Source organism: Tyto alba, unplaced genomic scaffold, assembly GCF_018691265.1.
Source record: "Tyto alba isolate M040663 unplaced genomic scaffold, T.alba_DEE_v4.0 Super-Scaffold_13, whole genome shotgun sequence".
Lineage (NCBI taxonomy): Eukaryota > Metazoa > Chordata > Aves > Strigiformes > Tytonidae > Tyto > Tyto alba.
This window is the reverse complement of record NW_024881275.1, coordinates 37,465,348-37,609,526: the sequence shown is the minus strand read 5'-3', so window position 1 is coordinate 37,609,526 and position 144,179 is coordinate 37,465,348. Positions and strand designations below refer to the sequence as shown.

The window sequence follows — 144,179 nt, the reverse complement described above, 5'->3', positions numbered from 1 at the left end:
AAAATAGTTTAAAATAATTTCAGGGTCAAAGACATCAATCCTACCATTGACAGGATTAGAGTAAACATATCATTCATAAACTTATCACAAATTTTCCTCAACAAGACCATTACTTCTTAAGGCACATTTATATCATAATAGTCCTCCCAGAAAATAAGATCTCTACACATGACTCCCCTCACTAGAAAATACAGGTCCAATTAAATAATTTGTCTGAGCAGAAAAAGACATTACGCAGAACTCTGTGCTTGCTGAAACCAGTTATGACATTCCTCATTTCCAAGACTCTAGATTAGAAGACTCTTGGTTTAGTGTTACCTGTTCTCCCTGAAGGCAATGACTCATTGTCAAAAGTTTTTAAATCGCTCCTTCTAGATCTAAAAGCAGCTGCTACCTTTAGAGTCTTACAGATTGAGGAACTAAATGCTTTCTGAAGCAGATAATATACTGATGACTGCCTAGAGCCCAGTAAGGCTCCAGACAGTTTGAAACTGAGCAGGAAGAATCACACCTGGGATAGGTAGCATTGGACTTATTAGGCAAAAGACCTTGAAAGAACTTTAAAGAATTGTAATCATTCAAGTTACTTGAATAAACAAGATGTATACAGAACACATCAAAGCCTTTTTCCAAACTAACATTTTAGTTAAAGTTTAATACATTCAAACTTGAGATACAGCCACTCATAATAGAAATAAATTTGTAACAATCTGTTAGAAATAAACTTGTAACAAATTAAAAAAAAAAAAAATAAAACAACAACAACAAAAGAGACAAGTCATTCAACTCCATTGGTGACAGTCACAAATTCTTGAGGATAATTGTTTCAAAAATATTTCTCTAGGAGATTAAATGTTAGAATCACAGAGGAACTTACAGCAATTATAGTTCCATCACATTCAGAAACACAAGCTGAAAAATCCTTCCCAAACTCATGATGTTAAGAGACAGATTCCACAGACACCAGAAGACCTGCTCAGGTGCATTATTAGCAGATCTTCTGTTTTCTTAGTAAGGAGAAGATCCTCTGAGATTGACAAAACAGATCTTTCCCATTGATGTCTCCCAAGTCAGCAGATATACTTAAAGCTGGCCAAACACACATTTCTGTTAACATAAGTCACTACAGGTGGTCTTGTCATCATACTTCAGTGAAGTGGCTTTTCACCCTTTCACACAGTTTAACAGTAAGAACATCTAATTGTAATGCAAATCGCACTTTCTGCTCAGCCACAAGCATTTGAACCCACTGTTCCTAGAAGTATCATCCTAAGTCACAGACTACTGTAACACCCTAGGAATGAAAAAATGTGAGCTTTGTCAACCTGTTATTTTCAGTGTGGTTCAGATGTCCTGCAGCATGGTGAGAAAGAGGGCTCTGTACCCTCTCAACATTGATTTCAGTGTCAGTTAGGGTATTAAAAGAATGGCACTTGTGACTGGGCCACACTGAGCTATTTCAGTGATGTTACAGTGTTATAAATCCAGCTTTACATACTGGCTACTTTTCACTTACAGCTAATACTTGTTACTGACGGGAACTGGATTTGTACCACAAGTTCTTTAGGTTAGAAACTACCTTGTCCACTACATAATGTGCAGGACAAAAGGCTTGAGCTTCAGGACAGAAATGGCTGCAACAGCAGCAGACAGTGACCACTTGCGAATCAGCTTGACATTTGCTCTAGACAGCTATTTCAGAGCACTGCTGTTTAGCTTTGGGCCACATGACTAGACTCATAATCAGTATTTACAGAGGGATACTCTAGTGGCTTTACATCACATCCAGAGCAGACAAATGACAGTTATTTCTGCATCAGATTTGTCAATTAAATATTTTTGTAGGCTTTGGAGTAATGGAAACAAGGGGAAAGAATGAAAATGCCCCTTCCTAAACAGTTTCTCCAGTCTTGCTCTCAATCATTTTTGAGACTTCGACATTTCATTATCAAATGTGCCAACTACAATTTTATTAGTCAACAAACCCTCAGTCAGCAAAGCTAGTCTGGTAAGTTTGGCATTATGAAGAGTTAGATAGTGCTTCACCTTGTGGAGCTGTAAATATCAATGTTACTCTTGCCAGCCTTTCCTAAAGTGAATATGACAGCTTTGATTTTTTATATGAAGTATAATACATCAGATTGAACAGCTGGATAGGCTAGAGCTTTAACAGTTTACAAGGTTTTCTGAAATACTAAATCAGAAATTTAGTTACAACATAAGCTATTTTCTTTCCAAATGCAGTAAAACAATCTCAAAGCTTGAATAGATGTTATTTTTAAAAGTATATATGCTTGTGCATGGGGGCATTGTGTGTATATGTATATATGGGGACCATGGTGAGAGGCACTGGGGAACTGATGGCACCCATCTGCCAAAGAGGGGTCCTTTCCCCAAGCAGAGGAGAAGAAATGCCAGTGCCAAATCTGGATTTGGAACTGCAGGAAGAAAGACTGTGCTTGAAGGCAGCAGCATGGTCACTTTTCCCCTGGTTGATTTCTAGTCAGGCATCTCAACTCATGTGCTGGTGCCTGGCAGTGTCCATCCTCAGGTGCAGGACATAGTGCTTCTCCTTGCTAAACTTTTTCGGGGCTCCTGCCTTGGCAGCATATGACTCTAGGTTGAGGCAGAGAGCAGCACCAAGCCATGATTCACAACACAGGAGTGGGGATTTGGACACCACTGTAGCGCGGCTGCACCCAGCAGTGCAGACTGATAGGAGGGCAGAGCCCCAGGACCTGGGGACAGAGGGTGCAGTGAGGAGGAGGACAGGCCTGGGGGGATGAGCAATGGGGCACAGGCTGGCTCTGCAGACCCCCAGATGGAAACAGCTGTCCCAGGAGCAGCTGCAGAGATGCAGGCCTGGAGCTGGACAGCATTTGCTTTTGGGGGGAACAATTAAATAGTATCTGGCATGTGTAAAAGGACTCAGCAGTAACATCCCAGCCCTCACAGCCAAAAGCAGAAAAAGATGAAGATAGCACTGCCACCTGCAATGTTACAAAACACTGAGGCCTTTTTGTGTATTTCTCATGCATTTATTTCATTTGGATAATTGGATTTGGGGACCCCTTGAGGGCTGGCACATGCCCCAGCAGATGTCCCCGTCCTGCTTTAGCTGTCCCCCAAGGCACCCTCCAGAGTCATCGATATGGCGCTGGCCTCTTGTTGCCTGGAGAGGCATCGGTACTGCTTGCCCTCCTCTTCGGGGGTCACTGTGACCTCCCAGAGGAGTGTTCACTGCCCGGGCTGGAAGTGGAGGGCCCAGGCGCAGCCTCCCGTGGCACCTCCTGGGGCTATTCTTGCTCCACGGGGATGGCAGTGGGAGCAGAGGCCAGTTGGCTGCTGGGACCCTCATCAGTGGCAGCAGATGAGGTGCCAGAGAGCTCATCCATGCTGGCTCTCTCAGGGCTGCCAGAGGTAGCTGGTCTGGGGGCAGGAGACTCTCCTTGGGAGGCAGTGGGTCCAGGGTTATCTGTGTGGGTGCCCACATACTGGTCCAGTAGACAATAGGCCTCCCTGTTGCACCGTTGCACGACGACACGGATAAACTCTTTCACGAATGTCACTGTGTGGTTTAGGAGGAAGATCCCCAGCATCTGCACCAGCAGCTCTTCATCCATCCCATGGTTGATCAGGACAGCCATAACGGTGGCCTCCACCACAGATGCCCCCGTTCTGTTGTTCCTGAAGATCTGCCTCAGCCTCCGTTGGACCCAGGGCAGCAGGGTCTCAAGGAGCGTTGGGTGGGTCTGAAAAAGGATAACCCATTCTCCAGGCCAGAGGCCACCCACAAGACGCCTACGCCTCAGCACCAGTTCTTCAGCCCCTGGTTGGGGTGCTCCAGGGTCATGGAGATCATGGGCAGTTGCGTGTCTGGGAGCTGCTCCTGCCTGGTGGACAGTGACTGATGGTGTCTGAGATGGTGTGATGATACGCTCTGCAAAGTCATCATCTGCCTTCACAGAGTGCAAGATAGACAGGATCCTCCTCTTGCAGAGGGGGCACTCAGGTTTGCTGTCAACCCACCACAGGATGCATGGGTAACAGAACTGGTGGAGGCATGGCACCAAATAACTGGCCTCCTCCCAGCTTTCCAGACATATTGGACAGCGGTTCTGCAGCTCCGCGGCCATGCTCTCCAATCTCTCGGGTGGGCCCAGGGGAGCTGGGGATGTTGAGCTGCTGCCTCTCACCAGCACTGCAGCAGTGGGTGTCACACTAGAAAGGGAAGAGAGGCCATGGTCAGGGGGTAACCCAGGGAGGTCTGGAAGAAATGCCCATGTCCCTTGGGAAAGAAACCCTCCCAGATCCCCAGGGTGAGATTCCCCTACCCAGCTCACCTCTGCTGCTGTGAGTGCGTGTCGTGGGTGTCCCGGCTGCCTGAACCTGGCAGGGCCAGGGAAAATCCTTCAGTGGTTCTGGGGTTGGGAGCAGACAGCTGAAACAAACAGCTCTCCAGGCACACCACCAGCACCAAAGGCCTTGCTCAGCATTCCAACTTCACTCAGCTGGAGTGTGGGCTCGAGCCGGCTGGGTGAGACTTGGAGCCCAAATTAAGCAGCAAGGGATGCCTGGTCACAATCCATTGCTCAGCGATGGCACAATCCATTGCTGGTGACATCATGGTCCATTGCTTGGAGATGGCTCAGTCCATCCCTCGCTGACAACAGAACCCATTGCTCAGGGATGTCACAATGGGCCATCCTTGCCCATAGGCTCACCCCAGCAGTGCAGTGACCCTCGTATATGTATCTGGGGTTACTGCAGTGCCACCGCCTGCTCCAGCCCCCCATCTCTTGTCTTGTGCTCAACATCAGTGTTTCATGCCAGTCACCAAAGCCTCAGCCCTGTCGGGTCACCCTGGCCACGGCACACATCTCCAGGCACATACAACATGAAAGTTCATTCGATAACACCTCGTATTTCCCTGGGAGGCTGAAGGACAAAGTCCCACCGGCTATCCCCACACCCCAGCCCTCTGGGCTCCCTTGCTTCCTCCAGTGAGGGGACAAAGACAGCACTTGGCTCTACTCTCACAGGTTTTCTCCTATCTTTCTCCCCTAGCCAAAAGGCACAAGGGTGCTCCTCTCTGCTCATCACCCATCAAGCATCATCCAGGCACTGTGTCCTCTTTGGAGTCCCAGACAGATGCTGACAAACAAGAGGGTCTCAGGGGAGTCAAGAAGGGTCTCTGGGGCTGGGCTGCTTCAGCACGGAGCAGTGAAGACATTGGGGCACCCCACAGGCACCGGGGTGTGCTGTGAGGTGAGGGGAAGGCACCAAGGGGATGAGGACAGGCTCTTACCAGCACTGCCTGGTGGGAGGTTGAGAGGCAGTGGCATTTCCTGAAACTAGAGAGGTTCAGGCTGGAAACGGTAAGAAATCAAAAGCAAAATCCCTGTGAGAGTCATTAAGCACTGGAGCAGATTGCCAGAGAAGCAGAGGGATTCCTGAGCCTGGAGGTCTGCAAGACCTGAGTGGCCACAACCCAGAGCACAACTACCATCAGCCTGTAAAAGGAAAGCCAAAAGCTAAAGCCTATTTCAAAGCCCCTAGGCTGCCACGGCACACCACTGGCTCACACTGAACCCGAAGTCAACCAGCACCCCCAGATGCCTTTCTGCAGGGCTAAACTTCATATGTACTTACCAGTAAACAGTAAGTCAGAAATATAAAGTCTGTCACAGATTTCTCCCTGGATAAGCCTTCTTCACTGTTATTAGTACCTGTAGTACCAGTAAACAGAAACTCTTTTACAAAAAAAAAAAAAAATCAGGAACTAAATACCGCTCCTTTTTCCAACAACAAACCAATTCAGTTTCCAATCTTCCTTTCCTCCTCCAGTCTTCAGTTTTGATCATTAGGGAATGCTAGAGAGAAGAGACATCATCCATACTGACTCTAGCAGGCTGGAGGAGTGGGACCATGTGAACCTTATAAGGTTTAACAAGGCCAATGGGCAAACTCCTGCACCTGGGTCAGGGCAACCCTCGGTATCAGTACAGGCTGGGGGATAAAGGAATTGAGAGTAGCTCTGCAGAGAAGGACTAGGGGGTACTGGTGGATGAAAAGCTGGATGTCAGCAGAGAATGCGCTCTTGTAGCCCAGTGTCGTGGTTTGGGCCTGATTGGCAGCCAACCACAATGCAGCAGCTCTCTCTCCCTTCCCCTCCGGCAATGAGAAGGGACAGAGAGCCAGGCTTGGGGTTCAAGATAGGACTCGGATGGGGAAAAATTCCCATTTATGATCACGAGCAAAAGGCAGACTCGTTAGGGGAAGAAAAAAACCCATACATTTATTACAGACACTAACAACACATAACAGAGTAGGACAGTGAGAAGCATTTCCACATCTTGAGAACACCTTCCCCCCACCCCTCCCTTCTTTCCGGGCTCAGCTCTGCTCCTGATATCTCGACCTCCTCCCCCAGTGGTGCAGGGGCAGGGAATGGGGGTTGCAGTCAGTGCTGCCACTTCCCTTATCTTCGGTGAGGGGAGTGTCCGAAACTTGTTCCTCCTGCTCCATCGTGGTCCCCCTCTCACAGGAGACAGTCCTCCACAAACTTTCTCCGACTTGAATTCCTCCCATGGGCCGCAGCGTTCCCCACACTGCTCCGTCATGGGTCCCTAACTTCCTCCGACTGGATTCTCTCCCACAGCTGCAGCCCTTCCCGAGCTGCTCTGACATGGGACACCCCCACATGCTGCAATCCTCCCAGCACTGAATTACAGCGGCGGGGCTGCCTTTTCCCATGAGACCCCGGCCTTCTTCGGGCACAGAACCTTGATCATCTGAGCAGGAGCAACGGGCCACAAATCAATGTCTGCTCCACCGTAGATATTCGTGGGTGGCAGGGAGGGGGCCGTCCTGCCGTCTCACCACAGGATACAGGGGGGTGTCTTCTCCGGCACACCTCCCCCCTCCTTTCTTCCTCCGTTCCTCCACTGACCTTGGTGTTCACGCAGCTGCAGTAACTCTTCCTCACAAGTCCCACTGCACGTCACCATGTCCCTTCTTAAATACATTATCACAGAGGTGCAACTGATTGGCTCAATTTCCCAAACAGAAGTGGAGCTGGCTTGGAGGTGGGGGAGCTTTGAGAAGCTTCTCACAGGGGGATGCCCCGATAGCCCCCTCCCCTGCCACCAAAAAACTCCACCACTCACTCAACCCAGAACACCCAGAAAGATGACTGTATCCTGGATTGCATCAAAAGAAGTGTGGCCAGCAGGTTAAGGTATTTTCTTCTTCCTCGCTACACTGCTCTCGTGAGACCCTCATCTAGAATACAGCATTCAGCTCTGGAATCCTCAGCATAAAACATATTAGAGCAGGTCCAGAGGAGAACCACTAAAATTATCAGAGGGCTCAAGGACTTTTTCTATGAAGAAAGGCTGAAAGAGCTGGCATTGTTCAGCCTGGAAAAGAGAAAGCTCTGTGGAGACATTATTTTAGCTTTTAAATATATAGGAGGCTTATGAGAAGCCTTATTACCAAGGACCTGTAGTGACAGGACAAGGGATAATGTTTTTAGACTGAAAAAAGATGATAGATTTAGACTGGCTATGAGGTAGAATTTTTTTACAGTGATGGTGGTGATACTCTTAAACAGTTTTTCAGGATAAGTTATGGATGTCCCATCACTGAAAGTGTTCAAGGCCAGGATCAACAGGACTTTGAGCAACCTGATCTAGTGAAATATGTCCCTGCCTGTGTCAGGGGGGTTGGAATACACAATGCTTGAAAGTCCCTTCCAAATCAAGCCATTCTGTGATTCTACAAAAGCAGACCCTTGAGAAAGAGATTTGAAATTCAAAAAATCTAAAAAATAATATACAAATCAGTTAAGGAAACTGCAAGAATTCTATAATATTCCAAGTTTTCTCTTCCTTTTCCTCTTATCTCCAGTAAGAAATAAGTCAGCTTAAAGAAAAAATTCAAAGTGTAACTCTGATCCAAACAGGTCAGATCTACTTACACGGCATATGGTGGCCTGTGCCCAAAGCATAAGCACATTTTGCCTAGGTCTCCTAGGCTTGCAAAGACTTCTCCATATCCTTCTGCAAGTGTATTTCTTTTAATTTCTTCAGGCCTGGGAGGACCTGCTCTCTCAGCTGTGCAGGCACCACATGGCACTTGTGCCACTTGGAGGAGTGGCAGCTGGTAATGGACTTCTCACTGAACAGGGTTCAATACAAGCTACCCAACAAAGTCAACCTGACACAGGAAGCAAACATAGGTCACTTGGACAGCCTACTTTTAAAGATATTTTTGTTGAGGATGTGGGGATAAGGAAAAGAAAGAGACTGACTAAAGCTCTAGACAGCTTTCTCTTCTACAAGGTGGAGTGGCACATTTTTATCCCAATACTATAACATGTATCACAACAGGCAAGTATTACACATGATTCCACGCTCAATAAACATATAAAAGGTGTCTGCAGGGAAATTAAAATCTGTAGTCCTCTAGTTTCATGAAAAATTTCACTGCTGATAGAAAATCTTACACAGAAGTAGAATCTCTCACTGAACATCTGCACCCCCTGCTAACCTTGGCCATATTTACCAAGGATGATCATCATACCTCATAAATATTTACATGACCTATAAAAATGTTTATAGACTCACTCTCAATTCCAGGAGCATCTTGGAATACATTCTGCTAAACATCTTAACCCATTTCATGCCCTGTAGCTTATTGGCTAACAGTGCAAAATCTTGCCGACTATAAAAAATACCGATAAAAGATAATTAAGCAGTACAGCTGTGCCTGTCATCAGAAGAGCATAAAGAGTTTTATCCAGATGATTCCTCTGAAGACATTTTGACAGTCATGATCCCACTTAAGAAATGCCCAAATTAGTATATTATGTTTTAGATTCATCAGTGGAGACACTGACCAATTATAACATGGAAATCCTTAGAAAAAAAAGAAGTGAAATAATATTCATTAAAGTTCTATAAAAATATTGCTAAGTGGTGCAACTTCTACCATGCCTGTGGAAAGTTGGCCAACTTCCTTGGCTTCAGAGCTTCAGAGTCAGTCTGTCAACCCTGAAAAGGTAACATTGCTTTGCTAGTGTTAGAATATCGATATGTACAGGTCATCATAGACAGCAATTTTGTTCCTGGAACTGCTGCCAAGAAACTTACACAGTAAATGCCAGGTTCTTTGACACAAAACTTTCGCAGTCGAATGTGAATGACCATCAGCAATTTTGAGAGAGGAGAAACTTAAAAAAAATAAAAAATAAAAAAGGAGAAACTAAGAAAAACAAAAGCCTTCAAAGCAGTTTGTAGCAAATCAAACGATATTTGAAAGAAGAATGATCTCTCGCTGCATTATTACTTTTAAAATGAATTGATAGAGCATTATAGGAGCAGCTGGTGAGGGAAAGCCAATGAAAGTCAAGCTTAAGACTGGCCTGGTATCTGCAACCCAGATCAGGAGGTTAAATATACAGCTATTAGACAACTTTGCACAGCTGCAGCACTGCTGGACACAATCTGGCTGTTGTGTACTTCATTTTTAAGAACATTTAAGAACAAGGGTAATACCTATATTATTTTTCTTAGTCGCTACAGTTCAAGTTGAATATAGATATACTAAAGGCTAAAGAGTTAATTTACCTGTGATATTTATTATTTTTTAATTCATAGTCATAAATCACATCAAACAAAAGGCTTTTATTTTAGTAGCCACAAAGTGCCCATTCATGCCTCATCAGTAGAATGGAAAGATTAATAGTGTCAATTATAACAAGCACAACAATTGCTGTTTTTCACATTTGTTAGAAGACATATTCCAGATGGACTCAAAATTATTGAAACCCTAGTTAGTAAGTGTACATCAACATGCCCTTCTAGTCCAGTTTTTTTCATAATAATACAGCCTGTTGCTATATTCCTGCATCTTTCACCTAGCTACTGGGATACATTTTCACTTCTGTACAACCTGTCAGTATCATCTTAAGACTTTTTTCTTTCTGCTGTGAATATCATCCACAGCTTCAGTTCAGTACCATCTGCTATACACCTTAGGACTCCCAAACAAAAGCCTTTTCCTTCAAAACAACAATCATTTGGAGGTATAAAATCCCCTACTGTGTTGGTATAATTTGGAAAGAATCACACAATCACAAATTTAATTTAATGTTTCTCCACTGACTATTTTACTTACATTTTTTTCCTTCATCTTTATTAGCATTTTGAGCCAAAGCATGCTAGATAGAATTGCTGTCTTTTCCTGCTGATTTGAAAGTGATAAAATATAAAGAAGAGACAGTATAAGGAGGGCATGTTAAATTTTCTGTGCTGCTGATACCCTCTGTTGTTCAGATGCTTACAAAGAATGGACACTTTTCTGGAAACCTTTGTCTTCAGTTCTGCAGTTTTCAAGGACAAGGAAAAAGATAAGGGTATATCCTGTTGCTGAATTGACAACTGGCTTGAAGGCAGCTAAGTGAAGACAAGGATAGGTAAATTATTTTTATGTCCCTTGAAACACTGTTTAGAAATATACTCATGTTTGATAGGTTTGAAAAGAAATTATTTATTTCAGAAATTTCCCTCAGGTTTGAAAAAAACCTTTCATAACCCTCTCAAATATTCTAAATTGAAGAAATAAAATACAGTCACATTTTCAAAAATGTTTCTGAGGCAGCTTTTTCATGGCTCTGGGCTAAGGCAACACTAAGCCTTGTGGAGCCAGAGGCTCAGCACCTGGGATATATGTACTTCAGATAACAGTACAGGTACATAAATTGTACATAAACAAGTGAGTTTGCACCAGAAACATCTAGCAGTGTTTGTGCAGAGCTTCATATGATAAGAGGGGTAAACCAAACTGAGAAAGAACTGATTCCACTATCCAAGGTGGCTCAGTTAGCTCTTGTTTCTTTTACAGTCTGCATTGTAACACATCCACATACAAACTGAGGACTTGGGAGCTTTGTTTATTTTTCATTAGTACCCAAAGCATATCGTAGCATTGTATCTGTGTGTATACAGAGTTTTTGCCTGTTCCACAGTTCAGCATCACAGAGAACAAATACTTACTAGACTAGACTGCACTGCTGCTAGATGAGCAGTGTTGCCAGCACATGGCACTTCAGCGTGGCCAAATATCCCACATATCCACAAAATTTCATTTTCTTTCCTTCATTTATTTATACAGGAAATTACTGAAGGAAAAATTAAATGAAAATTTGCCCCAGCTCTGATGAAAACATAACTGGATTCCTGATTGTTTTGTCAATTCCCAACTGAAAGTACACTGTGTTTTTTGTATATCATGAAGAGAGAAAAGCATAACATGATTATGAATTAATGCATTGTTTGAGGCAGTATGACTGGCTAAACTGTGCATGTCTAGTTGAAAATAACCAGAACTGTGGTTATGGTCCAGCAAACATACCTCCATAAAGCCAAATGGTAGTCAAGTGCATTTGGACACAACATACATAAAATCATATCATAATGTACATCAGGTTGTTTGGTTTTTTGTTTGTTTGTTTGTTTTAATAGATATCATAGATAAATGGAGTTTGACTGAAAAATTGAATTAACTAAAATTCCAGGAATCACTACACAGTAACCGAAACCCACAATAAGGTCAAACAGCTAGTATGAGATGACAAATAAAATTATCTGTTTGAAATGCTTGCTCTAGATTTCCCCATATGTCATGGTGTAGAAATAGCAAAGATATTCCTTATTGGTTTTTTATTCTGTTTTGTTTGGTTGGTTTTTTTGGTTGGTTGGTTGGTTTTCTGTTACACAAAATCTCTGCTACAGCATAGAATTAAGAGGTTTGCATCTAATCTTGATCTGTGCCACATCACATACAGGTTGCTAAATCTAAATAAGAATCATAGAACCATAGAATCACAGAACAGTTTAGGTTGGAAAGGACCTTAAAAATTATGTACTTCCACCCTGCCTGCTATGAGCAGGAACATTTTCCATTAGATCAGGTTGCTCAAAGCTTCATCCAATCTGGCCTTTAACACTTCCAAGGATGGGGCATCCACAACACCTCTGGGCAACTTGTTCCGGTGTCTCAGCACCCTTACAATAAAGAATTTCTTCCTTACACCTAATCTAAATCTACCTTCTTTCAGTTTAAAACCATTACTGCTCATCCTATCACTACACGCTTTGATAAAGAGTCCATCCCTGATAAAGAGTCCCTCCCCATCTTTCCTGTATGCCCTCTTTAAGTACTGGAAGACCACTATAAGATCTCCCCAGAGCCAAGCCTTGCCTTCTCTTTGTTTCTTAATGCCATAAATTTAAACACAAAGTAGAATATCTCTGAGCAAGACTTGCACGCATAGAAATACTTTATGTAACTAGATTTAAAACGAATACATTTTATTTCAGCTTCGTTTGCAGCAAAACAAATATCCTGTAGATCAGTTGTTCGGTTTGTATCAGGCAATTTTAGAGCCTATGAAAAGTAATTTTACAGCAAATTAATGAATTTGACAACTTAGTCTTCACAACAAACATGGCAAGAGTTTCTTTGTACCCTTTCCAAAGGAAGCAGAGGTGCAAAGAAGGGATCATTTTGTTGTCTTCCTTTCCTCTGTCTCCCTTGTCCAAAAGACATAGGGCATCTCTAGCATACGATCATGATCATAAACATGAAGAGGAAAGATTTCAACTAGAATTGAAGCATGACTTCCTGAAACTGCCACAGGAGTCTGAGTGCTATAGCTCAGCTCTGTTGCTGTAGTCTGGCTCTTCTAAATTTGCTATAGATACACACATTGACACTACTGGATCTTCTTTTTGCTAAAGAGCCTGCTGCATGTTAGAATTACAGAATCATACAATGGTTTGGGTTGGAAAGGACTTTAAAGATCATCTACTTCCAACCCCCCGGCATGAGCAGTGACACCTTTCTATTAGATCAGTTTGCTCAGAGCTTCATCCAATCTGGCCTTGAACACTTTCAAGGATGGGGCATCCACAACATCTCTGGGAAACTTGTGCCAGTGTCTCAGCACACTTACAATAAAGAATTTCTTCCTTACATCTGATCTAAATCTTCCCTCTTTCAGTTTAAAACCATTACTGCTCATCCTATCACTACACTTTCTGACAAAGAGTCCCTCACCATCTTCCCTGTATCCCCCTTTAAATACTGCAGGGACACAATAAAGTCTCCACAGAGCCTTCTCTTCTGTAGGATAAACAATAACAACTCTCTCATCCTGTCCTCATAAGGTAAGTGCTCCAGCCCCCTGACCACTTTCATGGTCCTCCTCTGGACCTGCTCCAATAGGTCCTTGTCCTCCTTATGTTGGAGGCACCAAAGCTGGACACAGTACTGCAGGTGGGGTCTCATGAGAGCAGAATATAGGGTGAGAATCACCTCCCTTGACCTGCTGACTATGCTTCTCTTGATGCAGCCCAGGATACAGGTGGCTTTCTGGGTTGCAAGCGTACATTGCTGGCTCATAGTCAGTTTTCTATCCACTAATACCCCAAGTCCTTCTCTACAGGGCTGTTCTCAATTCACTCATCACCCAGCCTGTATTTGTGCTTGGGATTGCCTCAACCCATGTGCAGGACCTTGTACTTGGCCTTGTTGAACTTCATAAGATTTGCATGGGCCCACCTCCTAAGCCTGTCCAGGTCCCTCTGGATGGCATCCCTTTCCTCCAGCATGTCGACTGCACCACACAGCTTGGTGTCACTGGCAAACTTGCTGAGGGTGCACTCAATCCCACCATCCACGTTGCCAAAGAAGATGGTAAGCAACACCAGTCCCACTACTGACCGCTGGGGAATGCCACTCGTCCACTTGGACATTGAGCTTCTGACTGCAACTCTTTGAGTGTGACTGTCAGCCAATTCTTTATCTACCAAGTGGTGCATCAACCAAATCCATGACTCTCCTATTTAGAGACAAAGATGTTGTGTGGGACAGTGTTAGATGCTTTGCACAAGTCCAGGTAGGTGACATCAGTTGCGCTTCCCTTATCTACCTGTGGACTTGGATCTTGGCTAGGGCACGGGTGGCTTTGACCTTGATGAGATGCAGCTCTACCTTGAGAAAAAAATGTAAGCAACTGAGACGAACTATCTTCAAAGAAAGGAAAATAAGAAAACAGAAAAATAGGATGTCAGTGACTCAATCAGTGCGCGTGGACAAAAGAAATTAGCAAATCAGTGTATTAGCTTAGGCACATAAACAAGACACTAGAGCCAACAGAAAAGCTGTAACTGGCGTGTGCATGATAAGAAAACATATAAAATAGCTGAAAGGATAGCAAGGCGGGGCTGCTGACCTGCTCACCTGCGGGCCTGCCTGCCTGCCTGGCTGCTTGCTTGCTTACATACCTGCCTGCCTGCCTGTCTGTCTGCCCCAGTGAAGAAATAAATGATAAAGAAAAAAAGAACTCTCTGACTCATTATTCTGGCCGCTACATCTCCCAGTGATGTAATCCTGTCATAGAAGGCCACCAGAGTTGTCAGGCACAATTTGCACTTAGTGAAGCCATGTTGGCTGTCACCAATCACCTCCTTATTTCCCATGTGCCTGAGCATACTTTCCAGGAGGATCCACTCTATGATCTTGCCAGGCATAGAGGTGAGACTGACTGGCTTGTAGCTCCCTTCTAGGAAGCTCAAGGTCTTCTTTTTTTCCCTTTTTAAAAATGGGGGTTATGTTTCCCCTCTTTCATTCTGTAGGAACTTCAGACTGCCACTACTTCTCAAATACGATGAAGAGTGGCTTACCCACTTCATCTGCCAGTTCCCTCAGGACCTGCAGATGCATCTCATCAAGTCCCATGGACTTGTGCACCTTCAGATTCCTTAGATGGTCTGAAACCTGATCTTCTCCCACAGTGAGCAGTTCTTCATTCTCCCAGTCCCTGTCTTTGTGTTCCATATATTGATTGGTGTGGTTGGAGCACTTGCTGGTGAAGACCGAGTTAAAATGTTCTTGAGTACCTCAGCCTTCTCCATATCCCAGGTAACCAGGTCTCCTGTCTCCTTCCAGAAAGGTCACATATTTTCCCTAGTCTTCTTTTAATCACTGACATACCTATAGAAGCTTTTTTAGTTTCTCTTGTTGTCCCTGGCCAGATTTAATTTTATCACAGCTTTAGCTTTCCTAACCCGATCCCTGGTTATGTAGACAGTTTTTCTGTATTCCTCGCAGTCTAACTCTTCTTGCTTCCACCTTCTGTAGGCTTCCTTCTTGTGTTTGAATTTATCCAGGAGCAGTTTGTTTACCCATGCAGGTCTCCTGATGTGTGTGGATGTTGTTAAACTCTGTTTTGTAGAGCTTTCTCATTTTTTCCCAATATTTTTTTTCTTGTTGCAGTATCACTATATCTTCTAGCTTAATCTTTCCCATTAAATGTTTCCTCTCTCCTTGGGGCTTTCAGCATATAAAACAGGAACACAGTGAACTACAGACTTGCTTCATTAACAATATTTTCAAAGCACCCTACTTCTAGAAATTGTCTGGAAACAGATTTCACAGTTACTTCAGGCTTTCTGGTTCAGGGTTGTTCTTTTTGCTAGCTTGCTTGTTCCCAGGAGATTCTTCCAATCTGTTCTGAAAGAAAACTTTGGATTAATGGCAGAGAAATGGAAATATAAAGTAATGCTGAAATTTAACACTACTGCATATAGAAAGTGGGGAATCAGCAGTAAGAGATAAAGCATTTAGCTCCTAGATAATTCTTTAGCTTGCAAAATCCAAGTCATCAGCAGGCCTGGAAAAACTGCAAGAAAGTAGTGCTTGTATTAAAAGCACACAGGTTGCACAAGTAATTTCCTGGCAATCCAGTCAGTGCCTAGTACAGAATAACCCTATTGGATATCATAACTGAAATGTGTACCATTGCTGCACCTTGGGAAACATCACTGGGCAGTGATGAAGTATGGTCACTTCCAGAGCTCAATTCTCTGTGACAAAGTCAAGATCCTACAACAGGTTGTGATCTGTACATGGATTTTGTATTAAAAGAAAGAAGTGTGGAAAAGAATAATTTCAGATTTTTTGTAGTTTTCAGTAGAAGAAGAGAAATAGAACACTACTACATTTTTATTATTAACACTGGTCTTTTGAAGTTGATAATTAAGTCAGTATTCATGAAATAAAATTTCCAGAAATATATTCATATTTCATATTTGACAGAAGTGTTGATCAATGGAATAAGTGTTTAGATATCATGACTTTTCAAAATTAGTTTTCCTTCAGCAGTGAGTTTTTTAAAAAGCTTCAGGACTCAACAGCTCACCCTTTAATTTGAAGACTTTTGAGAAAGCAAGTCGATGCCTCATGCTCTTGAAATAAGTTGCAGTCTTGTGTTTTGGGGCAATTTTATAGACGTCTGTGGCCCTTAACATCACTTGCTTTCTATCTTTCACTTCTTATTCCAGGGCAGTAATATGCATCCTATGTTGATTCAGTAGTTCTTTCTTTTCATGTCATGAGTAAATTTTTTTCTTTGAAGAGAAATACTTCTTGTTTAACCTTCTGATATTCCTGTTAAATGAAGACATAGCAGGACATACTAGAGAAATAGTGAAACTGGATGTTAGAACCAACAACAAAACAAATTCTCTTTGATGACTACAGTTGAAAACATTCAGAAAAAGAGAGAGGAGGGAACTAAACAGAAAACATTTTGGTCTTCTATGCAAAGAACAAACCTTTTTAAGTGTCTGTGTTACACAACTATCTAACTTGAATATTCTCATAAGCGATTAACCTTTGTGTGGTTCAGTGGAAACTATAAAAATGCATCTTACTTTCAGTCACAGTGCCAGAAAGAAGCATGGGATGCTTCAGCTCTATGACTCTGTAACTACATTTAGACCATAAGTTTTTTGGTTATATGTATTATACTTCCTAGGTAGAGCCTAAACAGGGGCTATACAAGGTGTTAGTTTAAAACAGTAAATAAACTTATTACCTATAAATCTTCCATGGAACATATGAGATTCTCATACTTTGCATCTGAAAGCCACTGCTTAAAAAAAAGCATATGCTAAAGTCAATTATAATTTATCTGAAATTGAATATGCTTTAATCTTTTAATCTCTTTATAAATTGAAACAGTTATGTTTCAAGTGATAATTCTCCCTAGCCTCAGAAGTCACAAGCACCCTTACACAAATGTGAAAGAGGTACACACAGAACCTTGTACACCATAAAGCAAATTGTCGCACTGATAAAACACCAGTCTCATCATTGCATTGATGGAGACCATAGGGATGGTCTACATGATGGAGAATATTGCATAGTTTGAAGAACACTTGAAAAACAAACAAAAAAAAGAAAACCTAACAAAACACAAACAAAAAAGATATCTAAGTTAACCTGTGACTATAAGTAATGCTTGAAAATATCAATTTCCTTGCTTATTTTCTTTTTTACCGAGTCAAAAATAAGGAAATCTTTTCTAAAAAAGGGCCACTAACAGAGTAACCAATTCATTTTATGGATAACTTCTGCTAAGAAAGGAATAATAAAATCAGGAAACATTTAGTTTGTGTCACCTTCAGAATAAATGTAGACTGGTCCTTCATGTGCCTTTGGCTAGTCTGGCTCCTAGTACAAACACTTGTTGAATGTAGAAAGAGGAGGAAGAAAAAAAATCCTCTTACTAATTGCAAACAAGTCTCTCTCTGCTCAATTCAAATTTAAACTAAGTGGAATAATTGTACATAAGGCATGCATAATAATGACAGAGATAACATCTTGTTCAACTCACTGTAATGGAAATCTACCACTTCTGCTAATGGTATATAATAGCACCAAATTAAAAGAATTGAATGAAATAACAGGTAAAAAATACAGTTCCTTAAGAAGCCTTATGTAAGCAGAGAAACAGGACCTGATTTCAAGACCTCGGAAAATAAGTTTGTAACTTTGAGGTGGAAGAAGATTTAACAAATAAGGATGACATTTATTGCACAGTCCTTAATTTCTTAGTCTTTGCACCAACCTTCTAGCATCATACAAAGCCCAAGATCCAACTGCAACAGCACCAGGTTTCTAAGCTTTATGCATTAATGACTCCAACACAGCAGGAAAGAACTACAAATTTTAAGTCACATTATATTATACCAAATATTGTAAGCTGTAAAATTAAAAGACATATAACTCAAAAGCTGCTCATGAGAATCTCACACCAAACTTTATTGTGACTCTTGTTGCCTGGTTAGCAAAAACATCTGTAATTCTGCCACAAATAACATAATGTTTTTTATTATTCAGAACATCAATAATTATATCAAAATTTTCAACCTATTTTCAAACCTAGACAGTTCATTTCCCAGCAAAAGACCTCAGTTCCTTGTCAATTAGTATACTCTGAAATGGTACCGACTACAAAATTAATGGACATCATCAATGGATATCTCATTTCTCAGTATCTTGTTAGCTGACTAGCGTGATTATGTATCTATGCGATTAGGCCCATGAATCTCAATATTTTCTTTCTTGATGTCCATTCTCTCTTAAGCCTGGTAATACAGGTTTCAGAAAAAGCTAATGATCTTTATCTCTTAAAATAAGTTTCAACTGATTTTAAACCTACTTAATTGTATATTTAGTAGGGGAAAAAAAAAAATTGTTCTAAGCTGTCAAGATACTATCTTTTCCACCCGACAACTGACAAACATGATTATAAATTGCTTTTTATCAGTGTTAGATGGGCTGCGAAAAACTATGGATTTAACTATAGCTAGATGGGTGGTGGAAAACAATAAGCCACTTATACAACATTTTTTATTAGATTTTCCCATAAGTTTTCACAATAGGATCAAAACCTTTTAATCTGTTCACTGGTTTATAATAATCAGGCTTTTAATCACATCAAAACTGAAGACTTAACTTCCATAAAAGGATTTTATCACAACTTTTAACTTGCTAGCATCCAACCTGTAATTTGTTGGTTTTACAGAATCCTCTTTTTAATATTGATTATTTAACTCTAATTCTATATATACAAAACTTGTTGCCCCAAACTTGACTTGATAGCAATTTCCTTTTATTCTTATTATTTCTTATATTTTATTCTGGAAATATTTTTTTTGTTTTGTTCAAGACTTTTGATATACAAAGATGTTGCATTTCTTCAAATGCACAACATGGTCCTCTAGACTGGAGGGCTGATGGGAAGGAGAGAGGAAAGAAAGCGGGGAGAGAAGGAAGGACCAAGGCATCAGCCAGTCAGTCTTAATTGATTAGGTTACTGTCAGATCTTTATCTCTTCTTCCTCTTCTGAGATAGTGATTTCTTCTTGAAGATGAGATGCATTTAAATTTCTGAGGCAAAGAAAGACATAATAGGCATGGAAACAAAAATTTCTGGCAAGGCTTCAGGGGAAAGACAATCTGATGGGTGTAACCAGTTAACATAGAAATATCTCATAGACACTTCATATTTATTTGGAAATAACAATCTAAAAATTATGCAAATCAAACCTTCCCCATTCAGAGTGCACAGATTTGCATAATTGAGAAATAAACATACAATTATGGGTCAGTAGTGACACAGCATTAAGGCACTTGAGAGGAATGTTTCAGTATCAGCTCTATTTGAACTGAAAATGTGGAATAGTTGAAGGGAATGGGTGGAGCATGCTAAGCCTCAGTCTAAAGAAATATGAAAACTTGAATTCTGCTCATCAGAATAGAGTACCAATCCTCAGCTGCTGAAGGCCTGCACAGCTTCACTGACTGAAACAGAGCTACACCAATTTCTATAGCTAGAAAGAGAGCACTGGTAGAATAAATCAGTGAGCTGTGCAGTGAAGAAGATAAGGACATGGAACCAAAGAAAAACTTCTTAGAGAAGTACAGAATTTTTTTTTCACTTCCTCTGCAGAATGAAATATTGTTTGGAATAGGTATTCCCTCTGATGTTATAGAGACCTGATTAATTCCCTACCAGTATCGAAGCTGCAAGTGGTGGCAGCATTCTGGTCTCCTCAGTTGTCTGTTCTACACCCCAGCACCCACAGGTCTTGTATGGTTTGGGCTTAGTGGCAGATGTCTGGGAAAACATTTTTGCCTTCAGATGGGATTAAATAATTTAGTAATGCCTTCTGGTGTAATCTTTCTCCAGCTACACGAGGTCGGTTCCTGAATCATTTAGTTTGATTTTAATTTTCACAAATGCAGAAGAAGAAAGTTTGAAAGATAAATATTAGTTTTACCTGCATCACAGTATCCTTTCATTAAAAGAAAAGAAATTGGGAAAACCACAAGAGACCTGACACACTTTTCCTAACACTATTTTAATTTTTTAAGAGACTAATTCAACCCTTAATACAGGCCCCACAACACTCTGAGATAATTTTCAACTATTAAAGGATTGTATGATCTTCTATATATCTCTTCAGATCCTGAAAATCTGGACCTCAATTCCTGTTAATGACACTCAGATTTGTCTTTTCTTTCATCAAGATCTTCATTAAGGTTTTCCAGCTCAAATATTCTGTTTTCTAAATTATTTCATTTCTTGCCGACTATTGTTTCCATCTCTCTTTTGTTGTTCATGCTGGAATTGATGCTACCCTTGAATGTCAAGCAGAAAAAGGGAATTAATGAAGTCATGTAAACATGTCAGATTTTACAGACACTTCTTAAACTGCCCAGTAAAAAGAAAGAAAAACATTCCAGACTCAAGATAGAAACAAGATTTTAAAAACCCACACATATACTCTGTATTTGTTTATTGGGACAGGTTGCTGGCAGAAGAGTGAAAGATTTCCTTGAGTGCAAGATGGCAATTAACCTTTTTTGGCACCTCGTACACTATATCACAGAAGATACAGGGATTCACAGCATGAGAAAAGTGGCTTTGTCATTACCGTTAGCACTTTTTTTACTTTTCTGTTGAAATTTCTTGAGTGTACTTACCCAATAAAGAGGTCTGTCCTTTTGTTCATTGTTTGTTTGTTTGTTTTGCAAAAACCTACATAAACCTACAGGATGATGTCTGTTTATGTAGCTGAAATGTCTAAAGGCAGCTGGAATCATGACAATTAACAGTGTAGTCTCAGGTTAATCTGGTTTATTTACTCTGTGAAGGCTGTTTCCTCTCTGTTGGGTTACTAGAATTCTTTTTGAAAGTCTTTCTTTCTCTCTGTGCAGTTTCTCCTCTAACACATTGTTATTCCACTAGCAACTAGAAACACACAACACAAAAGCACCACAGAAACTTTATTTGTTAAAAAATTCAACTGAAAAGTGCGAGTGCTCTCATTTTGCCAATATATGAAACATACACTTCACAATTGTAAACTATTGATTATGATACAAATCCACTATATCAGAACAAAACTGTAAGTCAGGCTCAGAAAAAATAGCAAATATAAAACAAAGGAGTAGTAGAAAGTGTCACATTATAACAGAGAATGAGGACCATACACCATATAAGTTATACTTTATATCAGCACTGATTTTGAAAGGAAAAAATATTTTTATAAATTGAAACAGCTTTTTTTTTTTTTAATAGAAAGAAGAATTTAAATACAAGAAAGCTATTTTAATCCCCGTTATTCTGTTCTGTCACAGTATCTTCTTTTCCCACTGGTCTCATACTAGCATTTTCCAACTCATGTTTTCATTATACCAATTAATCCTACTAAGTGGAAAGTCGCTGTAGTATATTTAGCAGAAGCACTAAAATCTACTTTCACACTCATCTGAAATGTGGTATAAAACACTGGGCCTTGTTTTCTTTTCATTCAAGTTCATTTAAAAAAAAAGAAAAAAAAAAAAAATCAGGAACCGGCTCAAAAAAGTCCTGCTTCTTCTTAGTCCTATGCCTTGCAGGCAGTGACATAGGAACCCTGCAATTCACATGTCCACACTAAAAATGGCAACATAAAAACATGACTTAGTAAACATTCTTCTCCTCTTGCTTTTGATATTGTAGCAGTTTTTGCACATCTGCTTAGTATGTACACAGCAATAGGGGGAGTACAAGGCTGTCAGACAAAAGGAAGGAGAAAACCTCCGCAATGCCAACATCAGGAGCAATCCAGACCCTGGCAGTAATGTATGGCAGAGACAGCGCAAGTGCTGGGAACTAACCCTGGCAAAAGGACTTTAAATCACACTTTTATGTTCTTAAATGAAAAGGCTAAGCTACTTTTTGACTTTGTGGTGACTTCCTGGCTAATGTTGTAAAGACAAGTGAGGTGTGTGATTGGGTTTTGTTGTGTTTAAACATACTTACATGTTATTCAAAACAGGCAGTGTTATAAGTTGAATTAGGAACCCACAGCATAGCAATAAAACATGAGAATTAAGAGAACATTATTAAAAGGTATTAAAACAGGTATTATGGTATTATTAAAGGTATTAAGACAATCTCTGGAGACAGAATGTCGCATTTTTAGCAGGCAAGCAGAGGTATCTGCACAATCAATGTCTGAAGTCTCATGTAAAACCACCTCCAAATATTCTGCAGTAGTTACTGTTTGTACAAATTTGGGGCTGTTTGGACAAGCAGATAGGTTGTAAGTGTCTCTTTTTGTCAGTAGGAAAGTTTTCCAGAGAGCATTCTACTGAGGTTGAGAAGGCCAGTCCTAAGTATACTTCTGTAAAGCAATTGGTTCAAAATGGGCGTTTGAACAATAAATACTGAGAAAAGACAGTTTTACCTAGCTAATATCCTGTGAAGTGACACTTGGCACCTTCAGTGCATTGGCACTGAATCTATATTTGCCAGTAAGCAACAGCATGATAAATCACCAGTGCTGGACAGCTATACAAAAAAACACATATTTTTTTCTGGGTACCTGGCAAAATGTTAAAGTCGCTGCACACAGCAGTGCTGAAACATATATGTAATTCAACATGTTACTTTATTCACCAATGCATAATAAGAAATAAAAATAAATAAAAGGGTTATTCAAAACTGTCATACAGAGTAAAGCTCCTAAGATCAGGGCAAATACCATGAAGGGAAAACAACAAATATCTTATCGGAAAAAAAATGAGATTGGTTTAAGGAGGAACAATGTTGTTGCCAGCATGCTTTAAAAAATTACATACAAGAACAGGGAAAAAAATTATTTAGGGCCAATCTTGGTACAAGACTAAACAAATGCCGACTGGACAAAAATAAGCAGAGAGAAGGAAGTTTCTAATTGTCAGAATACAAGGCTTGACCAACAGCATTTGAGATTACTGATAATATATGAACTAGGGAAAGGGTAAAAAAAAGAGTTCCTGCAATTTTCATCTAGAACATGCAAGTTTGCAAGAGAGTGTTATGACCAGTAGTCATGAGCAACGTAGGCCTGGAGTTGAAGGATGTGCCTTCCAGTCCTACATGTCAAAACACAACACTGCCTGTAGCACAAAAACTATAAAGGTCTGCTAGAAATAACAAATGTGACAAGATGAGATGCTCTTCAGTGAATTTTTAAAACAGCTTGCTGTTTCTTGGAGAAAAGGGAAACAAATATTTTACTTTATAAATCTTCCCCTGTAATTACAAGTTAATACAAAAATGATGGGTATTCATCATCTGAAATATACCCTGCAAGTTACTGTCAGTTAAATTCTATGCACCTGATATTGTACAGAACAGCACAGTCTCAGTTATTTTAGAAAGATAACATGAAGTAAAAAAGAAATCTTCACTAAGAAAATACACTACAGTGTGACGAGGAGATACTTTAAATCACATATTGGTTCCAGCTGAAAGAAAAAAACATGTCATTGTAGCAATAAGGAACACAGTAGGTAAACATTAAAGGAATAAACCTGAAAACATATGTCAAAGACTGCAGAAGGAGAGAGAACATTAAACATTTTTTTGTCTGTTGAATTGTGTCAATGCACCAAGATGTTATAGTAATTCACATTCTGTTTGGCCAAGAAAAGCATGTATTCACTGATTTTGAAAAAATTTGTATCCATCAGAAGGCAGGCTGATTAAGCAATTTTTAAAATAAGTCACATCAGTCTTCCCTCCACCACAACAACAAAATGTTATTAATTAATGTGTAGACTGATATGTTAGCATAACATAATTATATAATATTAAAAAACTATAAAGTTGGACAATTTTATAACTATTTTAAATGCAACTTGTAAAATGTTAAAGGTACCACAAATGGCAAATCTTTCAAAATGCTCAATGAGCAGTCAACTTACTGAGCACTCAGTTAAGACTAAGCAGTCAAGTCTAGAAATGCAACAAAGAATGTGGAGAATCAAGTTCAGACTTCATCAGCACACTTTCTTAGTGACTTGTAAGTTTATGATGTCATCTCAGAGGATATTTTTTAAAAAAAGCAAAAGTCATTTCACGTTTGGCATTAACACCTATGCTGGTTTACAAAAACACTGAAAAGAAAACAATTCCAATTATCAAACAAAGTAGAAAACAAAAACTGCTGACCAGATAAATAGAGCACTTTTTCTGACACTGTTCACATATCTAATTCTCTGAATGCTTTCTTTTGAGATCTGCAGAACTCTTCACCAAATATGTTAATATATTGATATACTGATTATACATTAATAATATCAAATTATAATTTCTTTTATGAGGAAGAACTACATTTTCAACATCACAAATGGCAATAAAAAATAGTAGATTTCTAAACCAGCTAAAACTATGCTGAAAACACCCATAAACTTAGTTAAAAAATAAAAATAGATCTGGTCTAAAAGGCATGGCTGAAACAAAATATTAATCTAAATTTGTTAAAACTGTGAAGAAAAGTAATATGATAACCTTGTGAAATTTATACACCCATGACATAAGTCAGTCTACATCCGATACTACATTAAAGCTATAGTAAATAGCACACTGTACTCCCTTGCCCTTTTGCTATCTTGCTATAACTTCTGCAAAACTTTCCACATAATTGGAGCAGGAGGAAGGGGGAGCAGGGCATTGCTCACATTTTTAAAAACAAGTATCAGTTTTGAAGTTAAATCAGCAAGCTTCAAGAACCTCTTAGAAGTCATCAAGACTGGTACTTCCAGTATTCTAACCAGAGGTGGTTTCAACAGTGTGAGACGCACCACGGAAACAAGAAAACACAAAGAACACCCATTTGTGGGGCAGTGGGGTGTAAGATAGTTTGGCTAGAAATCAGTCAGTCTACTTACATTAGCAGTTACAGTCACTATGAAACCAGGAAGAACCTCAAGTCTACAGGATATTCATATCTTGTGAATCTGAAGACATTGCCCCATGGGCCTGAAGGAGACAGTAGTAGCAAATACACAAGCTAGAGGGAAAATGAAATACTTTCCCAACTCCAAAACTGTTCAAAATCATTTGATCCGTTGCATGCAATGTAGCCATGATACTGTGAATTTACACTTACTTTTTAATTTTGTCATTTTATATAAAAATTCTGGGGGAGAAGAAAAGCCCTACTTATCCACCCACACAGTGCATTTGATAGTCTATTTCACAGTGATGGATGTTTCATCTAGATATCTTAAACTTATTTATGTTGTCAAATAATTTCTTTCAATCAATTTCATTCCTTCAGTGTACTCACTGCTGTAGTCTTCTTCCTTCAACTGTTCTACTACAAATGCTTAATTAAAAAAAAAAAAAATGTGAACATAATATTCTTGCTATTTTCTTTAACAAAACTAATCTGGAAAGACATTAAAATGCAGACAAGTGTCTAGCTTAAGGCTTACCAATAAAAAATAAATTAATGTAGATAAGTATGTAATTTCTTGAAAATTTCTACTAGAACTTCAGAAATCAAAGTAGATTTTAGGAACTCTTCTCCACTAGCAAGTTACAGAGTATGGGAAAAGGGGCTGGAGACTGCTACCTGTCTCCTACACATGGTAGTAACTGTCAGCTCCAGCTCTTGAAGCCTCTTCTTTGTTCATGCTGATTGTGGTGCCTAAATATGTCACATTTCAGAATCTCTGAACCAGAGTAGAAGGCAAGTCTCCCCTGCTTATGGCATTTCAAGATAAAAATTAACCAGCTACCTTTCAACAAATCTTTATATTAAGAAGTAGTACAGTCTGGACTATATACTCCAAGAAGGAAATTTATCCTGAACCTCTGTGATCCCATTTTTGTGAAAAAGAGGTTGTTTACTTCTGTAAAAGACATTTACTACTGCAGCCGTGTCACACACACAGATGCAGACTGAAGAGTACTGTCATATGCAGAAACACCTGTCATTTCCTCAGCACTTCTCTGTCAGGCAGAAGACAGGAAACCAGTTAGTTTTCTTGTCACCACAGAAGTCATCCAGGTATTCCACTTCTCTCACTACCTGCCCTTACAGACAGCCTCTACGCTCCCTCCACGTCTCCTACAAACCAGGAGCAGTCTGCATCCAGATGAGCTGGGAACAGTTCTCTGCTTGATCTTAGCTCTCCTCACTCTGTGTCTGTGTGTATGTGACTCAGCTACAGCAGTAAATGTCCTATTCACATTACAAAAGACAGAACTGTATTAAGTCATGGAAATGTCTACCAACAGGCATAGTTACCATCCCTTCCATGTACAAGTACAGTCTGCTGTAAAATTAGAACAGAAATCTCTTTTCCACAAAGATGGGAACACAGAAATTCAGGATAAATTTCCTCCCTGCTGCCCAGAGTGCACTACTTGTAATATAAAGAATTGTTGAAAGGCCACTAGCTAATTTGTATCTTGAAGTGACACAAACAAGATGCAACAGATAAGTCTTCTGGTCCAAAAATCTGTCTAAAACCTCAGAAAGCAGAACTCATACAAATTTGGAGGTATGTTTTAAACCTACAGGCAAATGGTAAGTTAACAAAAGTCTTTTGTGCTGAATGTAGAGTTTAAGCTACCATGCCTAAAGCAGATGGCAGATAGTCTTTTTTGCAAGAAAGAGTCAACCTATGTGATTGTGAAACATAGTACCCTGTCCAGCATCCTTCTTAAAATTGCACAGGTGCTACAACCTCTACTGTCCCTGAATTGCAGCACTTCTGCCAGCTAGTCAGTTCTTGTTATTTGCCAAAAGATGTTCAAATTTTACGTACAGAAACATCCAGATAAAACCAAATTCTAATTAGCTGGCTGCAGATTACATTTTGCCACAGTTATTTCTGCATCTGGACGCGGGGTTCTAGGACACTCCTTTTGTTCAGAATGAACATGAAACATTTGTCCAAGGATTTGTTTAACAAATAGTTTTATCTCAGGCTTTGTTTTTGAAATGTAGCTGATGTTGCAGGTTAGAGATTAAAAACATTAAGCAACTCAAAAAAAAATTCTTTTTCTTAAATTCAGGTGTATTTTAAAGCTACAGAATACACAGGGTGCAATAGTAGGGTGAGGCATGCCAAAAAGGTAAACCAAGGAAAAAACACCTGTTAAAGATGTTTGATAAGGACTAACCTTGACTGAAATAGCCAACACAGCTTCAAAATACAGCAGTTCATCTAACCTTCATTAAGCTGTTGTTTTGTTTCTGTTTTTGTTGGCTTTAGTCTTCATAAAAACTACCTCTCTTGGTGGGTTAGAAAAATAAAAATTGTGCTCACATTTGGAAAGACCTAAATAAGACATAAAGCTGGAGAGCTAGAAAAATAATCCATTTCTAAATAGAAATTTGACAACTTAGCAAGAGCAATTATAGGGAGGAAAGAAGTGCATAACTCACACACAAATTCCAGTGCAACTTTTAAATTAAAAAGCTTTTTGAGCTATTCCTGTATGGGCTGAGAACCCTTTGGACTTGGAAGAACACATCTGTTTATGTATTGCAACATTAATAATAACAGCAGGTTCTAGGTTCCACAGCCTTCCAGCATTTTTCCAGGAACAGATCCTGGCGAAAACTTTCACTCTTGTACCAGAATAAAGACTGGACCATTTTTCCTGCTTGCCCAAGAAAATTTTATCCAGAGAGACTGAAAAAGGAACCAGTTCCAACTACAGTTGCTAGAAGTCGCAATACATTTTGGAATGAAAAAGTGGTCCTGAGTAAAAATGTAAATTTCTCATACTTGCCAAAACTCCTCTCTCAGGTATCATGCAACAATTATCTCACTAACATTTACAGCCATCTAAAACAACAGCTGTGCACAAAGCAAGTGAAAACTTTGAAGCCTCAGACACATGTAATGTATCAATATAAATTAAAACCTTTCCAAAATACTGAACTGTACAGTCATGCCTTCCAGACAATAGAAGGCTACTCATTTCGTTCAGAAACACAAAGAGAAATGCCTGTTTTGTAACCTTTCTGGACTTTCCCTCAGCCAAAGCCTCAAGTTTCCCCCTCTGATCACATCATTTGTCTTGCAAATATCTCATACTGACTCCTAGAGATTTATAAAATAATACAGGATAAAAATGTCATAAAACTGTAAGACCATTAAAAAAGTAACTTTTGTACTTTGGATTGCAGTAACATATTGAACCATGATTTGAAAGTGCATACATATCAATGTTTCCTTCCAATCAGCTGACCCTTGATGCTGTACTCAAAATTAAAGCCTTGCACTTACAAAAAAAAAAAAAATGTTGAAGACACAAGAATATTCACCAGGTTTATCCACATATAATCAATAAAATCAGTTTTGATTTAATTTAAAGTTTTGATGGAAAACTGCTCCAGAAATGTTTATCTTCCACCAAAACAAGTATAGGAATGAACAGTGAATTCTATTCAGACCTATCATTGCTTAAGCAGTGGTTAGTATGCCTTGGATTTTCTTTGTTTCTTATATTTTAATGTCTATATGGGTTTTAAATATGTCATAGAGAATTTATTGTGAGCTTTTGAGGAAAGGAAGTAAAACAGTCAGACAGGTATGAAAACCTTTGAAATTAGCCGCTGCACAGAGCGTGAGAGATGGAGTACAGTTCCCAGAAGATTGCATGTAAAATGCAATACTTAAGTACCACAGATGTGGCCAACATTTTGTTTTCTATAGTTCATTCCTATTCCCATATTACAGAGGTGCCAATTAAAATTCTTATTCTAGTAGTTCACAGTGGCACTTCCCATGTGTATTTGCTACCTTGATTTTAAATAGATGACACAACATCAGGAGCCAGATTTAACTAGATAACCTACAACTCTTTCACAGCCTGGTTGCTAATGAGGCAAGGATGTAGTTTGGTGAACATTTATTTCAGAGGCAATGATGGAGTTTCTCTTCAGAAGAAATGCTTTCCTATGCCCCTTTGTGATAGTAGATGCAGTCAAACAGACTGAGGATCTAATATGAATTAAGAATAACTAACAAAAATCTTAACCCACATCAGTTCCCTGAGGGGGTGAAAAACAATATGAAGAACTAATTATGCTGACACCACCGTGAAAAGAAATGACTGACAAACTCTGACCAGGGTATCTTACTAGCATCTTCAGAGATTTCCTCTGAAATTGTTCTCCCATTCACTTAGTCTTTTGTATTCAAAATGACTCTACTTACTGACCTCAGCCTGTCAGTGTTCCTCATAATTCAGATTGAATTTTAAACACAGCTGAAAGGCTGCTTTTTCTTTTCTTTTCTTTTTTTTTTTTTTAACACCAGAAGCAACAAACTCTAACTAAAGCTGTAGCATCCGAGCATGCCAAATCAATGGTCCACTTAGACATTTGTTTACAACCTTTACCAGATAGCCCTGTAGTACTAACAACAAAGAAGGGACTACTGTAAAATACAGGACATTTGGCCACTTGCTGTGTAGTTTCCACTCATCTGTGCTACCAGCAAATAAAATGTAGTCCAGAGGTCATGCTTTAACAGGAAATCAAGGGATATACAGGCCTTCTCACCATGCAGCACCAAAGGGTACGCAACAGAGGACTTAAACATTCCCATAAGGGTGCAAAATGACAGCATCATTGTAAACTTCTGCTGAATTTTCTAACAATACTCACACATATTAATCCAAAAATCTGATGCACAGTAGAGCGATACTGGTTTCAACAGATATAGAGGGAAGCAGTTCTAGCACAGAGCAAATTGTTCTGTTTATTGAAGCGGCTTGTAATATCCACGAATGATGATGAATGTCAGGCAGTATTCACTCATGCCTTGAGATATTATTTCAGTCTAGTTCTCCTGAACAGTATTACATTATAGAAATATTCAGTCAGGATTTATACTCAGGGTGTCAGAGTTGACAACACAGCAGATAACACTCTTCCATTAAATCTGCCATACTAAACCTGTACCCAGGCCGTACAAACAAACTTTCAGTAGCTCTGAAACATCACAGCTGGAATTAGCCACATAAAGCAAAGCAGCTTTCAGGACATACGTCCTGTCCCTGGTTCACAGAAAAGCTGAAGATGAAAGAGACCTCTAGATATCACCTGGTCCAACACCTGTGTTCAAACAGGGTCGCCTAAAGTAGAGGGCCCTGGACTGTGTCCAGAAAGCTTTTGAATATCTCAAAGGATGGATAGTGCCACCTCCCTGGGTAACCTGTGTCAGTGCTCAGTAACCCTCACAGTAAAAATGTGTTTCCTGATGTTCAGGAAGAGTCTTCTGTGTCTCAATTTGTGCCTGATCCTTGTCCAGAGGTGCATCTTCCTTGCTTCAGCCTTTCCCCCTGGTCTGTAGGACCTGGGATACCTGAAGGCCCATCTTGTTAGTAAAGACTGAGGCAAAGAAGACATTCAGTAACTCAGCCTTTTCCATGTCCTATATAAAGGTCCCACCCTGTTCAGAAGTATTCCCTAGTCTTTCCTTTGCCATTTATGTATTTATAGAAGCCTTTCCTGTTGCTCTTGACACTTCCCACCTGTTTCAGCTGCAGGTGGGCTTTGGCTTTCCTAGTCATGCTTTCTTCTGCATAATTGGACAGTGTCTTGTTATGCCTCCTAGGTTACCTGCCACTGTTTCCACCTTCTGTATACCTCTTTTTCCTCTCTGAGTTTTGTCAGGAGCTCATAATTCATCCAGACAGGCCTCCTATCATTTTTACTTGACTTCTTGTTCACTGGCATGAACTGCTCTTCAGCTTAGAGGAGGTGATCCTTGGATACAAGCCAGCTTTCTTGGCCCCTTATTTCTTCCAAGGTCTTATCCCATGGGACACCTTCAAGCACATTCCTTAAGAGGTCAAAGTCTGCTCTCCTGAAGTAGAGAGTTGTGATCTTGCTTTTTACTCTGCTTCTTTCCCTCTCAGGATCCCAAACTCCACAATGTCATAGTCACTGAAGCTAAGGCTGCCTTCGACTTTCACATCCCCAACAAACCCTTGCTTGTTTGTGGGTACAAGGTCTAGCAGAACACCTCTCCCAGTTGGCTCCCCTACATTTCCATCAAGAAGGTTTCATTTATTTTCTCCAGAAAACTCCTGGACTGCTTATGCTCTGATGTCTTGTCCATCCATGAGATGTTGGAGTGGCTAAAGTCTTCCACAAGGACCAGGGCCTGATAACTTGAGGCTGCTGCTATCTGTCTCTAGAAGGCCTCAGCCACTTGTTCTTCCTGATCCAGTGGCCTACAGCAGACATCCACTACAGTGCCACACATATTGGTCTATTTGTTAATCCTTACCCATTAAATCTCTGTCGGCTCCTCATCAATCCCCAGGGAGATCTTCATGCATTCCAGGCTTACATATTGGGCAGATCCACCTCCTCATTCTTCTAGGCTGTCCTTCCTAAAAAGGCTGAATCCTTCCATTGCAGCACTCCAGTCACACAAGCCATCCCACCACATCCCTGTGATCCCAACAAGACCACAGCCCTGCAACTGCACACATATCTCTGATACCTTATGTTCATTCCTTATGTTGCGTGTGTCAGTGTGCAGGCCCTTGAAAGAGGCACCCCATCATGCTGATTTCCCAGCAACAATCCTGTAGGCATTTCCTTGTTTATATGCAAAAGCATGAGTCCTGTCCTGTGGATTTTGTTCCCTTTCACTCACATCACACCAGTCCTTTATATGTCAACACTGTCCATCAATCGTTCACAGGACTGCTGGTAACTCTCTCCCTCTCCTGTCACTCTCAGTTTAAAGATCTTACCAGACCAACCATCCTGCTGGAAAAGTTACCTTTGCCCCACTTAGGTGAATCCCATCTCTCCCATGTAGATGTTGATCCTCAAACAAGGTCCCATGATCACAGAAACCAAACCCAACTGGAGATGCCAGCTCTGCAACGAGTTGTTAACACAAGTCAACCCTTTCACCTTAGCAGCAGGACTGAGAGGAATACCACTTGGGTCCCATAACCCTGATTATCACCCCCAGAACTCTGCAGTTACTTTTGATATTCTTGAGGTTGTCTCTGGTAGTATCACTCATGTCCAAAAGAGAGAAGAACAGGGGGTTATCGAGGGTGGGACAAGCTTTAGCAGTCTCTCCACAACATCCTAGATCCATGTCCCCAGGAAACAGCAAAATTCTTTGGACAATAGGTCAGGTTGGCAGGTGAGTGTCTCAATCCTCTGCAGCAGAGAGCTGCACACTGCTATCACTCATCACTTCCTCCAGGTTGTCCTGCGTGGTTCAGTTAGTCATCATGGTTGCTTCAGTTGAAAGCACTGTCCTGGTTGGGGCTGGACTAGAGTTCCTGTTGGTCTGGCAGCGGGAGGAGTGCTGCAGCACCCTGAGACCCCAGGGGCTCCCCAGATCCCAGTGCCCTCACCTGTGTGAGGGGGCGGGGGGAGCACAGATGGAGGGCTGGGCCGGGATTGGCTGATAGTCCATGTCATGTGACATTGTGCTCACTATATAAAGGCAGGAGAGGGCTGGGAGGGGCTGCCACTTCTGGGAGTGTGGTTGTGGGGCTTTTGTGTTGGGGATCACCAGCCAGGAGCAGGTGGGTGTTGGTCAGTGGGTGGTGAGCAGCTGTATTGTACGTTACCTGTTGACACTGCTGTCAGTGTATCATTCTGTCACTGTGATTAAACTGTTTTTATTTCAGCCCGCGAGTCTCCCTTTGCCCCTCCGATTCCCTCCCCATTCCCAAATGGGGGGAGGGTGGGTGACCGACTGCGTGGCATTTAGATGCTCAGTAGGCTCAAACGACGACAGTCCTTTTTGGCGCCCAACATGGGACATGAAGGGTTGAGATAATAACAGATTTTGTCTGTGTGTACTATCAAGTTTGTTATGATGCCGACTGCCCATCCTGTTATAATGTCATTTGCTTGGCTCCTAAAATCATGGGTTTTGTTGCTGCAGTTGTGTTATACATCACATTACTTACCATATGTAGTCCCCATGCTGCTGCTTATTACCTGTGGGAATTGGCTTAAGAGTTTTGCCTTGCTGTATTATGTAACACTAACCTATGGCATGATAAAATCGTCGGTCCTGGGAGTAGTGGGGCATTTGTACACAGTGTGGTTGTTGTCTGTGTACACTGGGGGGCACCTGCTGGAATGAGTTAGTAACTACACCCTCCACCTTTTCTCCTCGGAAAGCCCACCCAAGGGGGAGATACCTTTTTCCATCTTCCTCTTCTCCAAGCAACTTGCAAGTATACTTGAGAATGCTGAGAACTCTGAATATCCATGGAATGTTCATATTAATGTTGTTGTCTTGTTGCTGGAAGCTGTAGTGTTCTTGAATGTGGTTCAGGTTCTGTTTCGGGTTAAGCAACTGTTTCTGAATACCACCCAGAGGTCTACCCCAGGGTTGGAGAGTTATGCGTGGCTGGGAGTGTGGGGTAGCATGGGCAAGTACTTAGGACAGTGGGGACCTCCAATGTTTTGGAATTTTACCCCTGAACAAATGCGGGATCCTGAGAAATTAATAAAATATTTAGAAAAGGTGTGTTGTCATCCTGACACCTCAAGAGAGACGCAGATCACTGCAACGTGCTGGGGCCTGGCCCATGCCTACCGAATCCTACTTGCCACTATGCAGTATCCTCAAAAGGCAGATGTCTCTGCATCTGAGAGCAAAACAACTGGCACTGCAACCACTCTGACACCCCCACCAGACACTGCAGCCACTCCAACTCGGGCAACAGACACTGCAACCAATCCAACCCCTATGATAAATAGTGTGGGTGAACCGAAGAATCAATCCACGACAGTATCAGTTGCTCCCATACAGAAGAAGAAATACACTAAAAAATCCCCTCGCATTGTAAAAGATGATGGTGAACCAGGGCCATCACAAGAACAGGAGGAGGAGGCAGAGCCAGTGGTAATCACCCGGTCTCTATCCCTGAGTGAATTATGAAACATGAGAAAGGATTTCAGCCGCCATCCAGGGGAACACTTCCTTACCTGGCTGCTCTGATGCTGGGATAGCGGTGCCAACAGTGTGGAATTAGGTGGTAGAGAAGCCAGGAAACTGGGATCCCTGTCCAGGGATGCAGGCATTGACAAGATTATTGGAAGAAAGACACAAACGCTCAGCCTTTGGAGATGACTACTGTCAGGCGTGAGGGACAGATATCCCTTCAAGGAGGATCTTACATGTCATCTAAGTAAGTGGACTGCCATGGAGAGAGGTATCCAATACCTGAGGGAACTGGCTGTGCGGGAGTTGGTTTATTATGATTCAGATGATGCGCGGCTACCCACAGACCCAGATGAAGTCCAATGCACCCGGCCCATGTGGCAGAAGTTTATATGGAGTGCTCCATCATCGCACTCCAATGCATTAACAGGATTTGACTGGAGACATGAGGAGGGACCAGCTATGGATGACTTGGCTCACCGACTCCAGCACTATGAAGAAAGTCTCTCTTCTTCCATTGTCATGGCTATGGAGAAACTATCACAAGAAGTCCGACAACTCAAAGAGGACATGTCCTACTCTCCACCTCTACAGACTAAGGTCTCAGCTATCAGGAGCAAATGGCTCCCTACTCAAGTGAGGCGGTATACACCACGGAGGAACCTATGTTATTACCTGTGTGACCATGGAGAAGACATGAGGAAATAGGATGGGAAACCCACCTACGTTCTAAGAAAGCGAGTTCGAGAGTTGGAAGGAAGAATGGCTACAAATCAAGGTTCTTCCAGGATAAGTGCTGCTCCACTCTCAGCTAATCAGTTACCCAAAACGCGTAGAAGAGTTGACTTTGCTCCTGATCCTATGAGGAGAACTTCTGAGTCGCACTTACAAGAAGTGAATAACCAGGATGAGACCGAGATTCACACAGACCACACTAACTCCTTCATCAATAACGGATACTATGACCAGCATGAGAGGGGCCCTGCCTCCAGCGAGGTGGAGGAGAGGGACAACCGTGTTTACTGGACTGTGTGGATTTGATGGCCTGGCACATCTGACCCCCAGGAGTACAAGGCTTTGGTGGACACTGGTGCACAATGCACCCTGATGCTGTTGAATTTCCAAGGAACAGAGCCTATTTGTATTTCAGGAGTGACGGGGGGTCTCAACAGCTGACTGTGTTGGAGGCTGAGGTGAGCCTAACTGGAAATGAGTGGCAAAAGCACCCTGTTGTGACTGGCCCGGAAGCTCCCTGTATTCTTGGAATAGATTATCTCCAGAGAGGGTATTTTGAGGACCCAAATGGGTACCGGTGGGCTTTCGGTATAGCTGCCTTGGAGACAGAAGAAATCAAACAGCTGTCCACTCTGCCAGGGCTCTCAGAGGATCCTTCTGCTGTGTGACTACTGAAGGTTGAAGAAAACAGGTGCCGATCGCTACCACAACTGTGCACCGACGGCAATATCGCACCAACAGAGATTCTGTAGTTCCCATCCACCAACTGATTCATCAGCTTGAGAGCCAAGGGTTGATTAGCAAGACTCGCTCACCCTTTAACAGCCCTATATGGCCAGTGCAGAAGTCTAATGGAGAGTGGAGACTGACAGTGGACTATCGGGGCCTGAATGAAGTCACACCACCGTTAAGTGCTGCTGTGCTGGACATGCTCTAGCTTCAGTATGAATTGGAGTCAAAGGCAGCCAAGTGGTACACCACAACTGATATCACCAATGCCTTTTTCTCAATCCCTCTGGCAGGAGAGTGCAGGCCACAGTTTGCTTTCACCTGGAAGGGTGTCCAATACACCTGGAACAGACTGCTCCAGGGGTGGAAACACAGTCCCAGTATTTGCCATGGGCTGATCCACACTGCACTGGAACAGGGTGAAGCTCCAGAACACCTATAATGTATTGATTATATCATTATATCATTTTATGGGGGAATACAGCAGAAGAAGTTTTTGAGAAGGGAGAGAAAATAGTTAAAATTCTTTTGAGAGCTGGCTTCGCCATAAAACAGGGTAAAGTCAAGGGCCCTGTACAGGAGATTCAATTTTTATGAATCAAATGGCAAGATGGACGTCGTCAGATTCCAAAGGATGTGATTAATAAAATAACGGCTATGTTTCCAACAACCAGCAGAAAGGAAGCACAAGCTGTCTTAGGTGTGATAGGCTTCTGGAGAATGCATATTCCAAATTACAGTCAGATTGTAAGCCCTCTTTATTAAGTGACCCAGAAGAAAAATGAATTTTTATGGGGCCCTGAGCAAAAACAAGCTTTTGAACAAATTAAACAAGAAATCGTTCATGCTGTAGCTCTTGGGGCAGTTTGGGCAGGACATGATGTTAAAAATGTGCTCTACACTGCAGCCGGGGAGGATGGCCCTACCTGGAGTCTTTGGCAGAGAGCACCAGGGGAGACCTGGGGTTGGCCCCTGGGATTCTGGAGTTGAGGATATAGAGGATCCGAAGCCTGTTATACACCAACTGAAAAATTGATACTGGAAGCATATGAAGGGGTTTGAGCTGCTTCAGAACTGATTGGTAAAGAGGCACAGCTCCTCTTGGCACCCCGACTGCCAGTACTGGGCTGGATGTTCAAAGGGAACGTCCCCTCAACACATCATGCAACTGATGCTACGTGGAGTAAGTGGGTTGAGTTCATCACACAGTGGGTTTGAATAGGAAACTCCAACCTCCCAGGAATACTAGAAATAATCACAAACTGGCCAGAAGACAAAGACTTTGGAATGTCACCAGAGGAAGAGGTGACCCGAGCTGAAGAGACACTCCCATATAATGAACTACCAGATAATGAGAAGTGATATGCCGTATTTACAGATGGGTCCTGTCACATTGTAGGGAAACATCGGAAGTGGAAGGCTGCTGTGTGGAGCCCCACACGATGGGTCGCAGAAGCTGCTGAAGGAGAAGGCGAATCCAGTCAATTTGCAGAGGTGAAAGCCATCCAGCTTAAGTATCGTCGAGCGAGAAAAATGACCAGTCCTTTACCTCTACACTGATTCATGGATGGTGGCAAATGCCCTGTGGAGGTGGTTGTGGCAGTGGAAACAGAGTGTCTGGCAGCGTAGAGGCAGACCCATCTGGGCTGATGATTTGTGGCAAGATACTGCTGTTCGAAGAGAGAACTTGGTTGTGAAAGTATGCCACATAGATGCTCACATAGCCAAAAATCGAGCAACGGAAGAACATCAAAACAACCATCAGGTGGACCAGGCTGCAAAGATTAAGGAGGCCCAAGTAGATCTGGACTGGCAGCATAAGGGAGAAAAATTTATGGCTCGTTGGGCCCATGACTCCTTGGGCCATCAAGGAAGAGAAGCAACATATAGATGGGCTCGTGACCGAGGGGTGGACTTAACTATGGACATTATATCACAGGTTATCCATGAATGTGAGACATGTGCTGCAATCAGGCAGGCCAAGCGGTTAAAACCTCTTTGGTATGGAGGGAAATGGTTAAAGTATAGATATGGGGAGGCCTGGCAGATTGATTACATTACTCTCCCACAAACTCGGCATGGTAAGCGTTATGTGCTCACAATGGTAGAAGCAACTACTGGATGGCTGGAAATATATGCTGTGCCCCATGCCACTGCTTGGAACACTGTTCTGGGCCTTGAAAAACAAGTCCTGTGGCAGCATGGCACCCCAGAATCAAGTCAGATAATGGTACTCATTTTTGAAATAATCTTATAAACACCTGGGCAAAAGAACATGGCATTGAGTGGATATATCATATCCCCTATCACGCCCTGGCCTCCGGGAAAATTGAGTGGTATAATGGGCTACTGAAGACCATGCTGAGAGCAATGGGAGGCGGAACTTTTAAGCATTGGGACACACATTTAGCAAAGGCCACCTGGTTAGTCAATACTAGAGGATCTGCCAACCAGGCTGGCCCTGCCTAATCAAACATGCTACATAGTGTAGATGGAGACAGAGTCCCGGTAGTGCACCCTAAAAACATGCTGGGGAAGACCGTCTGGGTTATACCTCCTTCAGGTAAAGGTAAGCCCATACGTGGAATTACCTTTGCCCAAGGACCCGGGTGCACTTGGTGGGTAATTCAGAAGGACAGGAAAGTCCGATGTGTGCCTCAAGGGGACTTAATGTTAGGCAAAAATAGCCAATAAGCTGTTTTAGATTAATCACCACACCACCCTATCAATGCTTTGTTATGGCAAACATGAACTTGGATGAAGTTAGGACTGGTTTCAGCAACTGATGCTCAGCGACTGCTGCAGACTATGAATACAGACAGGGTCAAATGCATCAGCCACCAGCTCCAACTGCAACAGAGACTGCATGCCATCTTCCTGCCAGGTCCAAGGACACCTCTGCCCTACTGACTGAGCATTGCTCCTCCTGCCTGAAGGGACTGTTATGACAGACGGAACCTGAAGCTATGGACCAAATGAACTCATGATACATCCTGCAATGATGGACCATGGACTGTGGGAATGACATCTGTGTGCATATGTCTTTGACCAAGGAAGAGGATAGTAAATAACAAGAATGTACTAGAAATATGGAACGTGAGTATAAAGTAAATTATATGGAATAAGGGGTGGATACTGTCCTGGCTGGGGCTGGCCTAGAGTTCCCGTTGGTCTGGCAGCGGGAGAAGCTGCAGCCCCCTGAGACCCCAGGGGCTCTCCAGGTCCCAGTGCCCTCACCTGGGGGCGGGGGGAGCACAGCTGGAGGGCTGGGCCGGGATTGGCTGATAGTCCATGTCATGTGACATTGTGCTCACTATATAAAGGCAGGAGAGGGCTGGGAGGGGCTGCCACTTCTGGGAGTGTTGCCGTGGGGCCTTTGTGTTGGGGATAGCTGGCCGGGAGCAGGTGGGTGTCGGTCGGTCGGTGGGTGGGTGGTGAGCAGCTGTATTGTACATTACCGTTAATACTGCTGTCAGCGTATTGTTCTGTTACTGTTATTAAACTGTTTTTATCTCAACCCGCGAGTCTCCCTTTGCCCCTCCGATTCCCTCCCCATTCCCAAGTCGGGGGAGGGTGGGTGAGCCACTGCGTGGCGTTTAGCTGCTGAGTAGGCTCAAACGACGACAAGCACACTCATCTTCTCAGCTTTGAGGGCAACAAAACCGTCCCACAGCTGCAAAGCTTCAGGTGAAGCAGGAGCCTTCCTGCCAGTTTGTGGTGGGTCCTGGGATGAAACATGCAACATGTTTTTAACAAACCAAGGAATGCTTAAGTAGCAAATATCAAAGCATCAACTTAGTATCATACCTAGAGCATTAAATGACAGACAGGCAGGAGAGAAAAGGGATATAAATTAATCCCCTCAGCCAGGATATAGTATTTCTTTAAGATCTTCTGATCAGCATGCCAGCAGCTGTTATACACATAGCACATGCCAAATGCTAATTACCACAACTGATTCAGGAACAACCCAGTTTAGCAGTTGATTGTCAGTACTGGATAGCCAACAAGCTCTTGAAAATTACATGCCAATATTTTTAATTTCTAGGAGAGATTTTTAATATGAATTTCTGATTCTTTAATCGTTAGATAAATCAGAATGAAAGAAAATGAAAGAGCATGAAAGGAAAAGATGGGTGAAGCAGAGTCCTGGAGTCTTTTCCCATTTACCCTCAGACTGAAAGTTCCAGGTATTTTGGCTTAATACAGTATAACCTTACACTAGTTCAAAGTAAGAGGAAAAGGAACCGCAGGATATCTTCCAGGCAGAAACTTTCTTATAGCAGGACCTTCCAATGTACTCAGAGCCTACATACAGCATAAAAGCAGATATATCCTAATAATTTTCAGCCATATCACAGTATTATCAATGGTCACTTCACTGCAAATAAAATACTATTGCTTTCTTAAAATCCTCATTCCTGAAACCATATGTTATCTTAAAATGCCAATATGTGCTTTGACATACAGCTCCCATAACTATAGAGAAAGGAATTCTGGTGATGTGGACTTTTTAAAAAGGTAAAAACAAAACCAGAGTTACATTTTAAAAAAATTAAAAGCTCAGTCTCCTTTAGCTACCTGGTTGTATCAAGTGTTGCCACTCCTGGTTCCTTCAGTTGCCAATATCTAACCACTGAATTCACCTTCTCTGAATGAACTCAGGACAGCTGACCTACTCTACCTCCCTGGGGCTTGAGCATCATCATAACAAACTTGGGATCAACTTATTTTCAAATATTTACCTTGACAGTTATACAGGTACCACAAGTGACATATTTTTGACGTTTTAAAAACAACAAACATAGAGTAAGAATGAAACACTGAAAAACTTTTCATACCATTCATAAACAGGTAGAAAGTCTGAAATAAGTACGTTGTGGTGTTTCTCTGTGCAAAACACTGCAACTAGTGTACACACAAAAGATCTGACACATCCCAAGCATAAATAACAGCTTCAGCAGCTCAGAGGAGCACTGTATATTTATCAGCTTAAGGCCCTATGGTGTAACACATCATTTTTTCTAAATATATTTTATGTCATTACATAATACACAGGGCTGACTCAGCCTCAACTTGTCTGGACCTGTGTAACAAATGAAAAAGGAAATGTAATGTTCTACATGTAAATCTGGATTCAAACATTGTTCTTGTATAGCCTAAAACTGATTTTTAGTTCTCTAAGCTGATATCCTTCCTTACAGTTCTATTCACCATGTTTTGACAGCTAATTTAATTACTTTATAAATGTCACTGTAGATTTTAGGAAAAAGCTGAAATCATCAGTGGAAAATAGAATCTCTGAATATAGCAAAGGCAATATGTTTAAGTTGTAATTGATTTTAGGTGTAAAATGCGTCTTTACTAAGATTTTGCTGAACCTCGAGCTGTTATATTGTAGTTGGCAACAAGAAAACAGAAAGTTGCAGGAAGAGGTAAGAGATAGTAATGATCTCTTCACATTAATGCCAGCTGGTACATAATGAAAACAACATGCAGGCAGATTCCCTATTCACACTAAGCAACACCCATAGATGTTAATGGACCAGTGAAGTGGAGAGTGAGCTGTAGAATAGCATATAGTCACAGCTGGAATCAGCCCAAGTAGCAGATTCAGCTGTTGAAAAGAGAGGAGACTCTTTCTGAACTGCTCAACATATAGAAGGGTTACCTGAGAGGTACATAACCAGCATTATGATGAGTTACAGTTCTCCTATTCATTAGGACTAGTTCAAATGAGACCTCAAAAGCAGAAAAAAAAAAAAAAAAACAAAAAACAACTTTCCAATCTCTTCTCATCTTCTATGAAGCAGAAGCTAATCTGTATGGAAATCCAACACAGACCAGGATTTAGGGACTACCGAAATCAAGTCACATCATCAAGAAAAGAGCATTCTCTGTTTATCATTTTGCTCAGTGGTTCCTTTACAGAAAATAAACACAATAAAACACCTCTGATGCTGTGTAAATGGTTGGGGGGGGTGGGTGGTGGAAAGAATATGCTGTCCACTGTTAACTGTAGATTTTAAACCAATACCTGACAGAAGACTATTATTCCTAGATACTTATTAATCAAATTTCAGGTTGTTTGCTTTCATGACAAGTTTATCCTTCTAGTTCATACTTTGCTATCCTTAAAAACAAGGCCAAGACAATGCTGAACAAGGAAAAGGAAGACAATGAAATGTAATTATCTGATTTACTTTTGCACATTGAGCCAGTGGGTACTCTATAATACATATTTCAATTGCTCCCAGTCTTGGTGCTTTTGAATAGCAGTTACTTGCAAAGCAGAGGGAAAGTGTTGAGTTTTAGGAAGTGTAGTACGTGACATCAGAAGCTTGAAAATAGCATATATTGCCATTAGTACACATGATTTCTTTCATTCATAAAACTACTCACTTGCAAAAACTTAAAAAGAAAGTATGCAATATCCCAATAACAGAATACTATTCCCTGTAAGTTTTATTTTTTAATGGAAGATAATAGTTTAAATTGAAATTACTAATAAACCATGTTGGGTAGAAAACCAATAAAATTAAACTACATTAAAAATGAGGTGTCTTTTTACACACAGGTTTTGTACTGCAACAGATGACACTAATAAAATTATATTTAACATCATGTCATAAATATCTTCTCACAGTATTTTTGCTGTATAAGACATAGAAATAGAATTCAAATGCAGTTGAAATTAGGACTTTCAGTTATAGCTGACATTACCCACTGGACATTTTAGGTATAATGGAGACAGTTGTATATGTACACTACCTTCCCCTTAAACAGAGGTACTTGACAAGTTCTGTGACAAAAATAATCCCTTCTTTCTGTGGGTAAGAATTTAGGAAACAGTGTTCTACAAGAGTTAGGAATAAAAGCTCTCAGCCCTGCAGGGACGTACCTGGGGATACTGGTAGATGAAAAATTTGACATGAGCTGGCAATGTGCACTTGCAGCCCAGAAAGGCAATCATATGCTGTATCAAAAGGAGCGTGACCAGCAGGTTAAGGGAAGTAATTGTCCCCGTTTACTATGCTCTCAGAAGACCCCACAGGAATATTGTGTCCAGCTCTGGGGTCCCCAGTACAAGAAAGACATGTGCCTGTTAAAGCAGGTCCGGAGGAGGGCCATAAAAATGGTCAGAGGTCTGGAATACCCCTCCTCTGAAGAAAGGCTGAGAGAGTTGGGGTTGGTCAGCCTTGAGAAGGCTCTGTGGAGACCTTATTGCAGCTTTTTAGTATTTAAAGGAGCTTATGAGAAAGATGGAGAAAGACTTTTTGCCAGGGCCTGTAGTGACAGGACAAGGGGTAATACTTTTAAACTGAAAAGGAGCAGATTTAGATTAAATATAAGGAAGAAATTCTTTACTGTGAGGGTGGTGAGACACTGGAAAAAGTTCCCTAGAGAAGTTTTGAATGCCCCATCATGGGAAGTATTCAAGGCCAGGTTGGACAGGGTTTTGAGCAACCTGATCTAGTGAAAGAAGTCCCTGCCTGTGGCAAAGGGTTTGGGCTAGACGATCTTTGAAGGACCCTTCTAAATGAAACCATTCTGTTATTCTGTGAAAATTAGATTCAAAGAGGTCCAGAATCAAGTTGAAAACACTAATTTGATCCCCTGTATACCATTGACCTTGGATTTTCCAGGGTTTAATTGTCACAGCAATTTTTTAAGGAAAATGTTAACCTGGACTTAAAGTTTGCTAGTGACTGAGAATATACCAATTTTGTGAGTTTTCTCATAGTAACTCTTACTGTAAAACAGGCCTGTTATTTCTAGTTCAAATTTGTGAATTCAAGTTTTAGTCTTCTGCCTTATTTGTGTCTGCTGCAGTAAACAATCTGGACAAAATTGACAAGTAAATTGACTGGTTCATTGCTTAAAGAACTTAAAAATGTATGTTTTCTATTTATGCTATTAGTTTTCTTATTAATGTTTCCCAGTTTATCTGCATCACTGTTATCTGTGAACAGCAGAAATTTTTCAAGTAAAATTAGCAGCAATGTTTAATAAGTGCTAATACAACTTCTTCATTCAAGTACCTTCTGTTTATATATCCTATGATTCTCACACTAGAATTTGCGCTGGGAGCTTTTGTTTAGTTAATTGTGTTTGCACCCCTAGGTTTTATTAAAGTTACAACTCCCATAATGGACATCTCTATTCTATAAACACAGCAGTTGTAATTTCCATTCCTATGATTTTCAGTGGATCATATTAGACTACAATATAACTATGGAAATAGAATTTCAAGAAATGCCAGATCAGATGTCTTACAGAAGTTTATTACATCAATATCAATATCTAATCAACCAAATTTATAATTTCACTAAAAGAAGGCTTGGTAGTATAGTTTCAGATAGCCTTATTTCTATAAGCCCACTTTGATTGCCACTATTGTATCATATTTAAATATCTTCATAATAAAAAAAACTTTTCAGATTTTTCATAATTCTGTTTCAGACCAATGTCAACTTTTCTTGGAGTTTTTTGAAATGTTCTCTTTGTTTCAGGACTTGCTCAAAATCATCATGAACACCTAGACACCAACTCAAGAAGGTTTCATTTTAGATAGTAATATAACTGAAGAAGTTTGTGACTGCCATAAATAACACAGTATTTACAAGTTCTCTTATTTCAAAAGAATGAATGCTAAAAAGATAAAAAATTAAAGACAACATCAAACCCAGTATTTTTTTATACGGAAGTTTTTGAGAAGCACATCTTTTTTTGCTTTGCTTTTTAAATATGACTAAGTTCCACTCTACGGCACAAAACTGGACATAGGTCACCCACAATAAAAAAAAAAAAAAAAAAAAAAGATGTAAATATCATTTCCCTTAGCTGCACTCATAAGTTTAGGACTATTTAAATTCTCTAATTTGAGTCTAAATTCTCAAAGTCTCAAGGCTTTTTAGATTTAAAGGTATTGATTTATTAAGCAAAGGTACATGTAAAACTAGACTTCTGGAACTCTATAGTATATACATTTATATAATTAAATATAAACAGATTATTAAGTAGCAAGCAACATAACTCTTTATCAAGCAAACTCATTCTTATACAACATGGAAAATTCCAATAAATGTCCACAAAATCCTCTTATCTAAAACCATTAATAGAAGACCTTCATCGTCATTTTGCTGATCATATTTGTTCACACTGCTTAGTCCTTAAAATCTTGTTTAATACACTGCTATAAGACTGTTTAGAACAGAAGTTTCAGTCATATTGGTAGTTGAACTTGTGAACAGGTAAAAGTTTATAATATGCTTGAAAAAAAGCATCAGAATTGCAACAGTTTATATATAAGGTTGTTGAAACTTATCTAAACTGAAAATCCTAAGGAGGACAATTTCTTTGAAGAACAGAAAGTAAATGCAAACAACTATGTATGCATTTGCACTTTAAAGATTGTAAAGAACTAAATGCATTATTTGGTCTTAAGAATACATCAGATCACACTCATTTTCTAAATTAATACTTCCCCTCTTATAAAAATCAAATTCCTTTTTGAGATTATGATTTATGTTCCACAGGTTGAATTATAACGTACAGTGTCTTCATCCTGAGGGCATCTATGCCTGTGTATACTTTATTACAGAGAATCCTTACTTTCAGATCTATATGTAAATTCGTAGCTGTTGCTGTGGACTTGAAAATAGACATGTTGATTTAAAAGGTGAAACAGCATTTTATGAAGGCTCTATTGCTCTTTGTTTTATCTGTAGTTACTTGGAGGGAGCAACTACAGTAATAAATAAAAAAACTCATTATGATTTTGAAGTGCTTCCAGCTATCTATTGTTTCTACTGTTTTCTATTCAGGTGGATATAAATAGAAATATTCTGATATTCAGTAGTGATTTAGAGATTTTTGATCTTCAGAGCTGAAGACTGAGTAATACTTTCGTAGTGTAGGAAGGAGTAGAATCTGTGAAAAGGAAAAAAAAGAAATACATCTCAGACTTCAGGTATGTAATCCAGCACAAATAAATGGAGCCCTGAGCTAGAAAGAGCTAGGTTTTGTTTTTTTTCAAAGGTACTCTACAAGTGATCTCTGTGATATCTTTCAGAAAGTCTGCTGGTTTGTGTTGTAGGGAATCTCTTTCTCCCCCAGTCTGCTTTTCAAAAACAGGTAGCGGCATAACGTGTAGCACAAGAGTTCAGAAGAAGGAAATATGAGTGATTCATGATCCAACCTCATCATAAAAATAATGGAGTTAAGTTTTGCCTAGAAAGGCAGAAAGTGTATCATTGGGCTCCTTTGCCCCAAAGGAGTATAAAGCTCTCCTATGCTTTCAGGGCAAAATGCAGGTTTCAGGCAGCCTGGCAGCCATTATCCTAGACTCCATGTTTCCATCACTACGTATTTCATGAGTATCTCTAAAGATAAACTATGATCTCAGTTTTTCCTCCATTCCTTCTCTCCACATTAACCACTGTTGCTAGCATTATCAGAATTTGGCACTCTAATAGCAGACTTCACTTTAGAAGTAGCTGGCCTGAATATTCAAGTGTGCCTCTTATGGACAGTAAGTAACTCAAGTCCAGTATCAGAACAAGAACAGTATTCTGCAACCACATCCTGTGGCCTTCCTTTACATTTCTTTTTTACCAGGTACTGCAGAACCACTATACAGGATACTTACGTTAAATGCAAGGATTTAAGCCACAGTAAGATTCATTCCACAAAACTCTCAAAAGAGATTTAAGCAGACCCTATAGAGAGTATTTTGGTTTGCAGGAAATTCTCTCCTTGTTTCCTAACATGTTTTACTAAACAAGACTCAGGAGATTTACAGTTACTTAATTACGATAAATATAAGACAGAATAGCAAAATAAACTACTATGTAAACTTTCAGGTGCTGTGCAATAAAGACAAAAGCAGTGATTTTACTACAATACTTTTACAGTGCTTAAACAACTATCATAGAGATATACTGTTAAAGAATGATCTATCAATGCATAGAGCATTTCATATAACCACTGTTTCTTTTTGAGGAGGAGAAGCACTTCTGCAGGAATTCAAGATCACTAATGCTAAACCCAGGAGAGATAAGTGTGGAGAATGAGGATAATAATTTCATACATTATCATTGAATTAAGGTTAATGCATGTAGAAGCACACCATTAATTTAGTATACATATGTTCATTATCAAGTGTTTTAGTTAGGGCCTAAACTTTTAACAAAACACATTTGTCATTTTCACTTTTAGTCTTATTTAATACCATAGCAGACAATTATATTTTAAGGGTATATTGCTTGTACTCTTAAAAATTAATGTTCCCAATGTATGTCTGCATTTATATCTAAGATAGCAGGAAGTTTACTGCAAGTTAACACATACCTCTTTCCTTTAGGTCTTCAATGTATGCTTTCATAAACTCTTTCTCAAATTGCTCCCGTTCACGTTCACTTTCTATAATTTCTTCAGTATCTTCACATACAATGGTTTCAACTGGGCTGTCCTTGAGACTTATGAATCTAGAGAGAGATATTAACACAAGCATATATGCAACAGGCTTCTGAACATCATTGGCCAACATGAACAACATTTTAAAAGTTGCTACTACAGCCAGAAGGGTAAACGTAAAGAACATTTGCTCAATTTTTGCATTATGACATTGTTAGGATCCAGCTATTATTAGAAATAGGTATTTCTAATAGCACCTTCTCTGTATTCTACTTTCTGTATAAAATTATCAGATTTATCTCTTTCTTTGTGCCTATCTATATAAATCATTCTTTGCAATAGCAGGTATATTTTTTTATTCTGGAATTTCTGACAGACTACACTATAATTTCAATTCTGTTAATGAGCAGTATGAATTCCATCCTAACAATATTACCTAGAAATCTGGAATTTTGCCAGTATCTCTTAGCTGACAATATGTTTCTCCATTTTTTCATTGTTGTTATGTTACTTCTCTTTTGCAATGCATGACTGGATGTGCATTATGTCGTATTTGCAAATTTCCTACAGCTACACATTGCAGGTAAAAAACTAGATGGTTACATAAACAACTTACATAATGTGCCAATTAAGTACACAGCATTCTAAAAATCTCTGATGATATTACCGCTTTGAGAAGGAAGAAAAATCAATAAAATTGTTACTTTCAAAAGAACAAATGTTCCAACAAATCATATGGCTTTTTAAATTCTCACAAATTGCTGTGAATCTATGGTTGGGTGACCTTGGCTGGCCAGGTCACCACCAAGAAGCTCTCTCACTCCCTCATCTCAGCATGACAGGGGAGAATATAAGATTAAAAACTCATAGGTTGAGATAAAGACAGATTAATGAAGAAAAGTAAAACCCATGCATGGAAACAAAGTAAAGAAAAAAAAAATATTCTCTACTCATCAACAGGCGATGTCCAGCCACTTCCTGGGTAGTAGGGTCTCAGTACATGTAATGGTTGCTTTGAAAGACAAACACCTTAATAACAAATGACCCATCTCCCTTCTCCTTTCTCTTAGCTTTTATCACTTAGCATGATGTCATATGGTATGGAATATCCCCTTGGTCAGGTTGAGTCAGCTGTCCCACCTATGTACCATCCCAACATTTTGCTCATCCTCAGCCTGCTGGCCTTTGTGAGGCAGGGTTAGAGAGGCAACCTTAATGCTGTGGGAGCACTGCTCAACAATAACAAAAACTTTGGTGTATTATCAATACCATTCTAGCTACAAAGCCCAGCATTGTAACAGCTGCTATGGGGAAAGTTAACTCCATCCCAGCGAGACCCAATATAACATCTTAAATGGTTTCATAATCAGAGACCTGACCATCTCCTGCAAAAATGCAAGATCATTGTAATTGCAGACTAAAAGGCCTTTTAGTATTGTCCTGCATACAACAGCAAGGTGTTGTTTCGCAACAAAGCATATATAAACTACTAAACTCATGTGACACTATTTATCCTTTTAGCTAGCCATGTCTCCCACTCCCAGCAGCATATTTAGGACAGCACTGAGTTTATCATCAGCTGACTGCCAGATTACTAGTCCCATTCTGGGGTATGGCTTTGCCAATCCTGAGTTAGAGCTACTATGACCAAGTCTACACAGGAATAGCAGTTCAGGCATACCAATGCACAACATGGGGAACTGGTAGATGAAAAACAGAAAACTGAAGCTCCTCTACAATTTCCAATATCTCTAGTGCCTCCTTAAGGGCTCTGATATAAATTGGGTCAGAATTTGACCAGCAGGAACGGTAGAAACTGATGCTTGTGAAAGTATTTCTTCTGGGTGCTTCTACCTTATCTTCTTTAGAACACTTCTCTCTCACTTTTACTTACTTTAAACCTGTGGTTGACTCACAGACAGCTGTGGGTATCTCAACCAGGTCATCGCCACTAACAACTAGCAAACTGAGCTTTGGCATATTGACCAAAGCACGTGGAAGATAAGTCAACTTGTTTTTCTGTAGGAGAAGTGTTTGAAGTTGATCTAACCTGTAAAATGTAAAAGATAAAGAAAACTTAAAATATTTATTTCAGAGAGGAGCATCTATCCAAAATAGCAATACAGAATTGATCTTGTGTAAAAGAGGAACAATTACATGCACCATCTTTGGCTTCTCAAAATTTACTTATAACGTACTTTCACAAATTGTCATCAACTTTAATGAAAATTACCAGTCATAATTCAACATTATAGATATTAATAGCACAAGTACTCAGAAGCATACCCAAAATAAAAGCTTACAAAAATGACTGTGCTTTCATATAGAATATGTTGACAGAACATGGTATAAAGCCTCGCTATGTGTGTCCTGGAACTAATGAAAAATATGGGTCATCAGCTCACACCTTTGCCTATATGCTGGTTTCTATGAACTAGATACATCTGTGCTAGTCAATGCATTCCTATCTATTGTTTTTCGCTAGTAATTAGTACTATGGGGAGCAAGAGAAAGACCAGCTCCTGGTCATATGGCTCTTGCAAGTTGTCCCACTGAAATCAATTTAATGACAATGTTTTGTGGAGGAAGGCATTGGGCTTCTTTTGCTTTATTTTTCCTGGCTTTTCCTAATGCAATAGTAATTGGTGGCTGAGCATTATTCCTTGGAGTAGATAGAAGATGAAAGGCATATCAAGCTGATATTTGTCTCATTTGACCAGAAGGGTCCATTCTTGAAACACTGTTGCAGGCTCTTGCTTATCAGGCCCATAAGATGTGATTGAATTCAGGGAAAGATATTAACTAAGGCTCCAGTTTACTGTCTACTCATCTTGTTTAATCACAGACTTCATGGTAGTTCACTGAGGTTCTTCGACACTTCAGGCATTGAAGTCATGAGTCTGAATAAGAGTATCAGTTCACAGTGAGGGGGGAGGGATATCCTGACATATTCTGCTCTTCAGAATACACATGAGCCCAAGAGATCTCAACATTTAAAACACAAAGTCAAACAAAGAAAAAAACGTATTTTGCGGTGTCTGATTATGATGCTTTAGTGTGAAGGCTGGCAACTCAGTATGAAATGAAGGAGATTAAATGTAGAAAAGGAATATTTTGGAGATAGAGAAATGTATATAGGTTGCAGGGGAAAAATTACCCTTAAGTTGTCCAGGTATCCTTCCATAAAATAAAATTATCCTCTTAGAAGCTCTTTGAAGTTAACCAAATCTCTGCTCAGATGTCAAGTTTATGAGTTGTGGCTAGAGCATGTGAATTACTGATACAAATTAGGACTTCAGCCCTACTGTCAGAGATTTCTGTGATTACATAATGTCCCAGGGAAAGCTTTTTGCCCAGCAAAAAATATCTTGTGAAAGTTAGGGTAGAATGAGTTTTCTGTGAAGTTACGTCTGTCTCAGGAATCTTTATTCCCAGATCAATAAATAATCCATATTTTTTTTAATAAACTTTAGTTAATATGTGTCTTGGTTTACTTATGGCTAGTAAAGTTTTGTAAACCAAGTTACAACAGAACTTCGGAGTGAATAAATAGGTCCAGGGATAAGAAAAGTGCTTTCTTGGGCTAGTAAGTCCCATTAAAGAGATCAGCATGATTTTTTAAAAACTAGTTCTAGTGGATCTCTAAATTGAGAACGTGGGTATATGTGTGCACTTGCGTATATACTTCAGAGTAGGAGGGAAGGATTGTCAGTGTCTTTTAATCTTACCAATATTTTTCTGGTTTACTGCCAAAGTTTATCAGATTCTTTCAGTAACTTAAATATGATTTAGTTCATCTTCCCCTCCACCCCATCTACCCTGAAGAGAAATGGTGCTGCCAGTTCCTTATGCTGAGTCCCCTTTGCTGGAACTGGGACAGAATATGCTCCACGTAATTCCCAAAGAACAATGCCCAGATATAGTGACAAATTATCATGAACACAACAGAAAATATAATTAGTTAGCTGAACAGTAGAGGCACTGACTGTGCAATCTGCCATCAATGAGCTAGAAAATGTAGTTTCTGTTCTCTGACCTAGATCATTAATAATTATGGTAAAGCTTACATGCAAAATTATCTGATGCATTTCTGCCTCAACCCAGGACAATTTCCAAATGTGATTTTTTCATGTGATTTTTCATTAATGGTGTCCCTTGAAACTTGTTAATTTCTAGATTTGCTTTACGGTTCATAAGCCTGTCAATGAATTAAAACATAAACTACCTGTCTATGTCTTCTGGGAGATCTTTCAGGTTGTTGCTGCTAATATCCAACCACTGCAAATTAGACATCCGGAGTACACAAATTGGAATAGAATGGAACTTGTTTGCTGACACGTCCACAACTGTGACTTGTTTCAGGTTACTTAGCTAGAAAGAAGTGGTGCTTTATTTTAGTTACTTTTTGCAAATACAAGAAGACATTTCATTCTTCAAACATTCTTATTCCTCTCAAAGCACTTAGAATAATAAGAATTGCATTATTTTTTTACTCAAGTTTTTGCCAGCCTTATCTCTTAGTCATCACTTTACAAGAAAAGAAGTAACTACCTCCCAAAGTGTTCATCATCTTTCTAACACTGTCAAGGTATTGAATTAAATTTTCATTCTAAAAAACCCTATAGTTTCAGATGACACCAAGTCTGGAACCAGACAATGACTCTTCCTAGGTTACATATGAACTGAGCTCTGAAATGATAAAACACAGTTCTGATAATTAATAGATGCCAGGTTACCATTTTCAAAATCAGAGATTTTATAACTCCCATCAAAAACACATAGATTTCCTTTGCTATAACTCTTCTGTTCACTAAGAATGTATTGCTAGGAGACACTTAGAAAATTAAACTGCCAATTTAAGCTAACAGAAAATGTTGTTGATTATTTTTCAAAGATCTTTAAAAATATGTCTTCCATACTGCAAACTAAATATATGATAAGGTGCACTAGAGCTTTTTATTTGGATAATTTTCAAAAGAATTACATTTTTAAGTAACAAACCTTTAGCACAGTGAAGGTTAAGTACAAATGTAAAATATACCTGTTAAAGAAATAAATGTGTTAAATAAAGCTCTCTGTGTACTAAATCAATTATTCACACTACCAGTGTTCATAAAACCATGCAGCTAGCTAAAATGTCAAATGAGTATAAATGTTAACCAAAAAAAAGTACTTTAGAATGGAAATTATGTCTCAACTTGTAATCATATGTCACCATCACAATCTAGCTCCATAGATCCTGATACAGATGAGAAAGTAGCAAAAAAATTTCATTGGTCTTTGCCTGAAGTTTTCTTAGAATGCAGAAAATAATTAGAAAAAAAAAATATGCTTTCCACTTCCAAAGTGAGTAAAATTCAAGCAACAACATAAATTATGAAAAAACTAGAAAGTAATAAAATACATTCTGAACCATTCAGAAGGATTTTGTTATTATTATTTATTAAGAATCAAGTCTTGTTTTGTTATATTTTACAACTGACAGACTTTCATCTTAAACCATTTAAGATGTTCATATTCACAGCTTAGTGATGTGTCAGAGTCAGTTTGGTTTGGGATTTTTTGGCAGTGTTTTTTTTGTTCTTTGGGTGTTGTGGTTTCAGTTGGTGGGTTTTTTGGGTTTGTTTGGGGTTTTTTCTAGATATAACCTCATATTGCTGCCTGATCTTAAAATTCGGGGTAATCTTTCAGGGATATTTACGGAAGTTATCGTATTACAAATGACTATACAATTAAATTTACCTTCAAAAACATAATAAAGTTTCAGATTTTCTCAAGTCAAAGATATAATTTCAAAATCTGCCCACCACTGCATTAAAACAGCCTTAGTGAGGCATTACCGTGGAAATGTCTCACTCCTGATTCAGAACAGGCAAGCACACATTTTATTATAACACTTCTCACTTCCAAACCATTTTGTCATTTTGAGGACTGACTACTAGTAATGAACACTCACTCCTATACTATAAATTTTCCAGATACTGAATCTTTTCTCCAACAAAACAGAACCACCCTTGAATAAGGAAAGTAGAGTGACTCTTCTAGACCATAACAATGTGAGAATACAGAAAATAATTGGCATGATTTTTACACTGCATTTACTTTGTGGTTTCAAATTATTGTCACAATTTCGAATCCCAAGCAAATATTTCCAGTTTCTCTGCACTCAGAAAAATTTGTTAAAACTGGTGATACATTTCTTCCAGCAAACTCTTCCCAAAAGGAATTTAGGAGGCACAGAATTAAAATAATGTCCCACAGGCTTAAATGCCACCCACAGTATTCTCAAACCATCCCCAGAGAAAAAAGACAGTCTCTAAACACCAAGCGGCAGATTATTCTAAAATAAACTGACATCACTGTTCACCCAGGTTTCTAAGTGCTTTGTTTTCACATGCAGTCACCTGTCATGCTGAAACAACTTGGTAACATTAACACTAGGTGGTAAAATTATATTTCTTCAACAGCAGTAACTATTGTATGTTGTTCTAAAAGTGCTTTATTGTGTTAAATATTAAAAGTAAGATTAATATAGTAGTATTATTTTTTTTAATAAACAGAGCTGTTTCTGCCAGTTTTCATATAGTATGGAAAATAGATTGTTTTAATGATTGATTAGATGAAAACTTACATTTTTCAGGAGTTTATACTCCCATAAAAATATCCCAACAATATATAAGGCCATGGAATCTCTTGATACAAAGTTTGGTTCAGCATGTCACAATATAAGGAGCCATGATTATATTGTGTAGGCTGTAAGCCCTCAGTACTTGTTCTTTTAGGGTAATATTTAACAAAACCTGTCCATTTTCCATAGTATGTTGAAACCTAATGGAGTTTTTATTTAATCTGTCCATGACATGTTACCAATAAACACCAATGATATATGATGCATTGGAAATTATGGCAGCTATGTATTATATTTTCTAAAGAAAAACCTATGTATTTTATTTCTTCTTGAAGGACTGATGGATTTTTGCACCTTTTATAACATTTCATTTCCAAATAAACATGGCTCCCTTATCATTTTTACGTTATAATTTATTGTTGCTTGATGTTGATTTTTGCTATTTTCCTCTATTATGTGACTTTGAATCAATCAGTATTTAGGTTTTATGCAAGTTCTATTTTAAAAAATAGCTATATTTGGTAGTCCATCTACCCAGACCCACTTATTGTGCTCCTTATGTTTAATCACTGTTGTCATTTTTATTTGACAAACTGCCCTATTTTGCTCATCTTAATAACTTTATTCATAGAAATAATCCAGATAACATTGTAGAACTCCACTGCTTCTCTTTCCCTCTGACAGCTAAACCTTCAGTTGAAAGAAAAGGACACCATGTCCTGGGCTGAACAAGTTATTTGATTAATGGGTGCGGTTTTATTTCTGTTCTGCTTTTTGCCAGGAAAGGTCAGCTGATAAGGTTGCATGCAAGTTTATCATGAGTTGCCTACTATTTAGAACCAATAAATGAAAAGGTGCAATATCATGTCAGGCCTGACCACGAAAATATTGTATTCTTCAATTACATGTAAATATTCTGTAACAGACACAACATCCCATCAAAGTCAACATATGACAAGACATACAAAGGATTAACCCAGAAATGTCTACCAATGCACTACAAATGTGGTTTTGCCCAGAAATTTCAGACTCAATGAATTCAAATAAAATTTGAACCACTTCAGTAGGATCAGGTTATCACATATGTTGTCTCTCAGAACACACAGATTGGCATTCAGCATCTCATTAGCTTGCTAAAAGCAGTACAGTACACATAACAAAGGAGCACCCTAGGGGCAAACTGCACAGTTGCCCACTTAAATCTCAAGCATTCAAACCAAATCCACGGCTTTTATTTTACAGAGCTGTAAATGTAACCTCTTCTATAATCTCACTGGCATTCCTGGAGAAAATCACATAATAAAGAAACAGGGTACAAGCACCTTTAGAGGCAAAAGATATCTTTCATTAAGATATTCTTGTATATTTATAGCCCAGCCCACAATCAGACTTCTGAACTGACTTCTTAAACTTGCAGAGGCAAAGGCATTCAACAGTCAACCCCACCCCTTAGTAAAAGGATACTTGCTCACATATTTTGTGACAAAACCCTATAAAGCTTAAAAATGTATGACTTCAAACAGCACTTAATTTGGTGGTAACATAAACTAAATGCAAGAAAGGTATGTGGAAACAAGTCTTCACCCAAATTGTTCTGATTTTGCAATGCTAAAACACTAGATCTTTTGCAGAGATAATCCATAAGCAGATGCTGTTATTCTAATGCCAAACTGTTTACTTGGAAGTATAACATTAACCCCTTTCATCTTTGGAGCGCTACCATCATTCAAACACTTAATACTTAAATTATAGTTATGATGATCTAAGCATTAAAAGTTCACAGAAAGGAACTTTGCTTGTTAATAGAGCAGTGTTTTGTATACACAAACCTTTCATCAGATCTGTAAAAAATGAGAAAGCTGGTTGCATATGGAATATTTTTTAAAATATCAGGTATTGATCATTCAGAGGTGATTGAAGAAACACATAGCAAGACTAGGACTATCTTCACACAGTTAAAATCCCTCAGAATGTGGATCATGTGTTTAAACTTAAGTATAGGAGTTGCTCCAAGGCAATAGATGAGTCACAGGAATGAAATGAAGTACCCAATTAATGATTTTCTGAGATGAAGACAAATCAAGTCTGCTGTCTCAAAAAATAAATTTCTGTTGATTAGTTACATTAAATTTTCATAGTATTACTGCTGCAGCTACACGCAGTCTGCATATATTACTGCACTTTGCCATCATAAAGCCATCTTCAAAACTTGAAAATTAAGGATACACATTAGAAGAGAAAACTAGGCTCTACTAAAATCAACTTAAATGGATCCAGTAGCTCATTTCGGGTGCATACTCTTCATATGTTTTCATTAAAACTGTTACAAGAGGAAGAGCAGCACTGTCAGCATATGGGTGTTAACTGACCTCTCCAGAATGTTTAGATAGGAAGACCCTTTTAAGATATATGCTGTTCCTTCACTAAGAGATGACCAAACTTGCTCACTTTCATGACAGAATAGAGACAAAAACTTTTTTCATTTCTGCTCCAAGATGCAACGGCAATTGAAGAGATATTATTTAAACGGTGCCATCTTAATTATGATTTAAACAAATACAATTCTCTTTTACCATTACAATATACTGTAGACTGTGAAGTTACTCTTCTGATTTTAGAAACTGAGTTTGCTCATTTGAGCTCATTTTGAAACCCAGAGTAAATCATTATTTGGCAAAGTGGGGCATCAAACAAAGATGAGAGCAAAAATAAAGAATTATAACACAGTTCGATAGTTTTGTTTTGTATTGACAAAATAGTGACCATTCACTTCAAAGGGGAAAAATATCAAGGATATTTGAAGAGATAATATCAGTAGAAGAAAACCAGGTAACAGCATAATATTGAAAGAAATAAATAATCAGAAAAAATGATGTGAGAAAAACATTCAACTGACACTAAGAATATGGTCCTATGGCTCCTATGTATTACAGTAGCACCACTTTGATGATTAATGATGAAATAATTTCAGTTTATGTATATTGGTGCTAGGCAATGACAACAGCTTTCTACACCAGATTGAACAGGTATAGCCTGATAAACTTGGAAACAAGACTTTCATGGAATGTCAGCCAGAAATTGGCTTGTTTATAAAGGTAAGTGGAACGCAGAATATTAGGGATAAAGACAGTCTGAATTCAGCAACAGAGATCAGAAAGTTTGTGATCTCTGAGCTGCCTCCTATGATACCAGGAATAAGAATCTCAATGGGTTTTGTGCTTTTCAAACAGAAATGGTAGAACTTCTTTTTGCCTTGGCACAGAGTAACTTTCACAAAAATGCACAAGATTCGTGTCTGCTGTGGTGATGGTTATCGGAGCAGTTTGAGAGATACCATTAATTGGCTACCAAACAGGAGAACCTTGCAAATTGGAACAGGATTTATCTGTTCTTGAAACAGGAGTTCCATAAAGAAAATCCCCAAATTCAGGAAAGTCTGTTTTGTGCCCTGTGACATGTGTGGTCTAGAATTAGACCTTCTCTAGTGTTGCAAACTGTTACAAAATGTCTATCATCAAAAGTATTTTTCTTTTAATGCCACAGATGACACTGACAGTACACAAACCTACAATTGAGAACACTGTCAACAATTGAACACAACAGTTCACTGCTTTGTGGCCTGCCAGAATTACAGCAAATTTTCTCTCCCTCCTTTTCTTTCCTTTCTCATAGTGCCATTAGATACATGTAGGGGTTTGTTATATACTTTCTTTCACGTGGTGACAAATATAACAGGAAAAATTTTGAGTTCATCTCTTCCCAAAGGATTATTTTCTTTCTATATTATGGCAATATTTCTAGGAGACTTTATGTCTTGCTTTAATGCAAACATGTAAAAATTGGAAATACAGTTGAAAATGATAAAAGACTTACATTTGGAAGAGATCTTTTCCTGACCTGGACAAGAATACCTGAGGAATGGCACAAATGTACACACAGTGTACAGAATTTTTGCACAAATAGATATTTAGCTACTTCCTAAGAACTTGTTGGTGTAAATAAGAGCATGAGGCTATGACATCTTGTGGGTTTTAGTGCTTCATTGCTATTTCCACTACTCCAGCCAACCTGTGTCCAAGTAGCCTGGGTGTGTCCGAGTAACTTCAGTTGTTAAATTATTATTGTTCTTATTGTGTATGCTAATAAAAATATAACTGAATACTTATACTTACTTATGAAATACTGTAATGAAGCTGGACTTTCAAGAGTTATTTTACAGGAAAAATTCCCCTCATGAAATTTACAGAGACCTGGCACAGGCACTGGACACATTACAACTCTCAGTAATACCACCCACCCATGTGATCTTTGGTACTGCCATACAGATGAGAACATAGCAAACCTGCAAACCTCTTCTGCTTTTTACTGGAAGTTATTTAAAGTTTCTTTTCTTCCCTTTTTTTTTTTTTTTTTTTTTTTTTTCTTATACACTAGTGAAGCACTTGTCAAAATTGTCTTTTTAAAAAACATTTTAAAATTGCCTGCATAAAAAATATCTGACCAGGTCCCCAGTATAACCAAGAGGTTCCTGTTTCAGGGAAGTTTCTAGGCCTAAATTATGTCATGAGCTCTTGCATCAACTCAGAGTACCTCAGGAAGATGTAGGCAGAAATACCACTGAAGGCATGGTCCATAATGCCCCTTGTCCTGAGTCTCTTAAACAACAAGATGTCTAATAAAAACAGTCATCTGGCCAACATAGTTACTCAAAAGATAAATTGTGTAGAATCAGGTTTCATGATACTGAAACTGTATAAGCTCAAATACATTTTATACTTTTTCTTCTATGTCCTCCTATATCTAAATAAGCAGCTTCCAAACAAGTGCTTTACTACTCCGTCCTTTTCGGATTGTGTCCAAGCAACTTGTCTTTGCTTAACTACATATTGCTGCTGAAAACATATATTCCCCCAGAACTTCGGTTTATTTGTGTGTATCATCTGCAATGCCAGATAATACTTTCTGTGAACGTGACATTTTACAAATATAATGTTTTGAGCACATAAAAATATGAATATAACAAAGAAAGCTATGACTACTGAACAAATACTTAGAAGGAGTCAGGGGAAACTTCTGTCACATAGTCATACACATTTTTCACACAAACTTTACATACATGAGAGCAATGGCCACATATACCCAGCATCCACATTGCCTGTGTAAACTGATGTGTGGAGTCTCAACTTTTGGGTCAAGGAATCTGCCAGACCAGGATTAACAGTATGCAGAAAGCAATTGGCTGATGTGGCTAGAGTAACACAGATGATGGGGAAGCAAACAAAACATATATCAGTTAAAAATAGATAGGAAATAAAAAATTACCAGGATCAGTTTTGCAGAGTGAAAGATGAGGGAGGTCTGGGAAATCTTATTTCTGCAAATCTGTGTTTACGCCATAAAGCATGAAGTTACTTTGACCTTGCCATATCCTTTGTAACTTGTGTTTTATTGTTCATAAAATTACCCACCTCCTTCTAAACTCCATCAGTAGTAACCAGCTCTATAACAAGCCACGATAGTGAATTAGATGGATAGTCTAAACAGCAGGTGAAGAGATGCCTCTTTTTGTATTTGTTCTGAGTTTTGCAGCCATTAATTTCTTAACCTGAAGCTCATTGTGCTTTGCAATGTAGTTCAGAAGTATGACAGAGACTCAAGTTTGCAAGCTGACATCTCTTCAATAAGAAAGGCAAGGACCACTGGGCCATATCCTCCATTGAATTCCCTTGTGTCTTCAGCATCACTTTCACATCACATTGAGCATAATTCTACACACTTTTGCCCAGCACTGGTGAAGCAGAGATCTTACATGACTACACACTATATGAGACAAAAAATAAGATGATATCCACTTCCAACTGGTAGGGCTAGCTCTTTTCTTTATGCCTTTCCCACTGATCAATGATGATGACTAAAAATCATGGTCAACCTTACCAAGTACTATTTACATCTGTGAAGAGCTGATCAATCATGTAACTACTTATAATTAGTTAACAACTGATAGGATTGTACTTAGTATTAAATTAAATGCATTAACTTCAGTTAGACTCTCCAACTTTATTATTCTCACAGAATAAATAATTCCTCTCATTAACTGCATTTTATGGAATAACAAATAACATGCTATTCTCTCCCTTCACCTACAACTGCCTTCTGACTCATCAATCCATGTATGTGGGCACCAGAGACATTTTTCTTTAAGTTAAAATATGCAAACGTGGTAGTGCTATGTATTGGTTCTTCTTCCTGCTTCTATTCAGTAGTTATATCAAATCTGACTCCAATTACCTCTCTGATGAATGGAGGACATATAACCAGGATTTTGAAAGACTATTTTACTATACAACTCAATGAGATTTTGAACCGTTTTCAGAAAAAACAGAGCTGAAACAGTATTAAATACTCTTTCCTTCACTGAATTCTTTTACAATTAGATTCATGCTTTTTGTAACAATATAGCCATGTTATAGTGTTCACATTATGCCCCTTTGCTCATTGTAAAGTCTTCCCTTATGCTATAAAACCACTTTTCTGTCATTCTCTACTACAAAAAAAATCTGACTGTGAAAGTTGATGTTGCTTTTATTGAACCCATATGAAAGGTAAAGCAAAGGTCACTGGCACCACAGCACGGAGGTAGGCATGGGTCGGTTCTCCAGTGAAGTGGGCTGTTATTATTAGCTTCTGACTTGCTCTAATAGCAGAGTGGTTTTGAACTGATGTTATATTAATTAGTATACTTTGGAAGCACAGTGTCAAGAGCAGGATCAACTGACACACTTTCCTGTGCCTAACTGCATAATCCTGTTTCCCAACATAGACCCATGCCTTTCTTTAGCCCCTTGTCTTATGAGAACTCCTACAGTGAGACTTCTGTGAATCATCTCTGATACCTAACACCTTTGCACCTGCTCTTCTGGGTTTCACACCCCTCCTGCTAATGTTTGATGTTCCATCTTATACCAGTTTCATAAAGCAGCTGTTGCTTTGCTTGGAGTGACAGCTCTTTGGCCAACTGCATCGGAAAGCAACTCAGCATGAATGTTAAGTTGAAAGAGAAAACAAGCACTGAGCAAAGAAGGACAAGATAAAATCCTGTCTAACAGAAATACACCCATGTCAAGCAATCAGAAAAACATTTCTGAGACTGCAAAATGTATGCACGTAAATGCTGGTTCGATTAAAGTCAGCTGGACTTTTGCCAGTGATTTAAAATGAAGAATTTTGCCAGAGGTTAGCTTAGTGATGTTGGCTTCACAGTACCAAGTTAAGCCTTTTATTACACCACTACTGTCTCCTTTGTCATCCTGAAAAATCCACACAAATAAAATTCAGTTTTAAACAAATTCAGTGCATGACTACTTTGTAACTTTCTAAAAATTCTACAAATCTGAAGATTTTACAGGTCTTTTATAATTCTATTGAATGATAGAGGAAGGAGCTAAGGCTGAGTTCTTCCAATGCCTAACTGTATAGCAAAACCCTTGGGAAATTAATGTCCTGTACATCCCGATGACTCTTTTTCATTTTGTAATTCTTACACACATAAAAAACAAATAACAAGGAAAGAAACAGATTTGGAAGCCTACAGCCTTGAACAACATGTTGGTAAAACAACCTGTCATTTTACATTTCTACAGAGACTGATGGTGTCCTGCCTGCATAACCAGGGTATGACTTTGGGAGGTGTGAGTCATGGATCACAAAGACCACAAGTTACATGAAAATGCCCGTTGAGGATTTATTTGAAGTCTTCCCACACTTGCATAGAGCTTGTGCTTCTGTTCTTTGTGCTAAATATTTTCTTTTGCTGAATGAGACTGGTCAGAGACACAGAACTAGACCAAAAGAGACCAAAAACTTTCCAGCTGTTAAACCTCAGTTTTAAAATATCTTTTGAGCGTGCATTAAAGTATAAAAAGTTATTTATGACTCTTCTGGATACTTTTGTGTTTGAAAACTTTAGGAGACTAACGTTAATGTATCTCTAATCACATCAACTTTTTTTTTTTTAGGGTCACACATGTTAGCATTGTTGAAAGATGTCAGATAACATAATTATAATTATAATTTTCAAGTAAACAAAACAGACAAATGGCACCAGCTATAACTCCAGTAACTTTAGACAACCTTACCAGAGGGGATGCATTACTGGACCTGTTGGTTACAAATGCAGGTGGGTTAATTAGTGACATCAAGATTGGAAGCAGTGTGAACTGCAGTGATCATGCACTGGTGGAGTTGTCAGTCCTGAGGGATATGGGTCAGGCAAAGAGTAAAGTCAGGACTCTGAATTTTAGGAAATCACACTTCCAGTTGTTCACGAGTTAGTCAATAGGTCTCCCTGGGAAACCAGCCTCAGGGACAAGGGAGCAGAACAGGGCTGACACATCCTTAAGGATGCTTTCTATAGAGCGCAAGAGCTCTCAATCCCCAGGTGTGAGAAAACAGAAAAGGAAAGCAAGAGATTGGCATGGCTGCTGGTCAGTAAGTCAGTCAAGATCTACTGGTCAAATTAAAGGGCAAGAAGAAAATTCACAGGCAGTGGAAGCAGTGACAGGTATCCTGGGAAGAGTATAGGGATGCTGCCCATTTGTGCAGGTATGGGGTCAGGAAGGCCAAGGTGCAGCTGGAGCTGAACTTGACAGGGGATGAAAAGAATAAGAAGAAAGGCTTCTACACGTATGTCAGCCAGAAAAAAAGGTCAGAGAAAGTTTAACTCACTGATGAACACAACTGGCAAACTGGTGACAACAGACAAGAAGGCTGAGGTAATCAATGAAATTTTTGCCTCAGTCTTTACTGGCAACCTCTCTTCCCACACCTCTCAAGTGGATGGACAACCAGGCAGAGACTGGGGGAAGAACAGTCCCCCCCACTGTAAGAGAAGATAAGGTTCATGACCACCTGAGGAACTTGAACATATATAAAAGTACAGGACCTGACCGGATGCATCCCAGAGTTCTGAAGGAATTGGCTAATGTAGTTGCCAAGACACTCGCCATAATACTTGGAAAATCACAGCAGTCAGGTGGAGTCTCCAGTGACTGGATAAAGGGAAACATCATACCCTTTTTTAAGAAAGGTACAAAGAAGGACCCTGGGTATTACTGACCTGTCAGCCTCACCCCTATGCCTGGGAAGATCATGGAACAGATCCTCCTAGAAGCTATGCTAACGCACATGGAGGACAGGGAGGTGATTTGAGATAGCCAGAATGGCTTCATGAAGGGCAAGTTTTGCCTTACCAGCTTAGTGGCCTTCTGTGATGGAGTGACTACACCAGTGGATAAAGGAAGAGCTACAGATATCATCTATGTAGACTTCTGAAAGACCTTTGACACATTCTCCCACAACATTCTTCTCTCTAAACTGAAGAGACATGGATTTGATGGGTAGATTGTTCAGTGGATAAAGAATTGGCTGGATGGTCACATCCAGAGAATACTGGTCAAGGACTCAATGCCTGCTTGGAGATCAGTGATGAGTGGTGTCTCTCAGGGCTCCATACTGGGACCAGTACGTTTTAGTATCTTCATCAGTGACATATAGACAATGGCATCAAGCACATCCTCAGCAAATTTGCAGATGACACCAAGCTGAGCAGTACGGTTGACATGCCTGAGGGAAGGGATGTCATTCAGAGGGATCTGGACAAGCTTGAGAAGTGGGCCTATGTGAACCTCATGAGGTTCAACAAGGCCAAGGGCAAAGTCCTGCAACTGGGTTGGGGAAAACCTGGGTATCCATACAGAATGGGGATGAAGAGATTGAGAGCAGCTCTGCAGAGAAGGACTTGGTGGTATTGGTGGATGAAAAGCCAGACATGAGCCAGCAGCATGCACTCTCAGCTATGTTTCAAAGAAACATAGCCAGCAGCTGAAGGGAGATGATTGTTCCCCTCCACTCTGATGAGACCCCACCTGGAGTGCTGTGTCCAGCTCTGGTGTCCTCAGCACAGCAAAGACATGGATCTGTTGGAGTGGGTCCAGAGGAGGGTCACAAAAATGGTCAGAGGGCTGGAACACCTCTCTTATGAGGGAAGGCTCAGAGACTTGGGATCATTCAGCCTGCAGAATAAAAGGTTCTGGGGAGATCTTACAGTGGCCTTTCAATACATAAAGGAGTCTTATAATAAAGATGGGGACATACCTTTTAGCAGGGTCTGTTGTGACAAGATAAGGGGTAATGGTTTTAAACTAAAAGAAGGTAGATTCAGATTAGATATAAGGAAGAAAGTTTTTACAATGAGGGTAGTGAAACAGTGGAACAGGTTGTGCAGAGAGGCGGTAGATGCTCCATACCTGGAATCACTCAGGGTCAGGCTGGACGGGTCTCTGAGCAATCTGACCTAGTTGAAGATGTCCCTGCTTATTGCAGAATGGTTGGACTAGATGATCTTTAAAGGTTCCTTCCAACCCAAACTATTCTATGATTCTATGATTTTGAAAACTCCCCAACTCTGTACTTGTTCATATCAGGACTTAACTGAAACCTTCTATACATCAGAAATATGGAACTAGTTTTTATTTGATCTGTTGAAAACACAATGTGCTAAAACAGCCAAAAAAGCATAACCTTGCCATTTCTCTGAACTTCAAAGATCAGTTTATACAGGACTGACATGGAAATGCAGGCATAAATACATATGTTCTTTCTTTGACAAAGTCTTCATATGCTGTAACAGTCTCTGTCTCATTCCTCCACTTTACACTACCCAGACCTCACAAAGGATACATAAAACATTTCTGATCACTTACTGGGACTGCTCAGATGTGGTATTGAATGCTATTCAAAGCAGCATAACTTTGAAAAGCCCCTTTTCAATATCAGAACATCTATCTGTAAGCATTTCTGTCTTGCTACTGGTAGTGTGGAGTGACTTGCCTGTCCTGTGACTGACAGCATGTGCCACACCAGATGGTACAGATGGAGGAAATGCAAATCTCTTCATCTTCCCTCTTTTCTCATTAAAGTTCCTTTGAGTCACATCTATAGATACTCTTGGCTGATGTTGCATTATTAGCAGAATACTATAGTACAGAAGAATAACTGGCCCTTCAACACAGCAAAGATGTCTCCAAAATATCACCACAAAGCAGGTATTCTGCCATGCACAGGAAATGTTAATTAGGTGATTCAGTAAATAACTGTAGAAAGCAATATTTTCCGAAGGAGCCACACCACAAAATGAGGTCAGAGCAGTTTTTCTACAAACTTATAGCAGAAAACAAGTTATTTATAAAAAAGTTTTTATTCCTATAAAAAGAAATTAGATACAAAACATGTATGAAAATAGCAATAAGAACTCTATCCAACAATTAAAATACAAATACCAACACCATACCAATTCTTAAATTCACACACACGGAAGGTACAAGAAATTTCAAAAAAAATCCATCCATCCTTCCCCTTCTCTCTCCAGCTACTGAGTATGGTACCCAGTGTAATCTCATTATGTTAGGAGATGGACTAGATAACATACAGGACATGACTCTACTGAGCATCTTACCTAGAGGAACAAATCTACCCCCACAGAGGAGTCTTATGAGCTATGTGTCATCTTAGGGAAGATTGTGCCCTAAACTTCATAGTGCATCTTCCCCTGCTGACCCTGGTTAGAGATGTCTAGAAGTATCTGTTACAAACTGGCTGCATAAATGTAATGCCATGTAGGTTGCCTTTTCTAACATTTACACTTGATTTCAATTTATATTTTTACTCATGTCCAGAGAAAAACATTCTTAATGTATAAATGTAGCCAAAACAGATTTGCATTCAACTGAAGATCCATAAACCTTTTCTGCCAAAAGACTTACTTTGCAACTAATACTAATGTAATATTGAAGTTAAATGGTACATTTTAAAATCTAAAAATGTTAGACATCCAACAATAGAAGAGAGAAAAATAAATTGAAAAGTGGACATTGAATCAGTTTGCTCTTCCTTGGGCATAACAATGGCATAAAATCCTAAACCTTGAGAAAGTAAAAGACAAGAGCACACGCCCTCCATTTATTTTAATGGAGCATCAGATTACCTTATTTTAAAATTCAGTGAGATTACTTACAGAGTGTTGGAAGTGGCCTCTGAAAACAGGGAAAGAGCTTTCCACAATAAATAAATGTACAAGTGACCAGTGTGCTTGCCTCCTGATGCTATGGCTCGAGGCATACCACTCCCACTCAAGACATGGCTCCAAAGCACACCCAAATAGAAGTACTGACAAAAGTCCAGGTACTGGATATACATGTTCCTAGTAGGCTGATACAATCGCACCATGAAACAAGTTGCATTAGGCCAAGCAGAATGCTACATTTTAGGGTGGGTTTTTTTTTCCCCTACACACTGAAAAAACATGGATGTATCACTACCAGATATTGAATCTATTGACACAGAATGAAGATCCACAAGTTGTGTTAGAGCATCTCAATTATAGCATACCTCATCTTAAAACAGCTGCATTGAAAAGTTAAATTGATAGATTAAAAAGGCAATAAGTGTAGTCAGTATACATGCTGCAAACCTCCTTAACAAATGTAGATAACCTGAAAAGTAGTACAAGGTAAAGGTGATTAGCATCTTGTCTGCCCTGAAGTTTCTCTGTTTACAAAGCAAATTAACAGACAACAGACATCAAAACAGTCTTTAAATTCCTAATGTGGATGAGTGACAAATTCAGGCTGACTGACAAATTCAGAAAAAACTGGTTTACCAGCAAAAAATCATACATGTATATGGTAGCTATCTTCACAAATTAGGAACTTCAATTCAGGATGGGTATTTGTTGACATTGTATGGCTTGTGTAATAACCTACGCTAACCCTCTATCACTTCTGGGTAGCAACTACAGTCATGTGCTATATGATCCATCTCACTGAGATTTCTCCTCCTAAATTAGCACATCATATAGTATTCTATGCCTACTTAACAAACAAACAAACAAAAACAAAACACAAAGCAAAACAAAAAAATCAACACAACTGAACTCTTTTCCTAAGAAAGCAAATAACCAAATAACCAAATAGATTAAAAGTTTTGAGTCTTCTCTATTTTTTGCACATGACATAAATAAAATGGATAGAAGGGGAACAGGGAGACTGATTACTGAAGATGTAATTTGGTCTCAGAGTTCTGATGATCTCATAAACCTTTATAGGTCTATCAGAAATTCTTGACTGAATTGCAGACATGTTATCAATCTCTTTGAATCCATTTTCGTATATGTTATCAGTGTCTCTCTGGCCGTTACTTTATGTACAAAACCAAGGCAAAATTAGACTTTGATCATTTCTGCTAGGCTCAAGTTGTCTTTATTTCTTTTGAGTAAGTTTTACACTGGAGAATACTGTTGCTGCTCTCATGCATTTCTTTAACCTTTCCAGAAGAAACTTTTAAAGATTTGAAAGTCAAATAAAAATTAAACTTCCTAAAAGATAATAAACAGGCACCATTTTTATCAACCCTCTACTTATTTTGTATATCGGTTGCCAAGTTTTCTTTTTTTTCCTAATGTGGTAAATTCACCTAACAAAACAAAGGTTACATATGTACTTGCTCATCTACACTCTCCTGTTCCCAGTATTCACACCACAGGAAAGGATGATGACCAACACTTATGAGCATTTCACTGGATTAATAGATGTTAGTAACAATTTTATTAGGTTATAATTGACCTAACCTGTCTAACTTGCAGTCATAAATACTTGAATTGGGAGTCTATGGCAAAGTGTTATCAGCATGGGGGCTGCAGAGTGACCTCTGTGGGAAGGGAACAGGGGCTGCCCCATGCTGGACACAAACAGTTCCAGAAGTCTCCAATGAACCCACCATGGGACACAGCCAAGGCCCTCAGACAAGTGTGTGATGCCACTCTAAGAACTTATTTAAGAAAGGGAAAAAAAAATGTCAGAGAAAGGAGTAGGAAATAAAAAGAGGGAGTGGGGTTGGGGGGGGAAGAGAAGGAACACCAAGGTCCAAATAGGAGGAGGTGCTCCATGGTGGACCAGATCTCCACACTGCAGTTTGTAGAAGACACACTGCTGCAGATTGATATTCTTGGAGAAAGTGCACCCATGGAGATTCCACACTGGAGTAGAAGAAAAGTGTGAGGAAGAAGGAGAAGCAGCTAGGAACCACTGTGTACTGGCTATAAATCCCCCAGCCTCCCTGCACCTTTCAAGTCTGGGAGAGGAATCTGGACTGAAGTTGACCTTGGGAGATGGAGGAGAAAAGATGTTTTAATGTCTTTGTTTCTCACTACCCAAATATCTATTGGCAAATATTAACTCAATCTTCTACAAGTACAGTCTGTTTTGCCCACAATAGCAAATGGTAAACAACCTCCCTGTCTTTTATTTCAACCCATGAGCTTTCTTAACTAATTTTCTCACAGTGTCATGCTGAGGAAGGAGAGGGCATGAGCAGCTGCCTAGGTGTTTCGCTATTAGTCAAGGTTAGCCCACCACAACACTTCACAGTATCTTTTTGTTTTCCCTTTTTAGACTGTTCAGACTAATTCAATATTTTAATTCACTAGTTACCTGCCAGTGACTACCACACTTTGCCTATTTGAGAATCAAACATCAGACACCCGTTACATTAGCAAGGATACTGATGCAATTGCTCTGGACAACATCAGCCATATGTAGCATTTTAGATCATTTGACAAAAGTGTTTCTTTAATTGTATGTTCAACTTCCAAAGCTGTCCTTGAAATGTTGATTCTGGGAAACTAATTTTATAAACTAAATCAGAAGAGCTTGAATAGGCTACCTCCCAGGTCACTTCAAATATAAATTAAGTGACAGCCTCCAGAGAAACAAGGAAACACAACAGAAGATTACAGTATTTTTCTTCTTGACCCTTTAGACCACATTGACATGGTGTTGCTTCCCGTTTCTGCTGTTACATAAAGTCATTTGCACAGGTTCAGATTTTTTCCATACATTGCATGTGAACCATTACCCAGTAGCCTACACTCAGTTTTAGTGGCTTTCAATCCCATTTAATAGGAGACTATCAGAAGGAAACAACATTTTTGAGAATTCCAAGGAAAACACTGGTCTCTTACGACTCAGCCCTGGAAAGACTTACATGCACAATTAGATTTACATGCAGAAGCTACTTATAATGCACAGGCATGACTGAGCTTTTGCACTACAAGGCCTTTAGAAGCAATTGAGAAAGTACTCATTGATTGTAACATACCAATGATAGGGGCTAAATTCACTGTTCTAGTCCACATGTTCAAATACACTCACTGTTCAGGATATATGTTTTTCTCATTCCATTATGGTTCCTTTTTACTAGTTAAGTTTTATCTGGTTTGTCCCCTATCTTTTCTATCTAAGGAGGCAGAGAGGAAAAAGAAAGGAGACCTCCACTGTTTGTGCTCTTACTAGCATTTCTATGCAATGTTCACTTATGTTGTGAACCTTAATGTCCACCCTTTGTTTCGGTTTCCTTCACATCATTTTTTAGCAATTCTTTTCACATAAACTACCTTATAGTGAAAAGTCAGAGGGTAAAATTAATTACTGTTTGCATTTCCTTAGAACAGAACACAAGCATGGTCACACCAGATCTCACACAAGTTTAATCCACTCCAATACTACCTGTAAATTACCAGTAACAGATGTTTAGAGAAAAAGCAGGAATTAGTAAAGAAGAGCCTGACACTTCTCCCTAAAGCACCCCCACTCATCATCCAGGACTTAAGATATTTAGAATCTGAGAAATACAGATGACATTCAAAACTGTGGTTAGGTACCAGCCAATGGTTTCTTTTCTCTGTTAACAATAAGTCTCAGAGCAGCTGTGGCAGAGAGCAGTTATGCATCCAACACAAGAAACAATGTTGGTGCATGCGTGGGTGCCCTTTTCTCAGTCTTTATTATATATTCATACCATGTCTCTACACATAATATCCCTCTTGGACAGATATTTACACTCATAGAAACATGCAGTGTTGTTTACAGAACTCTCCATACTCTTTTTAAAAGAAAACGAACACTAGGAACACATGAAGGTTAGTATGTGAATTTGACTCTCAAGATGTACTTTACTTTCACAGAAAATAGTTATTTGCAGCCTTCTCCTTATCACCACTGGCCAAATCCTCTTGGGACCATGTCCTCCTTCATATATCAGAACAAATACAAGCAAAATTTAGTCACTTGAAAACCAAAACAAAAAAGTTTAGTCCTGTTTAACTACTGCTAGAGCATTTTCAGTGATAATACTACTAAAACATCATTGTTACAAACTGCAAAGAATGTGATTTAATCTGTTAAGTAAAGATTTTAAGACTGATAAAATGCCTTATAAAACAAATAAAAAAGATGGAAGAAACATAGCTTGTTATCTTACTTCAAATGGGAGCTCTGTTATTTCCATATTTCCAGACAAATCCAGTTTTTCCAGATTCTCACAATCACCCAGTTCTGGAGGGATTGACTTCAAATTATTGAAACTCACATTGAGCACTTTGAGGTTTTTTAAGCAACCTGTGAGGGAAAGATAATTAAAATCAGTGAAGGAAAGGAAGGGAAGGCAGGAAGGCAGGAAGGCAGTAAGGAAGGCAGGAAGGCAGGAAGGCAGTAAGGAAGGCAGGAAGGGAAGGCAGGAAGGCAGGAAGGCAGGCAGGAAGGAAGGCAGGCAGGAAGGCAGGAAGGAAGGAAGGCAGTAAGGAAGGCAGTAAGGAAGGCAGGAAGGAAGGCAGGAAGGAAGGAAGGCAGGAAGGAAGGAAGGCAGGCAGGAAGGCAGGCAGGAAGGCAGGCAGGGAGGCAGGAAGGCAGGCAGGAAGGAAGGCAGGAAGGCAGGAAGGAAGGCAGGAAGGAAGGCAGGCAGGAAGGAAGGCAGGCAGGAAGGCAGGAAGGCAGGAAGGCAGGCAGGAAGGCAGGCAGGAAGAAGGCAGGCAGGAAGGCAGGAAGGCAGGCAGGAAGGCAGGCAGGCAGGAAGGCAGGCAGGCAGGAAGGCAGGCAGGAAGGCAGGCAGGCAGGCAGGCAGGAAGGAAGGAAGGCAGGAAGGAAGGAAGGCAGGAAGGAAGGCAGGAAGGCAGGAAGGAAGGCAGGAAGGCAGGAAGGAAGGCAGGAAGGCAGGAAGGCAGGAAGGAAGGCAGGAAGGAAGGAAGGCAGGCAGGCAGGCAGGAAGGCAGGAAGGCAGGAAGGAAGGAAGGAAGGAAGGAAGGAAGGCAGGAAGGCAGGAAGGCAGGAAGGCAGGAAGGCAGGAAGGCAGGAAGGAAGGAAGGCAGGAAGGCAGGAAGGAAGGCAGGAAGGCAGGAAGGCAGGAAGGAAGGCAGGAAGGAAGGCAGGAAGGAAGGCAGGAAGGAAGGAAGGAAGGAAGGAAGGAAGGAAGGAAGGAAGGAAGGAAGGAAGGAAGGAAGGAAGGAAGGAAGGAAGGAAGGAAGGAAGGAAGGAAGGAAGGAAGGAAGGAAGGAAGGAAGGAAGGAAGGAAGGAAGGAAGGAAGGAAGGAAGGAAGGAAGGAAGGAAGGAAGGAAGGAAGGAAGGAAGGAAGGAAGTGTCTCACCACCCTCATCATAAGAAATTTATTCCCTATGTCCAGTCTAAATCTATTCTTTTTCAATTTACAGGTCCTGATCTTTCTCCATCTTTTTCATAAACCTGCTTTATATGTTGAAAGGCTGCAATAACATCTCCCGGGAACCTTCTTTTCCCCAGGCTGAACAACCCCAACTCTCTCAGTCTTCCTTCACAGAAGAGTTGTTTCAGCCCTCTGACCATTTTCATAGCCCTCCTCTGGGCCCAGTCTAACACAACCATGTCTTTCTTATTCTGGGAACCCCAGAGCTGGATGCAGTAGTCCAGGTCAGGTCTCACAAGCATGGAATATAAAGGGAGAATCATTTCCTTCGACCTGACTAAAATTACTCCTTCCTCTAAAAAACTGATTAAAATTCTTACAAGCAACAATCTACACAGGGATAGAAATAGATTATATGAATTTCCTGAGTGGTGATCTGGATTACAGACTGAGATTTTTTCCTTTCTTAGACAAAAGGAGTAAAACTGTCACTCTCCTTTTCCCCTAGATCTGCTAAACAGGGCTGCTAGGTTATTTTTGTCAGAAAAAGAGAACAAATATACAACTGTAAGACAACATTCATGACAATTCAAGATTCTCAAATCCAGGTATTCTGGCTGAAAGAGTGCAAAATTGGGGAGCAAAGACTGCCTAAATAACCTTAAAAAGCCATATGCATTTTCAGTAAGATTCCAGTCATTCTCACCCATACCTGGATTTTATTGCAATAGCAGCAGGGGGATTGGGATGAGTGAGGAGTAAGAGTATGAATAAATTTCACTACCCTGTAATCTGTATTTAGGGGGTTATTTATATCTTCTTAGTGTAGAAGTCCTCCACTCTCGTAGGTATGGTGCCCAGGCACCACCACGCTTAATGAGCATGCAATACAGCCACTGAAGCAGACTTAGGAGGTGACAGAGGAGATGACACCCCCTTCACACCTGCACAAATGTAAAGCAGGATTTAACCATCACACCTGATACCTCTACATTCAAATAATACTCAAGCACAACTTCTCAAGTAAAAGTAGTAATAATAAAATAACTGCTACAAGGCTGTTAACTGTGCTTAATGGCACTAGATTTTCACTTCTACAAAAAAATACTACTACAAAAACAGATAACATCTCTGTGTTTTCCAAACAGAGGCAACAAAAGCAGTAATGAAATCCATGGATTCCCTGGCAGTTTCACAATTAAGAATATCTTATTTTTAAGTGGGAGCTGCAATGCCATGGTTGTTGCCTATGACAGCACTTATCCCCAGTTTTAAAATAATTTTTAATTCATTATTTTAAAAAATTAAACCAGTAATTAAACTCTATAATTTCTGAAGGAAGACACAGCAAAGTAATAATGGTAATGCAACTTCATCATTTAGACAAGCCTACATTAGTGCTCCTAACAAGGTATCAGCGACAAAATACAGATGAGGTTACATAAAGCCTTTATTATCTAAGAGTCTCATTCAACGCAAGTGCAGATCCACCTGTATAAATGAGTAAATTGCAAAGCAAATTTTTGCATCTATCTGCAGTGATCTGTAGCAGCTTTCTATGGGCTAAGACAAAGAGTCTTCTATTTCCATTCTTCTCTGCTGAATCAGTGACATTGTCTTTGATTTATCTGAAAAGAGTTAGTGTAGAAGAGTTTGGGCTGGGAAGGTGGAAGTGAGCAGCTGAGTGGTGCTCAGCTGCCCTCTGAGCTCAAACAATAATAAAGTTGCAAAACCTTTTTTTGCCACTAGGGCTTATAAAAATTGTAGCACAGTAACAGAATGACCCTAGGCTGGTGAAATTTAATTCTTTAACCAAATTTCATGTGTTCAGTTAAAAAAATTTAAACATGTTGAAAGAATTTACAAATGACTACAATTAAAAAACAAAAGGTTAAAGCTTGGGATCTTGGTCTGTGGTCAGAAGAGTATTACTACAATATAAGGGGGGGGGAAATAAAAATAATATTTTCTTGTAGCAAAATAAAGATAGAAAAACATTAAGAAGTTCCTGTGGTCTGAGTGGTAGAGAGAGATACCTTCAGGGAAAAAAAATGTAGAGTGAGGGTCTACTAAAAGAAAAGAAAATCAATGGGAAAAAACAAACAAACAAACAAACAAACAAAAAAAAAAACCACAGTGTATAAGCTCAGTATCTGGGCTGGAAAACAGTTTCTGAGCATCAGAAAAAAACATGGAGTAAACTGTTTTGAAAGGGCAGAACAATATATTTTGATCACCTTGGAAACTGAAAAAACTACTTCTTGGTTAAAACTTTTCCATCATAACCAGAATAGTGTGCACAGCCTCCAAAATTCTCACTGTGATCCAAGTGAAGACTGAGAAATAAACCACAGAATTAGTTAATACCAATCTGCTCTATGTAGAAGAAGTATGTTCTAACATTGTTATATCTAATGTAGTTACATAAAGCAATATGACAAAGTCATTGGATAGGAATCTTTTTGCAAAAATAATTTATGTAATGAGTAGTTTTCATGGCAATGTTTACACTCTGAGGTCAGTACCAAATGGCCCTATTTAAAATCTTTTCAACAAATTCAGCTTAATAAAGTACTGGCCTTTGCAAGATCCAATGATGTTGAAATTTGTTAAAGCAGTATGTTTTTAATACATTTTAGTACAATATTCCCATTTTTGATAGCTTAAGCAGATTAATAGAAAAGATTATTTCCTCTCTAGTTGGTCGAATAAAAAGTATAGTTTTGTACTTTGTGATGCACTAACCAATGGTTAAATTTTGAGGAGCTTACCAGCTGTTCCAATATGAGCAAGCCATCATTTGAGCAGATAGTGTTAAAGCAACTGACATCCTCCTAAAAACAGTCAACTTTCAACAGAGGTGTTTAATACTTCCTCTTCAAATGGTGAATATAAACTGAATTTTCCTCAGTGGTATACAAGACTGAGCAGTTGGACAGATAATAATCAATACTGAATAAATGGCAAGGGTAAGAGATGAGTCTACAACTCTTCAGAACTAGAGTGCATTTAAACTGAGAATATGTATTTCCTTCCTGGAAACTCACATATCAGCACACTGAGAATCTTATTAACAGGAAAAGCTATTTTAGGTATCTAGAAGGCATTTAAAACTGTATTACTTATAGTTTTCCCTTCTGAGTTCTAGGAAATTGGATTAATGTTATGCACAAATGAAATTTTATACAGTGAGGTAGGGAGGAGACCAAAAAAAAATCACTGTGATTTCTTATTAGAATATGTCTCAAAAATACAGTTATTTTTCCTCTTAAATATTTGGCATATCAAAAATACGAGAACATAATAAAGTACAAAGATTTCATTAACACCTTTCTGAGACATTTCATGAATAATCTGCATGACCAAAAAAATGTGATATAGCCTCACTATCCCATTCCAGAAAAAAAAGATTTGGGATTTCGTGAAAATGCAGTTCACTACTTCTTATGTGAATATATTCTATTGGATATTTTCAGTTATAACAATTACTAATGTACTAGCACTAACTGCAGCCATGCAGTTAGAGACAGAACTGCAAACTAACCTTTAAGTCATTGCCAGAGAAAGTCCCCCAGCTACAGACCTGCTTGTGATTTTTTGTTATTCCTGGAAGAACCATACTTGACAACTTTGAGACATACAACTCCATTTTGCAGTTTTCTCCGCTTTGTTTACTTGTTTCCCATAAAAATATTTGCTATTCCAGAAAAAGAATCAACTAAAAAGTATTCTCATCTGTCTCCTGATTCAAATTTGATCTATTCAGGTGCATAGGTAATTATAGCTAAGAGTGTGATTCGAAATATCTGAGAACGGATTCAAGTCTGTCTTCTCTCTGATTCAGAGTAGAGCATTCCCTTATAGATCAGGTCAAACAGGAACATCAACTTCAGTTCCTGCAGATAATTTAGTCCAGACATTGCAGCAATACTTTATTTCACTGAAAATATTCTTACAGTCTTCTGTTCTCTCACACCTTTAAAGCCCTCTTGTGAGAATCAAAAGTAGTCTGAACAGGGATCACCAGTTTAGCTTCTGCTGGATGATTTGTTAGTCTAAACTTGGCTTCAATTCTGTCTGAAGATTAAAGACTCAACAACATGTGTGTCACTGCCAACTTCAACCATCTGTCATTACTCTTAAGTATGTTTTAGATGTAATATTTACCTACTTGCTGCTGTTTTGTAAACAGAACACAAAATGATGAATACCTTAGTACTTAACCTTTCCAGAGACCTTACCTTCTGATTTAGTTCCCAGTCCTCGCTCCTTGCTTAGATAGAGATCTCAAACCAAACCTACATCAATTATTTTCCCTGTGATAATTTAGCAGCTAGATTACTAAAGTATGAAAAGTTTCATTTTGAAGCAGCATCCAAAAACTTCAAAATATCCAAGACCTTTCATAATAATGTCTTATTAAAAAAATGAACATTACAATATATGTGTCTATGTCTGTATGCATATATAGTAGATGACATAAAAGCATAGCCATCTGCAAACTATAACACCTTACATGTCAACAAAGAGAACATTATAGATACTGAGATAAAATCTTCCCTGTAGTTTATGCCATAAAAACAAGGGAAGTTCCACTGTATTACTAATAGGTAGTCTGTCAACACAGGACATTCACTAAGACTGAAAATAATTAGGCAGTTTTGGCAAGAATGTGTTGAACAGTTCAGTTGCATAGTCCTGGAGTGGCTTTTTTGTATTATTTATTTTTAAATTACATCAGTGAATCTGTGTCTTTGTCTGGATAGGCCAGAATTACTGCTGTGATGTAGAATTATTGTATAAATAGCACCTACAGCTAGCCAAATTTGTCAATTTGGCTATGCAGTGTTTCAAAAAGAAATGTTCAAATCCAGGTTTCTCCAGATAAGTATTTTTTACAGTCATGTCTGCTCTCATTTAATGCATCTTGAAAAAAAATTCTAACTAAAGTTCACTGTTGAGAGGAGGATGGTAAGTGCTAAAACATTGTGCCTGAAGCAGGACCTACAGCAGTTTTCTAATACTCACTGTCCCTTCCAGTCAAACATTTACATTAAAAAGGAGAAACAAAAACACTGAAAGGAAGAAAACAAAACCTTCGGTGTAGGCTAGAGGGATGAACATATTGGAGGGAAAGTGAATAAAAGGGAATGACATGAAAGTTACTGATGAGCAGAAATCACATCATTTAAATGCATTTAAAAAAAAAAAAAAAAGAACAGTGATTGATACTATAAGCATTGGAAACTTTCAAATGCTTATAGTATTTGAAAGGTCTGATACGGCTTCTACATTACCCTCTACAGAGAATTGGTTATGCTGGAATGGTCTGGGTTTGTGCCTTTATTCTGGAAACAGACCTTATTAGCATTTACAATCACTTTTTCTTAGGGATCATTTTCATTAACAATACACAACAGTACAAGAAGAATGAAAAAGTCTTTCTTAGCCATTACCTGCCTCAGTTGTTAAGCGGTGACCCCTTAAAATCTTAGGTTTAATGGTTTAGGGTAGCCTCTAGAAGGGAACTATGTCCTTTCCCCTTTCTTCCACACCATCTGGTAGAAGGTGTTTGTCCATTAAACTCACTGACCCATCTGAGTTCCATGGTCAAAGTGCTAACAAAACAGTGTTTATTTTACGTTCATTATCTCCTGCTTGGGTCTTGTTTATAATTTGTTAGTGTATTTAGCCACCAGGTTGAAACTATAAAATGTATCCTGATGTCAGTGGGAAATTTTCTGTGTAAAATATGTTAGTAAACAAATCAAAAGCATTGGTGTTACACTACTAATAGAGTAGAAAAAGAGTAGAAAAGTCTAGCACTGATTTCTGTGTTTCAGGATGTCTCTCCCTGTTTTTCTTACTTAAACCCATGATAATTATGGAGGTGGAGGTTTCAGTCTTTATCTTTTTTGAAAGTTGTTAGCTCTTAGAGTACATAAGGAATATCAATCACGGGGAAAGCTTAGGACTCCTGCATTTAAAAACAAAGGCTGAGATATTAGTACACCTGGGTGTATGAACTTGACTAGGGGGCCTCAGGATGGACCTCGTTTCTCCAGCTCTCAAAGATACCACCAGTTACAGAAATACTATTGCTTGTAAGAGCATGTCCTGGGTTTGAGTCAGTAGTGGACGTTTTTTGGTAACAAGAGAGGGTGCTACAGAGGTGGCCCCCTGTGAGAAGCTTCTCAAAGCTCCCCCAACTCCATGTCAGATCCACCTCTGCACGAAGGCGAAGACAATCAGCTGCACCTCTGCAATAGCTTATTTAAGAAGGGACCTGGGAGTAAGAGTGAGACTTGTGAAGAGGAGTTGTGGCAGATGTGTGAACACCAAGGTCAGTGGAGGAACAGAGGAAGGAAGGAGGGGGGAGGTGTGCCGGAGCAGAGACCCCCCTGTATCCTGTGGTGAGACGGCAGGGCGGCCCCCCCCCCGCCACCCATGAAGGTCTACGGTGGAACAGACACTGATTTATGGCCTGTGGGGATCCCTGCATGAAAAATTAAGGTGGCTGCACCCAAAGGAGGCTGGGACCTGGTGGGAAGAAGCAGCTCCCCCTGCTGTAGTTCAGCACTGGGAGGACTGCAGCATGCGGGGGTGTCCCATGCTGGAGAAGCTCAGGAACAGCTCATGGGAGGGACTCCAGTTGGAGAAAGTTGGTGTTGCATGGTGAAGCAGCTGGGGAAACCCTGTGGCCCATGGAAGGGACTCAGTTCAGAGGAAAGTTGTGGAGTCTCCTGTGACAGGGGGATCATGCTGGAGCAGGGGGAAGAAGTTCCAGAAGTTCACCCCCATCAAAGATGGAAGAAGCAGTTCCTGCACCCCCCATTCCCTGCCCCTGTGCTGCTGGGGTAAGAAGGCAGAGATATTGGGAGCAAAGCTGAGCCCAGGAAGAAGGAAGGGGTGGACAGAGGTGTTCTCAAGATGTGGCAATGCTTCTCACTGTCCTACTCTGTTAAGTGGTGTTGTTGTTAGTGTCTGTAATACATTTATGTTCTTTTTTTGTTTCCCCTAATGAATCTGTCTCTTGCCTGTGACCTTAATGGATGATTTTCCCCTCCCTGTCCTATCTCAAATCCCAAGCCTAGTTTGTTTTCTCCTTCTCAGTGCTGAGGTGGGAGGGGAGAGTGAGCGGCCGTGTGGTGCTTAGTTTACCTCTGAGCTCAAACCACGACAGAGCAGTAAATCCTCAAACCATTACAAGCTTTCTTTATTGTAAATTCAGAAAACACAGAGAGCCAAACCCTGAAATTCTTGTTGCTATGTAGCTTAAAATAGCAAAGGCCAAAGTATGTAAAAGCAGTAAGAATTGTTTCTCTAAATCCCTGCTGTCATGTTGAATATACCACTTTATTAAGTGGGGATGGGTACTGAACTCATTATAATATTCAAAAGATGGATTTTATGCAACATTATATTTTTGATTCCTTTTTATCATAATCTTATGTTTCAATTCATCTTGTTTGGGGTTTATAATTCTCTAATACTTCTATTTTTTTAACTTGTAAGGAACATAAAACACCACCTGTTCTCAGGAAGAACTCTACATCTACTTGAATAGAATAACTGCGTGATACACAAACGTGTCAGTTTTTTCCCACATAGGAACCATATTACAGACATGGTATTGCATGTAATTGGGCAAGCATAACTACAGCCAGAGAGTAGTAAAAATTTAGCAGGGACTGTTCATGGGAAATGAGAAGACAATTATCAGTCAATGTACAAAAATATCCATGCTCATTTTCCTGAAATATAGTTAAATGGCATAAGTATAAATAGCTGAATATCTTGAACCAACTTACCAATTTCCACTGGGAGATGGTTGATTTGATTTTTTGACAAGTCCAGTACTCTCAGATCTTGAAATAGTCCAATGTAGGCTGGAATGGTCTGTATTAATGTATTATACACATGCCATTCTTTCAGGTAGATCTGTTCTTTCAGAGAATCTGGAAATTCCTGTAAATGAAATAAGAAAGAAGGTAAATAGAAAGCATAAAGTTAGTATTTCATTCTATTGTGTTTCTAAATTTAGGGGAAAAAAATCCATAGCCAAACCTCAATATTTCACCTTAATTATCTTGATGTAGACATAACTTCCTAAATTATTTCAGCAATGTTTAAAAATTTTTACTAAATTTATTTAGGAAAATAAAAAGACTCAATTTTTAAATCAGTCCACAATTGCAATTAATTCTCACTTTAATCATGCAGAATCCTTTTCTTTAAGAGTTCTAGTATTTTTCCAAAGACACAACAAATAAATCTGCTTTGGAGTAATTTTCAGACTATTCTATTTGTCCAAAATCTCTAATGTATAACAGTCACTGAAACTAAATTTTTAAAGATTTCAGTTCTTACAAAATTGCTTTAGCTAATTAGTATTCAGTTCAGATGTACACAACTTTGAATTTTGTCATCAAATTCCTTGAAATTGAAACAGACAAAAATCAGTTCATAAAGTTGAAGGTTAGACCATTTAAACTCCACTTTCTAAAGCAGCACATAATTTCCCGGTCTGCCTTGGGTTTTATATCATTGTGTATTGGTAACATCTGGAATAAATAATCTCATATTAATAACTTTGCTCCGTAAAAGGAGATGTAAGAGTTTCAGCCTTTAATTCCCTTTTAACTTCCAAATTTGTTTCCTGTGCATTAAGAATATGACACAGTAGGAATTAGTGGCTTTTATACAGAAGACACTGCCTACTGTTTTTTTTCCTTCTAGGTTTCATAGATCCCCCAAGACATCAACAAGAAGGATGCATTTTAATAGTTTTTTGTTAATTCTGAACTTCTGAACTAGGAATAGCACTACAAAACTCTTCACTAAACTAAAACATCTAACTGTGATTAAAGAGATACTGCAGTGTTGATCATCAACTCTTCTTTGTTTGTTTGTTGTTGCCTCTTGTTTCAGTTCTTTTCAAATTTACAAATGCAGGCACTTAACCTATATATGTAGTTCTGCCTTGCTACCTGCCCTTTCATATTTGTTATGGATCATTTCATTTCTTGCTTCATTTTCCCACTAGGTGTATACAGCATTGCGATCTATCTTCTATATTTGTCAGTTTATGGCAGTTAAAAAATAAAATGCCTGAAATACTGCAGGGCTGGTAATGAGAAATCTCTCCAACTTTCTGGAGTGAGTTTCCACTTCTCCAACTTCAGTGCTGCACATTTTTCTGTGGCAAAATCAAAGAATGAGTACCAACTGCAAATCCAATTAATATTGTCTTTCGTAAATGTACAGAATTGAAAATGCAGCACATCATAGGAGATAGCATTTAAGTGAAGTGTCATAGATGCTGCTGTAAGGAAGAACCCTGATTCACAGAGAAAGTGGATACAGAAGAGTCATACTGGAGGAAAAAAGATATCTGGGTAACAGATACCATTTGCCACACTATTTCTCCACAGTCCAGGTCTGTCCCTGTCTTTTTACTGATCTACTGTTCTTTTGCACCTTGTTGTCACAACAGACCATCTCCAGCTCCTTACTGGCAGATATATCAGGGAGCAAAGGGGAACACTTGCCCCTGTGAAGCCAATAGCCTTGCTGTTCTCCCAGATTGAAGGGGATTTCACACAGACTTCTCCCTGATATGTTGAAAATATGCAGCACACAAAGCACTCTCTCAGATTAAGATCAAACTCTTTCAGAATTTTAGAAAAATTAAGCCAAAATAGTTTGAAATATATTTATTATTAAGAATTAAAAAATATATATATATTTACAATCTTTACTTTTGTATTAAGGGTAGACTAAAGCACCAAGATATTCTTGTGCAGCAGCTAAAATAAATTCAGACATGACTTCAAAAGAATGGAAGGAGGTTCCATTCCTCTACCTCTACCTATTGCTGTGACTTACTTGTCTTTCTTGATATTATTTCTTTATATCTTATAAACATATTTACAATTTGCAAATGTAAGTTTACAAATACTTTGTTATAATGTGGGTTTTTAGCATTCTCCATCTTAAAATATATTTTATTTGTGCTGTTGAAACAGAAATTGATGTGATATTTTACTTCATTTGCAAACTAGATAGGATGGGAACTGAAATTTGCACAAGCTTTACGTTTGCTTTACTCTCTGATTCCCTTGTGTTCTTTTGTAATCTTCTGCTGCCACACTAAAGCTGGCAGCCTGCTGATAAATTGCTCCATGAAGACTGACACTTGGAGGATAGCCAGATTTTTGCATTTAACAACAAAACAATACCTCAAACTCCTTTGACTTTTGGGAGAGAAAAAGTATTAAAAAGAAATAAATTGGAAACCTACAACCATTGCTGATTATACTATTTCTAATTAGGAGATAATTTACCTGCTAGACAGGAGCCTAAACTAAAATTTTGATCAAAGCTCTCAGAAGGTTCAATTCTGTTTCTTTTCCAGCTCTGTAGTTTTATCTGTCATGGTCCAAACCAAAACCCTGGATCCGAATCTCCATTATCTTTGAGAAAGTTTGAAGCCTCAGAACCACCTGTATTACCTGATTGGGTCAGGAATTTTATACTTATTGGGGGAAAAAGTCCCTGGAAGTTAAAAAAGCACAAGAGATATTTTCTCTGTCCATTCAATGCAGCAATTCTACTTGACACTTTGTGGCAAATAAATACCTCACTGTCACTAACATCTGGGAATAACAAATGGAAATTCTCTGTTCTTTGTGAAAATACACAGCATGTTAAATGATAAAACTAGGAGAACAAACACAAATGTAGTAATTAATTTGCTGCCTTTTTCTGTGAAAAAACGATATGCAAGAAGGTCATGATTTACGAGTAAAGAATTTTACCATCACTCATTCATTTAGTTGTTGTGCACATTTGACATTGAAGATGTCTAAAGTAGGTATGCATCCAGATCCTCTGCTTATGTAAAACGGCACAGCCAAGAATGGTCCTGCTCTGTATTTGAATGAATATTGTCACCTTTCCTTTGCTAATATTGATATCATAAATTCAAAAAAATTTTTTTCCTGAATATTTTCTTAAAATCATTTAAAATTCACTGATCCACCAGAGAATAAACATTCATTAGTTAGGAGCATCAAGTAAACACTCAGAGGGAAAAAACAGAGTTAAACCAAATCCAGTGAAAAATTCATATGAATATTCATGGCATTATTTCACCACAGTTTTCATTCTGTTCTAATAGCAGTGCCATTTCTCTGAAGAACTAATTTAAATCAATAGATACATGTTTACATGTACAAAGGATCTCAATTAAATATTTCATCAACTCTCCATCATTCTCTCCTAGGCAACTGGTTCGAACACACAATTCAAGGGTCCAAAGTCCTTATACCGCTCCTTTTTGTGATGAGTTTGCCTGTAAAACTCTTAGATAAACAACAAGTTTTTCTGAAACATACCTTGGGAACATCAACTTATTTGTCACACAGTACACTGTTCTTGTGTTGTCAAGACCTAAGGGTTTTGAAAACACATGAGGATTTAGAAGACTCACTGCTGGGGCAATACCACTTGGTTCTGACCATTCTTTATAATGAAAAAATAGAATATCCTGCCTGATTTCATTCACAACATTAGATTAAGAGTCTAGTCCATTTGTTATTAGAAAACCATTTCTTTCCTAAATACAAATACTAATTCATTACTCTTCCCAGATGGAAGAAATGCACCACACAGGGATGTGCACACTTGAGTCATGAATATTGGTTGGTATGTGAAAGAGAAGGCAAGGACCACTGAACCTTTAAGGGTGTTGTCACACAGCCTCTTCCAGGTGGAGCTTTGACAGACAAAGGTAAAACTATCTTATCACTGCAGTTATCAACCACTGTGCACAGCCAGAAGCTAACCACCCTGGACAGGCATGGCCAGACCAGTACCCAAGTTACAGGAGGACTTTCAAATTCAGAGGAACCCACTGAGTATACATTCTTCAAGAATAAATTCTTGACACTATTCCTACTTACAGGTTTTTAGTTCACATTTCCATTAAGTTAATGTGACCACAGTTAGAAAACTGTAGTGACTTGAGATATCTAGAGGCTCAACCTGCACGCGTCAAAAAATTAGCCCAAAAGTGAATGATAACTAGTAAGAATTAATGATCCACAAGGAATTATGGATCTGCATAAACAAAGTACAATTCCTCAGCATCCATACAGTGTAAAATCAAGCCCTATTCTCTTTAGCTAGTACTCTGTGCATATTTGTCTAACCTAATATTCATTGTATGAGCTTTATCTTTCCTCAGATATGTTAGAATAATTACAAGTATAAGAAACAGTGAGTCTCCATATAATGAAAATACCTTATCATTTCAGTTATATTTGAGAGGTGGGGAAAAAATGGCACAGAGGTCCTGAAGGAAGGAATTCCTAGTAGGAATTCAAAATGTGCAATCTGCTCTAATTTTCTCCCCTACAAAAGTTCTCAGAAGGAGATCCAAGAGGATACTATCCAAGTGATTTTCAAAATAATTGTCCAAACTATCCCAGTATATGACTGTGTGTTTTACAAAACCCATTTTTAACCTCATCCTCAAAAATGCAGAATCAGTGGGCCAGATTCATTGTTATGCTGTATGGATGTGGGGCATACGGCAATGGCATCTTTGCAATGTATCTACATTTTTACCCTCTAGGCATCCTGGGCACTGATTAGTACGCAACACAAGCAACCATTCTAATTGCAACATTGCAAATAACACGATTAGTTGATTTGTGGATTCAGCCCATTTGCTGCTGAAGTTTCCAATGAGAGCTCTTATATTGAGACCTATGCGAAGGATGTGGTAAAGCCACTTGCTTTGATCTTGACAAATCCCTGTGCCAAGGATTACTCCTTTGTGAGACTTAACTTCACAGCGTCCAGAAAGAGAACTGGTATAGCCCAGAAGCAAGCCCAGTTCTCAAAATTAAATCTGTAAATCATACTAGCAACCCACTCAGATTAGCTATCAACTGTCTAGAGGATATATTACTGTTTCATTGATGAAAGGGGAGACATAACAGAAATACTTATCAGCTAAATGCAAGTGAGAGAGGATATAGTAGCTAGTTCCCAAATGGACACTTCACAGGGCTGTGCTGTTAGCTGTGGCCAACAGTAAGTGGCCAGCCAACAGCAAACCAAGCAGGTTATGTGCCTGTAAAACTGCACAGGCAATCCCAGCTCTGACTGCTCCTGGTGTCTGAGTGCTTACTTGTCCAAACTGTGAACTCACAGATGTATTTGTGTGCAAAACACATTACAAAAAATAAACCACAATTGATAGCACAGCTCCCAGGTACATAACATCCAGGCTTCTTTGAGAAAACCACCACATGTCCACATATCTTTTCACATGCAAACTGCCAGCTTGTGCAGCTTTGGTTGTATAGTCTGCAAATTCATTTTACCTAAGTGCACTTTTTTGTGAGAGTGTAATAGGGGAAAAGAGTGTCATGTATGATTCTGTCTTTGGTTTAGAAGTAGCAGTTGAGATTTTAGAAAGCAAAATAAATGGTATGATTTCTACAACCAATATAATTTTTACAAAATTTCTGCAATAAGAGGAAATACTCTTCTTTCAGAACTTTGTCAATTAGATTCTCACATTTATTTAAATTTTCAGCTGTTAGAGACTGACAACGTTCTCTGATTCTGAGAGAGCATTGGTCTTTCTAAATAAAGCAGCTTTCATTTTATCTTTGCGGACACCTGAACTATGTCACGGTATCTTGTTGAAACAGGAAGCCCACTTTAACCAGTCTAGAACTGGACAATGAGGCACCGTGGGTTTGTGATATGGCCACAGTGAGCACATGATATGGAGACAGAATCCAAGCGCATGGTGGTTTGGAGTGTACCATTCAAGGTGGTATAATGTACATAACAGTACACTAATATATCTTAAATGTGATCTTTCAGCACATCAAATTGAAATTAAATGCTCTGGAAAACAGAGCAAATTATGTATCTTTGATTTTGTCTTCTCTTGTAAAGCCTTGTTTATGGTGACAAAGCAAAACGTTAACAGTTTGGCAAGAGAATAAGCAATAGAAAAGTTCAGTTATGCAGTTCTCTGCTGCATGATGCACTATAAATATTTGCAGTTCCTACTGTATCAGTATCTAGGGAGCTATAATATCTTTTTTTTTTTCCCCTCCTAACACACCTACAAAGTTTACAGCACATGAAAGTGTGACGTATAAGACTACATAACTTTAACAGCATTTTCAATATCCAAGGTTCTTGAAAGATGAGACATGATAGCTCCCCAGCAACTAACCCTACCCATATGAATGATCATCACCAGTTGAAGAAATAGTCTCCTTGCTAGAACTGAATGGGAACCAGGGCTTTCTATTTTCCAGGAATTTTGTCTATTTTATGTTTATTCAGAAAAGAACTAAAGCCAGAAAAAAATGAAAGCTGAAAAAGAAAACACCTTCATATTCAAGATTAAATATGGGACAGAGTTACATTTCAGGTTAATCAAAGGACCTGTTTTAGTAAAAATTAGCCATTTTATCAATTGACTTTTTAACTTGCATTTTTTGTAATGAAAATCTCAAAAATATATTTCAAAATTATAAACTACACAACACTAAAAATTCTGATTTCACTTTCTCATTAATAAAGTGGTGTATATTCAAAATACATTTCATTCAAACCTTTAACAACTCTAGAAAACTCAGATCAACTTTAATCCACCTTTTGTTGAATTTCAAAAAAGTATTAATGCAGAGTTTATTTCCAAACTTCACATCAAACACACCTGCAAGTAAAAAGTGCTTTTTTCAGCAAGACCATTGTGGATTGATGCTAATATCAGTTTTGATTTGAACAGAGCTTGAGAAAAATGTTATCACACCATTAGATCAAGAAGACAGTTCTCAGAGTAGTAGAAGATATCAACAAGCCAACAAAGCTGAATATTATTTTAATCTCTTTCCATTCATTGGGGAATTTCAGAGGAAGATACCTTATTGCAATATGATTGCTTATACATTTTTGAGAGGGCTAAATTACATGTATCAGTACAGAATTCAAAATAAGCATATTTGAAAACTAAACCACTAGTTCAAAGTAAGATAGGAAATGCTTTTGTCACTTCCATCAGTGTGAAAAAACATCAGTTTCATACTCATTGGCAAAAAAAATGTTTTGAGAGATTAAAAGTTACAGCACTAGGCTACCTGAACTCTTTAACCATAGAAATATATTTTCCATTATACATACCGTCCACTGCTCTCCAGAAAGCTGAAAAATAAACTTGTTTTTTTCCTTATTTGCTTCATCTGACAAAGCATGCCTCTTCTGGAGCTGAGGAGCCTTTCCATAAGTATCCAAAATCTTATCAGTGTCTACAAAACAATTCTTGAGGTATTTTGACTGAGGAATGCCTTTCTTCCGGCACTCTAGTATAAAATTCCATTCCTGCTTTATCCTGAAATAGGGCCAAAAAGAGTTTATCTAATTATGCACCTAATGTATTGGTCATTTTAATAGATAGATAGATAGATAGATAGATAGATAGATAGATAGATAGATAGATAGATAGATAGATAGATAGATAGATAGATAGATAGATAGATAGATAGATAGATAGATGAATGATAGATAGATAGATAGATAGATAGATAGATAGATAGATAGATAGATAGATAGATAGATAGATAGATAGATAGATAGATAGATAAACAAACAAATAAACAAATAAACAAATAAACACATAAACACATAAACACATAAACACATAAACAAACAAACAAACAAATAAACAAATAAAAGGCATTCATAGAGTCATGGTTAGCTTTTCTATCCTTACATATAGATTTCAGATGAGCAGGATTTCATTTACTGGATATAAAACAGTGACATCCAGGGAATAACAGAAAAATGGAGACTGAGCTCAGTCACAGAAAACAGCATGAACGATACCCTTTATTTCAATGGGGTGGGAAATACATTCTCACAGAACATGTTATATGTATGAACAAAAACAAGGATCTGACAATAGATGCAAAAGTTTTCAGTTGGAAAAACATAATTTTAGAAAGTAAGAAGTTAGAAATATTCCCTTTCCCTGCCCTTTCTTGTTCATGTATAATGACATATTTTCTTTTTTTTACACATTATCTTCCAATATCATCTTGGAAGGTGGAGGTAAAGGTCAAAGTTGTCACATACCAACTATTTTCAGATTCAATTTCAGTGTAACTTTAGGCTTGCCTCCAGGGCACACTTTTACCCATATAACTTCAGGTGCAAATTCAATTTTATATAATTAATCATTGCCAAAAGCACATGTTTTAATTTAAGACAGATTTATTTCATCTTAGTCAATTAAGGAACATGTTGATTAACTGAAGCAAGCCTTCCTTCTGCCAAAATAAGACTCTGCAGAGCCCCTGGCATCATAAAACTGATCTCATGTTTTGAATGCTAGATTCTTGTGGTACTTGAAATTCATTTATGTAACCTCCACCGTCTGGCAGAATTTTTAAGCTAAAGACTTAAAGAAAACCAACAGGTGAAGAAGGGCTAAAAAAGCTCAAAGTTCAGCATAAGATGACCCCTGGAGAAAGGAAAATATGGCAAGTCCTAGAAAGAGAATCACATTCAAGTTTGTAAAGTTCAGGTAGGAAGTAACAAAGCCTGTACACATATTCCCAGCTAAACATTGGATTTTCTACAAAATATTAAGATGTTAAAGAAATGACACATGAAACAGAAAGTCTGGGTTTAAGTTACATACAAGAAATCAGTTACAAACTTAGGTACAAGAAACACCTTCCAAAGCTGGTGAGAATAAGTAAATTTTGGATACTCATAGCAAGGTATGAGATAGAAACTGCAGGACAGAGTATATTTATGGGCATATGATAGTATAGATTAAAAGTCATATTTGACTCAATGTTATGAATGTAAATCTTTAGGGATCAAAACTGCATGCCTAAACAGGAAAGGTGTTACTGAGACAGATGTAAACTGCCCAACACAAATTGTGGCACTTACTAAAACCTATGGAGATGTTAGAGAGACTTGAAAGAAGAGAGTACAGCAACAGCAGGAAACTTCAGTTATCGGCATACACACAGCACATTGCTACACTGCAGACAATATACACTTTTGGAACCTATGTACGACTATTTATCAGAGAAGATAGCCTGAGAGACCACAAGAGGACCTGATTTAGTTTCAAGAAACAGCACTTTATACACGGTTCATCAGAGAACTATAGAAAACCCTTTCCATAATAATGACTGCAATGTATTCCCATGCATCACCTTTATAAAGAAAAATTAAGTAAAAAAGTCTTCTACAAATATTTCAGAAGATGAGTTATATATAACAATGATGTTGGTTAAAAGTGCAGCTCACTAGGTAAAGTGCTGTATGACTGCATGAAGACAGCACAGAATTGGAGTAAGTATATTCTAATGGAGCCACTGTAAGGATCTTTATCTCCCCTCATTTCCAAAAATATAAAAATAAAAAAAGATAAAATGTCATTTATGTTCAAATGAAGAAATGAGAAGCCAGTATAAGGTCTGATAAGCTAAATGTAAAAACACAGCAAAGTAAGTTAAATCACTTACTGCAGGTAAACAAATGAACAGGTAACGGATTTCAAGCATATCAGAAACAGAAAGCCTCTTGGAAACACAGTGGGAGCAATAACTTATCACGGTATGAAAGGATCAGTGAAAAAATAGTTAAAGAAGTTATTGAGAGCTGCAGAAAAGTTATTTATCCTTGGCTTCAGTTTTCATTAGAGATAAGTATGCTCTTTATAAGTAGGTATCTGGAGGACTTTCTGATATTTGAAGTATCAATAGAGGGGACTTGAGAATTAAAAAATACATATTTGAAGTAAATCTCCCAGTTTCTCTCAGTGTCTAATTGTGGACTGCTTTATACCACAGTAAGTTATGATATGTGAATGAGTTAGGAAGAAAAAGACTGGACAGACAGAAAACGTGTCTAGCAACATGTTCAGTTCAGGGATTCCCTAGAGGGGTACTGAAGCTGCATGTACAATCAAGAAAGAGTCCACCACCAAGCCAGAACATTACAACAAGTTTTCTGAAGCTTCTTTATACAACAAAGATAAGAAAATAGGTTGCAGCAGACACATCTCTTTAGTGTATTTTGTGATCCTTCAACATGCTGCATCTGATACTTCTGGCTACAGAGGGAGAGACGCCCAAGTACCCAATTGCAATAGGCAGCCCAACCAAAGGGTATCCAGTGCAGCTGCAGTGTGGAACCATTCAGATGACAGAATTTTCCATAACACCAGACATGAAAGTTCAGATATTTTGACACATGATCCAATTCAGTTTTTAGTATTTTACTGTTGATCTTGACTATTCAGCCTGTCATTTGAACCCCAGAGACCACCAGCACAAGAGAGGGCAGAAAATGCAGTAGGAAGAAATCACTAGGAAAAGCTAAAAAATAACACTTTCATATACTATAAGAAAAATAAACAGAGTCAAGACACTCGTTTTTTCCAAAACTCATCTACCAGTAAGCATAGCTAATTAGCTATAAAATGTCTATATTACTGTGCAAGGTTGATAGGAGGTGAAGTGGGTGGAAGGAAGTGAATTGAATCCCCAATGAAGAGAACAACAAAAGGATCTGAACCATGAAAAGGCACAAACTGAAAAGGACCAAAACTGGCTTTTTTTTTTTTTTTTTTTTTATATATTTTCTAAATAATCCTAGCTTTACTTACCACTGCTGTTTCTCACATCCTCTTCCAGTCTTCCACATACAGATTTTCTGTCACTCTGTGAAGCTTAAGTCTGCATTACTGTCCTCTCATTTCCATGGAACTCCTTCATTTTCTACCAAAGCAGTAAACATTTGATCTCAGTGCATAATTCAATGCACTGAAAGAGCTTGCCCACAAGATGCTTTTTTGTATTCATTGCTCTTCACTCATTCACAAAAAATGACTGACTCCTTCCTCACAGTGTAAACTCTAGGAATTTTAGAAACTTAACAAACAGAAAGAAGAGGTCAGAAAGTCTAACTCCCAATAAAAAGTAAGGCACAGAGTTGCTGCATTACACCTAGTACCTAGTGCTGGCTTTTTCATGTAGACCCCAGGAACACAAGAGCAGAGGGCTCAGATCTAAAATTTTACTCTCTCATAAAAAAGAATATAGAAAATATCAAGAAGGGAGCTATATTAAAAACAAATTAATAAACTGTGCTCTGACACTTTACTGCTAACGTACAAAACAAAAATCTCAGTGGGTCATGACACTTTGTTAGCCAAATAAAATAAAATGCATGTAACAAAAACCACTGTTAACCCAGTCAGTGAAATACTGACCTCCAAAGAAGGACAGGTATTAAAAATAAAACCTGATTAGGAATTCGACATGGATATCATGCACTGATGTGGAAATCCTGTGTCAGATTTATTCTTTGCTCATATACTGAATGATGGCAACATGCTCTGGTAAGCTTTTAAAGAATATTCACTTATGGTCACGTGGCTAAGTACTATGTACAAGCACATTCTGAACAGATGGAAAGTAAATTAATAATGGAGCAACAAACATACATAACTTTGTAGAGTACAGAATGAAAACACAAAATATCCCAAGGGCAGAGGGTCTAACAATTTACAATCCCACACTTATACCCTTGGGATACACACTAAACAAATGAATCAATATGAGCCTTTCCGGCCTGGAGGTGTAACTTACATCAAGCCGGTATGTATCATTAAATAAAGATTACAAAACTATAATTTGAAGATTACAGTTGAGATCAAATCAAAGGGATCTATTCAGTTACATGGTTATCACTCAGCCCTGTCATCAAAAAACTGAGATGATGAAATGTCCTGGGTTGAGTGAGTGGTGGAGTTTTTTGGTGGCAGGGGAGGGGGCTATAGCGGTGGCCGCCTGTGAGAAGCTTCTCGAAAGTCCCCCAGCTCCAAGTCAGCTCCATTTCTGTTTGGAAAAACTGAGCCAATCAGCTGCGCCTCTGCGATAATATATTTAAGAAGGGACGTGGTGACAGGCAGTGGGACTTGTGAGGAGGAGTTGCTGCAGCTGTGTGAACACCAAGGTCAGTGGAGGAACGGAGGAAGGAAGGAGGGGGGAGGTGTGCCAGAGCAGAGACCCCCCTGTATCCTGTGGTGAGACGGCAGGGCGGCCCCCCCCTGCCACCCATGAAGGTCTACGGTGAAGCAGACACTGATTTACAGCCTGTGGCTTCTGCTTGGATAATCAAGGTGCTGTGCCTGAAGAAGGCCGGGGTCTTGTGGGAAAAGGTAGACCCCGCTGCTGTAATTCAGCACTGGGAGGATTGCAGCATGAGGGAGTGTCCCACGCTGGAGCAGCTTGGGAAGGGCTGCAGCTGTGGGAGGGAATCCAGTTGGAGAAAATTTAGTGACCCATGACGGAGCAGCATGGGGAACACTGCGGCCCATGGGAGGAACTCATGTTGGAGAAAGTTTGTGGAGGACTGTCTCCTGTGAGAGGGGGACCACGATGGAGCCAGAGGAACAAGTTCCGGAAACTCCCCTCACCGAAGATAAGCGAAGTGGCAGCACTGACTGCACCCCCCATTCCCTGCCCCTGCGCCACTGGGAGAGGAGGTAGAGATATCGGGTGCAGAACTGAGCCCGGGAAGAAGGGAGGGGTGGGGGGAAGGTGTTCTCAAGATGTGGCAATGCTTCTCACTGTTCTACTCTGTTGTGTGTTGTTAGTGTCTGTAATAAATGTGTGTTCTTTTTTTCCTTCACCTAACAAGTCTGCCTTTTGCTCATGATCATCAAGGGGGATTTTTTCCCCATCCCAGTCCTATCTCGAACCCCAAGCCTGGCTCTCTGTCCCTTCTCATTGCCAGAAGAGAAGGGAGAGAGAGCCGCTGCGTTGTAGTTGGCTGCCAACCAGGCCCAAACCACGACATGAAACTTCTGAAAAGATCTTTATGAAAATAAAGACAATTTTAAGTCTTCCTTTGGTGACAATCCTCAAAAAAAAAAAAAAATAGAATTACATGTGTCTTATATGGAGGGTATTGCATGAATCTTCAGGAAAGACATCTAAACCAGCGTGGCAAACAGAAAAAAAAAAAAATCCACACAAATAAAATCACCCTTTAAATTTACTAATACACTTTTAGAGAAATTAAATTTCTGTTCTTGTCACTTGAAAGGCTCCTGATAATCCAGGAACACATTTTAACATATGACAAACAAATGAGTTGGTTACAAAATCACAGCCCTCTTGAAGGCCATGTCTTTTTATTACTCTTCAACAATAAAACATTCTGATCTTCCTCTAGAGCCTGATCAAACTGTTGCACTTAAAGAAACAATTACTATTTTCAATATTCAAAATGTGAGTGTTAGTCAAGTCAAGCCTAATTTAAGTGAGAATATGAACACAAAAAAATTTTTTTCTGGATGTAAGACCCAGATGAGATCTAAGGTTCCCACTCAGCTAACTACTCCAGTATTTCCACTTTAACCATGCAAATAGTCCAACCAATTTTAAAGAAGGCTGATTGCATGCTGCTTATGTTTGTCAAAAAAAATGTTATCCCTCATATTTTTATATCTGTAGCACAAAAGCACACCTGTCACTAAAGTAGACTGTAAATGGTATAGAGGAAAGGTTAATTCTGGCAAGGTATTTCCCAATACATTGTTGTTTCTCAGTAAGCTTTCAGGACAATACACTGTAGGTATGAAACAGGATCAGCAGGGAAATGGAATATTCAACTGCTTTCATTTTGGTTAGTGCTGAACTTGTCTTCAAGTAATCGTTACCCAAACATTACTTCAGTATATCTGCAGCAAAGAGATTTAACACTATATAATTAAAATTTTTAATTATAAATATTTCCTTTTGAGCATACGGGATTTCCTTGCTTGGCATTTTAGATTATCCAACAAAATCATGAATCTAATCAACCTGATGTAAAGAATTACCTGTAGAATAAATTCAATGATTGGACCTTTCAAAGGAGCAACTAGATTGAAAAACAAGAAGTTTGCATTAGTAAGGATTTCAGAGCCATCCCAGTAAATGATGAGTAGCTGGGTTTCTTTGAATTGTTCTTCATTCTGTGGTTACTTACTGCTCAATGTCTCATTAGGAGGTCTTGAGGAAAAGCTATGCTTCTTAGGTAAAGAAAGGAAGTTTCATTAGATGGCACTGTTTCCTCTAAATCAGGATGGAGGAAATAACCAGGAAACTAAATGGTGACACCAGTTTAGTACTCCTGGGTGATGTTTAAATCAGAATCACTAGCCACACAGGATCATTAAATAATCCTATGGAATTTTTATAAGAACAGTACAGTTGAACTGGAGCTCAGCCCAGACTAATATTCCTGATGGATGAGTAACATTTGCTTCAAATTCAATTGGACTGATTTCATTTCAGTCTCTCTGCCAGGTTCTTCCATGGGTTGTAAAGGATTGTGGCTGAATAGCAACTCTTGTATTTCAACCATATGCATGCATTATATCAGATGCAAAGTCTGTATGCACAAGTGCTTAAGAACAAAGGCAAATAACAAATGCTTATTAGTGCTGCAGATCTACTCCCAACTTGTTGCCTGTAATTTGTGTTTGGGGCTAAGGGCTCCCAGTTTGAGGTTTAGTTTGGCTTAGAAAAATTTCTGAATTGGGTATTGAGTGGAAGAATAAAGATAAACATCACAAGTAAAATCTTAGTTTAGGTACAAATAAAGTTATAACACTGAAGTTTGGTAGAAATATAGACAAATTTATTTTATTAAACAAACATGTAACCTCTCAGAGAAAATGTCACTGTCTACCTGTAGAGTGAAAGTTTTCACTTGACTTTTAACATTCAGGAACTGCATAGTTCAGAAAAGTAATACATGCACATTTAGCTAGCCAGACCTTGAGAGGAAATTTTTGAGAAGAAACACACTGGAAAAGAAGGCAGAACAAACTGTTATCTTTGCTGCATGTTCAGTTGGTGGACAGGGGAGGCTGTGCCATTTCACAGCAAAGATTTAGATAGCTAATCTGGGCAAACAGCTCTGGCATTTCCTCACTTGAATGATGAATTTCTGCACCTTCAATTTTTAACTTATTTGCTTTTCACAGAGAAGACAGACATGTTGCAATCCTTCAAAAAAAAAAAAAAACTATAAATTTTCACTCTCATTCCCTTTCCAAAAAAATTATAAATAGGATAAATAGAAAGGAAAAATTAATGAGGAAAATCATTATAACACATCAAGTTACTCTGACAGCATTCAGGATTTCAGGGTACAATATAAAATTGTTCGCTACTACCAGAATTTAGAAGATAAAATATAAAGCGCTGTCATAAACAGAAACTTCTTTCCATAATATGGACTTTCAGATACATATAGATAACCATGGAACAGTGCACAATTTTTGTAACAGTTCATGTTTTTTATCCTATGGGAGATTTAGAATGGGCTTGTCTGACGGGATTAAGGACATGAATTAAAATGAAATTACTCCTGCACAACACTGTACTGTTTCTTTTTCTTTTACACTCAGTTGCTGGTTTATATGTGCCCCCCAGAGGTAGGGGTTCCTTAAACTGGCATACTTCCACAGTCCCACAAAACCAACAGGGAAACAGAGGACTGAATTAACTCCACCAAAAGTGATCTGATACCAGTATCTCAAAGAGCCAGATGTGAGCCTTTCATAATATTCTCAGTAGACTGTTGTCCAGAATCAGTTTTTACTGGCCAGCTGCTTAAATATCTGTTCTGACCTGTAAAATCCAAAAATCTTTACAAGACCTCACCTTCAATGCAAACACAGTTCAAGCTTTGCATTTAATTGTGATGTTTTCTTCTTAGAAAATCTTCAGCCAAAAAAAGAGAAATATTTTACATGTGACTGCTTACTGACCCTGCATGAACTGTATTACTTTGCCCTGAGGTACAAAGTTCCTTTGAGGTTAATTGGAAGTTTTTCCTCAAAAAAATACATACTACATATTCGCAAGTCATTTTACATAGCAACATGGCTGATAAGGAACTGCACAATATCAAAGGCATTAGTGAATTGTAACTTTTTTGATTTAAAACTGGATTTTATTTAAAAAAAAAAAAAAAAAAAAAAAAAAAAGACAAAGCAGACTGAGCAGGCCAGATTCCAAACTCATTTGTTACAAGAGTAAACTCTGCCTATTTCAGCCCTACTTGGGAATTCACTCTGGTTTCTGGCAAAAGTAAGTATCTATCTTAAATGCTAGAATGCAGTCCTCAATTTGGGAAACTACCTTCTTTGAACATCTTTTTGGAATTACCACTTTGGATCACAATCCTTTCCAGAATACTTTATTACTGTTACTTGACAGTAAGTAATAGCATTTATTTCAGTGGACAGTAGTAAAATTTTAATCTGAGTAGAACATCAGAATTTGGTCACACACGGAACTCCCTAAAATAATGAAACGTATCTCTACAGGGAAACATTATTTCTAATAATAATTTAATTATAATTAAAATTTTATCTATACTTTTCAGCTAACAAGCAAAATCTTGTTCTGGTTTTGGCCCAACCTTTGGAAGTACTGCAAAGCATCTAAGAAATACCTTGTGATCTGATCTTTAGGACTCAAAGTTCAGTGGTCACTGCACACCTCATAAAAAAAGGGAATTTTCCTTTTAACTGAGTTCTGCATTTTATTAGAAATAGTTTTATGACTTTGACTATTATTCTACCAGCTTTATCCATTTTATGAGTCCTGCATCGTAAGAATGAACATGAACTTTGTCATTCATTTCAGTGGGTGAAGTAGTGATCACTTATATTCAGGAAACAAAGTCTGATGCATTTCTTCCTTTTTTTCCAGGAGCTCTAAAAGAAGTAGGACTAACTGGAAAGCAATCTGATTGCATGAAGACATGCAACAAGACAAAGCACTGTATGCAAATTGCAAGCTAAGGGAAGAAAATAAAAATCCTTTGTAAGTGCTGAAAGTGTACTTGAAATCGTTTACTGCTCTACATCAAATCCCAAATTCCCCATCTCCAGTTGGTGCAGGAAGATAACAGGATGACTTTGGACCTCATTAGTGGAAAAGAGCAGAACAGGTGGTCAAGTTCCAATCTTTCAGCTGGACTGGTGGCTATAGACAAATAACCCCAGGCAGAAACATCGGGGAGAATGTATTGTTTTTATGGAAAACACAGTAAGATATGAGGCTTAATGTATACTGCTGTCAAAAACACGGGAGCTGAAATTAGCTACCTCAGAGCACATAAGGTTACCATCTTTCCCTTTTCCGTACAGAAGTTCCTCATGCCTGGAGCTTCTGGTTTACTTTTATACTAGTGAACACAGAATTATCTTCTGCACCACAGAAAACCAAAAACCAAGCAAAACTTTGCAGGGGGATGTTGACATTTAGGTCCACATTGGGACTGACCTTTTGTCAGTTCTAAATAAGACTGCATGCGCTGTTAGAAGCTACAAGTATGGATTCCTAGTCAGAATATTATTTTTATGAAGAAGGCTGCAGTGACACCCCAGGGTCCACTAGCTGACATAGACAGTGATGAAGTAGAGACTCTTCTTTATCTGCATTAAAATTGAACAAAGCCATTTCTTAATGTAGCATCTGGGACAGAAATCAGATTTAATCAAGTTTCGTCCAAACCCTTTCACTTATCTTTTCCACTATAAGTGTAACACAACAGCAAAACTTTTCTATCGCTCACTCATACCTAAAAAAAGCTTACCTTTGCTAGAGAATTTAATCTGAATGATGAGTTTAGTTTTTCTTTTTTGTTGTTGTTGTTAGGACTATGGTTTTTAATGTAGGCTTTGGGTAGAGGTGGGAGAACCAGGACTGCAGCTATGGATGTTTTGAAGAGTAAAGTCTTGCAGAAAGGGCAGTCAAACTTTATATTACCTTGGTCTCCTCTTAGCCCAGATGCTCTCTTGTCAGTGTAGCTGCACTGTCAGTGAGTATTTGTGAGTGGGGGGGTCTCCTGAGATGGTTGAAACACCACACAAAGGTTCAATGCAATGACGTTATTAAACAAGGGTATTGTTTAACCTTGTGCATTTTATTTTTAAAACAGGAAGTGATTTTTACTGCTTTGTTCTCTTCTCAGAGGGTAAAAATGGTAAGTCATGTTTCCAACATTGCCAGCACAGTATGATATTTCACTGTCTCTAATGGGAATGAACATAAAGAAACCAAAATACTGCTTAAAAAAGCATAAATTAAATATAATTTTAAAATAACATGATTAGTGTGTGTAAGCATTATAATCAAGGCTCCCTTTAATATTCAAACAAGAAAAAAATGCTTTTGATAATTCTTTTATTCTATCCTCTCTCTCCTATTCAGAAGCAATTGTATGTGTCTATTTATTTAATTCCTTTTGTTTCTCTTGTCACTTCAACAAAAAGACTTAAAGTATTTCTTAGTACTGGATTTTATGAGCATGTTTTCATAAATTCCATAATAAAAAGGCATACTTTTATATAACATATAAGCAACAGAAAGGCACAAAATGTGTTACTTTTCTCTTCAAATCTAGTCTACACAATAGACAATAAAATACTTCACCAGCAAATCACAATCTACGTAGGAAAGAGCAGGGACTAATGAAATACAAGCACAGTTTGTGGTGCATTTCTCTTACAATCATCTCAGGAGGCAGGAAATCATTGAAATCAAACCCCCAAAAAATAAAATTGTAATCATTTGATAATGGTTAACATATGGCAATGTTAATGGATAATAATAATGCATTCAGTTAAAATGAACAATAGAAAATTGGCTTACTTCTCCAATGAGCTTTTTTCTAATCTTTCTTTCTCTTTCCTCTGACGTTCTTTGTTCTTCTTAACTCGAGTTTCCCACAGTCCTCTTATGAGAGAAAAGTCAAATATTATCACCTGATGCCCCATACTGTCAACATTAAGCTTCTCCTGCAAGAACAAGACATCATGAACACTTCAGGAAATAAATAATGAGAAAAAATAAGGAACTAAATGATCATGTTTCATTATCTGGGAAAAAAAAGCTGAAGTCATAAGAAATATTAACGTAGTATGCTTTCCATCTTACCTAATTGGTCTAGGATTCTGTGCTGGCAGTAATCAATGTAGCATACTATTGACTTCTACATAAAATCTACAGCAACAATTAAAGATCAAAATTTTTGTAGTCCTTGCACTTTTCCCTTTCCAAGATAAGAACACAGTTGCAAAGAAATACTAAGTTAAGTAACACTGATGAAATAACTTTAAAGACTTGTATTTTTAACAATCTATGTAACTAATATAAAAATGAGAGCTCATAAAGAATTTATTCATTGTAAAACATAAAAAAAAAAACACTTAATCTTTGGTTCTCATGTATTGATCTTTATGCACCCAGGCTATCGTGCTCCAGTGGAATTTGGGATTCTCCAGTGTTTTCATAAGTAGATGTTTATCTGTGAAACACATTGAAAGACCAGCCCTACAACATACAATGAAAACTTACCTAAAGGCAGAGATAAGGTGAAGGGTTTTCTTTCTAGCACATGGTTCCCACTAATTAGTATGTGTAAAATTACCTTCCAGCAATCAAAGGCTTAGTATCAATGTATTAGGTTTCATACATTTAAGAACTGAATTGAACTGGATCCTAACTTGCCACACTTCCCATATTCAGTTAAAACCACAGAAACTTCATGCAGGAACCTTGCCCCTACTGAAGTCTGTGACAAAGCTCTCATTCCCTTTACCAGGCATCATGCTTGAGCTTGCCCCAATATGAAAGCTATCTACTTTTTACTGGAGGAAAAAAACATGCCAGATTATCTCTGACAACCACATGAGATCAAAACCTGGAATTTATGTCCTGTGAAACACAGCATGACCGGCAACGTGGTGTACCTTAATAAACTGTAGCAGTGGTTCAGCACCAACAAAGGAAACAAATCACCTACTAATCACTAACCCAAGGACAGATGCAAATCTTCATAAAATAGGTATGTAATGTCTTGCTTGGAGTCACTGGTGAGGGTACAATCATCACAATACACTGGGTTTCATGAAATGCAACCAGATTTTCTACAAAGGACTTCTGACATGATCACTTCTTTATAAAAGTGTTTGCTGAACCACTGCAAACAAGTCTTATAAGACAGAAGTTAAAAGTCTTTTAAAAATAATTGCTTCTACCAAGTTAAAAGCAAATAAAAGGAAAATCAGTTATTTAAACTTTGCTTAAAGTTTCATTAGATACCACATTTATTATACCATTCATCATCTTAAAAAAAAAATCAAGAAAGAAAGGGGGGAAGAAAACCCCACTGGACCATCTAGTGATCATTTTAAAAGAAATTTGCCCCTTCCTTTACTGGGTGTTTTCAAGACTGCATCTATTACTTTTTCTTCAGACCTTACTGTGATCATTTTTTCTAAGCTCTACATCCTTCCACTGGGGCTATTTATTATCTGCCCTTCTGTTATAATACTGAGGAGGAACGGGAAATTATTCTCCCCACTGCATTTTTCCTCTTGTAACATTGGAACTGCCCCTTTTCTCTTTCACCTCCCATTCACCTATACATCTCTCTGTAATACGTAACACATAAACGAATAATTTCTTCTGAGCCACCAAAACACTCTCATGTCCTCTAGAAAATGCACAGTAGGGACTAAAAGTGTTATGCACAGGTACATGGAGAAGAAAGATTTCTATCTGTCCATCTTATCTGTCATCTCAGTAAGAAACACCCTTACAAATACCTCCAAGTACTGGCAGTGAAACTGGTCAGATACCAATATTTTTCCATGACATAGCCTTCAGTATCTTAGAATGTTTATATACTGCTATATTTGCTGTTCATAAAGCTGCTCCCATTGCTTGTTTATCTTTACAAGCACTAACAATGAGGCAAAAATAGTTCCCAACCTATCTGGAACTGACTGCTGACAACAGCCAAGTCAAAACCCCATTAATAGCAGTGTAATGAGACTAGTGACCTTATTCTCAGGGGAAAGGTTTATCTATAATCAGTTGCACCCTTCTAAAATGTATTCACTAATAATTTACAGGAAACTGTTTACTACACAAAATAAAACATTGTCCTCTGTTGCCCAAATCAAGAAACTCAGTGACAAGGACTTCCCCTTCACAGTAGCTGCAGACCAGCAGTCATTCTGCAGGATCTAATTCATTTTAATAGACCAATTCATGGCAGTGTGTTTTGGTAGAAGGGTTCTTGCAGGAGCTGAATTGCTGAGAGACAGTGAAGTGGCAGCTGGACACTTGAACTCTGTTGGAACTAGATGGCCTTAATCAACATGATGTAAAACGTGTAACACGCAGTAAAATTAAACAAAGAAAGAACTTGGGTGGGAGGTGAGAGGTGTCCATTATAGCTCCTCAGGAATAATCTCTTCAGAAAGAGCAAAGCCACAAATCCTAATCAGATCACAGGGTGGTTAAGGCTTTAGAAATACTCATCATGTCAAATGTAAGACACTGTTGCTATCTGTGGCTCCAAAAATGTCACTCAACAACCTTCACAGGGATCTTCTTTACGCCATATCTATCCTAATCCAAAAAACTGGGCATGAAGTATTAAGCATGATGGCAGAATGTATATTTCCCAAAGTTCAGATGCCACCATTTTCCTGATGATGAGATGTTGACCAGAAAAGAGAGCCTGGCAAGCTGGCAGAAACTAGACTTAATTGATCTTAAGTGTAGGTTCTTCAAGGTGCTTGCTCATGCATGGCAAGAATTTGTGTCAGAAGAGGGAACTACCGATAATAATTTCTATTTTTAGAAATACATAGGGCTATACCTGTTCAAGATCACATATAGGAGTTGCTTTCTTCCAGCTGTCAGGTTAAGCCTGCACAAGAAAACCCAAAGCTATCATCTATTAGTCACAAGTAGGAAATTACATTTGGGTAGAGAAATACCTCATTATAGACTTCTTTCTAACTTTTTCCCTTCAACTGGCATTCCACACCTGTGTTGCCTCCCATACTTAGGCTCTTCACAGGTAATCACTGTTAGAGTTTTACTCATTGTCAGAAATCACAGAACCAGTGAGGTTGGAAAGGGCCTCTGGAGGTCACACAATCCAACTGCCCCCCTCAAAGCAGTCACATGGTTATTCACCCAAATCTACACATACTTCAGCCCCCTTCTTTTTCCAGTTTTCTCATCCTTTTGTAATTCAGCACTGCTCCTTTCACACCACATACTTACACATGCTCATTAAGGATAAACTTTGGTCATTCTTGTGAGTTTTACCCTACCCACTAATATGGCAATAAGTTAAAAACAAAAACCATGCTCAAGTTATTTCTCACACAAGAAACAGACAACCTTGTTTTCATTAAGGTCAAGTCCTGACGACAAAAGCAACAATTACTCGCATCTGTAAGGCCCTATTTCATAACTACACTAAGTTTGCAGTTTAGTGCCATCTTCACTGAGTGATACCTACCTCTTAATTATGCTATTGATGATCAACACACCTTTTTTGGATGATGCATGGTTATAACATTCATTCAGACTTACTAGTTATTAGTGAGATAGATCACTAAAACAATGCTCTTCAGTAAAGTATGATAATGAAAACACAGGGGGAAAAGGATTCAAGAAAATAAAGGAAAGGCAAAAATGTCAATTACAAGAGAATCACTTGTGAATAAAATAGTTTTGTGTCTATGGAAGCAAATAATCTTATCCTTAGCCATTTATACTTCCCAGGAAGTAATCTACAAGGCCTTAATCAATATCCTTAAAAGGCAATGTACTGAGAAGTCAATCTGATTTCTTATCTTTCTTATAATGATTAGCTCAGAAACAAAGCTGGCCATTCAGGATATTTTTTTTTTAATGATTGCAATATTTTCCCTTCAGAAGCATAGATTACATTTAAGGCAATATTTTAAAGTAATACACATTTTAAGTAATTAATTTTAAAATAAAAACTAGTTTTTTTTAATAATAAACATTTGTATTATTTGGAAAAGTGATACTAGAATTTCTAACCAGAGAAACTTGTACTAATGGCAGAGGAAAGAAGTTTTCCTTTGTTCCACTCCTTCCCTCACTTCATACTTTTCTTAAGAAGAGATAGAAGAAAAAAAAAAAAAAAAAACAAACTTATCTTTGAAAAAAAAGAATTCCCTTTGAACACCATGGCTTTTGTAACCTCTTCTCTTCCTCAACTAACAGGCTAGGTCATCTGCAGCCTTGTTCCAGTTTTCATCAATAAGAGACTCACAAGGATCCTTATAACTAAGATTTCCCCTCTCTACATTCTAAGACACAAATTATACTTGTCCCCTCAGGGCTCTACTTTCGGTCCCAGATACTATGACCTACAAACTTCTCTGTTTCACCATTCCAGAGTTCTGTGCCTTTACTAAAGCACCTTACCAAACCCCTTTCAACAATTCTCTCCACCTTGCCCTAATGCAAATCCCATCTCAACACTGAAACCCATCTTCGCTTCTTTCCAGGTGAATTTCATAATCCACCACCTCTCTGGGCCATCTGAGGTGAGAAGAAACACTTGCTCACATAAGAGCACTCTTTTGATATCAATATTTGGGTTTAGGTCTCTGATTACTATGAGCTATCCCTGCATTCATGGAATAGAACAAATGCCTCTACAGACACCACTGTGAGATTTCCAGTCTTAAGACACTGTTCCTTTACAATCTTGCAAAAATTTTATTCATTTAACTGTATATATGAGTAGGCCTCTTAAAATCAAACACAGTCCTTATGTTAATAGAGACATTGACACTTTTAAGCATTTGGAGAATTAGTTAGCAAAAACTCGAAATCTTAGTGATAATAATCATCATATGTTTTCATTTAAACAATACAACATTAATGCCCAATGTTATTGCTAGTAAAAGCATCTGCTTAAGTATTTGTATGGATTATTTTTATTTTATCATGCATATTACCATTTATTTTTTTTTATTGTATATATTCACCCAAAGGTACACAGACAGTTCTCTATCATCTACTTCAGACTTTCTTCTTTAAGTAGCAGGAGTACCCAGGAGCTCCAGACCAGAATCTATCCAATAAGGTGTTGAAAAACTACAGAATGGAGAAGAAGGTTTCTGCCCTGTAATATCTATAACCTTTATTATTTTCTATTTATTATTATTTGTGTTGTTACTACAAAGATACACATACTTCAGACCATGTCAACCCACAAATAAGAGTGGAGAGATTCAGTATGCTACCACTTAAATGCCCTTGCTCCCTTCAGCTACTGATATCTCCACCCCTCGTTTACAACTCTGCCACAGACCTGCCAGGTGAGTCCACAGCCATCTTTGATAGAAGGCAGTGATCTCATGACCACTTGTATTTATTCCCACTTGGCTTCTGAACCTAGAGCAGGCATTTGACTCTTTTTTTTTTTTTTTTTTTCTTCTTCTTTCCTGGGTTTAATAAAAAGGGGTGAAACAATGACTTGCAATAATCTGGAAGTATAACCCACCTAGGATATGGAGGAACACTTAGGCAACTGGGTTTTAAAATGGGACTGCCTTCTGGCAGCTCCTGGTGTTTAATGATGAAGGAGTTTCATCTCAGTTATCTGTGCTTACATCACAGGATGCCACAGTCTGTCTCATCTTCGAGAAGCAAACTGTTTAAGGATACATAAACTAAAAGTAACACTGAATTCCAGACACGGGGCCTTCCACAGAAAATAAGTAGTCTTCAAATCAGCAGCTTCACTGAATGAACAGTTTGCAGCAGCCTTTCTGCACTCAGCATCTGAGATACACCAATGTATAGATGAACTGAGGAGCATACTACAAAAAAATTAAGGACAAAGCAAGGTCTTCTTTGGAAAGGAAAGTAGTGGAGCACAGGGGAAAAATGTTCTTGGATATGATGGCTGTGTGGTCTTTCAGGACCCACTCTACCAATTCTTCTATGACTCCTCCCTGTTATCTCTGTCTTGTCTGGTGTGGGTTGAATACAGTTAGTCATAAACCAAAATTATATTGGCTTTATTATACTACAGTCTAGCCTCCTCGTAATATGGCTGGCATCAGTGTTAATTCTGACCAACTTGTCTGTGCACTGTGTATTCTGTAGAACAAAAATTGTGTCTTCTCTTGAGTCTGGAAGATGTCCAACATAATTTTGATATTACATATACAGTCATTATTAGTCTCTGTTACAGCCCTCCAGATTTCATATGGGGCCTGCTTGTCCTCAATAACAGAACTATGTATACTTTCCTTTGCTGCTTTACATGAACTACCAAATTATTTATGTTTTGGTTTCTTCAATTTGTTTAACATCCTTGTTCACTTGGGTCCTTTTTCTTTCAGATAATCACTGTGGGAGATCTGCTGCAATCTTATGAATATTACTAGTAGGATTACATAGGGGGGAAATGTGGGTGAACATATTTCCTACCAATCCTGCAAATAATTTCTTAGGAAATAAGCTTGCTCACACCATGCTTCAGAATGATCAAGTCATTTATCTCACAAGTCTTTAAATAATTCAGAGGAAACCTGACATTTGGATAGCAACTGAACACATTTTTTGTGTTATCAAGGAAAGATTAAATTACAGAGACATACTGTGATTGAAGGAGCAATAGAAATAGTGACAATGTTCATACTATACAACTATATTGTGCTAACTGTGCACAGCTTGTAAGTGGGGTAGTGCTTCTCTGTGCCACTTAGGGAGTGGGTGAGAACTGCAAAGTGGGAAGCTGATCTTCCCTACCTAGTCTTGCTGTCAGTAACACTGTCTTATTGTTTTACACCATCAGGGAATTATCCTCCCTGCTAGTCTGGCTGGTTTATCTGTCATTAGACTTGCCGAATGTGTGGATTTGACAGTCAGAGTTTCAGGTCAGGGATCCAAGTTAGATTGTACTTCAGATCATATATGCATGCATGTGATAGCTGCGTCCTGGGGGCTACATGGGCAGGACAATGCTATGGGTCACAGCGTATGCCCCTCTGGAGGCCTGGGTCTGCAGAGATCCAACAAATGCAGCTGCAGTGTGGAATAAATAGAAAAGGAAAGGGACAAGCTGCTCCAGGGCTGGAGAAAGCAGTCCTGACACCTGGACACAAGCCCAGATGTTTTGGGAGTTTAAAATGTTCCCTTCTGCTCTCTCAAGAATGCAGTCTCAGCCAGCCGTCTCCTAGATAAACAAACACAGACAGACAGTGACACTTTCAAGCTATTAATTAGCCCAGCTTTCACTGAAGTTCATTTCAGAAATTACTGTCTTTGCATGTCACGGGGCTTAATCCTGAATGCTCTGATGAATCAAGTTCTTTTTGAGCTTTCTGCTTTACCTATTTCATAAAAGAGATGTTTAAGAACAGAATCTGACATTAGCCTCTCTCACACACACAAATACATAAATTTTGCACTGTTTGTATATCATAACTAAGAGAGCAAATGTCTTTTCTTAACCTACTCCTTATATTTCAGGTAGAAATAACTGTGAACATCATAAAATTAAAAATATATGTGAATCTAGATATGCAAAGGCTGAGCTTGGTTTCCACACCTTTTATGTGAGTATTTCTCTTTGTCCAGTGCTGCAACACAATGTCTTACTGACAGTTTTCATTAGTCAGTTCCTATTCTAGATGTAAATTAACCAGTCTCACAAACAAGATTCCTCTTTATCACTGCAGTCATCACATCTTGATTTTTAGACAATTTTTCAGAGGGTTATTCATTAATTAAGTCTTTAATTATGGATTAATTAGCAGCTGAATTACAATATTCCTTATACTTCCTCAACTCTTGTAGCACTAATATGTTTGCCATCAAGCATGATAGATGTTACATATTCAGGGGGATTTATTACAGATGTATTCCCCTAGCTCTTCAGTGAGCTGACTAATTATTCAAAGTGATTCTTCCACTGACAATAAAGCTAATGAAACACTAGAATGACATCTGTGACATAAATTGATTCTTTTTTTTTTCACTGGGTGTTGCTGAAGAGAGGTCTAATTCCCATAAGATTGAGAAAGGGATGATGTATTTGAAATGGGCATGTACGTTAAAGCTGTTTCTTGTCAACAGAAAAACAGTAAGCTCAAACGTGTATTACTTATTTTTAAAGGTGGTTGAATCTATGAATGTAGCAATAGTCAGCAGGTGAAAATACTTGTCTTAGGTGGTAGACAACAGAGTCCTGGGAAAGTTAGAACGTGTGCTAAGAATTGATTAGAGAGATCCCACTTAATTACTCATACAAAGACCCACGGTAAATAAAATTGCACTCAGTGCCACTGAACAAAACATGTAGGCTTTCATATACAATTAGATTATGTTAATCAAGCATAAAATTATAGTCTCAGGTTTCCCAGACCTGTTTTATGGCATCTGATTTTTTTTGTACAGTGTTTCATTGACTTATTCTTATTTGTCTTAAGGTTAATGGACCTGGACCATCCCCAGGAAGTGAGGCTACTGTTACCTTTTGTGTACAGGATTCAACCTCTGAAGTTATCTGTGTGGATGACAATATCACAAATGTTCCCTGTCCTAACTGAGACTAGCCAAAGACTCTCAAAATTTTGATAATTTCCTTTTACTCCCAGGGGTCCATTTCCCATGCATTGATCTAAAAATCCAATCCTATCACATGCATCTCCCTCTACTGCAGAAGGAGAACAAAAACCTACATCTCACCTGTGGCATCAAGACTCTTAGTCCTATTTCCAGTGTTAGATACAGGATAGTTTTACTCATATTGTAAAATGTTCATAGCCAGTTCCTAAGCAGTCAAATTCTGTGATATAAGAAAATATGGCAGACAATTTAGATAAGCAAGAGAAGATGCTCTTTTCAACTACTCCAGCAGACAAGATATTTTAGCTCAAATGATCCAAATACCACCACACAGTCATGAGGTGGCAGTTGTATTTTAGCAGATTTCTTTTCTCACTACAGCTGTGCCTTTAGCCTTTCCTACAAAACCTTTCTAGGCCTGTAGATAGGAAACAGAGGTGACATGGACAGCTGTACATACTCCTGTGAATAATTCTCCACCTTCACCTTCTGCCTGAGAAGAGCAAAGTGGATAAAACTCTTCAGTAAGGTCTACCTCTTTGGTTAATGGGCACTATCATTCATCACTGATCCTTGAAATGGTGCTCAGTTAACTACCATTGAGAAGAAGAGAGCTTGTGAGTACCTTTTAGTCTACAGAAAGTAACATGTCAATGATAGACAGCACATAAATACTTATGGTAGCAACAAGAGCAATAGTAATGACAATATTTGACTTCAAATGATAGGCTTTGCTCACAAAAGATTTAGCAGGTTAGATTTCCTATACCAGTTAGATTAGCTGCAAGTGGCCTTCAGAAACTGAAGTTCTATAACTCTTTTTAAATTCCACTCTAAATTTTGACAGACAACAAAGATAAATGACCAACCTCTCCAACCATTTTTTTATTGAAAATCATTCTCATACCAGCATATGTCCTTGAGATGTAATAGCAAGGGTTTATTACAACTGAGTCATAGAGTGAGTCTTGAAAGCTTTCCTAAATTATACAGTTTGGATTTGTCACAGGTGTAAATCTACTTAGAGGAACTATATATGGGATGACTCTTACTATCTTTAAAAGTATTCAGCAAACACACCACTTTGGACTAGCTTTCGGTGCTTCAGCTGTTTTTCCCATATACATTAGCATTTAAAAATCCACAGCACAGTAGCAGCAATGACGACCTGATAACAACTTCTCACTTTCCCTGCCTTGAGCCCACACATCTGAAGAAACACAGTAATCAGCAAAACTGTCACTTACCTACTACTAAAGAACAGGAGTGTCCAGAGCTCGCGAGTGTGCTCTGTGGTTATTCAATTTGGGACACTGAGGTTGTTTATAGCAGCAGCATAGCTCATAGCCAGCCAAACCTGTTTGAACCCCACAGCGTGACTAGCCTTCCAGATGTACTAATATGCTATATTTGTAAAGTGATAACATGATCTGTGGTCTTAAAACAGAGACACAGGCACGATAAAGTATCCACACTTCATGACTCAACATAGGTTGAGAAACAACAGCGTTAGGGCAGCATCTCATTTGCACCAAGGGAAGTGTGATAGAGCCAATGTTACCCATGCTTATGTATTTTCCTTGGAAAAGGGCAAGGAGGATCAAAAAAAATAAACATAGTGTGAATTCCTCTGATATGGAGTATCTCTTCCTCCCAATGTCCGTGCAAGTGAGAGAAATAGACACACACACACACACACACTCGCCATGCAGATGCCATGAATAATTGATTTACAGCAAATTCTGCTTTTACTTTCTGATGGTGGCTCACTTTTTTTATGCCCACTGCTTGGTATGGATGGCAGTATTCCTGCTTACTGTTAGTGTTACCCCATGGCCCATCAGGTCAGGGCGATGGGGAGCTGAAGACCATCCCTGCTGTGGCATTGGCATTTCTGGGAGAGGGGCTGATGGCCCCGGGGGGCTGATGTGTGGCCCAGGGCCGTGGGCAGATTGGGAAGGCCCTGTGGTCAGGCAGCGGAGAGTAGATGGGAGATGCAGACAGGGGCAAGGCATGAATGGCTGACATTTTTTGATTGTACCTTTGAGGAAATAAGCCCATTCGTTCTTAATTAGAAAATTTTTCTTAGTCAAAAAATAAGTTATTTACATCTAATCAGAGAAACAAAAAAAATAATTTTAGTGCAAGGGTTTGTGTCGGATGTTTTCAAAAAATAGATTTTCATCAAAAATGTTTCCAAATCTGCTTTTGATTTAATTTCCTTTTAAATTTTTAATTTAAATTATTATTTAATTTTCTGATAAAAAAATAACTTGCATTTTTCAACCATCTCTGTTTATTATTCATCGCTGCCAGTAATAATAAGCATTAATTAAAGCAGCTGGGATTGACTGAGACTTCAGATACTAGTTTTACACTGCTATGTTTTCAGTGTCCTCTCTGAAATCACATCACAGTTGCACCAGTGGAAGAGGAAAAACAGGGAAAACCACAAATTGCAGATTTAAATATTCAATTTTGTCTTAAAGCCTGATGGAGATAATATCATGATTTACTTTGATCTCTTTCAATGCAGTGTGTTTCAAAGCATGGTGACACACCTGAAGGATGTGCATCACAAGTCCTTATTCTTTGGTCATCTTATTCTTTACAAACATCAGTAATAAAAAGTGTATTGATCACCACTACCATGTCTGAGTTGCCTAAGATATTTTTATCTTCTGATACATCTGTCCAACAACATACATACTTTTGCCAAATAGCTATCTGGGTTTCGTGCAGCAGTGATGCATACCAGATTTCAGCAGCAAGAGTTAATGAAGCAATCAGTGGGGGACACATTACTTTGGAGCAGAGAAAGTATATCCTTTGTGTGATCAAAAGTACTTTCCATATTCCTGCTTTCTTGTACACTGCTTAGGAAAGCATGCTCCTATATTTTTGTTCAGAACACAACAACATGAAATAAATCTTAATTAGCAATTATATTAAGAAACACATGATCTCCACCTCACTTTTTCAGGGTCCATCAGTTTCTGTACGGGTGTTGATTTTGACTAAGGAAGGTGAGAGTTCTTGTGCTCTTTAAATGTTGAAATACTGAGATGTCTCTCAGCAACAGACAGCTGGCCTTGCAGTTACTTTCCTGGACCTAGCCAAAGAGTCATAGATCAGCCATTCTTCAAATTACAGCCATAGCCTATCCATGAGAAGGAGAGACTGGGGATGTGTGCTGGGAAGGGAATGAGAAAAAAACAGATCAGCTGGTGAAATAGACATCACTTAATTTAAAAAAAAAAAAAAAAGGCTGTCCTATGAAGGAGAAGGCATTAATGATGGAAGACCAACTGAGGCAAGGCATGAGAGATTTAGAGGAGGTATAAAAAGTGAGTGAAGAGATGGAAACTGAGACATACAAACAGAATGTATGATGTTGTCTACTGGTGTATTTCAGTGTACTTTACAAGAAAAGATTAAGGAAAAGGAAAATTGTAAGTTAATACCTAAATGTGTCTCTAAAATCAGTTTCATTCTAAGACTATCTTGCATCTAAGGTTGTACAAATCCAATCAAAACGCAGTCTGTTCTTGGGGCTAACAGGGGATTTTCTACTATTTGCTATACCAGCAAATAGTAGAGAAGCTTGGGTAGTATGGATAACACCACAAACTAGGGAGTAGCAGACAGCACAGACCAGTGAACAGACAGAAGGCTTGTTTGCATCCAACCAAACCTATTGTCAGGTTTGAACCAGTTTAAAGCACGCTTGGTTTACAGGGGCTAGTTACCTCAAAGGTATTCTCTGCATACTGCACACTGCATCCCAGTGCAGACATGGCAGCATTAGTCTGCCAGAACCAAACTGGCCTCAGCAGACTCCCAAACACAGCACTGCATGCCTGCCACAGTGCTCCCCTGGAAAGTGTACCTCATCCAGCAGATCCAGTTGACTAACCAGAGTCTTTGTGCTCATGTGACGCTGAAGCCTACTGAATCCTCTTCCTGGACGAGGAGAGCTGCCTGGGAAGCGATGCTGAAACAGTCCTATCATAAAGAGTCAGGTCCGTTTTGGCTGCTGGATCTCATCAGCTTCACCAAACTGGAGCCATCGCCAAATGGAGATGGAGCCTGCACTGAAATCGCTGGCATACCAGTCTTGGTAACAACATACTAAAATGCCCAAGCTGTCGCAGTGTGAAGCCAGCTGCCTCATGAGACAGTAGCTGTATTGCTTCCAGTGATGAGCTCGTCCTGAAAGCAATACAGTCTTGGTCATGAATCACTGTACTCACTTAACCCTTCTACTATCCTAAGATAGTAGATTCTCTACTCATGACACTGATAAATCCACATCTCATGTAATCCAACTGGGGTAACTCCGAGTTGACTATTAACAAACCAACCTAGGGATATTTCTTTTTTCCACTTCTGCTCTAGATGGAGCACAGTCTTTTCTGGTGTTCCACTTTACAGAAAACTCACAAAGGCAACAAAGATACTAACAACACAGTCTACTGCATAAATGATTGTTATAGATACTCAATTGCAATAGATATGCTTATTTTCCTCATCTCTCTTCCGTGGTTATTCTATTATGGATAATAATATGCACTTAAGGTCAGTAGAAGACTTTGGACTTTCAGGCGAGTGTCTGGGTAACACAGGTTCCAGCCAAGACCTAACATGGGTAGAAGTGGGAAGAGTATTTAGTGTAGACAAGGCACCTTCATACTAACACTTCAGACAAAAAAGACTGACCACAGAGGCACTTATAGCACAGATGTTATCAAAACACCTACTAGAAAGAAACATATGACAGTTAACAGATTTTTAGGGATGCAGTTCCCATAAACGTACAACAAAGGAAAACCTATGAGAAGACTTACACAAAGTCAGACTGAAGAGGGGATAGAACTTGCTGTACTGATTTATCATGTGCTGAACAGAACTGTTCAGCAAACCAAAATATTTTCGCTTGTTGCTTTGTTTTCACACAATTCACATGGCCTTCAGTCTAGAGCTGTCAGAGCTGCAGAATAACTGTAATAATACTGCAGAATCTATAAGTCACATTACAAATCACTTCAGCAGGGCAGATTCTTATATCTGTGACCTTTCAGTCTTGAGGGGTCAGCCCTTTCTGATACAATCTCAGTATGTACCAAGGAAAAGATCTAATTTATATCTCCTGACAGAGCTATAGTCCAGAGATGGCTGTTCTGAAATGTGCCTGGAGCATTAGTATGATGGGCAAAGTCTCAGGCAGTGTTTGTCGTTCTGAGCTGAGTCACACTATCTTGCTGTCCTACCTGTGTTCTGAAGCCTTTTGTGCAGACTTACCTCTGCTATCACACAGGTGCTTCAGCAGGCTTGGCTTATGGCTTTTTGGTGAGGTTACGTAGCCGTGCTGAAAACAAAACCTTCCTCTGCTGGTATTTAGAGAATTCATCAGGGACCCTGTTGACACAGTAAGTCCTCAAGAGTCACAGCCAAGTGGGAATACCTGGGAATAAGCAACTCTCAAAAAAACACAAGATACCTATGGAGTTGTCCCAAGTATTTCATGTCTTTAAAATAATTTTGGCTTATTAGGACTGTTTGTCCAGAGGTAAATTGCCCTCCAGTAAATGTGCAAGGACCTTAAAACCATGACAGAAAGGATGTCTAAGAGTACCCGAAGGATTTTGCAGGCACTCTGATGAAGAAATATAGAACTTTAAACCAGGAGTTGTACAAGACACCACAGACTTTGCCAGTCTCTTCACATAGACAACAAGGCTGCGACTGTTTGGGTTCTTCCCAAGAGGTTGTTGACAAGGTTATAAGGGATTCCTAGCTGAAACCATGTCAGTACTAATATTATCATTAACATTTGATTATCAGCCCTCCATGTGAAAGAGGCACAAAGATGTAAGTGGAAGCACAGCTTTAGTCGACCTCAGGCTCCTTTTAGAGCTACTTACACTTGTACCTGATTTGAATTGAATAACCTCGTTCAAGAAACACTTTCTGAGCAAATAATGGGTATGTTATCTATTGATCTCTCTCTTATTACATTTAATTGTGCAACAAATTAAAGGCACGGGAACCCACTGGTGTGAATGAACAGAAATGAGATGTATGTTACATTTGATTGACCGGCAATTGCTGAGAACAAGAGCTTTTTTTGGTAGGAGCCAGGCTCAGCAGACAGCTTCATTAGATGTGTCATTAAAGGAAGAGAACTATAGTTATCCATCCACCCTGACGAAGTCAGTGAAGCAGCACAAGCTCTTTCCAGGGGTGCATATCCTCATCAAGGTCTGATAGGGCACTATCATGGGACACAAACTCAACATTTTCCAAGGATGATTAAACCTGGGAGAAGAAGGGGAAACAAGGGAAAAATCAGTTCCTTCTATAGTCACCTTTGTGCCCCCGGAACACAGGAGCAAAAAGAACACTGGGCTATCAAATGGGACTCTGTGCCGTGGCAGCCTGTTCTGGTAGTATGTCTGAGAGGACAAGGCAACTCACTGGCCCTGTGAAAACTGCATCACACCGCAAATCCTCACAGATTTATGGCTTATGCCCTGCTGCACTCCACTGTGGTGCACTAAAGAAAATCAAAGAAATATTCCTATTCTGATCCAGCCACGAAGCAGCATACACACTGTTGTCACCCCCCTCCTCCACACCTGGTTCTTTACAAAACCACAGCAGAAGAGGATGTTTCTGAGAATGAAACAAATGGTGCCATCTACTGTCCAAATGACATGGACACCTAGCTTGTCGCATCTATAGCATTGAACTCTGAGATGTTTCTGCCTTCAACAATAGTGCTATGGAGAGATGAATACAAATATCTGGCTTTTCCTTTATTTCTGTGGATCAGATGGACCCTCAGAGATAAATCTGCTTTGGCAGTCTATTTTGCAGAATACAGACAACAATATGGTACTAGAACATGTAATGCTCTAGCATGACTGCCTTGTCCCAGTAGTCCCACTGTAGTCCTATATATAGGGCTATATTTGCGGTACATAGGGGTTTATGTCTTTATTGCTAACCTACAGACAGTAATTTTCCTGGAGGAACAGTATGTATGAGTACTAGCTACAGATAGAAAATAAAGAGAGATTGTGAGAGAGAGAGAGAGAGAAAAGCTGTCTCTCTTCTAATCCAGAAATATTTTTTATTCCTGACCTGCTCCTAGTAGGCTAAAAAGTTCTTCAATAAGAAACCTCTGATATTTAACCTTTTTTTGTAGTCAGCATGCCTTGTAAGCATCCCTTAAATACCTCATGCTTTGAATTAATTTTCACAAGAAGATACAAAAGCAAGTAAGAGAATAGAACTGGCCCTTACAGAGCCACAAATCCAAGGGCAATGAACTTGAATTTGATTCAATCAAAGAGATGTCAAGGAATTTAAAAAATAAAATAAAATAAAAAAAAAAAAAAAAAAAACAGACAAAAGATCACTGTAGCTTCCTTATGAGAGCTCACAAGGCTGTCACATGGGTCAGGTCATAAACCAAGTTAAAACTGTAACATTAGAAAACATATTTGCCTTTGAGTGTTGGGTGCCCACTCCTGTCTTTAGAGGGAAATGGTGTAACCTGACCTCATATTGCTATTCTGACACATGTTAATCAAAGGAAGTTAAGTTGAACTGAAGATTCACAGTGAACTTTGGGATTCTGACTCATGACCAAGGGTTGCCTACCAATCAGCAAACACCCTTATACCGCCCATTGCCTGCTTCCCATCAACTGTGCTAATGCAAGAGCAAACCAAGAATGGGCTCTGAAGCACGTTTGCAGACAACATTTTGAGGTTGACTGTCACTGCTTTCAAATTACCTAAAAACACCAGGTAGTTTTAATGTTTTGCTGACTCAGGAGCCACCTCTTGGACTGCACATGAGCCAGAAGAGTTAATCACAATAAAGATGGAACCCAAGCAGCTTAAATAGAAAATATGCCTCGACAACTTTTAAAATTTATTTCTTGTTCATGTGCAGCCAGTCATTTCTTCTGCCCCTACTTGCACAATATTTTTGAACTTTTTGCTAAATTCTTATCATAGATTTATAAGGTAATATAGATCCATGAGGAAAAGGAGTTCTGATCCATACCTACAAACTCTGAGGGGAGGAAGTGGGAGTCTGGATGTGATCTTCTCCAACAGAAGGAATTGTCAGATAAGCATAGCAAAAAAATTGTTGAGTGACTTCTCAACTCAGTGTCATGCTACTGAGTATAGATTACATTTAGATCACACTGGCACAACTCAATAAACATGATAACAACAGTTCAAGTGAGTTTCCTATACCTGTAACCCAGATGAGAGGGCCATCAGAAATGGATAATTTCTAGTTTCAAAGTGACACATAAGAAACTAGCTCAAACTATTGCAATAAAGCTCAGTCTAGGGTAGTAATTAAAATTTTGTGGTCACTGTAGCTCTTGTGTCATCAGAGTTAAGCTAATTTTTTAGTGCTTCTCTCCATGATTTATTTCCTGCTCTATGCTGCAAATAGAGCTGAAAGAAAGCACACTGAATGAAAGTTCAGCCTCAAAAGATGCCATTTTAATACTGAAGTTGTAAAGACTTCAAGAAAAGCCCTGAAAAGAAGAGAAATAACTTAATTGTGCCGTTCTGATGAGTTGTTAATGTTTTTCATTCATGTAGAGTACTGGATTTCAACTTAAAAGGATAGAAACACAAAGACTAAGAATAAGAACGGAATCCTGGAGTGGATAAGGAAGAGTTTTAATTTTATGAACATTCTTAGCACACATTAGTATTGATAAAGTAATTCACCCAAAACCAGCCAGGCATCTCCTCTACACATGACTCATGTGGCTAGTTAACAGAAGGTGGATGTCACTGAATCAAATATTTAGCAGGAACGGAGTACATTCTCTGGCACAAGAGACTCTACTCTTAAAAGACAGAGTCACCAGGTTTGATACCCTGCAGACTATAAATCTTCAGATGGCCAAAAGCCACAAAATATATATCCCCATGTCATGGAGAGCTGAGGGCCTGAAGAGCTCTGGGAATGGTACACAGGATGGAGGTGATACCAGTTCCAGGAGTCCTACTGTGAAGCTGTAAAAGAGCCAGGACTGGTTTTGGTAGGTGCTTTGGTTCAAGAATGACTACTGACACTGGTCCTAGCAGTCTGTTGTGGTTTGAGCTCAGAGGCCAACTGAGTGCCATGCAACTGCTCACTTCCCCCCTTTCCCCCACCACTGAGGAGAAAATAAGCCAGGCTTGGGATTCAAGATAGGACAGGGAGGGATAAATCACCCATTACGGCCATAAGCAAAAAACAGACTCGTTAGGGGAAGAAAAAAAAAGACATAAATGTATTACAGACACTAACAACAACAGTTAACAGGGTAGGACAGTGAGAAGCATTACCGTATCTTGAGAACAACTTCCTCCCACCCCTCCCTTCTTTCTGGGCTCGGCTCTGCTCCCGATATCTCCACCTCCTCCCCCCAGCAGCCCAGGGGGCAGGGAATGGGGGGTGCAGAAACTGCTGACACTTCTTCTATCTTTGGGGCAGGGAAACTTCTGAAACTTCTTCCCACTGCTCCAGTGTGGTGTCCCTCTCACAGGAGACAGTCCTCCTCAACTTTTCTCCAACTGCAGTCCCTCCCACAGGCTGCAGCCCTTCCTGAGCTGCTCAAGCATGGGACACCCCAGCATGTTTCAGTCCTCCCAGCGCTGAACTACAACAGCAGGGGCTGCTTCTTGCCACTGGGTCCTGGCTGGCTTTGGGTACAGCCACCTTAACTGGGCATATAGGGTTCCCCACAGGCCATAAATCAGTGTCTGCTCCACTGTAGACCTTCATGGGTGGTGGGGGAGCCACCCTGACATCTCACCACAGGGTACAGGGGGGTCTCTGCTCCGGCACACCTCCCCCCTCCTTTCTTCCTCCGTCCCTCCACTGAACTTGGTGTTCAGGAAGTTGCCACAACTTCTCATCACAAGTCTGACTCTTCCTCCCAGGTCCCTTCTTATATATCTTATCGCAGAAACGCAGCTGATTGGTTTGGCCTTGGTACAGATGTGGGTCTGACTTGGAGCCAGAGGAGCTTTGAGAAGCTTCTCACAGGGGGACACCACTATAGCTGTCTCCCCTGCTGCCAAAAAACCCCACCATTCACTCAAACCCAGGACGCAACCCTTTCTGAGTGCCTCTGCCCAGTCAGACATATTATTTATTTCTGTGTCCACACAGACCCACCACCAGTTGTGTGTCATGGTCTCCAGATGGAAGACACACTTGAAGATCTTGCCAGCTGTGCAGATAAAAAGCTCCACACTAGCCAATTCTGTATGAGCAGCACACTAACATCAGTGTTATCCACTACCAGTACAGCTTTAAACAGTTGAGCTTTGTATTGTCAACAACAGCAAACATTGAAGGTGCTACAACTATTAAATATATATTACCTTTCAGTCTGTCAAACAAACATTACAAGAGGGGGCAGTGGCAATTACAGAAGGTAATTACAGGTGGAGACAAAGCAGTTTATCACAGCAGATGATGAATTGCAAGAAAGGACGAAGGACCTTTGTTCTGTCTGGGCAATTCATACAGATTAAACAATAACATTAAAATAATTAACCTAGTAGAATCTAATGATTTTTAAAAACAGTTTAAATTGTGTTTCATTTGTTTAAATGAACTATCCTATTAAGACCTAAATTCATCTTTTTGATTTGGAAGGGAAGTTTTAATAAGCCCAACCTTTAGCACAGCTTTAATAACTGTACTACAGATTTATAGATGAATGTCTGAGGTGGAAAAGATCCCAATACAATGAACTCGTAAGTAGAACTGGTAATAATTTCTCAGAAAGTTTAAAATCAAAAGGATTGGTAATAATTTTAATGGAAATATTTTGCTATGTTTTCAACTATTTCCAACAGATAAGGTACCTTCACACTAGGACTACAACACATAATTATCTGTCACAAGATAGTTACAGGCTTCTAACATGGATATTCAAAAAAGCACATGAAGTGCTGAGGTACTACAATGGAAATAACAAAATAGCCCAAAAAGAAGAGACACTATTCGTGTAGCATTTTATAGAAGCCACTGTGGTGAAAACATCTTTTAAAAAGGTCCTTTCAGCTCCAGGGTCTTTTCAATTTGGTCCCATACTACTGCAGGCACCAGTCAGTGTTTTCCACCAGCTGATCAAATTCCACCAGTGTTATTGAAAAAGAGGTTCCCACACCCCATTTGTTTAGGGGCGAGGAGTCCTATCCTTGTGTCCTATCCGTAATTACTCAAAGATAGTTTGTGCTGGGACAGGTTGCTGGATTGTGCAGAGGCTTGCACAGCACTGACCCACAACAGCATAGGAGCTAAATAAAGGATACTTATGTCAGATTCCTTGACTCTGCAATAATCATCAAGCTACATGAGATGCCAGGACTGAAAGAAAACCAGGAAAAATACATACTGTGGGGGAAACAGAGCAATTAAAACCTATGTTTCTTTGTACATGAGAAGAAAAATTTTTTTAAGCAGCACTTTACTCTATCCACAAACAGCGGGAGTCAAAAAGAGAGACAATAGGTTGTTTTCTGACCATAGTTGATTCTCAGATAGCTTGTTTTAAGTAGTTTTTCATTAGCTTTGATAAGGCTAACTGGAAGACTATATTTCAGAGATTTGAGATCTGCATTACAAGCAACTAATGACAGAGCATGGAAAATAGATAAATGCTTTTTTAAAAGCTGAAAAGACACTTTGTGACCGATTCAAGTTTGGAGAATGACTTTTCACTAGTGGACAGCTATATGAGTCCCCTGATAGAAGGCAGAAAAAGAAGCTTGGGTAAAACTTGCCGGAAAAAAGAAGAAAATCTACCAGACCTGGACATGTACTGGTACTGGTACTTGCATTGTTCCAGAGACAGCAAGTTTAGGAAGCTGAAGCATCTGGGGAAAAAAATCATCTCTTTGTAGTGTTAGTTTCTGTCTGATTAACTCCCTACCTGGCAAACTTTAGTCTCAGGTGAGCACCAGCATCAGCAGAATGGAGGTGTACCACACAAGCACGTCTAGATAAGCAGGACCATGGCAAAGCCAACTTAGATCAGCCCTTGGGGAACTGAAGTCTCAGCATGATCTAGGACAAACAACCACAACTTATTTGGACAGCTGACAAAAGAGCTAATGACCTTAGTGCTACTGAGCAGATTTTAAAAGAGACTTAAGGGTCTCAGAAAACCACCAGGTACCTCAAAGACCTTTCTGACCTCTATCAGGAGACTGTGCATATGTATTTGAAATTTTATATCTTTAATATTGACTGTTAACTATAAAAATTGATAGGTTTGCCTCAAGTGTGGACAATGGCATCCTGAAGTTCCAGTACAGACCAGTGAGAACCATCTGCTGTGCTGTGTTTGTCCTCTGCAGTCTTCACCAGGCAATTACAGCATCAGACCTTTGCTTTGCTCTAAGTGATTTCCAACCAAAGTACCCTTAACATCTCTTAGCAACCATTATTTCCCCTTTTGTTCATGGTCTATACAGACAGTAATTTGCTGGTATAAGATTTTGGGAGTCAAAATCAAAGTTTTGCCTATGTCTTCAATGATCTATTCTGGAAGAGAACAACATACGCCATAGTAGCTTCTACCTGTAGACCTAAGGTCTGAGTACCATATACAGGTGTCTGCAGGCCTTATTTCTCTTTAAAGGCATGTAATCCAAGTCTGAATGTAGAGTTTAGGGCATGACTTCATAAGACAGGTTGAACTGACCCGAAGCTCAATTTCATTAGTAGAGGTCTTGGTCTCCCTTTTAAAGTCTTAATTCCTTCCCTACTCCCAGCTGGAAACTCCCACTAATTACATTGTCCCAGCTCTGGCCACCATCAATTCCTTTCCATGAGCTTCTTACTAACTCAGAAGAAAACTGTTCCAGCAAAACATATTGGTAACTTTCTGAAAGACAAATGACTTTAGTACAGGGTTTCTGGATCAAACTTGTACCAGCACAGCTGGGTTGCTTGGCTGGTAGTGGGAAGAAAAAAATCAGAGAGGCAAAGGTAGATTTCCCCCATCAGTGGCAGCAAGTTCTTATATTCCATTCAGCAGGATGTGAAACTAGTTTAAGAGAAATGGGGGCCAGGAGTGAAAAGAACGCCATAGTCCTATTAGTTTTGTCTTAAATTATAAATGCTTGTTACATTCTTGGAAGAGATGGCATTCGCTTTCTTCTCTGGAGTCACGTTACTTCACTATCTAACTCAGCATCATTTAACACTCCTATGTCCAAATCAAACCCTAGGATTTAAATGTACTTACAGTTGCACAAGAGAAAAACTCACAGTACATTTACTGCCACAGATTATTTTGCCTCAATTTATATACTGGCAATTGTAGATAAAACTGTGGCTAATGCAAATAAAATGATGGCTAAGAAAATATAGATTTGCAGATTCTCTATGTTACTACACATTTGATACATTCATGGCACCCTGTCTAAACTGTTTCCAGAAAAATACAGAAAATATGCAGAGAAAAACATAGTTTATTATATTCTAGTTTCAGAGCTGAGATCTTAACTTATGTAGTTCCATTGACATCAGCTCATACCCATTTTTTAACGTCTATCAGGCTAATGTAAAATGGTAATGTATCTTTACAGATATTAACTATATAAAAAAATGCTGTTGGCCTGCTAAGACAGTCCTTGTCCTAGCATATTCACTGGGAGGTCTTAATAATTGTGGATGATCATTGCATTGCAGATGAGAGAGGCTGTGATGATTCTGACCCAGTTTTAAGGATTCAACATTTCATATTTACATATGTAGACAACTCTATTCCCAGTGTGAATTTCAGTGGGATTGCTGAGCTGGTGGTGAGCTAACAGAGCTTGTTGACAGCAACAGAAGCCATGCTTCCCATTCCTTCCTCTTCCAATCCCACTTTCCACCTCCCCCTGCTTTTGATCAAGAAACACCCAATTTGCTAACAGTTGAGCCAATTTAAGTCACAGGCCAAAGTAAAAAAAAAAAAAAAAAAGACTCTTTTTCTTGTTGTTCAATGTGTTTTCTGTCCAAAGAGATGGAAAAAGTTATCATCCAGTGACTAGAAGCAGTTCACTGGACAGAAGCAGCTCATATATTCTTTATTAAATGTCATGATCTGCCCTGCCTAATCCAGAAAGAACTGCATCACACAAACAGCAACGAATATACAGGGAAGAAAAAATCCCTGCCCCTTATTCACACACCAGCGACATTCTGTAATTTCAGCACAGTTTGAACAAAGTTGTAACCAACACTGCTGGCTTCACCATTTAAGCACAGCCTCTTCCAGATCTGGCACAACAGTGAAATGGTGCAAACTGCATGTAAGATAGTAGGAATATGTCCAGTCCAAAACTGACTCAGCTGTTTGAAATCATGGTTCACCGTGGGAGAATCAGGTGCATTCAAATGTAAACCTGCCAGAAGAGTTATAACTTGCAAACCCATGTAAATTGGTTCTTACATATATACATATACATATTAAAAACAAACAAACAAACAAACAAACAAACAAAAAACCATTAATCCCTTTTTAATGAAACTTGGAAAGGTTCACACAGCTGGAAAACTCAGGACATTTGTGTGGAGGAGCTGGTAACTGCTATCACTGCCTCCTCATTGACTCTTCATTGGCAGCTTCACACTTCTTGCAGTTCTGCAAGCATGGATTTAAAATGGCCTGTAACACTGCCAGATCAATTTAACACCAAGAGGCTGAAGCTAGTGAAAGAAGAAGGTGAGGAAAAAGCTATGCAAGTGTTATAAGGGACCCTATGACTTGAAGATATTTCTCAGTACATCCCAGAGGAAATATTGCTGCTCCCTTCCTGTATTTTCCTTTTTGCCTTATATGAAAACCAGGGAAATGAATAAGCATCCAAGGAATGTTGATATCCCAGTGTAAAATTTTAGTAATCACCTATTTATATTTGGCCTTTACAGTTCCATTTGCCTGTAACCTAGCAAGTAATTTCACATTTTGCTTATGTAGCTTCACACATGAGGAAAAAAAAAAAAAAAAAAAAAAAGGATTCTTGTTTTCCCAAAGACTGCAGTACGGTCATTCTGTTGTGTGCTCAGGAAACTGCACAAATTCTGTGAGATCCATCCCAAATAGCTGCAGATGACAGTGTACTCAAAACACCAACAGTGGTTAACCAAGGGGCCACCACTAATTTCAACAGTAGTGAAATTGGCTGATTATTAGTCCCTATATGAAATTACATTAATATTTCCTTAATGGAGGTATGGCTTCTAGCCCTTTATTCTCTATTGCCTTGACCTTGTGCTGTGCCCTTGTGTTGCAAAATGAGTGCATAAATCCATATTGTCATACCATTTCTCCCAAAGGGCTGGGCCTTTTGACACAGCATTTTATGTATAATTTACAATGCCCACAAAGCTTCGATGACTTGTGTTAGACATAGAGCCTTGGCCAATTGCCTGACATTCAACCTGATGATATGTTCAAATTTAAACTTTACAGGGGCAAATTTTCTTGAGGCAGGCACCCATCTGCATACAAAGCAAGGTTCACACACAAGGCTTTTCATTTTTTATTGGCTTGCCAGATCCTTAAGCCTAGCTAGAGATACTGTGATTTCAAGAGAATTTGACAGGACTAAAGACTTGTTAGTTTGTAGCAGCTTTCAGTTGTTCCATGCCCAAATAATGACCAGGGCTCCTGTTTGGAGAGGAAGGGATTGGATCAATCAACTTTCAAAATTGTCTGCTACTGCATAACTCAACCCTATTTAGAGACATCCTAGGCTTAGTGTAATTAGGATTTCTCTTAAAGATGAGAAATCATTCAAACTGTTGCTGCAGTGTTTTGGGTTTTAATTAGATACTTCCTGGAATGTGTTACAGATGGGTTTTTTTAATTCACAAAAATCTTTCTGCACTACCTGCTGGCTTTCCAAAATGTTCCTGGGGCAATCATGTCTTCACAGGTATAAATAAATCTTCATCCCACATATATCAGTGAAATCACATCTGCCTCTGACACCTGCTGCACAATGTGTGCAGTACTGGGGCAGTACCTGCCAGAAAGGAAGCCTGTATCTGCTGTGACATATGTTCACTCTGGTGAGCTGTAGTGGAGATATCCATACTGGGAGTGGAGGGTAGACAGGTGGTAATTGCCTTTCAATTGCTTATTGACTGACTTGCTTGCGAGGCAGGAAAGCAGAAGTAGTAGCTTTTAAGTCTTACAGGACACAACTTGGAAAGCTGCTTCAAGTTCTCACAGTGATTTGTTCTTGAAACAGATGATGGTAAGCAGTGGCTAGAGGGACTTGACAACAGAATACGTTGCTATTTCTTCCTTGGTTTTGAAATGTTACAGAAGGATAATAAGAGCCTCCCTACTAGGCTATAAAGGTCAAGATCCTCTTTACAACTCTGGCAGCATTCTTGACTGATTTTTTTACTAACGGAAGAGAAAAGAGTTCTCTGGTTTTTTCAGTGGGTTGAATTTAGTTAACATGAATTTTTACTAACTAATTTTATTTAAATCATATATACCTGTTTTGAGGGATTCCTCCACATTTCCTACCTATGCTGCAACTTAGACTTGTCTTTCATGCCTTTGCTGAGACCCTTTTTGTGTCTTAAACTCATTTGGATTCTGCTTCTGTTATCTGACACAGTGAAGCTGGGACTGGTAACTGGTAAGAGCCTTTCACTATCAGTATGCTAAAGAAGATTTGAAAATATTTTGGTTTTTTTTGTTTTTTTTTTTATACTATATATTACCTTTTTAAAATTAAGAGCACAACATAAGCTGTCCACAGAACCAGACAGACACAGTTGATTTAGGACACAACCACAGCTGAGATATTCTGGATTATCCTTAGAGTCAATTATTTGAAAAAATACATTTTCAAAGGTATAACCTCAGCTACCTGTCCTTAGCCTCACAGACAGTAAGTTTCCATGTTATCCTATAATTAACAAATATGCACTGGAGCAATCTTTCTGCCATAGGAGTTCTGGCAACATGGCTGAATAATTCACACTAACTACCTTAGTGACTTCCACCTCTCCCTCTTCTTTTGCTAACTGTTTGTGAGCAGATTTAATTCCTCTTCAACTAGTTATTAAACAACTAAGCTCTCCATCTGTATTTAATTTCTAAAGTTTTGTTTGACCACCATAGTTGCTCTGCATGTTTCTAGTTCTTAATTTAGATGACTTGTTCTTATTTTAAAATCATTCTAATACAGTTGTTCAGGATTTCTAACTTGTTCTTATAGCAAAGTATTTCTACTGCTTGTAAGTTTTCCTGCTTTAGAAAACTTACAATAAAGGAAGACCACCAGTTATGACAATTCAAATGTTTAACTTTGCTATGTATTCACCAACCTCTACCTGAAGCTGTTAAGTTTTTTATGCTGGAAGGCAGGGAGAGCTTGCAGTTGGAAAGTACATATTTTCTGATCACTTGAGGGAAATATTTTTTAAAAAGGAAAAGTCATGTGGGAAATGAACTATACATGCTGTGCTTTGAAAATAGCCTTTTCTGTATTAGAAGATACTTGGTCTTGATAGGGAAAGGCCAATAATGGGTGAGTGAGCCAACTTAGCTTTTTCCTGACCGTATTTAAAAACTTTGGCAATATCCTGAATTTCTTCTCTTAAAATCATGTTTCTAGGTGCACTCTTACTTGAAAAAAGACTCACGAGTTCTCTCTGTATCCTTGCCAAAGTGATGCTGGCAATAAATTAATACAGCTCCTCAACCACTGCAGACTGGGATTATTTTTTACTAAAAATGGTTTTACAGAGCCATTTCCTTCTTTCACCCTGACTCCAATCTGTGTTAGGCAATAACATGAGGAAAATATAGTACTGAAGGACAATCCTGTTTCTCAGCTTCTGCTGAAAGAATATCAAACAATTACAGAGCCACAAAAAACAGAAGAGGCAAGACATCAAGAGGTCATCTTATCGTCCTGCCTTGTGGTCCAGTACAGGATGAAGAATACTCTAAAGCAATACTGTCCTTGTCCAACAGATTTCCAATATTCTTTTGTTTAAATATATAATTTTTTCCCTTAATTCACTGTATTTCAATACTGTTGAAGGAACAGCACTATTTATAACTGTCAGATGGTGACAGATGTAAAAACACATGCATATGTGAAGGTAGGATTTAGGAGTGTATCACTGTTTTTAACAAAACTTCACAGGCATGTTGTTATATTTATTAAACTTTGTTGCAAAAATGAATAACATATCTCAGGCAGTTTTTTGTGAATGTCTAAAATACTTCTGTGAGTGATACTGAAGCTGAGAATTCTGTCTCATGACTGATGAACAAAAAATGCACAGGAAATTTTTAAAAGAAATCTATATTCTTCTGGTTTACCAATAGTCTCATTTTAAAAGTACTGTATTTTTCTGTGCTTAACAGAGAATGTGATGCTGTTATCCATAGTAGAAAGGAACTACTCTTTATACAAGTGTGTTTGTAGGACTCTGTAGCATAGCACATATTTCAAGACGACTGTGGTAATAGCTTCAGAGGCTGAGACAGCAGATATATAGTATGCATTTTTTCATGAGGGAGGATCCTAAACTGTTAGGTTGCAGAAGGCAGCTGACATCAACATTACAACTAGGACATCAAACATGTTAAAAAGCATCTCAGAGAAACCTGATACCACAAGACAACTCTATAGTTTGTTGAGGAAGAAAATGCTAAATCAAAGGTTTGTGTTAATAAAATAGTGAAAAAATAAAAATTTAGGTTTATAAAAAGGTTATTTTAGTAAGCTATCTAGAAGTCCAAGAATCTGACTCTTACCTACTAGATAAAGAACAAACTGCAGCTCTACCTTTTCTAGCTTACATGATCTTCTCTCCTCTGAATACAACTCTTAGCAGCTATTCACAGCTCCTTTCAAATTTCCTGTGCTCCTGAGTGCCCGCCAGAAATGCATTCCAATTCAAAAAGGTTTTTTGAATAGAATGAAAAAATGTGCATGTTCACTGCTGAAAGAATTTCTCCTTTTGATTTAGCTTGCAGAGGAAAGTAAGGAAATTCTCAAAATACTTTCCCAGAGTGCTACCAGCAGAAAACTTCTGTGTTTTTTTCACACTGCTTGTACTCTGCCTTACAGCATTGAAGCAGGCCAGAACATTTCCACTTGTTTGGGGGTTTACAAGTGAGATTTCAGAGTTCTGTTCTTGGGTTCTGTTCTTTTAAAACAACCGTTTTGTAGAACCTAATTAGCAATATCGCCTTCTCCCGGCTGTTTTAACGGTTCTGAGAAATGGAAGGAGATATTTCTTCTAAAACTGTGGCTTTCTGTACCTGCGGGGATCTGCTTCTACCAGGGTAGAAGATGTAAGAGAGAAATAAAGCTGACTGTCAGTAAACCTCAAACCACTATCCAGTGATATTCACACTCTCTTGTGAAGGGGAAAAAAGGGAAGGGGCGGGATTTACAAATAGAGATTTTGACATAGGATGTCATTTTCTACAAACGTATAGAGAAGATATTTGTTCCCTTAAATATCTGTAGGTTTTCAATTGACATTAGACAAGTCAAAGTCAATTAGTATGTCTCTAATTCCCCAAACTATCTTCCTGGAGAAAAATGAAATTTTTTAAGTAGTGTTTTTCTCCCAAGTGCTGCAAGGTAAAAGAGAATATATTTTCTTTAGGAAAGACTCTAGGGGTATAATATATTAGTTTCAGTGATTGATATGGAAGTTTAAATGGCAAATTAAATAATGCAGTACCCACTTAAATAGTTCATATAACTACTTTTTAAACCTTTACTCCTAGGCAACTAAGTGACTTTTCTTATGACTGTTCTTTGGATAACTGAGGTGACTATTCCTCACATCTTAGAAGTTTTCCTTTCTCAATCTCATCAAGAAGTTTAATTTAAATACTACTTGACCTTACTTTAGACTTTTCTGTGTATACATGTCTCCTGTGGTAAGAAGCTTTCCTGCAATCCATGTACGAATGTAAGGGAAGAATTACAAATCTGATTGTGTAGTAACTTTTAGCTACCTCAATTTCTGTGCTTCAACCACAATAAAACAAACAAAGCCTGTAATATTTTCCCAGGGCCTCCCTTAAATTGTTTACCTCTTAGTAGAAGGTTACATTTTTAATAAAAAAAGGCTTAGCATCCTTAGAGTCTTATGTTTCCCCTGTTACTCCTTGAACAATTTTCAAACTTCACGTTTGTCTACAGTTGATACCTACTTTGTGCATTAAGAATATCTTCTATATAAAAACATTTTTACAGTGTAACACTGGACTTTTTGCTGAGCTGCAGACTTTTAAATGTGGTTGATTTTGATCTCAGTGTGGCCATTTCCCAATTTGCATAGTGCAGTGAATCTGACTTTTCCATGTGTGTGCATAGGCACTCTCTTCTAAGAATGGCTGTAATCGGCAATAGATTGTGCTCACAACTGCTAATAGTCTGTGGTTTTCCATGAAAAACAAACTCCTTCCTGCTGCAGGGCTGTAGGATGGCCAGTCTTTGTTTCAGTCAAAGTAATGGCAAAAATATAACTACAAAGACCTATTGTGGAAGCCCTCTGATCCCCAGATTCTAATAAGATCCTCAACTGCTGATTGAAGGGATTCCCTGCAAATTAGCAACTACAGATTTCATATACATGCTTTACAGCAACATCTCCTTGGCCTACAAGCAACAAAGATCTCATGACGATAGGTCAAATATAAAAAGAGGAAGGAATAGATTATATGATTGGGAGGACAAGAACTTATATCAGGAAAAACAGACAAATTAGGGATAAATTAAAATTCATCATCATTTTGAAGCTGTAAAACTGTGATCCGGAGACAAAGTAGCTCTGGAACAAAAGGTATGTTTGCAGAAAGCAGCACTAGATTTTCTGAGACCCAGAACATTGCCTCTCTGCCCTAGAGCAGTGGCTGCCAAATTAGGAGCCTGATGGAAATTTAATTGCTGAAGCAGGTTTACACTTAACATCATCAGTGAAAGTTTGGTAAGTTCAGCTGTCAGGTCTTTGTAGTTCAGAAAAACTAGTTTTATTGCAAACACAGTGTTCCCAACAGCTACAGTTAGTCTGTGAGTACATGTCACTGGGGAGAAATGCATAACATCTTCTAATCATTTTTTATTATCTAGGCATTAGCCTCATGCAGAATCTAGCTAGTACATGACTGTCTTTACAGGATTACCTCATATCAGCTGTTCACACTCCCTTGTGGGACAGCACGATCCTTATTTCTGGTGCTTTCATAAAGAAAAGTGTGAAAAATTTAACGTGCTTTTTAGTTTCCTGACTTCTCTTTCTCTCCCAGTTTCCTTTCTAGTTTCTAATCTCATTACTACTGTAGATACCATCTAAATAGATTAATAGACTGCTGATGTGGAGCACTGAAAATCCATCTAGGCAATCAGTCTTCTGTTTAAAACAGACAAGTAAAGCTTTAAATTAAAGATGGGGCCTGAATCAAAATGTTAGGTCTAAGCACCTTTACCTTATGGGACAGACTGGATATAGGGTCATGCTTTGTGGCCATTTTCTGAGCTGTTCAGTTATCTCACCTCCCACTGAACAAACAACAGGAGTTTCTTACTTGCTGTTCAAGTGTTTCTAACACAAAAACAAGTATTCAGGCAGAGGTATATTAAACAGAAATGTCAGTCCTAGTCTTTTCAGCAAGTGAACTGAAAAGTTCAACAACCTATCTATGCATCACACGGATAATTAGGTCCTGATTCTTTTTGCTGTTTAGGCGTTGGTCCCCCCTTCAGTTCAGAAGGAAAAGTAGGACATGTGGATGCCTTTGGGTGACCCCACAAATTATGTCATAGAATACAGTAGGCCAAAAAATGTGAAATAAAAAAGTGCTTTGCATCCCCTGCTGTTCCTAGATAGACCTTTTGTGCAGTGGACACCCCTGTAAAAGGAGCAGACACACTGACACAAAGACACTCACATACCACAGTAGGTTTAGACTCAGCTTCTAGATGTTGAATGGTAGCAGGTGGAAAACAGCAGCACGGTCATCCAGGCAACCTTGCACTGGATACTGATGATGTGAGAGCCTTGTCTAAAATGACCCATTTATTAACAACATCCCAGATTTAAACCAAAACAAAGCAGCTTCTAGGGACAGGATGGCTGTAAGCGTTCCTTAAGCAATTCCTTCCAGGAGACATAATTGTAGGAGGAGGTTCTGGCTATGAAGCACCTCGTAAGAGTCTTCATTAGGTTGTGATAAAATAGAAAAAACTTGGAGGAACCCCAACTAACACCTCACACCAAATCTAACCTTTGTGACTCCCAACCCCAAAAAGGACATAACTGTGGGGCCACTTAAAGCCAAAGTGTGGGCCAAATCCCACCACTTCTCTTTGTGCTTTTCCAAAAAAGTACCATGGAGACAGAGAATATCAACAAACACCTAGAAGCAGCAAGAAAAAAAAATCACTATCAGCATTAATCAGTGACTGCAAGGATATCCAACAGCAGCACAGTACTGATTTTAAAGGGATCTTGGTAGTACAGGTCTAGTGGAAGAAACTCTTTCAGACACTTCTAATTCTGACCTGTGCATTTTGCTGCCCATACAATATTACCTTCAGCAATAACTATCAACTTTTCCACTGCAACTCTGACCACACCATGGATTCTGTATTGCTTTATCTCTACTGAAGTAACTGAAAATACAAGTATGGATTTTTGTGACTCTCAAAGGAAAAAAAAATAGGAGTATTTTGCTGGTGTGATTATACATACAGTAGATTTTTCTCTTTTCCACATTTCTAAGAAAAATCTCCATACCAGCAGAAGTTTTACAGAGAGAGAAAGAAAGACAGAAAGATAGGAAAACAATTTTACAGTGCTTTCTTTGTTTTTGGCATGATCACTTAGGGTTTTGGGGTGAGGTTTTTTGCCAGCAAAAGTCAGGAGCAGCACTTTAATACTGAATCTATGCTTGCTTTTTTGTTATTTTTGTTGGCTTTTTTCAATCCTATTTCAGGATGGATCTATATTGTCTTGACAAAAACAGAGGTAATATTTTTTCCTCAAGGAGGGATCAGCAGAAATTCTGATCCTCTTTAGTGTCTTGTGAGTATATGCTCTAGTTTGGAGGGGAAATGCCTGCTGTGCACAGCAGGAGCTGGTGCCAGGCTGCAAGCTCACAAGATAATTTGTGACAAGGTCTGCTTTTTCCCACATGTTTAAACTTAACCCCCTCCCTGCAAAATCTTGGCAACTGATGGCTTCATCATTTCCAATTTTTCATTGTAACTGAATGACATGATGATGTAATACTTTGTTGTCTGAGTGGGGTTATTTTTCTTTCTTTTTAATGGACTGCTACAATTTTTTTTCCTAGTGAATGGCACATTTTTCCAAAATCATCCAAGACAATATCATCCATTTTATGAGTTGATTGCCTTTTTGAAGAGACTAAGTGATCATCTTGAACTGCTGATGCTGATGTAAAGATTTAACATAAATTGTTTGCTTGACCTTTTTAATCCTGAAAGTCTTTCACATTTTTAAGCTCATAACAATGTATTTATTTGGTAAGTAGAGAAAAGGCTTCCCCTCTCACTCACCCTTTGCTCCAGAATGAGAAAAAGGGATATATGCTGAGGTTTTGTAAATGATATCTCTCTAAATACCTCATTATGGATTGGTTCAGGCTTTCCAAAAAAGCAGTCCTTCTGAGAGTCATTATCATTTATCCTCCAGTTTTGAAAGATGTGCCATATTAACTACATAGTTAATATTTATATGTTATCTACTCTGGTAGGCTAAAGCCGTATCAATAACTTAAGGCAGATCAAGTTACAGCAGTAAAAAAAAAAGGTTTGTAATTATTCCTGAGCAATTCTATAGTATGAAGTATCTTTACTGCAGTGTAAGTGCACATTCACATAAGGATTTATATCAGGAAATCACACCCCTCACCAAAGTGATTGTAACAAGAAAACACTTAAAAGTTTAGGCCAGTTAAAATTATCTGGCTGAGATACCTCATATATTTCTTCTCTATAAGAAGGTTTACTCAAGGACTGCAGGCTTCTCCTGGGAAGTTATGTATAATAGAATTACAATTCACTAGACATTATCCATGCAGTAGCATCCCAAGTTTGGAGATGATACACCCCTCTCATTGAAAATGATGTAAGGTACATTTTTTTTTTCCCTAAGAACTTTCACAGAGCTTAGGTTTGGGGGGAAAGGGAAGGTAGATGCACCTGTTCTGTGCCTCAACTGCAAAATTTACACAGAATTTGAACAAGTCAAATTGACTTATGTTTCATGTTATTTTACTAGCCACAGAGTGGGTGTCCAATTTCAATAAAGAGAGAACTCTTCAACTTGCCTCAGCTGCCCTTAGACTGGGCAAAATGTGTGAAACCATATTAGTGATCTTATTGGTCACCCACATTTTATTTTTTTCTGTTCATAACAGGTTAAAAACTTGGACTAGGGAGAGGTTGAGGGCCAAAGTCCCCTTTCCAAAATATGAGAGATCAACTTAAACATCCACTTCTACTGGTACTTTTATGTCAGTATAGTTCCAGTTGCAAGGGATGTACAACAATCACCTAGTCCAATTACCTGACCACTTCAGGGCTGACCAAAAGTTAAAGCATATTACTAAGAGCATTGTCCAAATGCCTCTTCTTGAGGTGCTGACAGCTGTGGGACATCCACCACCAGCCATCTAGGGATCCTGTTCCAGTGTCTGACCACCTTCTCAGTAAAGAAATACTTCCTAATATCAAGTCTGAACCTCCTGCAGCCTGTGGTCTCCAGACAGAGCCCGTGTGTTACAGATGGGTTCTCCTCCCAGGGCAGACCCCCGGCCCTCCGCGCAGCCCCAGTGTGGTGGGGCACGGCCGGCTTTCACTGCTTTCTGCCTGCCCGCCTGCACAGCCTCGCCCTGCTCCACTTCTCCCCAGGTTCCTGATGCATGCCTGCGACATGCAGGACTGCCCCTGGGCCTGGATTTGGGACCTGGGTCTTTCTTTAGGGCTCAGCAGCAGCTCTTACTGCCAAACCCAGTCGCCTTCTGTCCCTCCTCTCATCTTGTGTGGCTGACTTGGCTGCAGAAGGGGTGCTATGTTAGAGGAGAGCAAGGGGACCTGGGAAGCACAGAGATGATGTGCTGCCTTTTCTGCAGGGTTCACTCGCAGCAGAGAGGAGCTGTGCTGGGAGAAGTCCTGAGGAAAGCATGCAGTGGGGGGAGTAGGGGGGGTGGTGAGACGCGCTGGGGAACTGACAGCAGCCATCTGCCAAAGAGGGGTCCTTTCCCCGAGCAGAGGAGAAGAAATGCCAGTGCCAAATCAGTCCAACTGCCTGATCACTTCAGGGCTGAACAAAAGTTAAAGCCTTTTATGAAGGGCATTGTCCAACTACCTCTTTTTAAGGCACGGACAGCCATGGGTCATCAACCACCTCTCCAGGAAGCCTGTTCCAGTGCTTGACCTCCCTCTTGATAAAGAAATGCTTCCTAATGTCCAGTCTAAACCTCCCCTGGTGCAAGTTTAAACCATTCCAATGTGTCCTGTCCCTGGATCCCAGGGAGAAGAACTCAGCACCTCCCTGTCCACTTCCCCTTCTCTGGAAACTTCAGAAAGCAATGAGGTCTCCCCTCAGCATCTTTTTCCCCAAAGTAAACAAACCCAGAGTCTTCAGCCACTCCTCACAGGACATGTCTTCCAGACCTTCCACCAGATTTGTTGTCCTCTTCTGGATGCATTCAAGGACCTTCACATCCTTCTTAAATCGTGGGTCCCAGAAGTGCACACAGTGCTCAAGCCAAGGCCGCACCAGTGCTGAACTCAGCGGGATAATCACCTCTTCTGACCGGCTGGTTACGCCGTGTTTGATGCACCCCAGGGTGCGGTTTGCCCTCTGGGCTGCCAGGGCACACTGCTGGCTCACACTGAGCCCCATGTCGGCCAGCACCCCCAGGTCCCTTTCTGCAGGGCTGATCGCCAGCCACTCCTCTCCCAGTTTATACTTGTGCCCAGCATTACTCCATCCCAGGGGCAGAATCTGTCATTTGTTCTTGTTAAATTTCATGCCATTGATGACTGCCCAATGCACCAAACTATCTAGATCCCTCTGCAAAGCCTCTTGTCCCTCAAGACAGTCAACAGCACCTCCCAGTTTAGTACTGTCAGAAAATTTACTAAGGCCGCATTCAACTCCCGCATCCAGATTATTGACAAAAATATTGAACAGAACTGGCCTTAGAAGAGAGCCCTGAGGAACACCACTGGTGATCAGTCACCAGCCAGATGTAGCCCCATTCACTACAACTCCTGGAGCCCTGCCAGTCATCCAGGTCTTCGCCCAGCACACTGTGTACCTGCTCATCTCATAGCTGGGCAACTTCTCCAGGAAGATGCAGTGAGAGACAGTACCAAAAGCCTTACTGAAATCCAGAAAAGCTACATCCACCACCTTCCCTTCATCCACAAGATGAGTGACATTATCACAGAAGGATATCAGATGAGTTAGTCAGGACTTTCTCTTTGTGAATGCCTGTTGACGATTGCATTGTGGCAGCTGCATAGTGACCTATCAACTTTTTAAAAAAATAGTTGGTAGTTAAAGACTAACATTTTTCATCTTAAACTACCTTTTCTTCCTTTGCGTCTCCTGAATTTTGCAGCTATGACACATATCCTATCATAATGCATTCAGTCTTTCTCCCTGATAGGCAATGAACTGAAAATGGCAAAGACTCAAATGCTGAATTCCATTGCAACTAACAACCTTTCCTATAGCACCTATAAATATATGCTAGTTAGAGGTAATAAACTGATTGTCTAGTTCATCCTTACAATTACTTTTTCAGAGATCTGAACTATTACACCAGCATCATAAATCTGGACGGATGCCATTCATTTCAGTACCCAGGCTGGACATCCACAAAAAGGAAGCAGAATTTGGGTTTTTAAATACCAAAAATTTACACTTATTTCAGTCTTAAGTCTTTGACCTTTTGGAACATTGAACTCTTAAATCAACAGAATTAACAAGTGTTTCATACATTTCTATTTCTTTCTACACGTTTTTTTTTTTTTTCACATTTCACAAACAGTCCAATAGTTTACTTCCACAAAAAGTTTGATACTTGTCTTCAAAAAGCAAGTACTAGGAAAGATCCTCAGAAAGCTTAAGTCTAGCAAAATGAATAAATGAGAAATTCAGAATTCAGAATTTCAGCTTTCTGAGACAGGATAAGGACAATGTAATCTAGTTTCAAGAAGATTCTGACTACCTAAGTATACATATGTAAAACAACACAGAATGTAAAATATTCATGCTGCTAGTAGAACATTTCTAAAGTATATTTACTAATCAAATTTTTAATTTTTAATTAAACAATTGGATTTGACCTAAAATAAAGAGGACAAAGATCTCTGAAAAGGCTCTTTTCTGCTTTTTCTCACCAAAGTGCAGACCAGCTCTTTCAGCAAATGTCTTCAGCTGCATTCAGATAAATTTCAGCATGTGACTGAAAGAACAATCATTCCACATCTTTCCCACTACTTGAGACCAAATAACTTCTACAGAAGTCAATTAAGGGAGATGAGGCCATAGGAGATGTTAGTTAACAAGTGCTAGTCTTTAGTTGAAGACAGGCTCCTCTCTAGGAAGATTAATCTTCAATGAAATTATGAAACACTAGGCATTAAATAATGAATGTGAAAAATTACACAGGTATAAACAAGAGCTATAACACATAGTGTGGGTTATCTGCTGTTGACTTCCTTGCCATTATTCATAGGCAAGTACCTATGATCAATGTCAAAATTGTGTTCTCGGTCTTTATCTACCACCTCTGTGTGTATAGCTAACACAAGTGCACAATGATCTTCAAGGATTCAAATCACTAAACCTTTTCAGCTAACTGAATTAAAATAATTATTAAAATAATGGTCTGATTCTAAGCTGATACTCATTTTTATATGAACAGCTGTTCATCTAGGAATGGAAAATCTATTTCTCAGTGTGAGTAACTCCCACTGATCTCTCTCACTCCCAAACTGAGAGTAAGCACCATGTTAAAGCTTTGGTATCAACAAAGGCATCCTTTACTGCTGCTACTGAAGATACGACAGCACACAAGCACACTGGACTAAAGAGAAACTAGAGAGTTATGCTTTTGAATTACTCTGGTGTTAAGTGTACCCATTTTTAAAGCAGAGATCTGGGCTGCCAGTCTCCATCTACAAATTTATTTCTGATTTACATAGACACAGTTGAGATTAAAATGCGTACATTTGTCATTGCACAAGAAGTACAGATTTATGCCTTCTGTTCTCTATAACCCACAGGACCATTTGGTACATAGGAACATATCTTCAAAAGAGCAGTTTACCAAGTTTAGGCCCACTCTCCGCTACAAATTTAGCCTGTAGAGAAGTGGTAAATTCATTCTCACCAGATCTAGGAAACATAAGTTTAAATTGCTTTGAGCTAGAATACATGTGTCCAGACACTTACTGTCTAAAACTCTAGCATAATAACTCTTATCAATAAAACATTCAGAAAGGAAGTGTACACAATTACCACAGATCAAATGTGTTGAATCTGACAGCTCATGAGACACAAGCAGAGCTGAGCAAGGAAAGCTCTCTGAACACCTAAACTGTATGTGTCTCTTACAGAAGCAAATTAAGCAGAAGAGTATTAGAAGTCCCTCAATAACCTCTGGTATTTAAATGAGTAAGTTATTTGTCCTTTTGCCTCATAGTCGTAGTGTCTCATCCTAGTCCTATAGACACTGAAAGGAACCTATCATTGCCTTAAGACTGGCAAGAAAGAGAAGTTGAAAACAGACATTTTACTTTTCTGTGACTTTTAATAACCTTGCTACAGCTTCTCCTTGATGCACCCCTGGCATATCCCAGATCCAGTCATCCTTTTCTACTATTAACACAGATTTTATTATTTCTACAGGCATTTAAAAGGAAGTCATTCAATTCTTTCACTATCAAGAAAATCTTAAACCTTTCACTAGGCAAGGCAGCAGCTCAGGCTCTAGCAGGAGATACCTTGGTAGCCCCAACAGATGAGCTGCTGGGAGGATGTTCAGTCAGAAGAGACATTCAAGCAGAACCTTTGCCTATGAAGGAACAAACTGGTGTTGCAGGCTTTGGGCATTCTGCTGAATACTCCTTAACTACCCCTGCTGGAGCAGTAGCATTGACAAGATTTCATGAGGTATGGAAATCCTTGATATGCACACATTCAGATCCATTATCTTCTATCTGTATGTGATGTAAGGAGCTTTTTTTCTGTATACCTTCCACCCACCACACAGATAGGTCAGTGTGTCCCAGGCATTTTACACTCAGTGTGCTTATATTTTGGGCAGTGATTTCCCACACCAAGATGAAGGAATCCTAAAAGCAGTGTAACAAGTGATCCCATGGTAATTGTTTCACAGTAATTGCACAGATACTTGTTCTGATTACGCAGTGAATATGAAGTTCACTGCCCTCTGGTGAAAAAAGAGTAATTTTCAATTCCATAAGATAATAGTTTACACTTGAGTCTGTCTATACCTCACAGTAAACACTAGGTTATCCAAGGTAATGTGCATTTTGTATCTATTTAATTTGAACTTATTTAGAAAAAGAAGATAATATTAATCAACCATGAAATTTTTGATGTCTCGATTTACATAGAATTCACAGCTTAGAGTAAAATGCTTTACAACGCATTGCCTGTATAGAGTCACAAGGGTGGAGAACCTGGCAGCCTGGTGAATTCAAGTTTTTAAACTAAGTGCCCAAGTACAGCGTGAAGATTATTACAATAAAAGACAAGTTCTACAGATAAGAGTTGGCAGGACAGACCAGGCTCAAGGGCTAAGAAAGGCATTTACAATATGTGCAAGGGGCAGCACCTCTCCTACTTTTCTCCTCTGTATGTTCATGCTGGGCTCTCTCTCAACTCAGACTGCCACTTACGAGAAGTAGCCTCTGAACTGAAAGTGCAGGGAGAAAAACCCACTACAAACTACACCCCACTTTGTTCTGGAGCCTGTGCTCACTTGTCCCAAACACAGTTCCCTAGAAAACAACAGGCTGGTTTCAAATCAGTCCTAAGGCTTTGAAATTTGTTTCTATTGCACTTCCTTATTTTCCTGTTGGGGACAAAAAAAAAAAAATAAAAATCCCTGTGCACCTGTAAGTAATCTATAGACTGTGGAAGGAAAGTTGCATGAACAGAATCTAACATAAGAACATAAGCTTTTCAAATTTCTAACAAGATAATTAAATTTCTTTCTTCCCCTTGTCCTCAGGGTATTTGTCATCTTTTGTCTAAACAACACTTTCAAAATGAAAAAAAACATGAAATAAAAAGTGCTAACTTCAAGGAAGGCTTTTTCCCCCATTCTCTTCCAAATGCAAATGTGAGCTGAACCTGGATTTCAAAATTTTACAAGTTTTACTGTCAATAACAGTAAAACTCAGTGAGCGTATGTGCATGCACACTCACCAAACTGCACAACTGACAGATCTTTCGTGATGGGTGAGAAGAAGCCCAATCATTGCAAAATACACAAATTAACCAACAAGATTTAGTTTTAAAACTCTATCCTTGGAAAGTAATATGACACTAACAGAGATTGCACTCCAGTGCAGAGGTCCTGTAGAGAGGGGAACAGATTAGATTTCATTTCATCATCTGTAGGGTTTTTTTTAAGCCTTCTTTCTAAACTTCCAACTAAACATCATCCCTCCTTTCCCCTGACAGCTTCTGTTGTTTTTTTATTATTTCATCCTATATTTTATCATGTAGTTTCAGAAGAAATTTCAGAGCCTTTTTTTGCTTTCACAATTTGTCATGTTCTGATACAGTGAGTAAAAACCTGAGTTGCACTGACTCCAGACACACATTGGACCTGTGGACTGTAACAGTCCCAGTACTCACAGCTGATGCATTATGCTTGGCTTTGCCCAAAACCACTGCCTTATACAACTCCAGGGCCTGATGCAGCCCTAGCACACAGAGGACACAACCTTGTCCATCTTCTTCATGCACATAAATTACAAAATAGAACTGCATGTTTTTAACTGCTGTACTGTGCTACAGTTTGCCTCCCTCCACCTCCCCACATCTGCACATGGGAATCAGAAGAAAGAACTGGAAGCAACACCAAACTAAGAGCACCAAAAAAGACCCTTCCTGGAAATCTTTCCCTGTATGTGACCCGTCTTACTTCTGTTCTGTTCGTTGTGGTTGAAACACACTGCTTGCATCAAGGTCCCTCATTTACACCATGAATATGAACGGATTGACATGGTATTGCTAGCTGTTAAAGAGATATTTACTTTTTGTCTGCATTAGGTAGTTCTACTGGAAAAAAAATGAGAGCAAAAAAATGAAAATCTGCTCAAATACCAGCAGTTTATTTACTGTTAACTTCTGTGCAAATAACTGGCTTTGACTAACTCAGCAAAAGATGTCTGCATTTCTGTCAAATGAACGCAGTCATGACTGCATACCTGGGCACAGTTAAATCATAATCACTACTTTTTTCACAACAATAAATTAACTAAATAAAAATAGAGCTAAGCAATCATTTCTCCTCATGTTCACCATGTAGGAAAAACAATCTGTCAATGTGCTTGACAAAGACGATTTACCCATAACTCATTTAATTATGCACAAAACATGCTAAAACAGACTGAATCCAAGTACTGTGCTATGTATGCCCTGGATGCAATACATGCTCTGACATCAAAAATGGAGAAGCTCAGAAATGGCCTAGATGCAGCCAGGAGCTCACATCAGATGTAAGCCCACAGTCTGAATGGCTGTGTCCTACACCCTTTCCACCCCTGATTTCTGAAGCCATTCAGCAAAGCAGTGAACTTGAATATAATACTTGGAAAACAAAATCAAACTCATCAAGGAAATAATTACAGTCAGTGCAGTGCCCTCTGTTGTCTTTTTTCCCACATTCCGATCCCAAAATGGGCACAGAATTTATTTTTGGCTTTATGCTGCCCCCAGTTCTCACTTTTTAGGCCACAGTAGATTTTTTAGCCATCCATTGTGAATGTGAGAACAGAGTTATAAAGTGCTTGCAACAAAACAAAAGTCAAAGGTTGCATTCGGGACTGTGAAAAGAACAGGAGAGGTTTGGATTTTTACTGCAGAAACATTGAGAACCTTCTTTCCTTCTCTATTCGGAAAAGAAAAAGATGAATTTGTGCCACTTGATAACTGTTATTTTCCAACAGTTTCTTTGCAAGTGTTTACACAATAACAAGCAGACATGGGTCAATAAAAGGATCAATAATAAGAATTAAAGCTGAGGATATTAAAATTGCCATAATCACATTCCAGACAGAGCTGGGCAGAAAATTGATTCCCTGTCCTGCAAATGTTGAGATGTAAAACATATTCCTACTCTGCATCAGGACAAAGACAAGACTTTTCTTTCCTCTTTTTTTTTTTTTAAAAAAAAAAAAAAGCCAAGAAAAAAATCTGCAAGACACAAAAGACAGATGAAGGCAGAAACAGATGAACACAAATGGGTTTTGAAATAGCTAATAGACTTTTGGCTAGGACACTAAAATTAGATTTTTGCAAAAACACAAGTCTATTCCTTAGGCTAAATCAGAAAAAGTAGGAATTTAAACCTAGGTCTCACAAAATCCCAGCTGAGGGCCACAACTGTCAAGTTATTTCCCTTTTTTGAAGGTGAGTCCCTGTTCTTGAACAATGCTCTGTCAAAACAATACATTTCCACAGGATCTCTTTTGGACATCAGGCCTTTTCCAATTTGTCAACATTTCCAACCAGCCATAGTTACAGGACTGCATCCTCATTGTCAGACTTGCAGAATGGTTGCCTGAGGCTACCTCTATGCAAGCCCAGAAATTCAATCTGGCATAAAGATAGAGCATTTTAATATTTTTTTACTTTGTATCCAAAGATGAGTCTTCTTTTTGCTAAACGGACACCTGGGAATGGACATAGTTTTTGACAGAGTAAAACCTTAACACAGAATAAGCTTTTAAAACAATATAACCAACCCTATATTTGAATTTTTGACAACACACCATTTTTTGATGTGGTTGTGATTTTTCTGTCCTTTACTGCCTACTAGAGTTTCATTTCCCCTTTCAGGAGCAATAACAACTTACAATATTCTTGTTTCCTCTTCTCCTTCCTCCAGTCTCCGCAGCAGGGCACACCTTTTTCTCAGACATGTTACTCAAGTGTTTGAGAGGCTGTGATGTAAACAAGAATGGAGAAAGTGATCAGGCTGGAAAATAAGATCCACTGCAAAACCTTTTATGCATCTACCTCCATTGTTTTGGTACAAATTTACAAGCAGGTCTCTACAAAACAGAGTTAAGCTGGAGTAGAAGCCAGCAGGTTGTAGCTCACTGTTTCACTGATCTCTAGGATGGAATTGCTTCATACTTAGGCTGACCACTCTTTTACAGGCAATGTAAAGCTCACATTCAATCCCCATTGTCCCACAATAGCATCACACCAGCAGATCCAGCTTCTCAGAACTGCATTGGGGTGCAGTGGTAACAACAAGCCTGCAGCGTTAATGCCAGCCACGCTAGCATTGCCCTGTGTGGTCTGAGCACCATTCATCTAAAACAGACAAATGAACTATAACTAGTGTATGTACCAGTACTGTATACAGCCTACACGTTTTGTCACCTTGTTTTCTCAAGGCTCCTCTTTGTGGGGTATACATTATTTTCCATTTTCTTTCTATGGATCATTAAAGTAGTCCCTGTGATTTGGGTGGGGTTTTTTAAGTGTAATTTCTTCATCAGACAACTCTTATTGCCTAAAATTGCAACCCAGTACTAAGAGTTTAAAGACAGAGTCTTTACAAGATGGCAATTTGTGCACAAGGATTCTTCAGAGTTGGAGAAGGGAGGTATGCAAAATCTTCAGAGCAGCAGAAAAACCTGTCAGGAGAACCCTCTAATACCAAATCCCCAAAATATTTTTTGAGAATGCTTGATATTCTGTCTTGTTAATGTAAATATATATAAAAGTCTCCTGTTAGAAGAAAAGTGACAGAGTGGGCTGTAAAGGAACAGTTGCAGCATAGCTGATTGAAATGGCTGTTTCATATAAAATGAGATATTGTTCTGGTCCTTTGCTCTGCAGACGGTTATAGATGCTTCCCCAAAGCTTCTAATGCTGCAAAACTGTCAGCTACTAATGAAGAGTTAGACTGACATATCATAGATTAGCTCTGTATACAGAGAACTGCTGTTTGTCCCTATTCTGCTGTGCTCCTCTGCACAGCCAACAGGACAGCAAGCCCAGGTGTGCACCAACATCTGCCTTCCCATGCACAACCCTGTGAAAGGTGGAAACAGGGAACAGCCAGGAAAGATAAACTGGGTTGAGGGGTACACGCTGATACATGCAATTGTTAGCACTGGCGCAAATTTCAGAGAGATAGAATAGAGAGATGCAATACCAGAGAAAGAAAAACAACCAGGCTGAAGATCAGTCTTATCAAATAGTAGAAGTAGTTGGTAGATCAGTGCTTTGAAATGTAGCTATTCATATCCCCTCTTCTCCTTTGTTAGTTTAAAACTAACTGTTACTCTAAATACTTAGTGATCTGTAAGACTTACAGCACATAGACTTTCTTACATACTAATATTTGGTTGCACCTATCCCAACAAAGTCCGAGATAATGACAAGGCCTTGGCTGACAGCCACCAAGTTGAGCAGCAGTACTGCCCAGTAGAAATGTAAAATGCAGAATGTATCACTTGATGAGAGGTTAGCCTCAGGACATTCTGATGAACCTCTGGCCACTGTGATAAATTCCTGACAACCTGCCAGCTTGCTCAGTGCAGGAAGGGGTAAAAAAGCTAAATGGTCCCCAGCATAGCTCTCTTTCTGCTTTGCACAAGTGGAGGACAGCTAACTCACTTTGATACTTAGCGTATGAAGGAAGACAAGGACTAGCCTCCGATTCCCTCACAAGGATAAAGGAGGGGTACACCCCGTCCCTGTGGGGCAAATGGAGCTCTGTAGAACTCCAGCCAGTGCCTACAGGGTTAACATAGCTGTGTGGCTTCACCTCAACAAATACGTATGTAATTACTTGGGGTATTTTTAGGGAAAGCACAAGCTAGCTGGAGACATTTCTCTCAGAGTAAAATCACAGTGAAGACAAGACGCAATAATTATCATGGTCACTCAAGGTCAGGCACACATACATGGGCATTGGTTCAGATCACTGTCTGGGGGTTAAACTATGTCCTAGAAAGCAGTGCTAGACTAAATATTCATTAATGTAGTTCTGTACCTAATTTGCAAATTAACTTGACAGATGTTTTGCAGTAGTTTATAGATGGCAGGCATAATTTTGATAAGAGCATATGTGTGCATGCAAGTACAGATTTAACGCTGTGATCGGTGGGCACAGGTGCTTCAAGTGACATTAGTCCCAGCTGCACAAGCACTATCCCCAGCTAATACACTATTTCTACAGATGAGAGAGTATATCATGATCACATAGTTCCTTCATCTAGATCAGGCATTGTGTTCCTCTCCCACAAACATTTCTGGTTTTACTCTTGTGAACAGAATCTGTTCTGTTGAATAGATTTACTCTATTGAAAATACATATGTAGCTAAGGACTATGTATGTGGAAGAGTGGAAGAAATTTTATACGACTAGAGAAATATCAATACTATTTAATAAAAGAAGAAAGCATTTTTTTCTTGTCAATTTTTATGTGTGGAAATGACAGGCAGTTTTCCAAATAATAAACCATCACAGGCCCCTGGAAATCTGTGCCCCTGTAAGAACAGGAAGATTTATCATAGAAAATGGTAGATTTTCACTTAAAGAGGAAGTTTATAAGTGTTTCCAGAGCATCCATTAAGCACCAGTTGAAATTAATTAATATAGGCCAAGTTTCACCATAAATGTTAAATACATACTCATCTCAAGCTATAAAGTTGTCCCAAATTCACAGATATTTTCTCTGCTGTCATTGCCTGGGATTAAGTTTACTGCTCACTAGAATTCCCCAACTATTTTTTTTTTCATCTTTAGCCAAACAAAACTGCATTAACAAAATGTTCTCATTTCAGGCCTCTACATGGCTGGGAGACTCAGGATGTAGTGGTAATCTATTAAACTGGTTCAATCATTTTTTGCCCCTAAAGGTGGCTACAAGTAAACACTACTGAAATCAGAGTGTTTACAGAAACTTAATTTTCTTCTTCAGTCATTCAAGTGTGCCATATTCAGAGGAGCCAAGCACACAGGGACAAGGTTTCATTTAAATACAGTTATATTAATTCAACTTTTTTGCAAGGATGCCCTCTACGTTTGATCTGTAAAAGATCCAAATTTAAGTGAAGGTACTGAAAACTTGAATCTTTTCTCTGCTGTGAATGATGACCTGAACAATTTGGGCAGCACAAGTGAGGAAACAGAAGTCTGTGGGAGGAAAAGCAAGACAGGAGGCTCATAAAAATCAGCTTTTTTGCCAGAAAAAAAAAAAAAAAAGTTATATTTGCACAAGTATGCATATCTATATTGCATTGTGAAACTGCAGCTGGCATCCTGTCTTGTGCCCTTCATAGTCCTTATTATCTAGTAAAACTCTGTGTTCCAGAAATATCTTCTATCAATTTACTGTTCCTGGCTTCCAGAAATTTCTCCTCAGGACATCTGATGTTAGAGCAGTCACACCATTAATGTAACTGTTCACAGTATGACCACATTAGGTGACTCAGACTATTTCTACCCTCTTGTCTTCAGGGAATTAACTAACAACATTCATATCATAACCTCTGGTTTCTGTGGCAGAGCGATTGTCCTACCATCCCAATGCTACATCGTTCCCAACCTGCAGAGTAACCAGAAAACTGAGTTTTTGCAATGCACCTCCCCATCTCAACAAACAAACACCATCAAGCAGCTTGTCATAATTAGTTATGTCACTCGTAACTGTTTCTTCTCCTCACATATAGCCACGATAAAAAAAAAAAAAAAAAAAAAAAAAAAAAAAAAAAAGTTTTACTATTTGCACTTAGTTACACTTGGTAACACACTATGGAACTGCAGCAGTCACTGCTCCTTAAATCTGTAATCACTCTTTCCAAACCAAAGGGAAAAGTGATGTCAGAAGGCTAACCCCCAAGTCAATCATATGTTGAGACATACTCTGTCCCTAAGACCATTACTCTACCTGTACAGATGCCACTGTTGGTTTTTCTTTACCTCACATTAATCCCACTGTCAGTGCAGAACCCTCCAGCACACCAGAGTCAGTCATTGCTGAAAGAGACATGGCTCCTTTCCATCTGTAGACCTATGT

The 144,179-nt window shown here is 39.0% G+C and overlaps 1 protein-coding gene across 1 annotated transcript; it reads right to left on the bottom strand.

Annotated features, from left to right (window-relative positions):
• Nucleotides 1-45,464: 45,464 nt before the first annotated feature.
• LRRC2 (leucine rich repeat containing 2) lies at nt 45,465-98,126 on the bottom strand. The gene is made up of 8 exons (XM_032985618.1): nt 98,002-98,126; nt 86,432-86,639; nt 79,021-79,177; nt 70,036-70,172; nt 51,262-51,407; nt 48,931-49,086; nt 46,971-47,107; nt 45,465-45,551 (listed from the first exon to the last, which is right to left on the bottom strand). Exons 1-8 carry the CDS (start codon nt 98,124-98,126, stop codon nt 45,502-45,504), a joined length of 1,116 nt encoding a protein of 371 aa, XP_032841509.1. The 3' UTR covers nt 45,465-45,501.
• Nucleotides 98,127-144,179: the final 46,053 nt, after the last annotated feature.

What these genes read in the sequence shown, in the direction of transcription:
- LRRC2 (XM_032985618.1), bottom strand. Translation starts at nt 98,126, where the DNA reads ATGGGGCATCAGGTGATAATATTTGACTTTTCTCTCATAAGAGGACTG. An exon ending in TTTCTGGAGAGCAGTGGACG is followed by an intron (nt 79,178 to 86,431) that starts GTATGTATAATG and finishes TTTCATTTACAG; the next exon opens with GAATTTCCAGATTCTCTGAA. An exon ending in TAACAGAGCTCCCATTTGAA is followed by an intron (nt 51,408 to 70,035) that starts GTAAGATAACAA and finishes ACTTCTTTCTAG; the next exon opens with CTAAGTAACCTGAAACAAGT.